This window comes from Sciurus vulgaris, assembly GCF_902686455.1.
Source record: "Sciurus vulgaris genome assembly, chromosome: X".
NCBI lineage: Eukaryota > Metazoa > Chordata > Mammalia > Rodentia > Sciuridae > Sciurus > Sciurus vulgaris.
In genome coordinates, this window is record NC_136471.1 from 112,412,035 (window position 1) to 112,556,213 (window position 144,179).

The window sequence follows — 144,179 nt, forward strand, 5'->3', positions numbered from 1 at the left end:
GGCCATTTTGATTGAATACTTTTGATCATGTTGTATTGATGGACTTCACAGCATCATCAGTATCTTCTTCATAGAGGATAATTATTTATTTAACAGACACTTCCTTAGTATATACATATGCCAGGCATATCAATATACTCCAAAATAGATTATTTGCTCAATTCTGAGAATGCAAAAATCTTATGAGAGGACTTTCATTGATTAATAGCTCTCCTCCTCAAAATACAAATGTGCAAAAGGTTAGGTGAAAGTTGTCACTCTCCTTCATATATCCTACACTGCCCCTCCTACATTATTGCAGAGAAATTCCTTTTATTTAACAATTTCAAATATAAATCAGAGGGTCTTTTGTAGTTTTTAAAGGACATTAGGAACAGCAAAACATTAATGCCTCTTCTGTTATCCTAGAAATTTCCAAGTCAACAATTTGGATCTTCAAAATAAATTCTTCCATGTCTTTGGAATATCTAAACTCATTTATGAAAGAAAAAGTAAAAAACTCATTTATTAAATAAAAGTCAAAAACAACATTTGTTGACACAGTTCAGTTCATTTCAATATTTTAAAAGGATTGCCGTTTTCCTAGAGAAGAACTCTCCTGTTTTTTTGAGACTTTTATTGTGTTGCCTTCCTTTTCCTAAATTCCTAAAATTCTGATATTTGAAATTCTGACTTTTCAAAGCCATTTCAAATAATCCTTTCTCCAGGAAACTACTTTATCTGTCAAACCAAGGTAATTTCTTCTTTTCCTCCATAATACTTCCTAAGTTTTGCTTTTAAAGTATTGTAACATCAAAGAATATTATAGAAGTGAAAAAAAAAACCCTTCCTCTATGTTCTTTGTGTTCATTTTTTCCACTAATTTTTGGGGACGATATCATATTGCTTTATTGTCACTAAAGAGAGGGGGAGTGAGGAGGTTAACTTGAACTATACTTTCTCAAAGATACACATAATTTGTCTTTGAAATTACTTTGAGAATCAGGTCAAAACAACTTTTGCATTGGAAAATCATGAAAGGAAAGGTGAAAATGTCAGATATTTACATATGAAATTAAACTTGCTTCCATGCTGTGTTTACAGCACCTGTCTCGAGAATTCTTCCCTCCTTTGCGTGTGGAATTTTGATGGAGAGGCAAAGTAAGGAATCATTCCCCATGTCTTGGAGAAGTGATAACCTTCTTTTCTGAATAATGGCTACTGCCCAGCACCCCAGTGAAAATTTCTTTCCAAGTCATCTCAGAGTGAAACAGGAAGGCAGGAGCTGAAACAGCCAGGGGTGAGGAATCTTGAGTTCTCATTGATAGAGGCAGCAGGTCTTTGGCTCCAGCACCACAATCTCTCTGGTGTATAGAATTTTCTGGGATATCCTTCCCCAAGGCCAAGAAGACATCTTGGTAACACAGGGTGCCTTGCAGTATTCCACTCAGCTCCCAGCTGAACCCCTGGTTACTAAGAGAGACTCTCTAACTCCTAGCTCTAATTATTTTTTGTTTTTGAAATGTTATGTTTTAATATTCAAGGGAAGAGAAATTAAGAATAAAAGTGATAGAATGCACAATACAGAACTCTGTTGTGGGCTTCTACTATGGAGAGAAAATGCCTTTTATGCCCAAGTGCACAGTAAGCCTTGATGGAACTATGTGAAGATCTACCTCTTTTTCCTGTTCTTCCTTCTTGCTGCAGAGCCACAGAGATTTCAGCTATTGGATCTTCACATTCCAGGAAGTTCCTAGACCCCTTCTATTGCCCCTCTCCTAAGTGTTCCCAGACTTGGGTTACACTTCTTTTCTTCAGAACTGGCTTCTGGTATGGTCTCAGAATGGAGTGATGAGATATCTGCACTCAAATGTTCATTGTGACAGTAGCCAAAATGTGAAAATAATCTAAGTATCCACTGACAGATTAGGAGACAAAGAATATATGGTATATACATACAATGCAATACTATTCAGCCTTGGAAAGGGAAATCCTGCAATATGTGACAACATGGGTAAACCTTTAGGACATCAGTCTAAATGAAATAAACCAGTCAAAGAAAGACAAATACTACATGCACATGATCCTATTTACACTATGAATGCCAACCAGTCACATCTGTAGCCAATTTTAATGCCCTCCCTTCAAATTCAGATGTGATCAGCAAGCAACTGATCAATCTGCATCCCCTTATCCAGTTCCCAGGGAAGTAAACAGCACCCTGACCAAGAACATTTACTGAAGGGTCTGGCTGGTTGACACTCTTTGCTTCTTAATCTTGAATTTGAGCACTCCAGAATGCCAGAGGTCCCTGCCTTGACTCAAAATATCCTCAGCATCAATTTTTACATCCCAGAATGGAGACCACAGTGCCCTTGAAGATCTTATGATGAGATTTAATGAGGTGCTTTTGAGACAGGATGTCTCTCAGTTTTGAATTTTGACATGATCCCTGTCCATATCTGTACAGTGCAATATATTCCCTTTTCTACTTTCAGATGTCCTCAGCAGAATTCAAAATACAACTCACCTGGGGCAAGAGATTAGGGAGGAACTGTGGCTTTGAGAGGCAAGGAGTCACCCCACTATGATCTCTGCATCCCATCAAGATCCTCGACTCCAGAAAGTCCATCCCAGGTCTTCTTTTATTTCATTTTCTTTCCTTTAAGGATGGAGATTCACATCAAGTAAGAGTTAAACTGACTCATGGGGGACAGAAGGGAATGCTTAGCTTGTTATGATGTTGGGGAAGGTAGTTAGAGGAAATAAGTGAATGATAATTTAGCAGAATGTCTTCTGCAAAAAATTTGTTTTTGTTGGGGCAAAAATATATTCAGCTAGCCAGCATCAATTTTCCCTTTCTAAAAACACCCAACAATTTTTGAAGGAATTTTTTCCTCATGTGTCAGAAGAGAATGGGGTGTTGAAGCTGCATACCTCCCTTCTTGTGTTCCCAATATAGGAAATTTAGTCAGACACCAAAAGCAAAGCAGAACTTTATTATAAGTGAAAGTAAAGTAAGGCTCAAACAAAGGGTAATCTCAAAAGAGAGAGAAAGAGAGAGCACACGGACGAGTGTCGTCTCTGATCAGAGAACATCAAAGGAAACAATGCTGATTTCAAATTTATTATTGTTTGATGTTTATCAGGAGAAGTGGGAGTCCACCTTCTGCAGTCTTTACCAGGTGTTTTTGACCCTAGTGGGTCCTGTCATGGTGGTTATGCTATTCAGAGGGGACTTCATTTATAAGTCAATTCTGTGTTAATGGAGGTGCTGGGATCAGTGACCAGTTAGACGTCACCTTAGTATGCCTCTTCCATTAATAAAATTTCCCTTCTGGAATACATTTATGATCATAAATCCTAATTTTACAATAACCTTAGCAGACCCTGCCATGAGTAAGCCCCATTGATCTTTTTTTCCTAATGTAGTTTTTTCTTGATGTACTTTTTAATTGGCTTCCTTTGTTTGCACCTGTTTATTGTTAGGTTAGTACACCCGTTGTTGTTCAAGTTACTTGATTGTTTATTAAAGACAATTGCAAAGAAATCCAGTGACACTTCTATGTTATGGTTCATATTTCATTGCTCATTACTAACTACTCCCTAGCAATTGAATGTAGTATGGTGGACTGTAAACAAAGGCTCTGTCTTCACCTAACCAAGGGGTGGCCTTATAACGCAATCCCAACTACTGAAAATCATGGGCAGAGGAATAAAAACTAATAATGGTTGGAATTTTATTGGTCCTTGGACTGGGATATGAAAGGAGGTATGTTCTGATTGTCCCAACTGCTAATTCCTATTTCACAGCGTGGAAGACAGACTAGACTCCTTTCCGCCCATTTCAGAGCCTAGCTCCTATTAGTTCCTGATAGCTTTAGTTACCTGGAGGCATAAGATCCCACCTGGGCAGGAAAAGACTAGGCCATAAGCTCTCTGCTCCCAAAATATTCAGAATCAAATTGATAAGAAAATAGGTCTTATTCAAAGCCAGCTTTGAAGGAAGATGAAAAACTTAATTGTGAGGAAAGCTTTTGAAAGGGGGAAGGATGCACTGGGACAAAAGACAGGAATTTTACAGGTTTATCTTTCTTCCTAGACCCAAAGGAATTTAACAGGTTTTGCCTAGTTCCAGTACCTTGGAGTCTTCTTATCATGTCAAAAGGATCTGTGACTTCCTGGGGCCAGCATCTATGTCTTCCTGATTTCAGTGTGGGGAGGGGTTGGAGGGGGGTGGCTTCCAAATTCAGTCTGTTTCATTTTCCACATAAATTCAGCAGAATGGGGTTAGTTCTGTTGCTAACACGCCAAAGAACCTTCAATATATAATGATCTAACACAGAAAAATAAACCATGGAATAAATTCTGATATCTCAAATATATTAGGCCCATATTACCTGTCCCATGGTTTGCCTGACAATGTAACAAGATAAAGCACCAAGTTTATCAACATGAAGTATGTAAGGGAATCTGCATATTTTTGTGCATTTTACAGAAAAAAAAAAAAACAAAGCCCCAGAGCAATTGCAAATATTTTGGACACTTCAAAGAGAGCTGATAAACAGTGCTTTGGAATGGTTCTAAACCTCAGGCATCAACAAACTAAATGATGAAATCATCAACTCCCCCTTTTTCCTTTTAGATAATATTACTTGCAATAATAAACGCTAGTGTAGTCAGCAATATAGTCAGTCATACACTCTGAATGGAAAGCTGAACAATTTGTTCTCATACAAAATTTATAATATTAGTTGGATAATTTGCAGTGCTGTGAAAAGATAATTTCTTTTAAAACATTTGGAGGTGAGAAAAGATATCCACTGACAATTTTGGAAGAGATTCATTTATTGATGTACTTTATCATACAGAAATGGGAAGAATGCCAGTGTGCTTCCCTATATATGGCCCAAGTGCTTTATGGATGAAGTTTCTTCAGAAAGGTAAGGGCCTAATTGAGCAAAAAGTAATCAACAAACCATGTTAAAAATATGGTGGCATCATAACATAAGTGCATAAAATGAAAATTAACTATGATAAGGGTAACATTTATTATGGAATTTCTTGTCACTACAGTAAGTCTAACACTAATTTGTCCTCCAATGGAATTGATTGCTCTTCCTTAGAGGAGCACAAGATTAAACAAAAGCAAAAAAAGCTTTACTATAACTACGTTATGAGACAAGGTGCTCTTAACTGTCAGAGCTACTAGGAACTAAGACTGTGAGAAAGGAAATTCACTTGTCCCATCTCCTGCTAAATTCAGGCTTAAAATAACTGGAATTTTCTACACATTGAAATTGGCATTATCCCCTCTCTATTATTTTGAAAAGCTAACTTCCCCAAAGATGAGTATATGGTTGATATTACTCAGCTGTAGACTAACGAATGATTCTTTGGGCAGACCCGAATTCCACTGAAGCCTGTTTCAGTTGTATTTTCTTTTGGCTTATAATTCCATTTTGTGGTTTACCTTATCAGCTGGAGAAAGTTAGGGGCAGACTGCCACCCAAAGTTAGTTCACTGAATAATAGCTACCAGAGCTTGCATCATGCAAGTTTTATCAAATTTAATCCTGGAAACAATCCTGAAAGGTGTGTGTTATTATCACCATTTTACTTTTTTTTTTTTAAAAAAAGAAAGTTTCAGAGGAATTATGTAACCTGAGATCACGTAGTCAGTAAAAGCTTACATAAAATAGACTCGAAAACCTGTGTTCTTAATCATTTATCACATTAGCTACATGAAAACAATCATCATAATTTTATTATAGAGCCGAGAGTTTATTCATATTCAGTAAATTGTTGTAGATAATGTGATAGGCTTTGTCCCCAGACACCTTGAAATTCATTTCTGCTTTAGAAATGAATTACTCAAGAGGCACCATGGGGAAATAATCTCACCTCTTTGCAACTCTGTTTCTTCATCTGCAAAATGGGGACAATAATGTAGCCTACCTCAAGGAGATGTTGTAAGTTTTAAATGTGTAAGTGCCCAGGCAACTTTTGGGACAGAATTTAGCACACAAGTATTCCATTGCTACATCAGGGTCAGCTATTAATATTTCATCATGTGACTTGGTGATATTCCCCTTGGCAGTTTTGACCAAGTTAAGGATTCTAAGGGCACTGGATTTTAATCACTATGGTGTTGCTTACTTGAGGCCTCTCACTGTTCTATTAGTATTAATTATGTAGCTCCTGTAGATGCTCAATATTAAATTAGATGCAGGATAATAAGCAATGTAATATAGTTTCATGATCCATAAGGAATTTCTAGCTAGAGCAAGATTTTGAACAAACAAGCCAACAAAAGACATATCTAAATGGCAGAAGCTAAATGTCCAACAGTCCACCAGAAGACCTCCCACCATGGAAATGATTTGGTGGCTTCCTTATTGTTCAGCATCTGGCCCTTTTTATTGCAGACCCAGAAATCCAAGTGCCACTTGTAGTCATCTATTCCTGAATAGCAAATCACCTCAATATGTAGTGACCTCCATCATGATCTCCTTTATGAATGACTCTGCCTCATGGTCTTCTTTATGGTTGCAGTCAGTTAATGACTGTTGGAGGAACAAGGGTTGGATCTGGAGCAGGAGGCATTTTTCTCTATGTAGTCTCAGGCCTTCTTCATGTGGTCTCTCCATGTGGCCCCTCCCACCTAGTAATCTCAGGATAACCAGCCTTCTTACTTGGTGTTCAGGGCTCCAAGGGTGAACATCCCAAGAGAAATAGGCAGAAGCCTTTTTTTCAACCACCAGAGTCACTTCCACTGTATTCCCTTTGTCAAAACAGAGACAAAGCCTACCCAGTTTCCACAGAAGGAGTTGTTTGCCCCATTGCTTGATTAGAATACAGTCAAATAATTTGCACTAGTGTGCTAAATCACCATGGTGCTAAATAGCTCATGAAATCCAGACTATATCTAAAGACCATAGAGCTATGACATAAAAATGGAAAGCTAATTTATAAGTAAAACTGTCAATCAGATCACATGCATAAACCAGCCTGATATACCCATATTTGCCTGGAAGATATGCTATGCAAGATACCAAAATATCAGTGTCAATTACTGAGTATGAAATTAAGCAATAAAAATGTTCAAAATATTTAACTTCACCAGGAATTCATCTCCTTATTGTTGGGGAGATCCTGTTGGTGTGACTGGGCTTTTGTTTTCCCAGAGAATGCTGCATTGATAGTACCCACACCAGATTATTTTTCTTCTTCATTTATTCAGTTTTTGTTGCCGATCATATCTCCTCCAAATTAAACATTGTAAAATATGTCAATATCATACCCCCCTTGTTTTGCTGACCCTGGAAATCTGTATCTTTAACATAACTTCCTAAGTTTTTATGTTTCGAAGGAAATTGTTAGGTTGGATTCAGGCGGATGGATGAGAGCCCAGCAGGGAAAACCACGCGTGCTTGGTGGCGGAACATCAGGCAGCCAGCTTGCGCCAACAAACAACCAATCATGCTGGCAGATGAATCCTAATGGCGCCTTGCACCCACTCAGCGGAACCCCTAGCCAATTCAGGACTATAAAGGCCCCTGCAAGCCAGAATCACTGGAGGATTCTCCCGCCCTCTACCCTGGACTTTCAGCCCAGAGGACTGGTGAATCTTGCCCCAGGGCCAAATCCAAGAAAGCCTTGTTCAGCTGCTTTTGGTCTCACTCTTTTGGCCACCCCCGTCCGACCTTACAACAATCTTACCTATTTAACAGATATGAATCTCAACCTAAAAGTTAGTTGCTCAAGAAATATACAGTTGTTTATTTCTTTAAATAAAATTAAAATCAACACTCAAGTGGTAAACCCACCGGGTCAGAGAGATATTCGAACTTCATCGTGCTTCCGACTGCCTCTCTCTCAATGTTGCCCAAAACTCCTGGATCTAATAGTGACCTTTGAGCAGCTTCAAGTCAGATAGCCCTTTTTTGTTTCTTTACTATACTTGAAACAGGAATCTTCAGCAAAGCTGAAAGTTGTGTAACTCAAGTTCAGTTTTCCCCAAGTTCTCACCAACTCCCTGGAAAATTGCTGCCAAATCATCTGCTGATTCTGGTTTTCTACATGACCCACTATGCTGTTTCCTTCTTAGTTTTAGCCACTAAAAGACCTGTCCATTTTTCCATTCTGTGATAGTTCTTCCAACCCTACCTCTTCAATATACCAAAACATTTCAAAACATAAGCAAATAAAATAATGAGAGCAAATGGCTTCAGGCGGGCCCTGAAAAATCTTGAAGACAACAAATTAAGGAAGAAATTCTCTTAATTAAGCTCTTCTTATTAACAGCTCTTCTGATGAAATGAAGCTTTATATTCCAAGTGTCCGTTGGACACTTGGACTGACTCCCAGCATAGACTGAACATGCCAGTCTAGAAGGTATATCTAGAATTACCTGCCTTTTGCAGTTCAGACTAGTTGAGTTATATGTTTACCAGTAATCTATTGCATTAAAAAGCAAATTTATTTAAGACAATTTTGTTATTTTAATTGATACTTTAAACATTATATCTATAAAATCAGTATGAATACAAAGTGCTATTTCTGCTAAAATTAAATATTTTGAAAATACCCAGGGTGAGTTGCTAAAATGTAAATTCCTCTAAATTAGATGTGAGAGAACAGTGAAAGTTTGATAGTCATAAAAATATAAAGGGATACTGCACTTTGATTGCTTTCCAAATATCTGCAATTTCTCACTACTTTTTAAACAGACAATAACTGGATGTTGCAAATTAAGCATGGTGGATATATATTTTTGCAAGAAAATTGATAAAGAAATTCAATCAGGGACCAGGGCATTTTACCTAGATAGAGATTCAGAATCTAATCAAGAAACGTTTTTCACCCCAGCAGGATTTCATAATTGCTAGAGATCAGCAACTGTTGGGTGTTTGCTATTCTTCTCTGTTCTGAATGAAAGTTCTTATGGCATTGATCATGTCCCTGAATTATCATTGCATAACCAAAAGACATCTGGATCTATGGAGAAGGGTACAGATCAGCTGGAGATCCTGGACATTCAACTGAATGCAGTGACTTCAATGTACTTAAGTTGTCTTGCTTGAAGAGAGGGTGATATGCTCTTTATATGGGAAAAAGTGCAAAATCAATATTAGTGCTGAGAAGTTCAAACTCTGGAAGATTCTGGGTATCTCTTTACTGATTGGGATCTTCTTCCTGGTCACAGAATCAAGATATACCACTGAGTGTAGATCCTTGCAGTCAGGTGTGGGCATATGATGGATTTATATGCTTGAGATGTGACCAAAAGTGATATGTGCCCCTTTCAAGCTGATACATACAAATTATATATGATATGCTGGGTGCTTGATGCAGATGAACACAGTTTTGGCTGACACTTGCAGAAGATAGGGATTATAATAAATCCTGGATGCAGAAGCATGCATCATGAGGATTCTTAGCAGTTTCAGATTTGGCTCCATATGTGGTAGGTAGAAATCTTATTTGATGAGCTTAGATATGCAAGAGATATTCACGTTATATTATTTAAATAAAATAAAGCCTGAATCCAAATGCAAGATCTATTCTACCAGGATGATGGGAAATTCAGTTTCTAATTTCTAATAAGGCTTGAATATAGTCTCTTTAGATCTGGCAGTTTTGCTCCCAGTCATGTTTGTGAATCACTTGTTGGATGTGTGAGCCCCTTTGCAAGAGACCTAGACTCTCTGAGCCCATCACAAACCATCCCTCTGAGTGTTATCACCTCAGGTGGCCTCCAAATGAAGTATAGGTCCTTGCTATCAGCAGGACCCTAAACTTCTGGTCATGTTCCAAGCTCAGCCCCAAATCTTAATCTCTTTATTTTTTGTTCCCTTTCCTTTTCACAAACTCTTTTTTCATTTGAACTGTAGGACAGGTAAAAATATCATTTATTGAGTTGAGGTTTCACAAAGGGCATGGAGAAAAATGACTTTAGTTATCCTATCTCTGTGTGTCTTAAAATTCAATGAGGCAAAATGACAAAACCTGATCAACTATTTGAAATGATGGGAGAGAAAAATATCACAGGAAACATTACTATTTGAATTGAATCCCCATCGTACAGCCATATAAAATACTCTGGAGCCTTTTTTTAAATGTATACTTGGAGCTAGTTTTCATGGGCAAACCCTGGCTAATGTTTCACTAGGTGAGCGTGTAAAAATCATGACCATTAATTTGTAAATGTTTTCATTAACCCAGAACTGATAGTGACTATTCATATGAATAGAATGAAATCCTAGATATTAATTTAATCAAATAATTGATATAGATTCTTGGATTTTTTTTTACTCAAAGTTTAACAAGTTTTAAGAGTTATAATAATGACTAAGTTTTGGTTTTGTGCAAGAACTCTGGGAAGCCTATAGAAAAAGAAATTGAATGACATGAAACTCAATGAGCAATGAGTTGAAACTAAAGTCTGAGAAAAGAGATGGGCAAAGAGTACTAAAGAGTACTAAAGAACAAAAATACTAGGAATTTGAAAAAGCAGGAGGGAAACATCCAGCAAACACCAACAATCAATGTGCCATAATCAATATGGAAAAGTACATGGTTGATGTATGAGTATAATGCTCATCAGCTTGAGCATTATGAAGGCAGGAATTAAACATGAACAGTAAATACACAGAATATTCTAATGGTGGACAAAGGTTCACTTCATTCAGTCTCATATACTTGGTCTATAATGAGAGCTGCTGCTTGGGTGACATGAGAAGCAAAACTCCAGAACGAAGATAAATGAAAGTACAATTCAGCAATGCCACTTGTATCAATGAGTCCCTAGATCAAATCTCTGCCTGTAAATGGTTGCTAGCGCTTTGAATTCTCAAAGTAAAATGTGCTTCTGTTTTAGTAATAATTCTTGAAACATCCTGAAATAATGCATTTTTAGGCAGAACACCTAGGTTTTCCTATATCTAAATTTTGGGTAAGAAATTACTCTTACCTACCCCATCCCACCCTCATGTTCTGATGATATAAATGAAACAGAGAATAAGCTAATACATGTAATGTTTAGCTGGGGGACATTTATTAATACATTTTATTTAATTATGATTAAGCAATTATTCAATAATTGGTTCTTTTTGTACCAGGGATTGAACCTAGGAGTGCTTAACCACTGAGGCACATTCCCAGTCTAGTTTTTTTTTTAATTTTTGAACTTAATAAACCTGAAACATACTGATATGGAAAATGAACTTATTTTATAATTTCAAACCACTAAATCCTATTAATTCAAGAAACCGACTATATGTGCTTTTTAGTGGTAAATATTCATCTATAATAAATAAGGTCAACAGGGCTGGGGCTGTGACTCAGTGGCGGAGTGCTTGCCTCGTACATGTGAGGCACTGGGTTAAATCCTAAGCACCACATAAAAATAAATAAATAAAAAATAAAGGCATTCTTTCTAGCTACAACTACAAAAATAAAATAAAAAATAAATAGGGTCAACATGTTCTTATAGTTCTTTTGTTCCTTTTTATTTTAACTGCTACATGAAAACAAATTTGTATATGTTAATGAGATCCCATGTGATGTTTGCTTACATGTATCCATTGTGTAATACAAATCAGTTATATCTATCTTCTCAAGCGTTTGTCATTTCTTTATGGTGAAAATATTCAAAATCCTTTCTTCTAGTGTTTTGAAATACATAGTGCATTATTGTTATGGATAGTTGCTCCACCATGCACAAGAGAACTTCTTGTTCCTTTCTAACTGTAACTTATTATCCGTTGATCAACTTATCATCCCTCTTCTCTTTTTTAAAATGTAAGTTTTACTGTATATATTTGAGGTTTACAACATGATGACATGGGATACATATAAATAGTAAAATAGTTACTACAGTGAAGTACATTAACTCCTATCATCTCAAGATCTACCACCATGATCAGTTATTAACAAAAGTGATTAGAATCTAGTCATTTATATTGTGCACAGTAATAGAAATGAAAATTTGGACCCCATTTGTGTACAAAGAATCAAAATGCAGTCTGTAAAAATTAAAATAATAATAATAAAAAGGACTGAGGATGTGGCTCAGTAGTAGAACACCCCTAGGTTCAATCCCCAATACCACAGGGCAGGGGTCAGGAAAACTCAAGCCTGGTGTCAAGTAATGGCACACTCTGGTTCTGTCATACCTCTTGGTGGTAGAGAGGAATGGTACAGCTAGTTTATAAAACCACTAGGCATGCAGGGCACGGTGGTGCATGCCTTTAATCCCAGTGGCTTTGGAAGCTGAGGCAGGAGGATCTCAAGTTCAAAGCCAGCCTCAGCAACATAGTGAGGCTATAAGCAACTTAGTGAGACCCTGTCTCTAAATAAAATATAAAAAAGGGCTGGGGATGTGGCTCAGTGGTTGAGTGCCTGGAGTTTAATTCCTGGTACAAATCAAAACAAAACAAATGAACAAGCAAAAAACTACCTAGTAGAATGTGCTTGCACTCTGTGACCAGATAAACCCATTATTTTCCAGGGTTGGTTCAAAGCTGAAGGCAGAGTTGTGTCCCTGCCATGCTTAGCATCAGCCCTGCAGCAGCAGTTACCTCTGCTTGGGAGTGGTAACCATGTTGCATGTGCTGGAGGACTGGCCTTGGTGTGTCATTTCCAAGTTTGTTTTACTTTATTTTAGTATCAGGAGAATATTCTCATGCATTGCTTGTATAATTAAAGATCTTAAAGTTTAGAAATATGAACCAGGTACAGTAGTACATGCCTGTAACACCAGTGAGTGTAATACCAGGCTGAGGCAGGGGATCTCAAGTTCAAGGTCAGCCTGGGCAACTTAGTGAGACCTTGTCTCAAAATAAAATGATAAGTGATTGGAATATAGCTCAGTGGTACAGCACTTGCTTAACATGTGCAATTCCCTGGGTTTAATCTCCAGTACTAAAAAATAATAAAAAATAAATAAAAGCATTAAAAAATCTAGTCATTTAATAAAAATTCCTAGTAAAATACAATTTTGTTAACTTTAGTTCTAATTTTGTACACTAGGACCCTAAAATTGTTTATTCTACAAATCTGCTATTTTGTTCCTTTGACTTACATCTCTGGAAATATGAAACTCCACCCTCATGGTTATTATTTGAAATATAATATTATTTTAAAATATATCTGTTTTGTAGGGCTGTAATTTTATTATATTTAGTACACTATTTTTGTTAATTTCTTCAATGATAATCAACATATTCAGCCACATCCCACATTAAATAACCAAATTAATCATCTTCAATAGGAAAGCCACAGTCCCATAGTTCACCATCTTCCATTTTATTTTTCTTGAAATCACACAAAACAACAGAAACAAAATAATCCTATAATCTTCTTTTGTGACTCTGCTATTCCCTAGCTATGTAAACTTAGACAACTGATTAAATAACTTGAAAACTTAAACTTAGTTTTCCCATCTGTAAAATGAGCTAATGCCTACTTCAAATTTTCTTGTTAAAATTAGCCACAATTTTGTGTCTATGTATATATATATATACTTATGACAGTTCTTGGGAATAGTAAGCAGTCAATGGGTATTGGTGATGATGATGATATTATTATTTCTAAATTTCATTTGTACTTTTTTCTATTTTAATGACATGTATTTTAATGAATTAGAATTTTAATGTTCGTGAAATCAATCAGCATATGGCATATCATTTGTACCATTTGGCAATCCTTAGAAGCAAACTTGCTTTGTGGATAAAAAACAGGATCACAAGAAGTCAAACAACTTCTCGAGGTTCCCTTGGTGTAAACAATCCCATTAGGCCACAAACCAAAATCTTCTAATTCATAGACCGGAGCTGTTTAATTTTACCACCTTCCTATTTTTTTTTTTAACTTCTCTTGTGTGTGACACATGTCTCCCTCTCTTTCAGGATAAGGGCTTTGATGCCAGAATAATTTCCTAAGCATCAGTGTGATCAAGTTGTTTCTGACTTTGACCATGTGGTTAGGGGTCTTAATCATAAAGTGCCGAAGTCATTTCTGCCCCACATACCTTGCAGGGAAATCATGAGGATACATAGAAAATGTAAACATGCATGTGTTTTTGTAATTTCTTAAATGCTATATAAATATAGGGCATCTCACCCATGACTGGCACTGAATCAATGCTTGCTGATTGTGGTTTATAGCCAGGATATTGGAAAAATGAAAGAGAAGTCAGATTGTCTTTATGTGTTTGTTTTAGTTTTAAGAAAAAAATAGCTTCCAGCTCCTATACTCTTCTAAAATAGTGATTCTAGCCCCAGAAAAATTCCTGTGTGCTCCCAGAGGAAAAAAGGGAAAAAGCACTTTCTTTTATTACTGAGCTCAAGTATGTCTGTTCTGAGATCAGTCATTTCACATTTGTAGTGAATTGCTGTGAAGAATTAAGTGTGGTTTTATGTGCACACATGTTGTCTTTCAAGGGAAGCTATAAACTCTTCAAGGGAAGGGCAATGTTTATCTTAGTTTTATCCCTCATGGCACCCTGGCATAGGAGCTTGTAATTCCTAAGGAATTAATTTCATGTTTGTCGTTGATTTTTTTCTACTTTCTGGTTCCTCACTGGGAAGTTGAATTAGATTTTGCTTATGTTTCAACTCTGAAAGCCTAGAAATTTGCTTTCTCTATCCTTGTCCTCTCATTTTGCCAAATGTTCAACTTCATCTTGCACTTATTTATCTCTGAGAACTTCACCTGGTAAAAAAGGTGCTCATCCTATCCATGAAGCTGCTGATTGTAAGGAATTCCTGGCTTCCCCCACCACCTGTCAATCTGCATTAGCCCACCTCTCACGTTTCAGAAATTTCCAGCTTACCATTGCTTCCTGCCTCCAGCATTAAGTCCCACTATGTCATTGGCCCATCAGTCAGTCTGTAAGAATTCTCCTCTGCAATTGGTTCCTCTCAGCCCGCGAAATTCCTATGTCTGAGACAAACCGTTTGCCATCTTCCCTCTTTGCTTTTCCCCTTCCCCCGTGCAGACGTGAATTCGTCTGCACAAATAAATGGTTCCTTGTATGAGACCTGTATCTGTGGAGCGTTTCTGGGAGCTAGCAACGAACCATATTGCGCGCCTCTTTTTCCCAGCCTAACACTGATGGCACATAATGTGTACATGGTGTTTTGCACTCTGCCTGAGCAAAATTAAAGAGGATTTTTTTTGGCTGCAGCATGAGTATGAATACCTGGCAACTATCATTGATGTGACTAACAAAAAAGAAGAAGAATGAGGAGGAGGAGGAGAAGGAGGAAGAGGAAGAGGAACAGGTAGAAAGAAGAAGAAGAAGAAGAAGAAGAAGAAGAAGAAGAAGAAGAAGAAGAAGAAGAAGAAGAAGAGTAATAATAGTTAAGAAGAAGAAACTTGTCTTTACACATATGCTGTTAGTGCCTACATTCAAAACCAACATTTCACATCTTGAACCTTCAAATTCATCAGCTAGGAAAAAGTGTGAGTGACAATTATTCTTTCTGCTTAAGACAGGATTTATTTTTATATGGATAAGATGTTGTTGTAATAAAGTCCTAGAGTAACACAGAATACATCTTCCACCTTGGATGACAGGTAGCAGGCTGGACCTGGAAAGAGTTTCCTAAAACATTTCCCTCCCTAATGCTGCCCTTCAATTCTTGGTCCATGAGGGTATGAAGCTGAATTAGATTGGAAAGACAGGGTATTTTCAGTTTTAAAGATCTCTTGTCCACAAGATACAGCATCTGTCTAAATAATGGATTTCGGTACAATCCCAGGAGCAATCTTGCACATTATAGTTGGTTCCACTTCATTACCCAGCTATTTTGTAACTTCCCAGGCTGTTAGTCAAATCACCCTGCTGCCTAGCAAGGTTCTGATTAATCTGGATTTCACTAATTACCCTGCAGTCACATGGATTGGATTAAACTGCTTTTTGTATTCTTTTACTATGGGTTTCAAATCAGTTTCCATGGAATCCGTTGCAAAGACACTACCATCACATCCCTGATAATGAATCTTTCCACACAAGGGACAGCCAAGAACTGTGCTTTAATTCTTCCTCATATAGTCTTTCCTTTAGGCAAATATTTTTCCTCCAGGGAATCAAAGGTGTGTGTGTTTAAGGGAACTGAAAAAGAACAAAGGTACTTGATGTAAGTAAAGAATCAGCCCTATATTGCTTCTCCAGAGACATGAATGGGGAGAAATAGGTGCAGGTGGATTGGATTCAGTAAAACAAACATAAGGTAAAATAAAATAGAATAAAATAAAATAAAATAAAAGCTAAGGGTCAAGCCCTAACCCCAGTTCCAAACCTACAACACACTGATGACTATCTTTCAAGAAGCAACACTGCCACCTAGCTGTGTAAAATTGAGAAACGATCGATGTCTTCTTTTTCTAACCAAATCCTCCCCATATTCAACCTACTCCCTGATTTCCATATTGTCTAAGTAGAATCCTGGAGTTCTGCAAGATTACTATGGTATCCCCAGGAATACAAAGCGTTACGCAACAAAATCAGTATGAGACAATTGGAAAAGAGCTCAAGAAACATGCAAACCACTGTTTTGAATTCACAAAGTCCAAAGTTGAATCACAAAGGTAATTTATAATGTGGGTGGGTCTCTGGTAAGCTGATCCAATGCATTTCCTGTATTCTCTGAATTACCACCAGAATCAGAATCCACAGCCTTGACTATTACTTAAATGGTACATTTAACTTTGGGGAAAACAAATAAGGGAATATGAGTGCAATGGTAATTATTTGAACTATCAGAACTTGTCTTGTTCATGAGAATCACTGTCAATTTTCAATGCCTTGAGATGTATAAACCCAAAAATACCATTTCCCATAAAACACACCTTCTGTGATTAGCCCATTGAAAATTTTTCTAAATATCTCTTTGATGTGGCAATTTTATGCTGGAATTGTGCAGGTTTTTCTCTGCAATTTGTAATGATTCCCATTACAAAATCTTGCAGAAGTGGTAGATTTAAATGGTGTAGTCTCATATCCTTTATGGTATTTGTCCAAAACTTACTGAGTGCCTTTGCAATGCACAGGCTACTTGGTTAAGCTGAATTACATTTTACATAATCCCCTTTCTTGTATGTTTTCAGTTAGTACTGGCAAAAGAGTGACTTCTGTGAGACTTAGATGACTGAAGTGAAGCAGTACCCAGATTTATTTTCAAAGATCTACTAAGTTGAACCCTGTAGCAGTTCATGCAGATTTGTGTAGATATGCTGATTTGTTTGTTAATATGGGCAGGAGCTGGGCCCACAGCTTCTCCAGCTCTCATTGGAACTCTTCCTTCACCTTCTCTAGACTCTGAGTTGGAAAGAAAGTGCAGATTTATGGCAAGACCACTATCTTCCCCTGTAGGTCACTCCACAGTGAGTTTGAAGACCTGGACACAGTGAACTGCTAATGTAGGTTCTTGTGACACCAATACATGATTTGCTTATTCCTGGCAGGTTCTGGTGTTGTTCCTTACTTGACAGCCATATTTCCTTCAGACACATGCCCTGTGACTCCAGGTTCAGCATCAAACACAGAAGAAACAGTTGAGCTAAGCCTGACAATTAGGTAAAGTAAAATCCCTATAGTAAATCCTTTATTCTACCTCATTACCAATGGTTCCATGTCTTTGAACTCTGGCTGACCCATCTCTTTTGGTCACATTCTTTACTGACCTAAATAAAAGTGGTTTTAAGACCCTGTAACTGGAGTAGGCAAGGTACCTGGGCACAGAGAGGTGGGGGACCCAAGGTGGGGCTTGAGAAAAAATTAGACTGAATAGGGAGGAACAACCCTGAATTTAAATGTTTTTGAACTACTGGATGGTTGTTTCAGTCAAAGTTTTCATTTTAATGGCTAATTTCTTATTCCAGGTATTCTCCTTGGTTTTCCCTCCTCACTTCATTATAGTGATCTGTTATTTATTAAAATCTCTTAGTACTGTTAAGTTGGCAGTAACATTTCTATTTTTTAGGCTGTTTCTCCACATTAATGGAAGAACAAGGACATTACTCTGAACACCTTTTCTGATGGACTTATTAGCATCAGTGTTATATACAAATTATGTTTAAGTATATCCTCTGCTTTGGTCCAAATTTTAGGTCTAACCATTCTACCATCACTTCATTTATTCAATGTACTTAACGGAGAATCTACTCTGGATTAGGTACTATGTTTGATGCTGTTGAATTCAGCAGGGAATGTGGTAAATACAGTCTCTGACCACATGTAGGATATTTTAAAACAAAATATTTGACAGACAATTATTAAAATACAGGCAAACTGCAATTGGAAAAATGTTATAGTGGAAAAGGATAGAACACTTTGAGAGCATATAGAAAGATAACTGAGCCAATCAAGAGGTAAGGGGTTCAGAAAACTTGGAATGTAACTACCATTTGACCCAGTTACCCCACTCCTCATACCCAAAGGACTTAAGGACTTAAAATCAGCATACTACAGTGACACAGCCACATCAGTGTTTAGAGCAGCTTATTTCACAACAGCTAAGGTGTGGAATCAACCTAGGTGTTCTTCAACAGATGAATAGATAATGAAAATGTGGCATATATCTACAATATACTTTGTCATAAAGAATAATGAAATATGGCATTTACCAGTAAATGGATGGAACTGGAGACAATCATGCTAAGTGAAATAAGCCAATACCCCCCCCCCCCCAAACCAAAGGCTGAATGTTCACTCTGATATGTGTATGCTAACACACAATGAGCAAGGGGGAAGGGAAGAATAGAAGTTCATTTAATCAGACAAAGGGGAATGAAGGGAAGGGAGTGGGGAATGGAAATAGGAAAGACAGTGGAATGAATCAAACATAACTTTCCTATGTACATGTATGAGTACACAACCAGTGAAACTCCACATCATGTTCAACCACAAGAATGGGATCCTAATTAGAATAAGTTATACTCCATGTATATATATCAAAATACACTCTATTGTCATATATATCTAAAAAGAACAAATTAAAAAAATAAAAAAAGAGGTAAGGGGAATAAAAGAAGAATTTATTTTCCAAGACCATGACAGTTCAGTTCAGTCTAAAATACTGAAGCAGAACAAAAAAAGGAATGGGGCAATGGAGGAATCCATAGAAAGAGGAATCCGTAAGTGTGGGGAACTTGAATGCGGAAGGGACTTGTGTGTCAAAAACATATAGCTGAGGTAGACAAACTGTCACAATGGGCCAAATTAAAATCTTTTTTTGAAAATAAAAAATTTTGGTCCACATCTTACTCATTTATTTCCATGTTTTCTACTGCTGCTTTTTTGCTATAAAGGCAGAGTTGAATACTTGCAACAGAAACCGTATGATCTATATACACTATGGTATTTACCATCTAGTCTTTTATAATTATCAACCCCTGATTTTTCAGAGTGTAGCATTGATATGACACGGTCTGTTTCTCCACATTTATGGAGAAAATATATTCCCATATCACTTGGAAAGGGTTTTAAACTTAAATTTTGAGGAAGAAAAGATTGGTGGGGTACATAGAAGCAAATAAAGTAAATCAGTGTTAGAAGGCAAATGAAGAAATCAAAGAAAGGAATGATGATAAGGACAATTTAGTGGAAATTAAGATAGATGAGAAGATTTTAATTGCATTTAGCAATAGAATCAACAGGACTTGATTCTTAAATATAGTTTGGGAGGGTAATGAGGAAGAGGAATAATACCTCGGTTTCTGGCATCAGCAACAGGGTTAATAGTAGGATCATTTTCTAAAATAATAACTGAAGGAAATCTGGGTTTAAGGAAGAGCTCATGAATTCTGTTTTGACATATTGGATTTAAAATACCTGTAGCAATTCAAGGAGACTATTATTTAATAATTCCGACTAAAAGTTCTTTAAAAGGACCAGATTAACATTCATTAAAATCAGTTTTCAGCTGTTGGTAGAAGTGACTTATTCTTTCTGGCATTGTTTTCTGATCTGAGACACAGGTAACTAACAGGAGGGATAGAGAACGGTTGATAGAAGTCTAGGTCATGTTTAGTGAATGACAGAGAAATATTTTGGTAGGAACTAGTAGATTATAAAAATGATCTTGTATTTATTAAGCTTTACTATAGAACCAGTGCTCTGCAGAGCATATTTAATATGTTAGGTCATTTAATCAGTAGGCTTAGAAATCAGGCAATACTTCCCCATTCAACATTCTTCACTTCGTTAACTATTGTATTATGTTATGGTTTGGATGTGAGGTGTCCCCCAAAAGCTCATGTGTGAGACAATGCAGAGAAAAGACGATTGGGTTACAAGAGCCTTAACCCGATCAATGGATTAATTACTGAATGATATTAATTGAGAGGTAACTGAAGGCAGCTGGGGTGCTGCTGGAGGAGGTGGGGCTTTGGGGGTATGACTTTGGGGTATATATTTGTATCTGGCAAGTGGAGATCTCTCTCTCTGTTTTCTGATCATCATACAAGCCGCCTCCCTCCACCATACTTTTCCACCATGATGTTTAGCCTCACCTTGAGCCCCAAGGAACGGAGCCTGCAGTCTATGGATTGAGACCTTTGAAACTGTGAGCCCTCAAAGAAACTTGTCCTTCTCTGCAGTTGTTCTGGTCGGGTTCTTATTCACAGCAGCAAAAAAAATTCTGGATAAACCATATCATTCATCACAGAGTTTAATATCATTTCCTCAGAGTCTTTTTAATCCACCACACAATAATCACTCGTTCTGCCTTTAACTTAAAAGGCACCATGTTCCCCTTCCCCTTTTGTTATAAGCATCTGTTTGTCATTACTTACTCTATGCCTATTATCTCTGTCAGGTTAGTCTAGGTTATGCTGCTATAATAAACATCCACCAAATATCGCAATGTTTTTTTCTCACACATATTCAAAGTGGATCAGCAAGAATTTGTTCCTATTCAAGGTGGTTACTCAGGGATTGATGCTGACAAAATCTCTAATGGTTTATGATAGTACTGCTATCTCAACATGTTTTGTTATGATTGCTGTAATGGAGAAGGTGAAGACTGGAGAGTTGAGCACTGGCAAATAAATGCTTCCACATGGAAGGGACACACTCACATTTTATTTGGACAAAGCAAGTAACATGACAAAAATATAACTTTAAAAAGGCAAATGCAATTTTCTAATTTGCCCAAAAATAGAGAAAACAGATATTAGTAAATAATAATAACCCCTACAATGTCAACTTTCCCATTGGACTGTAAGACTATGTATATATTGTTCATCTTAGTATTCACTAATACATTGACTAGTAGATACCTCCAAATTATTATTAAATAAATGAAAATGGTGCTAGGTGTGGTGGTGCAGGTGTGTAATTCCAGCAACTTGGGAGGCTGAGGCAGGGAGAATTGCAAGTTCAAAGCCAGCCTCAGCAACTTAGGGAGGCCCTAAGCAATTTAGAGAGATCCTGCCTCAAAAAATAAAATAAAAAGAGCTGGGGATAGGGCTCAGTGGTTAAGCAACCCTGGGTTCAATCTGCAGTACAATAAATAAATAAATAGGAAAAACCAGTATACAGATCCCAGCCTAACTATCTCCAAAAGTCATGTTGTTTCCACTCCACCATGTTAAACCACACATATACATTGTACTGGTTTATTTCCATTCCTACAAGTTTGCTAATATGCAGTTGGCTTCCCATAAAGACTTTTTTGGGGGTGTTGAGCATTTTCTTCCCAAAGGTAGATATATTAATTATTATGTAGTGGGAGAAACATTCATTTTTTTGCTCTTTGAATGTTTTAATTTAACAGGTGATCTGAGATTAGATTTTCAGTATAATAACCTGAATACACATTATGCAAGATTTTAAAAATGAGATAAAATACACAAAATATATATGAATTACAGCAAAGCCCACATAAAGAAAATGATATCTTGTCAGGGATTCTGAATGAGCTCAGAGGCTAGACTCTCTGAATAATGTCTTACTTTAATTTATTAGATCGGTGAAATAATATTACAGATTAACATATTTTACAATTATTTTTTTACCATTTATTTTAGCATTAGCTATTTGCCAGGTGTTTTCAGTTGCTAGTTGTATGAACTTCCAAGCACAAATTTCCTTTTCTAATTTGTTCAAACAATCCTTTGGCAAGGATTTCATTATGACCAGATGAAGTAAGGTTAAAAATTGTGGAAAGGAGCCTAAAGCCAAAACAAGAGTGGTCTTGTATGATATGATATGGAACATATATTTTGTCATGATTCACAAAGATTGTAAGCATGATAGTAATAATCTAAAATAATTTGTGTTATGTAAAGATGACCCTAATGTGTGTGTTTGTAAAGAAGTCTTAGAGGCAGGTAAGGATAAAATCATAAGCGAACAGGCGGTTTATTCACTAATGTGGGAAGAAATTAAAAGAAACAAACAAAGGCATAGGGAGTGGGTTGGAGGGAATGAATGAATCGAAGTGATGTTACCATGTTGTGAAATATTGTCTAATTGGGCTCAAATTTTACTTCCTTTAAATAATATTACATGTATACACACATCTTATGGCTTTGTTTCTCTGTCACTTTGACTTTAGACTTGGTCATATGACTTGTTTGGCTGATAGAATATTAATGTGTGTGTTATGAGCTGAGCCTTGGCATGTACGTGCACTATTTGGTTGGCTTTCTTGGGCTCCTATGATCTTCTATGAGAAGAACTACTTTTCAGGCAATTGCTGTCCCTTTGGTTTTGGCCTCAGAATGAACACAGGTGCAAGAGACCTAGCCAAGCCTTCATTCACAGCCTAAAACAGAGTTGTCAAAAAACATGGCAGACTTGTGACTATGAGAATACATGTTTATTGTTGGATGCTACTGAGTTTTGGAATGGCTTATTATGCAGCATTATGGTAATAATAAATTACTAAGACAAATGTAGCTATGCTAGATCTCAGTGAAAGACTGAATATCTGAAGAAGATGTAGGGATTAATGCTGATACCAGAATTTTAGCATGAGTAACTGAGAATATGGTGGTGATATTCTCCCAGGAGGAAGGAAAAGAGGAAAAGCAGAGTGATAAGGTGAGTTTCATTTAGGGCAGTTTTCATATGAAATACCTGACAGATGTATCCTGTAAGTGGATGAATCCTATAAAGAATCTACCTAGAACCTCAGTATAGAAGGATTAATTAAGCAAGGCCTTTAGGCAGTAAAGGCCCTTGTATCAAAGGATGTTTATTTGTTGAATGCACCTTATAGGACATGGTTTATGAAAATTCTGGAAATTTTGAGTTGAGAGATATTAGCATTTAGGTGGAGGTCAAGATGAGAATGTTTTCAAGGAGAGATTTTGTGATGAAAACAGAAGAGAAACACAGAGAGAACTTTGAGGATATTAATGTCAAAGGATATTGGCTCCAAAGTGGGAGACCACAAGACAATAAGAGCCAGAAAAATGGGAGGAAATCTGCTGGTGAGCAGAATTCCAGAAACATCTTCAGAGAGAATTTCAAGCAAAAAAAGGTAGTCAACCATTTCAAATGCTCTGAAGTAGGATAAGGATCAAAAAGTACATTCAGTTAAAATGACTATCATGTAACAGGTGTCATTAAAAAAAGAAATATATATATTTTGGTACCAGGGATCGAACTCAGGGACACTCAACCACTGAGCCGCATCCTCAGTCCTATTTTGTATTTTATTTAGAGACAGGGTCTCACTGACCTACTTAGTGCCTCGCTTTTGCTGAGGCTGACTTTGAACTAGTGATCCTCCTGTCTCAGTCTCCTGAGCTGCTGGGATTATACACATACACCACTGTGCCCAATATATTTAAAAATATTTATGATTAACTTAAACTTGCTCAAAACTCAACTAGAACTTTCATTTAGAATTTGACAAACCCCATCTCAAAAGAACATGTATAGCAAATAGCTGACAAATATTGAAAAAGATCACTGAGAAATTTTTCTTACTACATTTTTGAAATGTATTTTAAATATATAATTATTAAAACAGTATTATATTAGTTCCAAATAAGCACATCAATGAAATGGACTTGTGTAAAAATTTTTTGTTAAGATGGAGAAATGGTTGCTCTCACAAAGTTATATGTAAAATGTACAACTCAAGGTACAGATCAATCCTTGATAGTAGAATAATACTTAATACATGGTATATTTGCAAAGCATTTTTTTTTAAAAATGGGCAAATTTGTTTCATTGCATTTTATTGTAATTATGTAATATGTTATTGCCAGGAATGTATATTTTTATGATTTTATTAAAGCATTATAGCTATAAATAACAGTATAATTCATTTTTATTTAATCACATATGCATGGAATATAATTTGCTCTATTTCAGTCCCCAGTATGTCTTACTTCCCATCCCTCTCTCCCCATCCTGTTCCTCCTCCTCTACTCCACTAGCCTTCCCCATGTTTACTTATTGTTTTTATAAATTTGTACTTTATAGGTATACATAAAGGTGGAATTCACCATGGCACATTCATACATGCACAGGGCATAATTTGGCCAACTTCATTCCACAGTTCCTTCCCTTTTTTATCCCCCATTTCACCTCCATTCCACTGATTTCCTTTTCATTTTTATGGTGTCTCCCACCCTTTCCTCCCTTATTTTGCTCTAGCTTGTATATATAAGAGAAAAAAATTGACTCTTGACTTTTTGGGTCTGGCTTATTTCACTTAGTATGATGTTCTCCAGTTTAATCCATTTTCCAGCAAATGCCATAATTTCACTCTTTATTTCTGAATAAAATTCCATAGAGTATATATGCAACATTTTATTTATATATTCATTTGTTGAAGGACATCTGTGCTGATTCTCTAATTTGACTATTGTAGTTGAGCTGCAATAAACATCAATGTGCCCTTATCCCTATAGTATGCTGATTTTAGATCTTTTGAATATATACCAAGGAATGTGATAGCTGGGTCATATGGTGGTTCCATTCCAATTTTTTTGAGGAATCTCCATACTGCTTCTTATAGTGGCTTTACCAATTTGCAGTCCCACCAACAATGTATGAGTGTACCTTTTCCCCAACATCCTCACCAGCATTTATTATCATTTGTATTCTTGATGATTGCCATTTTCACTGGGGTGAGAAGAAATCTCAATGTGGTTTTGATTTGCATTCTCATAACTTCTAGGAATATTTGACATTTTTTATATATTCGTTGGCTATTTGTAAGAAATGTATTTATTTCTAAAACAAGTGTATCAAATTATTAACATTGGTTCTGACAATGGTTAATTATTATCTTTGTGTGATAGAAATATGGGGGATAGTGTAATTTATGCACTAAACATAAACAAAATTCCAAATATACTGCAGTGGACATATATCACTTTGGTTAAAAGTAAACTTTGCATTTTTAAAATGTCCATTGGATCTATCACCTACAAGATCCATGGTGATGGTGGTGAATGTAGTTTCAGTGGAGAGGATGGACAGATTAAAATGTGCTATAGAGTGGGAAAAATTCGTGAGTTGATAGGTAAGTGTTAAATACTGATTTAATGTACCTTGGATATCTGGTTAAAAAGTAAATCTAAAATTTGATGGAGCCATCAAGAGTAAATTAAGTAATAAACCATTTATCTCAAGATTTTAGCTGGAACCTCACAGTAGAGGAGGTAATTAAGCAAGATATTTTGAGCAGCTAATGTTCCTATATCAAAATAAATGCATTCTACTCATGGCAATCATTAAAATCATCCAGAAGAAACTCTTGATGGTAATTTGATATATTTGTTTAAAAAAATCGGTTATCTGGATTCATCCCTTGACCATTTAGTAGCAGGCAAATGGGAAAAAACTGTTGAGAAGCATAAAGTTAGTTGAACAGTGAGGAGAAAAAGAAACCTCACTCCAGTTGCCATTCTAAGAGAAAATGGAATTAATAATTTCAGGATTATTAATTTTTAAAATTAATTTTATGAATTAAATTAAGTTTACCATTAAATTTAATTAATTTTATGTATTAGAGCATTATAGTTACATGTAGTAGTTGGGTTCATTTTGACAAAAACATACATGCATGAAATTTAATTTCAATTCCCGTGCCCCTTTCTTTCCCTTCCCTCCTCCCTTTCCCTATCCTTATTCCTCTCCTCTCTTATCTCCCTTTTGCTCATTTATTTCTTTTTGACTGGTACTTTCTACATATACAAAAAGGTGCAATTCCCTTTGGTATATCCATATATGCATAAAATGGGATTTTGTTAAATTCATGCCATATTTTTTCTCCTTTCCTGTCCTTCGTTCCTCCCTCTTGATCCACTTCTACTCCATTGATCTCCCCTATATCTTTGTGATGTTGATCCCCTATTCCACCTTCTTCCTTGACTTTTCTCTAGTTTCCACATATGAGAGAAAACATTCATACTTTGATTTCCTGAGTCTGGCTCATTTCACTTAGGATGAAGTTCTCCATTTGCATCCGTTCACCTGCAAATTCCATAATTCTATTCATAACATAGAAGAAGGAGATCAAGAGTCAGAGTAGAGGGATGGGCAGGGGAGGCAATTCAGACTAACTTCTCAGAAAATGATGTCATGTGCATATATAAATATACGACAGGGAACTTCGCCTTTATGCATAGGCAGAAAGAACGGATCAAATATAAATTAATAGATGAGTGAAAGAAATTCTAGTGGAGGAGAAGAAGGTGAATGGGAGAGGAGAAGGAGAACAGGATGGAAAAGGGGGAGGATCATGAACTGAAATTGATTTACCTGCATTTATGTGTTTGTTGGGATTAACACAAGTACTATGCATAACTATAAAGCTCCAATTAAAAAAAGTATGGCATTCTAGAACCAGACACCTGGTGTTTGATTCCTGGCTCTACCATTACTAGCCATGTGATCTGAGGTAAATTATATAACTTCTCAGGGTCTTTTTTTCTCATCTGTAATGTTGCAATAAGAACAGTTCCTAACTATAAATCATTTTGAGAATTAGATTTAAGGCATTCAGAACTTTTTCCACAAATTCATAAACACTATGTACATGTTAGCTATCATTTTATTATCAAAAACTTTTTGATGAGTTTTCATTTTGTATGTTGAGGAAATAATTGGCCTTTAATGCAGAGTTCTCTATAATAGACGTTATAGAGAACTTTAATATTTGAAAAACCAAATTATAGAAATAACTTTCTGACAGAGCATAGTCCCTAAAACACCATAGAATAATTTCTTTTAAGTCAATAAAAGTATTAATGTTTGAGAAGTTCAGTCCAATCAAAAAAATTACTGGCCTTATTTTTTTTGTTACCCATTTGTTTAAGATAAATGAAGTGTTTCATAGCATGACAAAAAAATAAATCGTAGGAAGTGGCTACTCCATTGTTAGTAGGTAGATTTTTCTTAGATTCAAAGAAGGTGAGAAAATAGCCTTTTATTGTCAAACCCAAACTTAATTTTTAACTGGTGGGATAGCTAATACAAATTACTCCCAACTACATTTATCTATCCAACTGTAAAATTGGGGTAATAAATACAATCATAAGAGGGAAATGAAGTGCTTTAACAGTCTTTTTTATTGGTAGTAAATAGTTAAGCAATGAAGATCAGAGAAACTTACCTTAGACCACATCTTGGACTAAGTAAGATACAGGAATAATTTGTATCCTCAATGTACTTTTTTACAAATCTCAGAAAAATCTGATTATCTCTTCTGAGAGTAAAATTTTTGTTGTTGTGCTGGGGATTGAAGCCAGGAGCACTCTACCACTGAGCTATATCCCCAGAAATTTTTATTCTTTATTCTGTGATAGACTCTCACTAAGTTGTGAGGCTGGTCTCAAACTTGTGATTCTCCTGCTTCAGCTTCCTGAGTTGTTGAAATTATGGGGGAAAGCCACTATACTGGGTTTTAAAGAGTAATATTAAAGATGATTTTGGATATGTTGGCAGTGCTGCATAATCAAATCATTTTATTCTTTTTCATTTTATAATTTTAGGTAATTTTAAAATTAATTTTCTAAGCTGGGATTTTTGTATCATAGTTACTGGCCTCATAAGAGACTACCTTTTATTTATAAAATATTTTGAATTTATGATTAAATGTGTGAATCGGGGCTAGTTACACTTCTTTTATTTTGTATTCATGTAGCTTTTGGAATTTGACATTATGTTTTTTCAAATATATATATATATATATATATATATATGGCATATTTTCCTGCTTGACTCTCTTGCTATGCCCTATGTAAATTGACATTTAATTTGCCTATTATTGGCTAGAAACAATAACACAAAATCTCAATTATATACTGAGATAAGATATATTTCCTAATTCAGTCATATAGTGAGATGAAATCTTAGTGTAGTTTTGACTTGCATTTCTCTGACTGTTAGAGATGTTGACTATTTTTTCATATATTTGTTAGCCATTTGTGTTTCTTCTTTTGAGATATTTTAATTTAGTTCTTCTGCCATTTGTCAAGTTTGTACCTGAAAGGCTCATGTGTTGAAAGTTTGGTTCCCAGTGCACCAATATTCAAAGGTTGGGCTTTTGAAAAGTCCTTGGATCATGAGGGCTCTAACCTCATCTGGATTAATACACTGATGGATTCAATAACTGAGTGGAATATTGGGGTTAGTGAAAACAGTAGGAGGTAGAACCTAGGTGAAGCGAGTGAGAGTATGCCACTGGAGACTATATCCTGTCACCATCCTTATGCCCACAACATGAATCAGGTACCTTGCCATTTCCTTTTCTTTTGTTAGAGTTCCCCGCAGAATGTATTCAATAGGGGTTTCAAGATGTCGGACTAGAGGGTGGCTGCATTGCATGTTGCTCCAGGACTCAGGATTCAAAAGAGGAGATATTGAGAGACTTAGGACCAACTCAAAGCCGCCGGGTGAGTCTCAAAGCCGTTGGGGAGGCATCCCGGATGGGGCGGTAGTCCCGGAAGGCAGGGAACTTTGTGAAGTAGAGTTGCCCAACAAGACATCCCTCCCCCTGCTGTAGCAGTGAACTCGGACAACTGGGACCATCATAGAGGAGGCCGCTCAGCACAGCGCAGGGACTCGGAGCAACCACTGGGGCTCCAGGCGGCTGCCCAGAGGAGGAGCTGTGAGGAGAGCTGTTTGGACTCAGAGCAACCACCCCTGAACACTGGGGCCTGCCTGGAGGAGGAGGAGGAGGAGCATGGCGGTAGCTTGGACTCGGAGTGACTGTGCCAGAGTTCCGGGCGGCTGCCCAGAGGAGGAGGCATGCAGCGGGTCGCTTGGACTCAGAGCTACCGCTCCTGAAAACCCAGGCAGCTGCCCGGAGGAGGAGGAGGAGCGCAGTGGGTCACTTGGACTCAGAGTGATACACCAGGGCTACGGGCGGTTGTCAGGAGGAGGAGGTGCGCAGTGAGTTGCTTGGACTACTAGTGACTGCACCAGAACACCAGGCGGCTGCCTGGAGGAAGAGGCGTGTGGTGGGCTTCTGGGGCTCGGAGCGACTGTACGGGGCTCCAGGTGGCTGCTCAGAGAAGGGGCCGCATAGCCAGGTGATAGGTGCAGAGCAGGGTCCCAGGATCTAGGAGGCTTCTTGGTGGAAGAGCCGCACAGAGACACGCTTAGGGCGGAGCGAAGGTTCCAGAACTGCGGGCAGATTCTCTGAGGAGAGGCAGCCTAAGGAGACTCATCTGCGAAGGGTCAGGCTCCCAGGCCCAGGAGGTAGGGCCGGGCCCCTGGGAATGTTGCAGAGGAAGGCAGCCCAGCCCAGGCAGTAACTGTGGATTGAGGGGAACCTCTAGGAGGGGAACTGACCAGTGAGACCTCCCCACTGGGTGAGTCTTCCCTGCCGGGTGAGGTTTTCCCACAAGGACAGTAAAACCAGAGACACAGGCCCAAACAGGCCTTGCCTCAGCTCAAAGCCTAGTTCCCCATTGGATGACCATTGGTCAACAAGTGGAGGCACCTCTGCCCACTAGCAGGGAATATACCACCCCTGAAGGCCACCACCCCTAGAGAGGCAGCTTCCGTGTGGAGCACCGCATTATCAACTTCCTCCAAGACTTCAGGCTACTGAAGGCTAAGAGGGGATATACTAGAAATCTTCAGGGACATTATGAATCAATAGAGGAAATCGGCAATATGTCAGCGGTCCACTGATACCTGAACAACATGAGAAAACAAGGAAAGAAAATGCCCCAAACAAATCTAGATGTTACATCAATAAAACACAATGACAGCATGGCAGAAGAAATGACAGAAAGGGAGTTCAGAATGTACATAATTAAAATGATCAGGGAAGCAAATGATGAGATTGAAGAGCAAATGCAGGCATTAAATGATCGCACCAATTGACAGTTAAAAGAGCAAATACAGGAAGCAAAAGATCATTTCAATAAAGAGTTAGAGATATTGAAAAAATAAAACCAAACAGAAATCCTTGAAATGAAGGAAACAATAAACCAAATTAAGAGCTCCATAGAAAGCATAATCAATAGGATAGAACCCTGGAAGACAGAACCTCAGATATTGAAGGCAAAATATTTAACCTTGAAAACAAAGTTGAACAAACAGAGAAGATGATAAGAAATGATGAACAGAATCTCCAAGAACTATGGGATATCATGAAAAGACCAAATTTAAGAATTATTGGGATTGAGGAATGCTTAGAGAAACAAACCAAAGGAATGAACAATCTATTCAATGAAATAATATCAGAAAATTTCCCAAATCTGAAGAATGAAATGGAAAATCAAGTACAAGAAGCTTATAGGACTCCAAATACAGAAAATTACAACAGAGCCACACCAAGGCATATTATTATGAAAATACATAACATACAAAATAAAGACAGAATTTTAAAGGCTGTGAGAGAAAAGAACCAAATTACATTCAGGGGGAAACCAATATGGATATCAGCAGATTTTTCAATCCAGACCCTAAAAGCTAGAAGGGCCTGGAACAACATTTTTCAAGCCCTGAAAGAAAATGGATGCCAACCAAGAAGGTTACACCCAGCAAAACTTATCTTCAAATTTGACGATGAAATAAAATCCTTCCATGATAAACAAAAGCTAAAAGAATTTACAAAAAGAAAGCCAGCATTACAGAACATTCTCAGCAAAATATTCCATGAGGAAGAGATGAAAAACAAAGAAGCAAATCAGCAAAGGGAGGATTTATCCGAAAGGAATTGTCAAATAAAGGAGGAACCAAGTCGTCTAAAAAAAATAAATAAATAAAATAAAAAAATGAGCCAAATGACCGGGAATACAAATCATATCTCAATAATAACCCTGAATATTAATGGCCCGAACTCATCAATCAAAAGACATAGACTGGCAGATTGGATTAAAAAGAAAGATTCAACAATATGTTGCCTGCAAGAGATTCACCTCATAGAAAAAGATACCCATAGACTAGAGGTGAAAGGATGGGGAAAAATATACCATTTACATGGACTCAGCAAAAAAGCTGGAGTATCCATCCTCATTTCCGATAATGTGGACCTCAAGCCAAAGTTAGTCAGAAGGGATAAAGAAGGCCATTTCATACTGCTTAAGGGAAGCATAAATCAGCAAGATATAACAATCATAAACATCTATGTCCCAAACAGTGGCTCATCCATGTATGTCAAACAAATCCTTCTCAATTTCAGAAACCAAATAGACCATAACACAATAACACTAGGTGATTTTAACATGCCTCTCATACCACTGGACAGATCTTCCAAATAAAAATTGAACAAAGAAACCATAGATCTCAATAACACAATCAATAATTTAGACTTAACGGACATTCATAGAATATACCATCCAACCAAGAGCGAATACACTTTCTTCTCAGCAGCACATGGATCCTTCTCTAAAATAGACCATATATTATGCCACAAAGCTAATGTTAGCAAGTACAAGAAGATAGAGACACTACCTTGAATTCTATCAGATCATAATGGATTGAAGTTAGAAATAAACGAAGGAGTGAAAAACAGAAACTACTCCAACACCTGAAGATTAAACAGTATGCTATTATATGATGAATGGATAACAGAAGATATTAGGAAGGAAATTTAAAAATTCTTAGTGGTAAATGAGAATGAAGAAACATCATACCAAAATCTCTGGGACACTATGAAAGCAGTACTTAGAGAAAAATTTATTTCATGGAGCACATTCAATAAAAGAAGTAAAACTCAACAAATAAACGACCTAACACTACAGCTCAAAGCCCTAGAAAAAGAAGAGCAGACCAACACCAAAAGTAGTAGAAGACAGGAAATAGTTAAACTCAGAGCTGAAATCAATGAAATTGAAACAAAAGAAACAATACAAAAAATTGACAAAATAAATAGTTGGTTCTTCGAAAAAATAAACAAAATTGATAAACCTTTAGCCACACTAACAAAGAGAAGATGAGAGAAAACCCAAATCACTAAAATTCGGAATGAACAAGGAAATATCACAACAGACACGATTGAAATACAAAACATAATTAGAAGCTATTTTGAAAATCTCTACTTCAACAAAATAGAAAATTTCAGAGACATCAACAGGTTTCTAGAGACATATGAATTGCCTAAACTGAATGAAGAGGACATACACAATTTAAATAGACCAATTTCAAGTAATGAAATAAAAGAAGTCATCAAAAGCCTACCAACAAAGAAAAGTCCAGGACCAAATGGTTTCTCAGCCGAGTTCTACAAAACCTTTGAAGAAGAGCTCATTCCAATACTTCTCAAAGAATTCCATAAAATAGAAGAGGAGGGAACCCTCCCAAACTCATTCTATGAAGCCAATATTACCCTGATACCTAAACCAGACAGAGACACAACGAGGAAAGAACATTTCAGACCAATATCCTTAATGAACATCGATGCAAAAATTCTCAACAAACTTTTAGCAAATCGCATACAAAAACATATTAAAAAGATAGTGCACCATGATCAAGTGAGTTTCATCCCAGGGATGCAAGGTTGGTTCAACATCTGGAAATCAATAAATGGAATTCACCATATCAATAGACTTAAAGTCAAGAATCACATGATTATTTCAATAGATGCAGAAAAAGCATTTGATAAAATACAGCACCCCTTCATGCTCAAAACACTAGAAAAAATAGGGATAGTGGGAACATTCCTTAACATTGTAAAGGCCATCTATGCTAAGCCCATGGCTAATATCATTCTAAATGGTGAAAAACTGAAAGCATTCTCCCTAAAAACTGGAACAAGGCAGTGATGCCCTCTTTCACCACTTCTATTGAATATTGTTCTTGAGACTCTAGCCAGAGTAATTAGACAAACCAAAGAAATTAAAGGGGTACGAATTGGAAAAGAAGAACTCAAACTATCCCTGTTCACTGATGACATGATGATATATTTAGAGGAACCTGGAAATTCCACCAGAAAACTCTTAGAACTCATAAGTGAATTCAGTAAAGTAGCAGGTTACAAGATCAATGCCCATAAATCCAACGCATTTTTATACATAAGTGATGAATCTTCAGAAAGAGAAATTAGGAAAACTACCCCATTCACAATAGCCTCGAAAAAAATAAAATACTTGGGAATCAATCTCACAAAAGAGGTGAAAGACCTCCACAATGAGAACTACAGAACACTAAAGAAAGAAATTAAAGAAAACCTTAGAAGATGGAAAGATCTCCCATGTTCTTGGATAGGCAGAATTAATATTGTCAAAATGGCCATACTACCAAAAGTGCTATACAGATTCAATGCAATTCCAATTAAAATCCCAATGACGTACCTTACAGAAATAGAGCAAGCAATTATGAAATTCATCTGGAAGAATAAGAAACCCATTATAGCTAAAGCAATCCTCAGTAGAAAGAGCAAAGCAGGGGGTATCGCAATACCAGATCTTCAACTCTACTACACAGAAATAGTAACAAAAATGACATGGTATTGGTACCAAAATAGAAAGGTAGATCAATGGTATAGAACAGAGGACATGGACACAAACCCTAATAAATACAATTTTCTCATACTAGACAAAGGGGCCAAAAATATGCAATGGAGAAAAGATAGCCTCTTCAACAAATGGTGCTGGGAAAACTGGAAATCCGTATGCAACAGAATGAAACTAAACCCATATCTCTCACTGTGCACGAAACTAAACTCAAAATGGATTAAGGACCTCAGAATCAGACCAGAGACCCTGCAGATTATAGAAGAAAATGTAGGTCCAGATCTTCAACATGTCAGCTTAGGAGCAGACTTCCTCAACAGGACTCTCATAGCCTAAGAAATAAAAGCAAGAATCAATAACTGGGATAGATTCAAACTAAAAAGCTTTCTCTTAGCAAAGGAAACTATCAGCAATGTGAAGAGAGAGCCTACAGAGTGGGAGAATATCTTTGCCACTCATACTTCAGATAGAGCACTAATCTCCAGAATCTATAAAGAACTCAAAAAACTCTACACCAAGAATGCAAATAATCCAATTGACAAATTGTCTAAGGAAATGAACAGACTCTTCACAGAAGAAGATCTACAAGCAATCAACAAACATATGGAAAAACGTTCAACATCTCTAGTAATAAGAGAAATGCAAATCAAAACCACCCTAAGATTCCATCTCGCCCCAATTAGAATGGCGATTACCAAGAATATAAGCAACAACTGGTGTTGGCGAGGATGTGGGGAGAAAGGTACACTCATGCATTGCTGGTGGGGCTGCAAATTAGTGCAGCCAATCTGGAAAGCAGTATGGAGATTCCTCAGAAAGCTTGGAATGGAACCACCGTTTGACCCAGCTATCCCACTCCTTGGCCTATACCCAAAGGACTTAAAATCAGCATACTACAGAGATACAGCCACATCAATGTTCGTAGCTGCTCAATTCACTATAGCCAGATTGTGGAACCAACCTAGATGTCCTTCAATTGATGAATGGATAAAGAATCTGTGTATATATATACAGTGGAATATTACCCAGCCATAAAGAATGATAAAATTATGGCATTTGCAGGCAAATGGACGAAATTGGAGAATATCATGCTAAGTGAGATAAGCCAATGTCAAAAAACCAAAGGACGAATGATATCGCTGATGAGTGGATGATGACATATAATGGGGGGTGGGAGGGGTTCGTGTTAGGATTAGAGTTAGGGTTAGGGAGGGGGCAAGAATGGAGGAAGGAAGGACTGTATAGAGGGGAAAGAGGGGTGGGAGGGGTAGGGGGAATGGAAAAAATAACAGAATGAATCAAATAACATTACCCTATGTAAATTTATGATTACACAAATGGTACACGTTTACTCCATGTACAAACAGAGAAACAACATGTATCCCATTTGTTTACAATTAAGAAAATAATGTATTCAATAAATGTCTGATGGCTGGATAAATGGACAGGTCAAATTACTGAAATGTTTGGGCCTGCTCTCTGCTTCCTTGGATGGCTTTCTATCTCCATGGAAGAATCCGAAAGTGCTACACCTGCACACCTATCTTGAGAGTTATCCTGCCTTACACTAGGTAGCGGAAATTCTAAAGCAGGATGAATGTCTAGCACACCTCTGCTCCTTTCATTCACTCAGAGATTTTTCAAACTTATTCATATTAATTGTTCATACCTATACCAGATTTTCTTCCCCTTCTCCTTCTGGTTTGTTCTCTACCTTATGCTGATTCAGACCACTGACTGCCAGCTACCCTGACCTGTTTAGCCCATGATCTCTCTCAGACTCTGGAAAATGCTCTCTCCCCACAAATCCTCCTGATGCTCCTTCACTAACTGAAGCTGTTTTGTCTGGTACAATTTCCTGGCACTTGGTCATTCTGACAACATCCTATCCTCTCATGTAAAAGGAAATATTTTATTTACATCTTGGAGTATCAAGGCATGCCCAGAGGAATTTTGATACTCAAAGTATCACTTCAGAAATCTAACTTTATATGGGTGAAGGATTAAGTTAATTTTACTCCATCTAATTAGAAAACAGGGAAATATGAATTAAGGTACCAGTGACTTAATATTGTTGAACCCAAAGTTCAACCAAAAAAATTTTTAAATGTATAAAATAATATGCCTAAGAGAGTATATGGAATCTTCATAATTTAGTTTGTTGTAACAGAGTGGCATAGCAGGTAGTGATAAAATTTTAGCAACATTTATAAAATTGTAATCAATCCAACTTTTCTACTTTAACCTAATTTCTTTTTTGGTATGTCTTTCCTATAAGGAGCCATATACTTTTACCTGCAAAATCATGCTCTAAGAAATTAATGCTAGTCCTACAAATTCTATCAACGATTGGCAAAAAAAAAAAAACTTTTGTGTTCATCAGGAGATTGGTTAATTTCTGGCATATGCAGATCTTAGAATTCTATGAAGTTGCCAAAAAAGTGAGGTAGGTTTATGTGTGCTGTCACAGAAATGTCCTGCATTCACTTCATTAAGTGACAAGAACAAGTGGCAGAACAAAATATACATTTTTACCCAGTGTGTTAAAACTTGTTATTTTTATAGCACATCTGTGTATGAAAAAGCCTCATATCAGCTTTAAAATGACATATACAAGACTGTCAATTGTGATTAGCTTTGAAAGGGGGATGAATTTTGGAGGAATACTGTAATAGAGTAGCTTGTGGTTTACTGTATGAAAAATTTTTATAAGAAGAATATGTACACTTGTATAACTGTGTTATCAAAATATTTAGATAGGCCTAACAATAAAATAGTAGTTGTATATTACTCAGATAAAGTAACTGCTAATCGATGCAACAGGAAAAAACCAAAGGTTTGACTCCATGCCTAAATATGAATTTTCCATGTTCATTGCTGAATGGTAAAAAATAAATGGAAGTAATAGATTTTCTCTTATGTTTCTCAGTCCAGAGGTGACAAACACACTTGTGCCCACACTTGTGCTTCTGTGGCAAGAGTTATTCACATTACTCTTTCTAACTACAATTGGACGGGGAATGTGGTCTTCCCCTGAACCCAGGAAGATCAAGACACCATATAGATGAACACTTGCAGTCTCTCTTATAAAATGTTATGTGATACATGCAATTGGTTATAACTATAACCCTCTTTATTTATTGGAGGAGTTTCTAAAAAGCCAGATGTGTCATGAAATTTGCCAAATTTTCTAGTTTCCATTATGTAAGAGATATTTTTCAAATACAGAGTCATACCTAATTTTCAAAATGACCCTATAAATCTTTACATGGAGGGTTTGTCACTCAATAGTATCTTTCTGTATGATCATTTACATAAACTGCATGATTTAAGTAGATGGAGAATCTTCTCCTATCTTTTGGTGCAGGGTCAAAATCATAGCTCTGTATCACCTGACTTAACATATCTAAACATCTGAACAGTTAAATTAAGCATGCTGAAAAACTAGCATTTTTTTCCTGGTGGGAGATAAGGATAAGAGAAAATGAAATGGAAAGATGGCAAATTATTGTATTATTTATTTTTATTCAAAGCTAGCATGTCTTCCAAGAAACATTTTACACATCTGAGAACTTCAAGAAGGATATTTAGGGATTAAGCTTCACTAGATGTTTTATTACACAGTGATTTCCTTAGTCTTTCCTCATTTGTCTCTTAAAAGGGAGACTTTGGTTATTGACTACCTAAAATACATTCACTTACTAGTATATATGTTCAGTGGCCAGTCTCAAATAAAAGACTCCATTAAAATCCTCCTGCAAATATCAAGAAGGTTTCAAAAAAAAAAAAAAAAAAAAAAAAAAAAACCCTCTCTAGCCTTAGGGTTAGAAGCCAAGAATCAGTAGATTCCATGCCAAATCAAACTTTACTCAGCTTCAGATTTGAAAACACTTTGAAGGTGTGGTGGAAGTACCCAGAGGAATGAAGAGGACTGTAAACCTTACTGTCTGAAGTGAAAAGTTACATGGAAGGGTCTGCTGCTGACAGAAGGGGTTCATGGTGAGGGACAGGATCTCCAGGGAAATGGAACCCTCTATGGCAGGAAGAAGGCAGGGGAGTCAGGGCTTTCTGTTTCTCTGTGCTGGCTCCATAGGAAGACACACTGAAGAGGTGGCCAGAAGGTCAGTGTCAGTTTGGATACTGAGGAAGACTCAGGAGAAGGGTACTGTAAAGCAGGAAAGTGTTGAAATTGGACACTGGTGCTGGGACCTAGTCAGTCAGCTCTTGAGGAACCTTGAGGCAAAAGAAAGGAGGACCCCAGGCAAATGAACCACACAGATAGTTCTCATTTTTACCCTTTTTTTTTTTTAAAGTCCTGGTTTTTTGTACTTTGGCCACAGGATACATCTCATCAGTTCAGAAATATTGTGAAGGAGTGAGAAGAATTAAGAGACAGATTTGCCTTAGGTTGGGAAGAGTAAAACAGTGAATTCTGTTGGAATTCAGTCCTAAGGTCTGGTCCCATCTCTGCCACTTATCAGTCATGTAAAATGAAAATATTTTAAGTTCTTCATCTGTCAAGTGAGTCCAATAAACCCTATCTTATAGGATTGTTGGAAGATATGCAATGTATGTAACTTACAAATATTGTGTCTCTAATGAAGAAATCATCATTATGACTACATTTATTCTAGAAGAGACCACTTTACTCTCTGGGAAGTCTTTAACTAGAAATCAGAGAATATGCAGTGCTCTCATACAAAGAAACCCAAATTTGCCAAAAGGTCAATAAGCAAATAACACTAAAATTTCCCCAGTAGAGAAAACATGATTTAATATGGGGGCAGGGACTTCACCAGGATTCAACTCAAAGCTTGTAGTCTTCATGTCAAGGTCCAACAGTTCTCCTCCCTGCAAGAAGTCCTCTGTCAACAAAACATCTCTACTTTCATTTATTTTTTCTACCAATAAAATCTAGTCCTTACTTGGAGTTTTACCAAATCACACATAAGATAACCCAATGAATGGAATGCAGGCTCTGGATCCCCTAGTTTAGGGCAAAGAGTGCCAGTGCAATGGCTTCTTGCTATATCACCTCAAAAGAATGTTACAGAACTATTTAGGGAAGTCTCTTACCCCTTCCAGCAACAGTGCCACCCAGTAACAAGATTATCCCCCTTATTTATCAGAAACTCTCTGAAAACAATATTCATAAAACACTTGTTTGTGCATTGTGTTCAATGGCACTGGAACAGGAGTGCCATACTTCTGTCATTCCTACCCTAGGCAGAAATTCCTTCTGCTTTACAATCTCTAAGTAAGGTTAAAGATGTTTTTTCATTTCAGGGTTAGTCCCTCAACTATGGAGCTCACCATCTGAGGGTCTGGTACCTGCTCATGAGTAACACAATCTAATTTAGCCCAATATGGGGCTAACTTAAAAATGACCTCTCAACAAGTAGCTTGCAATGTCCTGAAACAAATTTTCTTGAATCAGGGAATTTACATTTCACTCTTCTCACCAGAAGTCCCCTTCCACCATCTTAACTCCGTCCTCTATTTGTTCTGTGTTGAGTGGATAATACCATATTCTTTATATAACAACGCCTCTGAAATGCTAAAAATGTATGGGGAAGGGAAGGATCTTGTTCTTAGCATAGTCTCTACTAGCACACAGCCTCCCAAAGAACAGATGCTCAATTCATGACGAAAATAAATGAGTCACTGAGCAAGGAATACAATGTATTATTTTTTAATTTTATCTGCATACTTGAATCAGTTAAAGACAACCAGGTATAGATCTTCCAATTTTACAAGAAGATAAAAAAGAGAGACAAAAGTGAATAAGGCAGACCAACAGTTGACAATGTTTTGTTTTGTTTACATCTATTTTAAGACTCCAATTACATTTCATGAGTTTTTCACACATTTCCAGGAAAATCACCATTCTGAAGGTGTTTTTTCTTGTTCTCTAACCCAAAAAAGATTTGATTTTTAAAATGTATTACAAAATACCAAAATTCTTGCACTAAAATCTTATAACAGCTATAAATGTGTGATTTCTATCATTCATAACCATTGACTCTAAATCTAAATAAATATTCTATTAAGAGAAAAATACTTGAAAATATTAATATATGACCTCTCTAGGACCATGTCAGTTTCTTGGTACTTATAAGGTGGGAAGCTCTCTGCTCAAAATATGAGTCTGCCTCTGATCTCACTAAGGGCAGGAGGAGCTGCCAACTGTGGCCTTAGAACATGCATGGACCTTGGTAGTAGTGCCATGCCTGGTTGCAACTTTGGCTTGGGCTCTCTCTTCCTCATCTCTCAAAGCCTCTTCATAATGGGATGGGAAGGCACTGGGGACAGTATCATTGACCTTGGCCAAAAACTCCAGGACTTTCATCTTGCTAGTTTCAGCAAAAGATCGGGGACCCCACAGGAATTGATAGTGTGGAGGATCACTACCAGGTACCTGCTGGTACTCCAGGTACTCCTCCTGCACCAAATCTTGGGTGATAAGCTTTCGGGGCTCACCAAAGATTATGTGCTTCTTCCCTTCATAGATCCCCAAGATATTCAGGAATTCCCAGATCTCCTCCTCAGAGGCAGAGTTGCCATTTAAGAAAATCACACCCAAGAGAGGCATCAGAAGCCCATTGTTCGGAAAGCCCAAGCCAGTCAAACTTGCATTGTTGGTGTCATCTAGCTTGGTGACAAGGGTATAGGAGTTACCACCAGGCTTGACTTCCTTCAGCTCAAGGCCAAAGACCAGCTCCATGCGCTCAGAGGCTTTCTTGAGGATCTCTGGGAAATGCTCCTTGAACCTTTTGTTGATAATCTTCAGCATCTCTCCCTTTGTAATGGGCTCTTTCATTTTATACTTGTACAGCAGGTACTGCATCAGCATCCCTGCCTTCCTGGTGAGAAGATCTCTCTGGGTGCTCTCAGGGGAGGGTGGGATCTTAGAGGTACTGGCACGTGCTGCCCCTCGGCTCTTGGCACCCTTACCAGACTTCTTGTGTGAAACACCTGCAGCCGCAGTGGTGGTGGGTGGAGATCCCTGAGACTTCTGGGGAAAGCCAGCAGCTGAGGTGCTGGGAATAGCATCACCATAAACAAGAGAGGAACAGGAGGGGGCCTCTCCTTCCTCAGCTGCCTGAGCATCCTTGTGACCCTGGGTCTCATCTCGGGCTTGGCGGCGCTTCTCACGAGCACGAAGCTTACTCTTTTGTCCACGGGGCATGATGGCTGTGGTCAGAAACAGCAGGCAGGAATATGGGCTGGAGAGCAGATGCTCTTGGGACCTGGAGGAGAGAGAATGACATCCTGTAAGCACTTTTAGCAGGACTTTAGATCATTCTGACTTATTTGAAGCAGTCTCTGCAGGTTTCCATAAGAACACTGCTGTAGAAACCCGCTTGGTTCCTGTTCTTGGCTCACCTGTTCCCTGAGAAACAAGTAGAGGAAGTTATGGTGTTTTAGGCTGAAACCTGCCAGCCTTCCCTGGTGCTGACTTAGAGACAGCAAGGGTTGACAATATGTTCTGTGTTCAAATGTCCTCTAAGTTCACACAGGATCATTATGTATGCTCTTTATCAGGGTCTGGCACCTCTTTCCTGTGCTGATCTGAAGCTCAAGCTCCCTTGTACTCATGAAAAGAAAATGTGGGTGTTTATCCTACTACCCCATCAAAAAGGCAGTGCTGATGTTCTGTGGAGGGTTTTCTCTTTCCTGTGTTCGTTGGCCCTCAATATTTGCTCAGAGTCATCATCTTGTCTACACCTAGAGTCTGGAGCCTTCCTTTCTACTGACTGGTGCTGCACCTTCAGATTCAGGCTCTTGCTTCCTTTAGATCTGGTACAAAGAAATAAGGAAGAGTTCAGTTGACAACTCTGCTCTAGGAGTTCAAGGGGTGAGTACTAGGATGGAGCCAGACTCTGTTGTTCCCTCTATTTGGGGTTGAGGGAGTGGTACCTTCAGTCCTCACCCATGTATCATACTTTGAATCCTGAGAGGGCCTAGGGCTCCCCTTTCCAGACCTGAGGATATCATAGAATAAGGTCCACACAACCCCTCCATCATACTTAATTGAGGATGTGAGGGTGGCTGTATCTGGTCACACTGCCCATATTCTCCACAGGCTAAAAGCTGTGGCTGGCAGGTTGAGGCCCTATGATATGTGGTTTCATTCATGGTCCTCACTCAAGGTCCCCAATTTACTGGGAAACCTAAAATTCCTTCCCTTGCTGATGCATCCAACAAAGACCCTTACTTCTCTGTTACTTCTGCCTGACATCTATGCCTGGTACTAACTGGGAATTTTCCACCTGCTAACCTGAGGCTTCCTTTGACAAATTCCTTACTTCCCATAGATGCTCCAGGAAGAAGTAAGTGATACTTACCATGCCATTATGCCCATATCTTCCAGGTGTCATAGTAGTCACAGGAGTCTATGTGGGTCAATTTCTGGGAGGAGTCTCCTCATACTATTACCACTTTAATGCCTGTTAGGAACCAGGTCTTCCCATATGCTGAATAGGAGCATAGTGTCCCTGAGACTACCCCTGAATGAAGTGATAGGACACCTCATCCTTAGTACTGTAATCCTTGTTTCTCAGGACCGAAGGCAGAGGCAAGACTTTGTATGTTTCTCTCTGTTCTGAGACATAGAATTTATACTTTGAACCTTTCATGACCCAGGATTCTTCTCTTTCTGCTGAACTGGGGCAGGCAGCCCTTAAACCAAAGCCCTCATATCCTCAAGACCCTTCAGAGTGAAGTGACAGGGCACCTGAGTCTGACAGCTCTGGTCTGGGATTCCCAGAGGCTGCAAAAGGTGCAGCATCCCCCCATCTTCTCCCTCCCTCCCTCTCTCTCAGTACTGGGATCAAACCCAATGGTGCTTTACCCTGGAGCTACATCCCTAGTCCTCTTTTATTTTTTACTTTAAGACAGGGTCTTGCTATGCTTGCTATGCTTGCTGGCTTTGAATTTGCCATCCTCCTTCCTTAGACTCCCGAGTCACTTGGATTATACGCATGTACCACTGTGTGTAGGGTAGCTCTCCTCATTGTGTATTGAGTAGTCTCCATTTTTTCACCCAGGTTGTTCACCTTTACTACAATCCCTTTCCAGGACTACTGTCTGTTGTCCAGAGGCCATACCTGTCAGACAAAGATCCTTGTGTTCCTTGGATCTGAGTTGACAGTAAGAATGAACCACATCCTTCCATGGCTGATTTGGATCTGCCTGTGCTGACAGCAATGATGGAACTCTTAGATTCCATGGTTGCAGAGTCTCGCTCCCCCAGTTCCACAAAGGACTTTAACTCCTGATAAGATCAGGACCGCTCCCTCTACTCAGCTCAGTCTAGAGTCTGAAACCAAAGCAACATGACTCCTTGAGTCGCTAGAGAGGTCAGTGTGCTCCATATCTGACTACCTTGCCTGGGGGTTCCCACCAACTGACAGTAGGGATGATGTTCTGTGTGACCCCCTATTTTGGTGAAAAGTTCACTCACTGGCATTTAGGGTCTTGCTTTTTCTTTTAGAGCCAAGACCTGTCCCTTGGCTAATGGGGCTTTTTCTCTTTAAATAAAATCCCTCCGCTCCCAGAGACCCTTTGGGTGAAAAGAACGCGGTAGAAAGGACATGACCCGTCAGTCTTAATGGCTCTGCCCCAAGATCTACAAGGGCCAACCTAGGGCCAGCACTTGTTGGACCCACTTTATTATGAATGGGCAGGGTTCCTTCAGTCGAAGTTCAGGATCCTTACCTCAGTTCTGAGAATTCACTCTCAGTAAACTGGTTGCCACACCTTTCAGTCGTTGGTCCTTCCCTTCACAGCGGAAGTGAGGATGAATCACATCCGGTCAACGGCTGCCTGGGAAAGACAGCAGGGGCCGGTCGCTAATGGACCACTGTATTCTGGAGTCAGTTCTCCCTAGGTCCTTTAGTTGGTATCTAGCATATCCTGAGATTCCTCCCTCTATTTGGTGGAGTCACACAGCCTCTAAACAAAATTTACACTTTCTTCAATTCCTACAGAGGATATCTGGGCAGGCCCCATAAGGTTCCTCCTGCCTGAGCTTCACACTCCTGACAGCAGGGGTGGAGCTCTGTGAGCCTTCCTATTTGGAGGACAGGGCCTCTCATCAGCCATTATCAGTACCCTCACCTTGATTTTGGTTCTGCCCAAGACCCTTCCCTTGAGGTGGTGCCATCCTTTGTCCGCATTCGAGTGCTCACCTGAATGAGTGAGCAGTCTTGTGACTCCGTTCACTGTTTATTTGAACCTGCTTCTCTCACATCCACATACTGTCTCCCGTTAATCCCTAGTTGAAAGTAGAGGAGTCCTCGTATGATCACAATCTTTTTGGGACCTGCAAGAATAGATATCAGGAACATGACAGTGTGGGACACCACAGTTCTGGCCATGTCCTCTGTCGTTTCTCATTCATGGTTCCTACATTTACATCTATCAAAATCCAGTACTGAACTGAAGTCACTCTTTGTAAGACTCTGGATGACCTCTGTATTTTGGAGTGGTTGTCTCCCCAGTCCTCCTTCATGGGAATCCTCATATTGACTCCCCTCTCTTGATTAAAGTTTTCCAAGGCAATACTATATCAATGCTAAAGCTTGACAAGTTTCCTGCCTGCAAAACTTGCAGAAAAAAAGAGTCCCTGTTCCACGAATGATGTGATGTCAAGGAACTGCAACACAAGGGAGCCCAGTGACCAAATTGATAAATCTTTTTGTTCCCAATTAACTTTCATCTTTATCAGATAAGCTTTTGCTTTGTATTTGTTTGCATGTTTGTCTTCTAAATGAAATTCTCATTTTATGTCCCAGTTTTAAAACAAAATTGGGATCCCAGAATAGATATTGCTCTGTCAGAGAAAACACTCACACACACACTGATCTGTTCCTTTTCTTTGCCAACTAGAGAAGGGATAGTTCTAAAAGATTGATGAAATTGGAGAATATCATGCTAAGTGAGATAAGCCAATCTCAAAAAGCCAAAGGACGAATGATATCACTAATAAGTGGAGGATGACACATAATGGGGGGGAGGGAAGGGTTAGTGTTAGGGTTAGAGTTAGGGTTAGGGAGGGGGGCAAGTATGGAGGAAGGAACTACTGTATAGAGGGTAAAGAGGGGTGGGAGGGGTGGGGGGAAGGGAAAAAATAACAGAATGAATCAAACAACATTACTCTATGTAAATTTATGATTACACAAATGGTATGCCTTTACGCCATGTACAAACAGAGAAACAACATGTATCCCATTTGTTTACAATAAAAAAAAATTAAAAAAAAAAAGATTTATTTTCTACAGAAAATGTTAGAGTCAAATGATTTTCCGATCCGTGGACCTTTTGAGTCTATCTGATTTTGCACATGTAAATGATCATACTGTCACTGTGTATTATCTTTTTCTCTACTTTATTTGCACCTCTCAATTATTTTGATATTTTAAATCCTTAGGTTGTGTATTACAGTGCAGTGTTTTGGGTAGAGTCCTCCTTTTTTTTTATCACCTTAGATACATTTTGGAGTAGTAGAAGAAAGTGAATTAAGCAGCACATGATCAGTTTCAATCTGGGAGAAGTGGAATGGTGCGAGTTCTAGACTAATTCAGACCAGGGGTCTAATCCCAGCTCTGTCACTTAACCAACTATATGAACTTGGGCATGTTATCAAACTCTACAAGCCTCAGGCTCTGCATCTGTGAATTCAGTTTTTAAGATCTATCTCATAGGACTGGAAGAATGTGGTTAATGTGTGCAAAGCACCTGACACAATGCCTGGAGTGCACTGAGATTTCAACCAATACTTGTTAATACTACAGTTATTTCAACCACAGAGGTTACCACCCACCCTTATGAATTTTGTTTTTTAATTCAGAAGATAACAGAGAGTATGCAACACTTTAGGTCATAGGACAACAAATCAGCCCAAAATGCTGCAAAGAAACTGCATGTAAAATTTTCCCCATTAAAACATACTTTTAGTATGGAAGTATGTTTCCCAGCTGAATGCAACTCAGATCTTCTAGAATTTGGTTCAAAGACCAACTCTGACTTTTCATCCAAAGCATTCCTGTTTTTTTTTTTTTTATTAATTTCTCCATCACCCAAAATCTAGATCTGTCTTAGAGTTTATGAAAGTACACACACACTTAAACACCCTTTTAAAGGAATGGGCTCCCAGTTCATGGCAAAGAGTACCAGCCCAATAGCTTGAGTTTCCAGGATTATCATCTTATTTTTCAGAAAATCTCTGAGGACTGTGGACATAAAACACCCATATTGTGCACTGTTAATCTGCACTAGGACAAGAACACAAGACACTTTCCATTTCCATCTCAGGTGGAGATTCCCTTTAGTTTACTCCTAGTTCCAAAGTACCTATTAAGGACAGTTTTCCATTCCAGGCTCAATACTTCAACTCAGCCCCACTATCAGAATGTCTGATTCCTGCTCAGCATCCTACAGTCTCATCTACCTAACTTAAATTCATTTCCCATGCAGCTAACTTAAATTCATTTCCCACTGAGAGATGTTCAATTTCTGAAAATCTCAAATACTTTGTCTCAGAAAATTTAAACCAGAGTCCTAATATTGAACAGTCTTCTTATCACTCTCTTTTTACTTGTCTGTAGATCTTATGTAACATTCAACCATTTTTATTATATGATAGCTAATTTTTTTTTTGTTGCTGGGTTGCTATACCACTAAACTACATTCCAAGACCTTTTTAAACATTTTTTTTTTTTTTTGCTTTGAGACAGGGTCATGCTAAATTGGTAAGGATGGCCCCAAACTTGCAATCCTCCTGCCTCAGCCTTCTGAGTTTCTGGAATTACAACTCTGAATCACTGTGCCTGGAAATAGCTACTCTTAAGTCTCTAAAATTCAATAGGCAGGGATTCTGTTTTTTCTTAGCTTCTCCAGACTTACAAAGAACAGCTGCTCCATTTATATGTAGGTAATTAAAGTGCAAATATGCAAGAAATAAAATTTGTTATGATATTATTTCTTCTTCATTCCTGAAAAAGCTAAGAAAATCCAGGTATATATATTTCAGTTTTACAAAGAGACTAAAAGACAAAAAAATCAAAACCTTAACACCCTTTTCTTTTTGCTTTGTACCTCATGATCCTACCAACTTTATGGAGGGGTAATTTTCTTTATCATAAGATTCATATTCTGATGTCATGTTATCTTGTTCAGGATCCAAAAAAAGATTAAAGGATTTTCAATTTGTTTTACATGATATCAAAATTCTCACTCTTCAACCAGATATACTCCAATAAATGTGTGATTCATTTAATTCATAAACTTTGATTCTGAAGCTCAATAAAATTTCAATTGAAAATAAACAACATTTACCAGTGGCTCAGGAGGCTGAGGCAGGAAGATTTTGAGTTCAAAGCCAGTCTCAGAAACTTAGTGAGGCCCTAAGCAACTTGGTGAGACCCTGTCTTTAAATAAAATATAAAAAGGGCTGGGGATGTGGCTCAGTGGTTGAGTGACCCTGAGTTCAATCCCTGGTACCAAAACAAACAAACAAACAAAGAAACAAACAAGCATTTACAATGAGGAAAGAGAAAAGGTAAATCTCCAATTTACCCATATTATACAAGAATACAAATGTGTTATGTACAGTGTCCCTACCAGCTCCATGTTGGCCCTTCTGTTATGGTTTGGATGTCAGGTGTCCACAAAAGCTCATGTGTGAGACAATGTAAGAAGGTTTAGAGGTGAAATGATTGGGTTATGAAAGTTTTAACCCAATCAGTGACATCTGATATGGAATAACTGAGTGGTAACTGAAGGCAGGTGGGGTATGACTGGAGGAGATGGGCCTTAAGGGAGTGCCTTTGGGGCATATATTTTGTATCTGGTGAGTGGAGTCTCTTTCTCTTCTTCCTCATTATCATGTGAGATGCTTCCCTCTGTCACCCTCTTCTGCCATGATGTTCTGCCTCACCTCAAACTCTGAGGAATGGAGCTGGCTGTCTATGGACTGAGACCTCTGAAACCATGCGCTCTGAAATAAACATTTTCTCCTTAATTGTTCTCGTTGGGTCTTTTGGTTACTGCAGTGAAAAAGCCAACTAAAACAGCTCCACTGATTAGAACTCTCTTTTCTTTGCCTAAAAATGAAGAATCTGTCTCAGACTTCATTAGGACTGGGAGGAGCAGCTGGACATGACAGTGGCATGTCCCCTAGCCCTGGCAGTAGTGTTTTGCTTGGCTGTAGCTCTGGCTCTACTTCTCTCTGTCTCAACTCTCAAAAGCCTCTTCATAATGGGATGGAGATAGTAGTATTGACCTTGGCCAAAACTTCTCACATTCTTGAATATTATGAGGAAATTCAGGTATGTAACTCTGACTTTATGAAAAAAATTAAAGGATTAAGACAAAACAAGAATGAACCAATTTTTACTTTTCTTCTCTCCCTATCTTCTGATCCTAATTATTTTACTTCGGCATTCTTTTAAAGTTTTAAGGACATTCTTACTCTGAGCCTTGTTATGCTGCTCTATAAAACGAATTAAGGATATTCAGTTTGTAGTTTAAAAACTTCTTACTACTAAACCTGATAAATAGTAATAAATTTGTGATCCATGTAATTTATAAACATATTCTGAACCTAAATAAGCATTCTATTTAAAGAAACAACACTTAAAATATACAAAAAAGAAACATCAACAAGCTCTTTATGCATAACATAAACAAAGTTACAGGTTTTATTTCAAACACAAAGTGAAGAATTTGCTGCAGACATTACAAAAAAAGGAAGAATTACAGCTGGATGTGGACCTTTAACAGACTCTGGTTTCAACAATGCTTGGCTGCAACTCTAACTTGGGTTCTCTCTTCATCTCTCAAAGCCTCTTCATAATGGGTGGGAAGGCACTCGTTATAGCATCATTGACCTTGGTTAAAAACTCTAGGACTTTCATCTTGCTATTTTAGCATGGTTTCAGGGATTCAACAGGAATTGACAGCTTATGTAGCATCACTGTAAGATGACTGCTGGTACTCCAGTTACCTTTCCTGCACCAGATCTTGAGTGATGAGTTTTTAAGGATCACTGAAGACTTTGGACTTTTCTATCCTAGACTCAACAAAATATTCAGGAATTCCCAGATCTCCTTCTCAGAGGTACAGATGTCATTTAGGAAAATCACACAGGACAGGTATCAGAAGCCTGATTTTAGGAAAGTCCCAGTTATCTCTCAGACTGTTATTGTTGGTGAGGACTAGCTTGCTGACAAGGGTATGGGATTTACCACTAGGCTTGACTTTCTTCAACTCAAGACCAAAACAAACAAACAAAAAAAAAAACCTCTATATACTAAAAGGCTTTCTTTGGGATCTCAGGGAAGTGCTTATTCTGGTTTTAGTGTATACCCCTAAGGTTCATGTGCTACAATTTTGGTACCTAGTGGAGCATTGCTAAGTTGGTGAAAATTTTAAGAAACGGGGCCTAGTTTAAGGTAATTAGGTCATGGGAGCATTTCCCTCAAAAGGGAATGCTGTTCTCATAAAGTGAGTTACCTCTTGCAAGAGAAGGTTAATATGAAACGAGGTCATCCTATTCTCTTGATGTTCTTGGCTCTATTTGTATGTGGCTGGTTCCCCTCGCATTTCTCTGCTATGTTGTGATACATCTGGGGATCCTTACTAGGATGCTGACAACATGCTGTTTGAGTCCTCTAGCCAGCAAAATCACGAACCAAATTAACCCTTTTTCCTTATAAGATACCCAAGTTCAGGCAATTTGATATAACAACAAAAAACAGACTAATACAATAATTATTGTATTTTCTTTTGGCAACCTTCATCATTGGTGTCTCAGTTTTGGGCTTTTTCATTTTGAACTTATGCAAAAGAAATTGCATCTATATTATTGCTTTCCTAGCTAGAAGATCTTTGCATGAAGTCTCAGTGGATAGATCTGTATAGCGACTTGCAGTTTCCTCACCTTGGCTTATGGCACCTTGATCAGATCCTGTGCATGAAACACTCACAGCAATAGTGGTGATGGGTGGGACTTTATGAGGCTAATTGCAAATGCCAACAATAGGCATGTTCTAGAATCATCCCCCCAAACCAGAGTGTGATATAAGGGGGATTCTCTTTCTGCTGCAGAATCTTGAGTATCTTTGAGATTCTGTGTCTTACCTGAGGCTGGCAGCATTGCTGTCAAGCATAGAGCTTACTCTTCTGACCTCAAGGCATGATTACTATGGTCAGGGACAGTAGGCAGGAGTTTGGGCAGGAGAGCATTTAATAGACGTATGGGAGGAGGAATGAGATCTTTCACTTTTAGGAAACTGCCTCTGCAGGTTTTTCTAAAGGCACTGCTCTAGGAATCCACTGGACTTGTTATTGTTTGACTTGATCCCTGGGAACCCAGTGGAAGAAGTTATAAGTGCAACCTGCCAGCCCTGCCTATTATGTATTTGGGTGATAGCAGGGCTGGCAGAAGGACCCCCTGTATTCTGGAGTAGAGTGGTTCCTTCATGTTTGCCTTCACGATTGTCAGATTGTCATGTTAACTCTTGCCAGGGCCTGGGCCTCCTTCTACTGCTTCTCTGAAGTTGACACTTGGAAGCTCCTTGGGACCTAGGTTGGGGAAGTGTAGGAGTGTCTCAGTCAACCAGCAGTGCTAAGAAACATCTAATGCTGATAGTTCAGTAGAGTGTTCTTTGTCCTGGGCTTATCATTGTCCTCATCTGAACCCTATGCTGGTTGTGGTGTCTCTCTTCTGCTCACTGATGACTGAATCTTTAGACTAATGATCTCACCTCCCATAGACCTGATGAAAAATGTGACGGGTATCCATGGAAGAAATAACCGATATTTTGTATTTCACTAAATCAAAACTTTTGCTCTAATTAAGATACCATCCAGAAAATAAGAAGACAACCCATAGACTTGAAATAAATATTTTCAAAAGATATATCTACTAAAGGATTATGATCCAAAATATATAAATGTCTTAAAATTCAGTGATAAGAAATGAATAACTTAATTAAAAATGGATTTAATTTTTAAAGAAGATTTGAACAGAACTTTTACCAAAGAGGATATATACATTCTTCTTTTTTACTCCCCTGTTTATATTGGATTAACTTCTGCATACCAGAGAAAACATTTGACCTTTGACTTTTGGGGAGTGGTTTATTTAACATAGAATGATAGTCTCATTTCATCCATTTTCTGGCAAATGCCCTAAAGTCATCCTTCTTTATGGCTGAGTAATACTCCATTGTGTATATATACCACATTTTTTTTTCTCCATTGATCTGTTGAAGGGCACATACTATTGGCAAATAATTACATGAGATGTTCAACATGTGCCATTAGGGAATTGTAAATTAAAACAAAAATGTGATACTACTGTATACCTATTAGAATGACCAAAATTCAAAACACTGACAACACTAAATGCCAGTTGTGGGTGGGGCTTTCTGAAGCTCCTGGAGAATGTCAGTAATAGATGTTGTGTTCTGGGAGCATCTCTTAACATAGGAGAGAAAAATTAGAAGGACTCTTTTAGTGCAGAATGTAGAGCACCTTTGAAACATATGGGTCTCAACTTAAGCATGGTGGCATTTGTCACAAGAATGGAAGTTACTCTTTTCACCCTGATGCATGATGACTGTGGCCAGAAACAGCAGACAGGAGTGTGGGAGGAAGGGCAGGTGATGCAGTCACCTGGATATTGTGTAATAAGAACTCTATTTCCTGTAGGTATTGCAAAGGTATCTTCCCTTTGGAAGATAATTTTGGAGTTTCTTACGATACTATACTTATTGTTATCACATGACCCAACAATTGCACTCCTTTGCATTTACCCAATGAGTTGAAAACTTTACTCCACAAAACCTATACATGGTTATATAACTTTATTCACAATTGCCCAGACTGGATAGCAAGCAAAATGTCTTTCAGTATGTGAAAGGATAAATAATATGCAGTAATTCCAGACAACAGATTAGTATTCAGCACTAAAAGGGAGGACTCATAGGATCCCCATTGATAGGAGTTTGGTAGATACAACACTTTTCAGGCTATTCACCTCATTCCTGGCACACCTTGGAAGTCATCTCTTAATGGGTTTGAGTCAGTCCATCTCAGACTAAGGTCTTCATCTTCCTAAGAACTCTAAAGTGGAAATGGGGTTGAGTCACATCCTACCACAACTGTAGGCTGAGAGTAGTCTCAGGAATCTATAGGCCATCCTGCTCTGGGTAGGCATTTCCCCTCTTTCTTCATTCGGGGACCTCAACCTGATATGTGTCAGAGAATAAGACTGCCCCCTCTACTGACCTGAGGTGATCCTCCTTAGGGTAAGATTCACAAGTTCTAAAGAACCTTGAAGAATAGGGGAAAAGAGCCTCAGGCTGACAACTGCCTGGCATTTTGTTACCCCTAGTCCTTGTGTACACCTTAGCTTCTGTTCCTCGACTAAAGACTTTCTTAAAAATGGCACATTTCTAAAAATTCTTGACCAGTTTCTCTATGACAAATCCTGAAGTATATGCGTCCTTTTTCCATAATAAAATGAGATGGGGAAGTTATAACACAAAATAGGGGTCCCAGGAGAGATGTTATGTCAGAGAAAAAAACACATGGATCTATTTCTTTTCTTTATAGCAAATTTAACCTTTTAAGAATTTCTGTTAAGAAAGATTTAACTTTCTAAGAGGAAGGGACTGTCCAGAATGATAGAATGTGAATCCATGATCTTTTGAGGTTAACTGACTCTGCATATGTAGATAATCACATTGTCACCAAATATTATCTCTTTCCCTAATTCATGCCTTGCCATCATTTTAGTATTTTTTTTTGCTCTAATTATGTATTCCAATACAGTGTATTGGGCATAGACTCTGTAGGACTCTTGTGGGAATGATTGAACGTATATAATGTGTGAAAAATGTCCAGAATGTTTAAAAAGTGCCAGTTTTTGTTATGATTAATTTTTCCCTTCATGTTACAATCTACTACACTGAGGTTTATTATTTTGATAATATGAGTATGCCACATTCCAGAACAAAAATCCCTGTTAGATTAAGTGTTACTTAGCAAGGAAAACTAAATAATATTTCCCCCTTACATGATAAATCATTCACTGTTGGCATGAGGCAGACTTCCTCAGTTGATGCAACATAAAATTTCTAAAAGTTATTTCAGGGACCAAACCTTCCCTCCCTCTCAGATCTCATTGCATCTAAACCACTCCTATTTTATTTAAACACTACCTGAAATGTAGACCTTGCCTAGAGTTGCCAGGTAATACACAAGGTAACCTAATTGAATGCACTTTTTAATGGAGCAGACTCTATATACTCCAGCCTAGAACAAAGAATTCTAGCACATTGAATTCTGGAGAACTCATCTCCCTTGAGGGTATCACCCTTATGTCTCAGGACATGCTTGAGATGATGTACATAGAACACTTTTGTGCACTGTGTTTGACTATGCTGGGACAGAAGCATGGGAAACCTTCCATTCCTGCCCCAAGTGGAGATTTTTCTCTGGTTTACCTATGATACCAAAGGAACTTCTAAAATTAATCCTCCATTTGAGGCTTAGTCTCTAAATTCTGAGATGTACCATTTTCAGACCTGGCCTGTGCTTCTCACTCCCAGAGTCTCAGCCAGCCCACCATGGAATCCCACTTAAATTATCTCCCACTGAAGGACTTAAGACTGCACTATGAGGTAATATACATTTTACTGTACTCATTTGGAACTCCATCCCTCCCTTCTTATCCTTTGTTTTCATTGTCCTTTGAATTTCAGAGTGTTTTATCATCATTTGTCTTATTTGGTAGCTGCTTTTGGACCTTATATAGTAAGGTCAGTTACTAGGTCTTCTTTGTCTTAGTCCTCTCAGTAATAATAGCTCTGAGCTTTGTAAGAGCAGATGCTCAATTGATATTCAGGAAATAAATGAGTCTGTGAGAATGAGGGTCTAGTTTATTATGATTTAAGTCAACATTCTTGAATTAAGTCAGGTGCATACAGTTATTTATCTTTTAACTTTATAAAATACAGATGTTCAGGAAGCCAAATATTAACCATCTCACTATTACTCCATTCCATATATTTTACTGCTGAATTTCTTCACATTGTAAAAGAAATGTTTATTTCAATTCCATGTTGTCTTCAACCAGAACACTAAATAAGATGGAAGTCTGACTAGTTTTACAAAATAACAAAACTCTCACTCTTAAGCCTGATAGAGAAGTGTTATCAGTATCATTCATAAATTTACATTATAATGTTAAATAAAAAGAACACTTGAAAAATAACAAAAATACGAGTAAATCTCCAAATTACCCATATAGAACAGGAACACTAAGATATTACACCCTATGTTCCCTCCAGTCACACCCAGCCCTCTACTACTTGGGACACTGATTTCCTTCTTTATTACAAAGCGAAGAATCTGCCTCAACCTCACCAGTGTGGGAGGAATTATCGGACATATCCCTGGAACATTCACTGGCTATGGTGGTGCTATCACTGAGTGTAACTATGGCTTGAGCTCTCTCTTCTTCATCTCTCAAAGCTTCATCATACCAGGACTGGAAGGCACTGGGTTCTGTATGATTGATCTTGGCCCAAAACTCCAGGACTTTCATCTTACTTGTTTCAGCATGGGCTCTTGGACCCCATAGAAATTCATAGCGAGCAGGATCACTATCAGGTACCTGGCGGTACTCCAGATATTTAAGCTTCACTAAATCTTGGGTGATAAGTTTCCTGGGCTCCCCAAATATGAAGTGTCTCTTCCCAGCATATAATCTCATTTTATTCAGAAATTCCCAGATATTCTCCTCAGTAGCACAGTTGCCCTTCATGAAGATGACACCCAGGAGATTCATTAGAAGACCAGTCTTAGGAAATCCCCTTCCACGGCTCACCATTCCATTGTTGGGGAGATTCATTTTGCTGACCAAAACATAGGCATTCTTGGTAGAATCGACTTCCTTTAAGTCAACACCAAATACCACCTCTATGCTGAAAGAAGCTCTTCTGAGGATCTCAGGGAAGCGATTCTTATATTTTTTATTGATAATCTTCAGCATATCTACTTTCAAAATGGGCCTTTTCATTTTGTACATGTGCATCATGAACTGCACCAAAATGCTGGTTGTTTTTGTTAGGGAGTCTCTGCGAGGTTGTGTGGTGAAAGGTGAGGCTTGGGAAGAGTGTTCCTTTTTCTTAATTTTGCAGTTGGCTGCTTCAGGTGATGTTGTGGGAGAAACGCTTACAGACACAGTGCTGGAAAGGGGCCCCTCAGGCCTCTTGGGAGCACTTTTTGACCTAGAAGCAGAATTTTTTCCAGTGATAACCCCTAACTGAGAAGATGAAGAAGGAGCAATTTTCTCCTCAGTTGTACTGGCCTGAGCATTCTGGAGATCCTGGATCTCACCCTGGGCCTGGTGTTGCTCCTCCCGAGCACAGCGCTTATTCTTCTGACTTCTAGGCATGATGACAGCATGTAGAAGCAACAGACAGGAGTGTAGGCAGGAGAGTAGGTGATGAGAGCACCTGGAAGAGAAGCAGAATGAGAACCCATAAGCAACTCCAGCAAGAAGATACCTCCTTGGTTATAAGAAGGCAGGTTTCCTTGAAAGCACTGCTTTAGGAACCCACAGGGATCCTGTTCCAAACAGCCTGTCCTCGGTGAATCCTGTAGAAATAATTAAAGTGTGCCGTAAATTGCAGTCTTCTAGCCCTTCTGGGTGAGCACTGTGAGTGAAAGTGGTAGTGGCAGGTCTAATTCTTGAGGACGCTTTTCTACTCTGGGCTGGGGGGTCCTCTCAGTTCACATTCAGGATCATCATATTAACTATTAGCAGTGCCTGGCCCCCTTTTCCTGTACAGCACTAATTTTGAAACCTCCAACCAATGTCCTCCTTTCCTGGGAGCCACTAAGAGGAAGTGAAAGGGTGCTACCTTGACCCACCACTATTGCCTGGGGGTGCTCAGTCCTAAGAGCTCCATGGAGGCCTATTCTTATATGGGCTCACTGAGTTCCTTGATCCTCATTAATAATATTCACTATGGCTCTTGGCAGGACCTGGGATATCTACCCCTGCTGATCTGATGCCCCTCCCCTCAGACAAGTGCCCTCATCAAGCTAATGCCATGAAAAAGAAAGGAAAGCTCACATACACCTGATATCATTGAGGCTGCAAATGTGGGGGGTCAGTTATGGGCCCTCTCCATTGTCTCCTCTTTTTGGGAGGGGAGTAATAACACCAATTCTCATTTAGACCCCTGACTCTGACTCCTGTAAGGCTCTGGATCTCCTTTCTCAGCAGACTTGGGGCATACAATTACTTCAACCTTTCTTAGACTCTCAAGGTGGAAAGGGGACAACATACCCTTATATTGTTTCTGTGAATTCAACAGATCTCAATGAAGGGGAAAAATATGTATGAGAACATTTTAGACTTTCTATTTTCCTTGGTCCTCACTCTAGTCTCTGAACTTGACTTCGAGTACAAGTTGGGACACCTCCCTTCTCTAATCGCTATCCTCCAGCCTCAGAACATCACCCAAGACAGCATGGTCAGGGTTCCCCACTTGTGAATATCTGTGCCTGGAGCCTCACAGAAATTAGCACAGGAAAGCTGCTTTGTGTTGTCACCCGGTTTGGGAAGGGATTCCGTCAAGAGCACTCAGAGCCTCCAACTTAATTCCGGTTAGGGCCCAGGTCTCTTCCACGTATTGATTTGGGCTACTTCCTAGATCCTGACCATCTACTCCCTGAGACTTTCCAGAGAGAAAAGAGAGCTTCAAATAGGCATTCCAGGGACACTACACAGGAATAAAAGGAGTTAGTGGAGTACCCATTGGCACGAGAGGAATGACGTCCTCAGTCAAGTTCTTGGACCTCACCTTGACTCCTAACCAAATTTTAGAATTCACGCTTGGTTAACGGGACACTGCGCCTCTCAGACCGAGGACTCACCTTCACAAAGGAACTGAGAACCAGCCACTTCCGGCAACGGCTACCAGGGATCTCCAAGGGATGACAGCAGGGGCAGTTGCTAAGGAATCACATTGTTCTGTAATCTGGGATCCCCAGCCCCTCACACTGGGATTCCGCCCTCTTCTGGCTTGAGTCACACAGTTTCCAAACCAACTTTCACCTCCCTCAGTCTCTACAGCGGAAATCTGGGCAAGCCCCACATGGCTCCTCCTACCTGGGGTCTCACAGCCATGACAACGGGGGCGGGGCTCTGCGAGTCTCCCTGTTTGGGGACAGGTCTTCTCAGCAGCACTCACTTGACTAGTTTTGCCCAACACCCCTTCCCCTCAGGGCCCATCAACCCATTAACCCATTAGGTCCCGGTACTTACTCTGCTCTCTGGGACCTTCCAGGCGGAAATGAGGAGCACTGCAACCTGGCTACTCTGACTGGTGCTTTAAAACCAGAAATGGCTTCTGCCTATTCCGGGATTCCTCCCTCTGCTGACCCTAGTCCACTAGCCTCCAAAACTAGCCCTCACCTTCCTCAGTCCCTGGAGCGGAAGTCAAGATAGGCTACACATGGCGACTGTGTCCTGGGCCCCACAGGCCTGGAAAGAGGGTTGGAGTTGTTGGTGGCCCCGACTTTTCAAGAGTGGTCCTTTGATTAGCTCTAGTGGTCTTCACCCTGACTCCAGCTAGGGCCAAGATTCCTCACTCTGAAGGACTGAGCTCACTCTGTGAGATAAGGTCCTCCCTTCCCTGTCACTCCAGGAGGAAATCAGGGTGTAGCTCAGCCTCAGGGCTCTGCTTAGAGTACTCCAGGGTTAGGAACAAGGACCAGGCCTTTGTGGGGTTAGTGTTCCTTTTTTCTCTCTCAAGAATCTCACCTTGCTCCTGACCAGTGCTGGGACTCCACCCTTCCTGACAGGAACTCTGTTCAGATTAAGTTCCCTCCCCTCTGAGACCTCCCAGTGGAAGTTAGGATAAGGCACATCAGGCTAAGGAAGTTTGGGTCCTGGAAGGGTTGACAGCACAGTGAGAATTTGATGGGACATTGCTGTTCTTGTCCCCCAAATATTTCCCATTCAGGGTCCCTATCTTGATAGCTGTCAAACCCGGGGGGCTTCCCTCTACTGAACTCAGGTCCCTCTTCTTAGGCAGTGCTGTCACTAGGCTGAGCACTATGGAGAGTGAAAGGAAGGATGCCTAGGGTGACTGTCCTTCCTGGGGTGTTTTAGGTCAGGTTTGGGCAGATGTCTGAATGAAGTCCTGTATTTTGGGGGTGGTGATCTCCTCAGTATTCATTCAGTTTTCTCCTTTCTCTTACATTAAAGGCTTCTTGGAAAGTGTCACATCCCTGCAAGCTCTTGAGCAGTATCCCTACTGCAAATCCCAGCTCTATGTTCCAGGCCTGATGTGATGGAGATACTTCCAGGCAAGAAAGGGGACCCAGAGCAGGAGAGGGCGGGATGTCAGAGAACAATGCTGCTGACTTCTTCTCTTCAATAGGCAGCATGGGTTTCTTATAGTACTTCTGTTTTAATTGATTTTCCTCCTTACTGGTGAGGAGCTGCCCAGGATGTTTGTGTGATCCCTGAATTGGAAATTATTTGACTTTGACTTTGCATATATGAATGGTCATATTGCCACTGTGTATTATCTCTTTCTCTTTTTTATTCATTGCCTTCATTTATTGTAGTATTTTAATTGGTCTGGCCATGTATGCTAACCCAATTCTTTGAGCATAGAATCTTCTTGAATCCCTTAAGCAGACCCAAGAACAAGTGAGGAAATGCTCTCTCTTATTAATATTGTTAATAATATTGTGTTGTGCCCTGAACATTCCCTTTGAGAATAGATACATTTGGGAATATTGTGAAGAAACCAAATTAAAGTACACAAGGTCTGCCATAGGCAGAGAGGAGTGGAAGGAACAGTGTGGGCTACAGAATAATCTGGACTGTGAACCTGGTCCCAGCTCTGTTGCTTTCTGGTCCTTTGAACTTGAGCACATTACCAAACATTACCAAAGAGAGTGTAACCAAACCAGAAACTGCTCAGCAATGAAAGTTATGCACAATGTATCACCATTAGTGAATATTGCATATAATGTGTTTCCAGAAGAGTCCTCCCTATATGGATACAATTCAAAACTCTTAGAATTTTTGTCAATGACCAATGCGTTTCCTTACAGACACCCTTTCCTGTAAACCACTCCTGTTTTCATTTATTTATGCACTACCCCAAATCTAGACTCCCTTTAGAATTTGCCAGTATGTCAGGATCTTCTCTGCCACATCCCACGTGGAGGAAGAAAGAGTTATCTGCCAGAGGAGGATGTTGGTGGTTTTTTTATTACTCAAGAAACTTATCTACTCAATAAACATGTGAGAGCCAATACCTTTTTATGAGAGAGGGGATGTCGTGGATCTGGTCATACCATCTCTGGCTTCTTTTCAACATTCCACCTGGAGTAGCCCAACTCTCTTTTATTTATAGACACACAGGTAAAGGGGGAAAGGACCGGGAGGAGCTTCTTCTGTGATGGACAAGATACAGTGGAGTTAGCAGATCCATCCTCTTAGGGGGGACATTCCAGAAGGAGACTGGGAACCACTCTCATGCAGTGCCGCGTACTTCCTGGCAGTTCCTGGAAGCCAGACCTCTGCATCACATGGCTCAACCTAGTCAGATTCTGCTAAATAAGGATGGTTTCCCACACCAGTATACGTATGTGGTTACCTTAATGCATGGCATTTCAATGAAGGAGGCTCTGGATCCCCAGCCTGGAGCAAAATATCAGCTCACTAGATTCTGTGCATCCCATCTCCCTTGACGGTGTCATCCTTATTTTTAGATTCTTCCTTGTGATGTACTTTGAATGCTAAGTTTGTGCACTGTGCTTGACATTTCTTGGACAGAAGTATAGGGCACAGTCAATCATAGCTCCTGCTGAAGATTATCTCTGGTTTTATCACAATCCACAAAGTCAATTTTATGAATATTTTCCCTTTGGGCTTTGTCTCTTAACACCTAGATGCACCCTCAGAGGGTCTGGCCCCTGATTTCCTCTCCCAGAATCACAGTTAGCCTTCTTTGAAGCCTCAATGAAATTAAATCTCACTAAGGGACTTGAAATTTCTCATGACTCCATGTTGCTTTTTTATCATGCTGTTCACACTCTTCATTTTGAAACTCCTTCTTTTTACATGCCTTCTTTTTGTTGATTCTTTATGTCTTAGTGTATGCCACCATGGTCTTTTTATTATAGCTGCTCATAGACTCTGAAATCCAGTGGATAGGGGCTTCATTTTTAATTATTATTTATTTTTTGTGGGTGTATACATGCCCTGTACTAGTGTGAAGACTTCCAAAGAGCTGCCACTCAATTAATCATTGAGAAATAAACATGAGGATATGAAATCTAATAAATTAGGATGTAATTTCTTCCACATTCTTGAATAATCTGAACAATTTAGGCATATAACTTTTTATGTAATAAGAAGAAAAGCTAAAATGAATTATCTCATCTAAGAATTGATAACTTTTTCCATTTTTCTTTATGTTTGATTATAACAATTTTATTGTAGTGTTCATTTACAAGAAAATCACTACTCATATATTTCTCATATATCAAAAAGATGGCCACAGGTATATGAAACGTGTTCAATGTCACTAAACACCAAGAAAGTGGAAATCAAATCCACAATGAGCTATTATATAATACTTATTAGGAAGGCTATTATTAAAAAACAAGAGCAAAAATGAGACAGTAAATATTAGTGAATATGTGAATGAAAGAAAACTCATATATTGTTGTTGGTAATGTCCATAGCTATAGCTATTACAGAATACTGTATGGAGTTTTCTGAAAAAGTTAAAATACAACCACTATATAATCCAGCAACCCCTCTTCTGTGTATATTTCAAAAGTAAATAAAATTAGCACTAGAGAGACCTATGCTCCAATGTTCTTTATAGTAATATTCACAATAACCAAGGTACAGCAACAACCACACTGTCAATGGATGAACTCATAAAGAAATTGTGCTATAAACATATAATACAACCTTAAAATGAAGATCCTGCCATTGTTCACAGGGTGGATGAAACTGGGGGACCTTATTCTAAATGAAATGTCAGATATGTAATAAAAAATGCTGCATTTTTCTTAGATGTAGAAGATAAAAAGAAATACAAATTTGAATACATAGAAACAGAGAATAAAACAGTGGTTAAAAGAGGTGGGAGTGGTGGGATAGGGAGCTGTAAGTGGAAGGGTTCAAGGTTGCCGTCATGTAGGATAAATACATCTAGAGTCTAATGTACAGTGTGAGGACTGTTGTTAATAAAATGCATTGTAAACTGGAAATTTGCAAGGAGAGTAGATTTTAGGTGCTCTTAAAAAATGGGTGACTGTGAGATAATGGATATGTTAAATTTCTTATCTTTAGTAATAATTTTGCTATGTATATGCATATTAAAACACCGTGTTGTACACCTTAAATTTATTTAATAAAATTCTTATTCACATGACAGGTTTTCTTGATCTGGACTATAATAGGTATCCAAGGATTCTCAATATGTTGATCAAAATAACAAAAGTTTTACACATTTATATAGAAAAGAGATATAAATGAGTGATCCATGTTATTTGTAAACACAGCTTTCAAAACTAAATGAATCTACTAAATAGAAAACATTTAAAAAGTAGCCAAAACCAAATGGGTGTATCTTCCAGTTATTCAAGTAGAGCAAGAATTTAAAAAAACAGAATATGTTACTTCCATTTCCAACTTGTCTCTTTAATACTTAGAATGTTTTTTTTTTTTTTTTTTTTTGGTACCAGGGATTGAACCCAGGGGTACTTAACCACTGAGAAACATCCCCAATACTTTTTATTATTTTTTAAATTTTGAGACAGGGTCTCACTAGATTGCCTACAGTCTCCCTACATTGCTGAGGCTGACTTCAAACTTGTGATCCTCCTGCTTCAGCCTCCTGAGCAATTGAGATTACAGGTGTGTGCCACCACACCTGGCTTGTTGACTTCTTTTAACCACTATGAAAAATCTGCCTCAGACCTCACTAAATGTAAGAGGAGTTGCTAGATGTGACTTTAGTACATATCCTAGCCATGGGAGTAGTGCCAGCCCTGGCTATCACCATGGCTCAGGCTCTCTATTCTTCATATCTCAAACCCTCTTTATACTTCATCTGACTTTGGAATGCTAGGTCTTCAAGGGCTGACAACATAGAATGGACTCTTAGGGACCCCAAGTGATCTGGGTGGGTACTTCTTTTATTCCTTTTATGTGCTGTCACATTTATATCTAACATCCTGAGAGTTTGTTCTCTCAAGTGATTTAGTTTCTCTCCAACTGAGCTGATGTTGTCCCTCTTTGGGGCAACAAAGTTCTCAAGTTCTGAAAAGTTCTCAAAGTTCCAAAGTTTTCAAGTCTCTTTGATAGCCATGAAGAATAAGTGAGGGTAAGTCTGACAGTTCTTTCTGGGGTTCTGTAGGACTGAGAGAGGTGGAGAATAGTCTTTTTGTACTACTCAATATTCTGTGGTGCTCATTTTCCTATTCCTGATTTATAGGTATCTTCTTATAGTTTTTTATCACTTGTATTAAAGACTTCCTGGGAAATGCCACATCCTTGTAAACTCTTGAACAGTTTTCCCTCTACTAACATTTGCAGAATTGGGTCCATGACCTAGGAATGATGTGAGATGGGAAAATCTGCAGCATATGCAGGTGGCCCAGCTTAGGAGATGAGTTATAATTGAAAAATAATATTGATCTCTATCTTCTCTTCACCAGCCTGATTGAAGATCTTATGTATCTTCTGCTCTCATACAATTACTTTTTTTTAATAAGAAAGGGCTGAGGTTGAGCCTGATATTTTGAAAAATTTTCTATGATATTACATATGTATATGATGCTATTGTCACCAAATATAATATCTTTTTCTTTATTCAAACCTCACATTTTAGCAACCTTATTTCTCTACCTACGTATTACAATTCAGTAGTTTGATATCAGAATCTTTCTTTTTATTGCCTATTATACATTTGCAATAGTGGAAAGAAAAATGAATTAAGGAACACCAGGTAAGCCTCAGGCTGGGAGGAGTAGAACAGTGTGGGCTTTAGACTTACTCAGACCAGGGTTTAGTCTCAGCCCTGTCGCTTACCAGCAAGGTGAACTATGAAGGTTATCAAACACTGTGAGCCCCAGGCTCTGCGTTTATGAGCTGGTTTTGTGAAGCTCTGCCTTGGAGGACTGGTAGAAGTTATGTAATGAATGAAAAGTACTTGGCACAGTGACTAGGCAGTATTGGATCCCTTGCCTTTGCTGTCTGTGGCTGTACTTTCTTTCTAATGAATTCATCTCCCTTAGATCTGTTAAAAGAAGACAGAGGGAGATTACTTGGCAGTCCTGCTCTAAGCCTTCTAGGGTTGATATTGAAAAGCAGATGACAAGTTGTTATTCCTTCTATTCAAGGATACATGACTACTTCTGCCCCCACCTAGGTTCCCTGATTTCTCCTGGCAGAACAAGGGGCTCTCCTCTTTTTGAGCTGAGGGTATCTCCTTATAGTGAGATTCCTGCTTCCAGGAGAACTAAGGGGAGAAAGTAAGGATGGTTTCTTTTGGCTTCATACTTGCCAGTGAGTTCACAAAAATGAAAGCTGTGGAAGGCATATTGGGACGTTATGATGAGTGGTTCTACACAGGGTCCCAACTTAGTGTCCTAAATCTACCTCACAGGGAGCTAGCTCTAAGATTCCTCTTTCTGTTGTTCTCAGACCACTGCCTAAAATCAAGACCCTGAATTCCCCATTAACTCTGAGTGGGAACTGATGGCACCTCTGCCTGACATTTCTGCCTGGGATCTCTAAGGACTGGTAATAGGGAGGATTCTGTGAGGGTCTTACATATAGAGTGTTATGGTTTAATATGAGGTGTCTCCCAAAAAAACTCAGGTGTGAGACAATGCAAGAAAGTTAAGAGGTGAATTGATTGGGTTATGAGCATCTTAACCTAATCAGTGAATTAATACCATTAGGGGTTAACTGGGTGGTAATTGCAGGCTGGTAGTGTGTGACTGGAGGTGGTGGGTCATTGGGAGCATAACTTTAGGGTATATAATTTGTTCATGGTGAGGGTAGTCTCTCTGCTTTCTTGATGCCATGACCCTAGCTGCTTTCCTTAGTCACACACTTTTTACCATGATATTCTGCCCCTTTTCAGGTTCTAAGGAATGGAGTAGGCACTCTATGAACTGAGAACTCTGAAACTGTGAACCCCCTGAAAACAAACAAACTTTTCTTCCTCTACTTGTTCTTGTCAGGTCTTTTTAGTCATAGCAGTGAAAAAGCTGACTAAAATATGGATTGTATGCTCTGTAGTCTTTAGCATCCTCCACCTGACTCCTGGCATGACTGGAAATCCTCTCTGACTTGACTTGAGTCTTATATTCACATTTTAAGGTCCTCAATTCCCTTATACCCCCAGGAAAAAGTAAAATTTGTCTCATGTGGCCGCAGCTGCTCAAGCTCTCCTTAGGTGAATGGTAGTAGAAAGAATGTGAATTTCTCCCACTATTATGAGGTGGGTGTTCCCCTCTGCCTTTGTGGGTCTCATCTTGAGTCTTGGCACAACGCTAATATCCTCCCTACACTGACCTGAGGCTACCCACTTTCTCAAGCTTCCTTATCTCCCTTGGGATGACTTGGAAGAAAGTGATCATGATTCATCATGTCACCATGCCCAAGTCTCTCAAGTCTGGCAACAGGGACAGGGTTCTATGTGACCCTCCTCTTTATGGGTAAGACCTCTTCATTGTCATTTGGTGTCATCAGGTCAACTCTTGTTATGGAACAATTCTCTTCCCTCTGCAGAATGGAGCCTCCTGCATTAGTCCAAGGAGTTCATATCTCTGAGACTATCCCCCATTCAGCAATTGAGAAGTAACCTCAGCCTCAAAGCCCTCCCTGTGGCCTCCCACAGCAATGGAGGTGGGATTTACTAAGGACACTTTTATTCTTTGTTCACCCATAGGTCCCAAAACCTAAGCTTAAACATTAGGGAGTGGCACTTATTAGTATGATAATTTTGTGGCTTTTTTGAACTGCTCTGTTCTGACCAGGTCTTAAATCATCCTCATTCAGGTTTATTACTTTTATTACTATGAAAGGCTGGGAATTTCTTCTCTCCTGACACGAGGATACTGCTCTTAGGGCTGTTAGATACCTCAGACATCTGAAGAATACACGAGGGGATGCCCAGATGATAGCTCTGCCTGGGACCCTCTGTATCTGAGAATGGTTGTCATGTTCTCTCTGTGACATCCTCTGTTTTCTGTGGTGTGGGTTTCCCTACATATGAGCTTCCTGTATGAGGTGTTGATATCACCAGTCCTTTTCTTGACTCCATCTCTGGGGTTAAACACTTCCAGGGATATGCCCATCCCTGCAAACTCCAGAGCAGTATCCCCTCTGCAAATTTTTAAGAGAATAGGTCCCTGTCCTAGGAGTGATGTGACATGAGATAGATGTAGCATGGTGCAGGGGACCCAAGACAGATGGTGGATTGTTTGTTGTCAGAGAAAAAAAATCTGTTGTTCTATTCATTATCAATCAGACTTAGATTCATGGAACTTTTAAAATTAACACTTATTAACTGTACAAATCAATGGGTTTCATTGTGCCATTTTCATTGTTTATTGATCATGTCCACCCTCCCTTCTACCTGTTCTTATCCTCTACTCTGTACTCCTGTCTTCATGGATTTACTTTCTGAAGGGAGGAGGTTTTCCAGGGTGATTTTCTCTTTTGCACTTCTGGAGCTCAAAATCAGGGCCTCATACAAGTTAAGCATATATTCTATCACTGAGCTACTCTCTATCTAGCCTGACCAAAAAATATTGGAAACCCTTGATCTTTTGAGGTTATATAATACTGCAAATGGAAATAATCATACTGTCAATGAATATTGTCTTTCCTTTCATTATTTATACCTCTCAATTATTTTGGTATTCTTGTTGTTTCAGCTATATATATTCCAGTCAATACTTTGGGCACAAGGGTGTTCTTTTAATCACCTGGAACATATTTTGGGGTACTGAAAAGAAAAATGAAATAAGATATGTAGACTGTACCTCAGCTTAAGAGAAGTGGAACAGTGCAGTTTCCAGACGAAGAGTCTAGTCCCAAACTTGTCACTTGCTAGCCTTGTGAACTTGAGCACATTACCAAACTTTATAAACCTCACAGTCTTCACTGAGAAGTGACTACAGCAGGCCCTGGTTTGTAGGAGTAGATAAAGATATGTAAAGTATGCAAAGTATCTGTGGCTATACCCGTTTTGTATGGAGTCATTAGGGAGTGGCACGTATTACTATGATAATTTTGACTTGAGTTATTACTATTCATTTAGCTGTGATTTTCTACTTTTTAATCCAGGAGATGTCATAGACTATGAAGCAATCTAGGACACAACCAAAGAAACAAAACAAAACATTCAGCCAAAATACTGCTTAGCAATGAAAACCAAATAATGTTTTTCCTCTGTTCTCATTTTACCCTGTTTCTTACTTCTCTATGAAGTAAAGTATCTCCACCTCTTCCAAATTCTAGTTTCTCCTAGACTCTATGAATGCATAGGCAGGAGCTGAGTTTTTTATACTAAGCATTTCCAGTACAAAGCATGAAGACTTCCCAAGAGCAGATGCTCAATTAATGTTTGAGTAAAAGATAAGCCAAGAACAAGAGAAGTTTACCTATGATTTAATTTTATATACATTCTTAGCTACTATGAGAAAATCCACATACATATCTTTTCAAGTTATGAAAAAAAGAGTACAAAAAAAGCAAACAATGAAATGACCAATTTTTCCCTTTCTTCTCTACATTCTGTCCCAACTATCTTGCTGTGGATCTTTCATATTTTCAAGAATAATCTTATTCTGAGGTCAGGTTGTTTTGCTATAGATCACCAAAGTGATTTAAGGCATTCCAATTTGTATTTTCAAAACAAAGAAAACTCTTACCATTACATCTGGCAAGAAGGAACGAATATGTGATCCATGACATTCATCAACTTATATTCTGAATCTAAACAAGCATTGTTATAAAGAACCCCAAATGAAAAATACATAAAGAAAGATTTGTCAATAATATTATTCATGCATAATAAAAACTAAGATTAACAGGACTTTTAAATTACAAAAGCAAAGAATCTGTCTCAGATCTCACTAGGGTGTAGGGATGCTGGACTTGGGCTTGGCACTTGGACTGGCTTTTGCACTAGTGCCACTCCTGTCTCCAACTGTAGCTTGGGCTCTCTCTTCCTCATCTCTTAAAGCTTCTTCATATTGGGAAGGAAAGGCACTGGGGACAGCATCATTGACCTTGGCCAAAAACTCCAGGACTTTCATCTTGCTAGTTTCAGCATGGGCTCTGGGACCCCACAGGAATTCAAAGCGTGGAGGATCACTATCAGGCACCTGCCGGTACTCCAGATACTTTTCCTGCACCAAATCTTGGGTGATAAGCTTCCTGGGATCCCCAAAGATGAAGTGTGTGCTCCCATCGTGGACTCCTAACACATTCAGAAATTCCCAGACTTCTTCCTCAGAAGCACAGTTGCCATTTAAGAAGATCACACCCAAGAGAGGTATCAGAAGCCCGGTTTTAGGAAAGCCGCAGCTACCACTCAGACTCTCATCGTTGGTGACATCTAGCTTGTTGACAAGGGTATAGGAGTTACCACCAGGCTTGACTTCCTTCAGCTCAAGGCCAAAGACCAGCTCCATGCGCTCAGAGGCTTTCTTGAGGATCTCTGGGAAATGCTCCTTGAACCTTTTGTTGATAATCTTCAGCATCTCTCCCTTTGTAATGGGCTCTTTCATTTTATACTTGTACAGCAGGTACTGCATCAGCATCCCTGCCTTCCTGGTGAGAAGATCTCTCTGGGTGCTCTCAGGGGAGGGTGGGATCTTAGAGGTACTGGCACGTGCTGCCCCTCGGCTCTTGGCACCCTTACCAGACTTCTTGTGTGAAACACCTGCAGCCGCAGTGGTGGTGGGTGGAGATCCCTGAGACTTCTGGGGAAAGCCAGCAGCTGAGGTGCTGGGAATAGCATCACCATAAACAAGAGAGGAACAGGAGGGGGCCTCTCCTTCCTCAGCTGCCTGAGCATCCTTGTGACCCTGGGTCTCATCTCGGGCTTGGCGGCGCTTCTCACGAGCACGAAGCTTACTCTTTTGTCCACGGGGCATGATGGCTGTGGTCAGAAACAGCAGGCAGGAATATGGGCTGGAGAGCAGATGCTCTTGGGACCTGGAGGAGAGAGAATGACATCCTGTAAGCATTTTTAGCAGGACAGATCTCTCTGGCTTTTTTGAAGTTGTCTCTGCATTGGAATCTTGTTCTTGGTCAGCCTGTCCCCTAAGATCCCACAAAGGAAACAAAAAGCCTCAGAGTGAATTTTAGGCCATAGCCTGTCAGCCGTGCCTTGGGTTTACTGGCACAACAGGGAGTACTGGTTGTGTGCCCCCATTTTCTGGTGGTTGAGAGCCTCTCAGTTTTCTGTTGATCACATCAATTCTTGGCAGTGCATGGGATACTTCTCTCTGCTACTCTGAATATGAAACTTCAAAGCTTCTTGGGATCCCTGAGAAGGAAATGAAAGGGAACTTTCAGGCTCTGACAGGACCCACGGAGCTGAAAATTCAGTGAGGTCCTATCAGTTTTGGGGTCCTTTCAGTCTTGGGTTCACTGGGTTCCTCAAACTTCCTTGAGGCTCCTTTATTTGACTCCATGTAAAGCTTTGCACCAGACCTCTTAGGCTCACTGGTGACCACACATTTATACTAAGGATCTCACCTTTGTAGGCCTGAAATAAGAACTAAGAGGGGTGTTCAACCTTAACAACCCTTCTGTGAATTTTTCTGGAGCTGAACATTCTATGGGAATAGTGACTGTGTCTCTCTATGGTAACATGTCCAAAACTCTCAATTGGGGTGAAGGGCTGTATATGATTACCTTCTTTCTGGAAAATAAGGTAATTATTATTCAATCTGACATCCTTGACTCTTATTATGGCCTGGGTATTTCTGTTTAATTGGTCCTACTCTATTAGGCCAAGGCCCTCCCTTCTGAGACAACTACCAGGAGAAATGAGAACATAACTTATCATACTAGTTCTGCCATGCACCTCCTATTATCAACAATAAATAAAGGCATCAGGTATAGGCTGCAACTCCTTTAGTCTCTAGAGGCCTCAGGTTGCTCAACATTTGTCTGCTCTGCCAGGGACCTCATAGAGCCCAATAAAGACATCTTCTTTTTTTGTTTATTTTCAGTGCTGGGGTTTGCATCCAGGAACTCATGTACGCCAGGTAAGCACTACATCACTGAGGTACATCCCCAGTACTGAACGCACTTTGGCTAGAGGTCCATTCATTATCCTTGCGCGACCTTCTATATGGTTTTAGTTAGGGTCTATTTCTCTGCCATATGCAGAATAGGCCGTGAGACCAAGACTCTCTTTTCCTTGAACTTTAAAAGTAAAACTCCCCGGGAAACTTTACCAGAAAAAGTTACGAAAATCTAGGGGCAGAACCTAGAGCAGTCCATTTGGTTATGAGAGGGAAACGGTCTATTGAGCTCATATATACAGACCTCACCTTGATTCCTGAACAATCGTAGGAACTCACGTCAGTGTGCCAGATACCACACCTCTCAGAAACAGATCCTCGCCATCACAGCGGAAGTGAAAACGAGCCACTTCCGGTAAGGCTACCAGGGATCTCCAAGGGATGACAGCAGGGGCAGTTGCTAAGGAATCACATTGTTCTGTAATCTGGGATTCCGCCCTCTTCTGGCTTGAGTCACACAGTTTCCAAACCAACTTTCACCTCCCTCAGTCTCTACAGCGGAAATCTGGGCAAGCCCCACATGGCTCCTCCTACCTGGGGTCTCACAGCCATGACAACGGGGGCGGGGCTCTGCGAGTCTCCCTGTTTGGGGACAGGTCTTCTCAGCAGCACTCACTTGACTAGTTTTGCCCAACACCCCTTCCCCTCAGGGCCCATCAACCCATTAACCCATTAGGTCCCGGTACTTACTCTGCTCTCTGGGACCTTCCAGGCGGAAATGAGGAGCACTGCAACCTGGCTACTCTGACTGGTGCTTTAAAACCAGAAATGGCTTCTGCCTATTCCGGGATTCCTCCCTCTGCTGACCCTAGTCCACTAGCCTCCAAAACTAGCCCTCACCTTCCTCAGTCCCTGGAGCGGAAGTCAAGATAGGCTACACATGGCGACTGTGTCCTGGGCCCCACAGGCCTGGAAAGAGGGTTGGAGTTGTTGGTGGCCCCGACTTTTCAAGAGTGGTCCTTTGATTAGCTCTAGTGGTCTTCACCCTGACTCCAGCTAGGGCCAAGATTCCTCACTCTGAAGGACTGAGCTCACTCTGTGAGATAAGGTCCTCCCTTCCCTGTCACTCCAGGAGGAAATCAGGGTGTAGCTCAGCCTCAGGGCTCTGCTTAGAGTACTCCAGGGTTAGGAACAAGGACCAGGCCTTTGTGGGGTTAGTGTTCCTTTTTTCTCTCTCAAGAATCTCACCTTGCTCCTGACCAGTGCTGGGACTCCACCCTTCCTGACAGGAACTCTGTTCAGATTAAGTTCCCTCCCCTCTGAGACCTCCCAGTGGAAGTTAGGATAAGGCACATCAGGCTAAGGAAGTTTGGGTCCTGGAAGGGTTGACAGCACAGTGAGAATTTGATGGGACATTGCTGTTCTTGTCCCCCAAATATTTCCCATTCAGGGTCCCTATCTTGATAGCTGTCAAACCCGGGGGGCTTCCCTCTACTGAACTCAGGTCCCTCTTCTTAGGCAGTGCTGTCACTAGGCTGAGCACTATGGAGAGTGAAAGGAAGGATGCCTAGGGTGACTGTCCTTCCTGGGGTGTTTTAGGTCAGGTTTGGGCAGATGTCTGAATGAAGTCCTGTATTTTGGGGGTGGTGATCTCCTCAGTATTCATTCAGTTTTCTCCTTTCTCTTACATTAAAGGCTTCTTGGAAAGTGTCACATCCCTGCAAGCTCTTGAGCAGTATCCCTACTGCAAATCCCAGCTCTATGTTCCAGGCCTGATGTGATGGAGATACTTCCAGGCAAGAAAGGGGACCCAGAGCAGGAGAGGGCGGGATGTCAGAGAACAATGCTGCTGACTTCTTCTCTTCAATAGGCAGCATGGGTTTCTTATAGTACTTCTGTTTTAATTGATTTTCCTCCTTACTGGTGAGGAGCTGCCCAGGATGTTTGTGTGATCTCTGAATTGGAAATTATTTGACTTTGACTTTGCATATATGAATGGTCATATTGCCACTGTGTATTATCTCTTTCTCTTTTTTATTCATTGCCTTCATTTATTGTAGTATTTTAATTGGTCTGGCCATGTATGCTAACCCAATTCTTTGAGCATAGAATCTTCTTGAATCCCTTAAGCAGACCCAAGAACAAGTGAGGAAATGCTCTCTCTTATTAATATTGTTAATAATATTGTGTTGTGCCCTGAACATTCCCTTTGAGAATAGATACATTTGGGAATATTGTGAAGAAACCAAATTAAAGTACACAAGGTCTGCCATAGGCAGAGAGGAGTGGAAGGAACAGTGTGGGCTACAGAATAATCTGGACTGTGAACCTGGTCCCAGCTCTGTTGCTTTCTGGTCCTTTGAACTTGAGCACATTACCAAACATTACCAAAGAGAGTGTAACCGAACCAGAAACTGCTCAGCAATGAAAGTTATGCACAATGTATCACCATTAGTGAATATTGCATATAATGTGTTTCCAGAAGAGTCCTCCCTATATGGATACAATTCAAAACTCTTAGAATTTTTGTCAATGACCAATGCGTTTCCTGACAGACACCCTTTCCTGTAAACCACTCCTATTTTCATTTATTTATGTACTACCCCAAACCTAGACCCCCTTTAGAATTTGCCTGTATACACATGTGGTTGCTGAATTGAATGACATTTCAATGAAGGAGGCTCTGGATTCTCTCCCCTAGATCGATGTACCAGTGTAGTGGATTCTGTGCCTCCACCCCTTTGGAGTGTATCTCCTTTATTTCTTAGTAAGTTCCTTGTAATAATGTGCATGCAATACTTGGTTTTGCACTATGCTCGAATGTGCTGGGAGAGGATCACAAGAGACTTTCTAGCCTTGCCCTAAATGGAATTTCCATCTGCCTTACCCACAACCCCAAATTTCAGTCTAATTATCCATTCCAGGTTTAGTCTTTTATCCCTGAAACACATTATCTGAGGGCCTGGCTCGTGCTTGCCACTCCTGTATCATTATCCAGCACACCATACATCCTCACTTAAATTACCTTTCACTGAGGGACTTGCAGTTTCCCTAAGTTCCAACCTCCCTTGCCTCAGAGCATTATCATTGAATAAACTCATGTGGAGTTTTCTCCCTCCTTTACTTCTCCAATGTTTTGCCTGTCCTTTAGAACTGAGAGAGAATTTCATCATTTTTTTTAACATAATAGTGACTGTTAACTACTGAAGTTGTACAAACGGTGTCTAGGTCATTTTTCCCCTGAGCATCTCCAATACTAAAATGGAGCCTTTCACAGAACAGATGTGCAATTAATATTTGGGCAACACATGAGCCAGTTAATGAGAGGTCTAAGTTATTACAATTTAGTTTATCCTAAATTCTTAATCAGCTAAACAAATTCAAGTCTATATCTTGTAGTTTTACAGAAAGAAACACTAAAAGGAACAAAGCAAATCAAGAACTGAGCCCCCCCCCATAGCTTTTGTATTTTTTCTTTATCTCATGATCTCAAGTGTTTGTATCTTTCTTTCAAATTTACCAGAAAATATTTATCCCCCTGCTATGTTATCTTGTATGGATCACAGGGGAAACAGTCAAAGATTTTCAATTTGTCTTGCTAAATTCCAAAATTCTTATTCTTATCCCTGATAAGTAATAATAAATATTCGGCCAATGTCATCCAAAAATTTAAATCCTGAAGCTAAATATATCTTCCATTGAAAGAAACAACATGTGCTGGACACAGTAATGCATGCTTGTAATCCATGCAACTCTGGAGGCTGAGACAGGAGGATCCCAAGTTGGAGGCTAGCCTCAGCAACTTAGCAAGACACTCAATAACTTGGTGAGAAGCTGCCTCAAACTAAAAGTAAAATTAAAAAAAACTGGGAATTAGCTCAGTAGTTAAACAGCTCTAGGAGTTTTTGATAGCCCAGTACCAAAAAATAAATATGTAGCAGAAAAGGTATATTTGAAAAATATAAATAAATAAATAAATCTACAAGTTACCATATACAGCAGGAACAACAATAAATTATGTATTGTGTATACACTATTCCTAGCCTGACTCTCTGTTACTTAAAACACTGACCACCTCTATCAAAACCTCTTCAAACCAGGATGGCAAGGTCCAGGGTTTGGTATGAGCTCATAGACCACAAAGCAAGAGTGGAAGATCACTTTTGGGTACCTGTTGGTACTCCAGTTACTTTCCTGAACCAAAATCTCTGGTAATGAGCCTCCTGGGATCCCTAAAGATGAAGTATTTCTTTCCAAAGTATATATCCATTATATTCACCCTCCCATATTGTTTTCTTCAGTGTTATAATTGTCTTTTGTGAATATCTGTCCTAGGACAGTCATCAGAAGGCTAGTCCTGGCCATGCCATTTTTATAAATCATTCTGTCATCATAGGTGATATGCAGTTTGCTGACAAGGGCAAAGGAGTTTGTCAGCTTTTTTGCTTCTGTGACTAAAAGACCCAACCGGAACAATTGTAGAGGAGGAAACATTTATTTGGAGGCTCACAGATTCAGAGGTCTCAGTCCATAGACAGCCAGCTCCTTTTCTTGGGGTGTGAGATGAGACAGAACATCATGGTGGAAAAGTGTGGTGGAGGACAGTGGCTCAGAACATGGCCACCAGAAAGGAGAGAGAGAGAGAAAGAGAGGGGAAACGGGAGAGGGGAGGATTCTTCTCTTACCACAGACAAAAGTTACACCCCATCGGTATGCCCCCAATGACTCACCTCTTCCGGCCACATCTTCCTGTCTACAATTTCAACCCAGTTAATCCCTATCAGAAGATTAATGCAATGATTAGGTTAGAACTCACACACCCAATCTTCTCACCTCTAAATTTTCTTGCATTGTTTCCACATAAGCTTTTGGGTGACACCTAATATCTAAACCATAACATGGACTGAGATAATCTCCCTTCAGACCAGGGCCATCACCTCTCTGAGACCACTACAGGGGAAATGAAGGGATGTCTCATTTGGCTACTACTGTCTTTCTTTTTTTCTTTTTTCTTTACTTTTCTTCCTTCTCCTCTCCTCCCCTCCCTCCCTCCCTTCCTTCCTTCCTTCCTTCCTTCCTTCCTTCCTTCCTTCCTTCCTTCCTTCCTTCCTTCCTTCCTTCCTTCCTTCCCTCCCTCCCCCCCCCCTCCCTCCCTCCCTTCCTTCCCTCCCTCCTCTCCCCCTCCCTTTCTCTCTTTCTTTCTTTCTTTCTTTCTTTCTTTCTTTCTTTCTTTCTTTCTTTCTTTCTTTCTTTCTTTCTTTCTTTCTTTCTTTCCTTCTTTCATTTGTACCAGGGATGGAATCCAGGAGTGCTTAAATACTAAGCCACAGTCCTTTTTCATTTTTTATTGTGAAACAGGGTCTTGATAAGTTGCTGAGGGACTTGCTAAATTGCTGAGCCTGGCCTTGAACTTGCAATCCTCCTGCCTTAGTCTTTCAAACCACTGGGATTACAGGTGTGTGCCACCACACCCAGCAAAGTTGTTTTACACACACACACACACACACACATATGTATATATGAAATATATATGTTCACACGGGAGGCTCAAATACATCAAGAAGCTATGGTATTCCAAGAAAAGTTAGTTCAAGGACCTGCAAGGGGGTGGGGGAGGAAATAACAGCAATAAATATCTCACTGAGAAGTTGCTATAAGGAATCAAATGTACCATATCAAATGGAATGGTGTTTACATCAGCATTTCCAAAAATAGAGCCTGTGTGATAATATTTGATTCTACACACACACACACACACACAAACACACACACACTTGCACATACAAGGTTACATCATTTTAGAGTAAACTGGTTTAAACAAAGTTGAATAAGTTTTAGTTTACAATTTATAGTTTTATTTTCATTTTGAGACTTCCCCAGATCCTCAATATGTATAAGTGCACTAGAAAACTTCAAAAGGGACAACATAATATGATGTATTTTTCTAAACCTATTTGGCCACGGAGAGTATACACCTCTGCCATTTTTTTTTTTTCACATTGCATATCAAGATTTCATCAGACAGTATTTTGTGGATGTTCCTGACAGATTCTGAATGTTTTCAGTGAGGGTGCAGTGATCCTTGGAGGGGACAAGAATACAGGCAGGGGACATTTTCAAAACAAAGTGTCTGTTTTAGTGCTTATAAAGGTAATTTCTAAAGTGTAAGAACATCTTAATAAGTGACATGAAATATCACCTCTTCAGATGCTTTTCTGAAAATTCAATTTGGAGTCAACAGGTTTCACCACATTCAAAACTTGCTTGAAATGCCTCATCATTGAGAGACACAGTTGAAGGATCAGGCTAAATATATGTCACCATAGATCTTCCAAAGAATGATACTATATAAGGCTGTTGAAAAGAAAGGAGATGCATATTTTCTGAACTCCCAAGCCTTCGAGGGGGAAAATTGGATTGAACTAGCCAAACTGAATGGAAACTCATCCAAAGAGGTGCAAGTTCAGGTCAGGTGTCCAGCCCCAGCAGTGAAGGAAAATGTTTGGAAACCACAGGGGAGAATTATATCTTAAGAACTGGGTTTACATAGAGAGAGTGGTGAAGGAATGTGGTAATGTAGAATCTACACAAGTGCCTGCAGTTTATCCAAGAGGCGTTGGATATTGCTTCTTTCAAATGACCTTACTTCTGTGATCTTCTGGATGTTGGAACTGAAGCTATTGATGTTCTTTCTTCTATTATAATAATGATTAGTTCAGAAACTGGAGGCCATGTTCTTGCAGAAGCCACACAGTAGATCTGTCTGGAAAAGACAAAAGCAGAGAATAGAGAAAGAGACTCAGAGTAATGATCCAAATATGCCTATAGAAGTCTGGAGGGATGTAGGAGAAAGCACACCAATTTTTCTCCTTACATTTCAAATAAATTTAATAACTAAAAAAATTTCCTAGGTAAAGCTGTAATACAAACCAAACCTTTCTTTTGTGGTTTGGACTTAAGGTGTAAGGCAATTATAAGTGTGCTAGTCTAGAGGTGGTGGCATAACTCTGTTGGTAGGGTGCTTGCCTGGCATGTATAAGGTCCTGGGTTTCATCACCAGCACTACCACACACAAAAAATGTGTGCTTGTGTGATCGAGTTACTTTCTTAAATGCTATATTTCAAGACATTATTGAATACTAGAAAAATAATACAATGACTAATAATAGCTGACATTTAAAAAACAGAATAAGAGTAACATGTTTAGAGCTATATTTGTTTTATGTCCTGGGTAATTTTATTATTTATTAGTGTCTACTTCTCTCAGTAGGACAAAAATCATGAACATCCTGAACATAGTATTTTAGTAATTTTCTAGCTAATTAATAGGGATATTAACTACAACCATTACTGAAATCTGTTCCTCTGACATGTATTTTGAAAATGACTCTATCATTGTTGTTTTAGTATTTTACTGTTTCTCTCTGACATTTGAATATGTGTACAGTTTAAAAATGTGTACAGCTTAAAAATATTTATCAAAGCATTGAGATTTTGCTAAAAGTCTTTTCAGTTAAAACATATTTATAGAGTGACCTTTGATATTGGGAAACAACTTTGAGTTTTATAATTATATGCAACCACATACTGTTCTTTTTTTATAGAACAAGAGACCAAGAACAATCAATATTCAAGTGGATTTCAGTTCTTCAAAGTGCCAGTTTTGTTTTACAGAATATTTTTTTATTATTTCTTATAACAAGTTTTCCATTTCATGGTAGAAGCATCTTCAAAAATATTAATGCTCAATGTTTAAATTGATCATTGAAGAGAGGTAGGAAAATAGGAAAAACACAAAGCCAAACAACAAAAAAGAACAATACAATCTCCACCACTCAGAGACATCTTGCTGTTATCAAACTATTTTTTTTTGTTTGTTATTAGGCAATTTTGGAAGAGTTTGAAAATAAACTCAGCTTGGCATACACAAACCACCTAGTGAACAATGACAGAATCTTACCACCTAGTTAGTTCCTTTCAGTTTGCAGATCAGGAAAGAAGCTCAACCCCAAGAAAATAATGCTGCTCTTAAAATTATTCCTACCTACTTTCTTCATCCACTGACCTTACATTGCTTTCATTACTGTGGGGCTTTGCTTAAGCTGTTGAGAATGATTCTTTTTTTAAGAAAGATCCCCATGGAGAAAATAGCAAAAAAAAAAAAAAAAAAAAAATTGCATGGGATATTCAAGGAACAAGGATAATGCAAATGAAAATTCACCATCAGAATTTGAACACCAGGTTTGTCAGTGACTGACAGAAAACATCTAGTGTAGAATATACTTTTTTCTCCAAATTTTAACATCCATTATACACACAATGGCCAGGATGCCTATATACATTATATTTTTATTCTGTAAATTGGCTTTGATGTAACATTTCTGACTGAAAGCCAGAGATCTAGATCAAGTGTTTGTGACCTAGAGAGATGGGGCCCTAAGTTCTGGATTATATCAAATATTTACCCAAGCCCAAATTGGTAGAACTAAGATTTCCCTGGCTTTAAGTTCCTGATCAAAGATTGCATATGTCAGTTATATGAAAGGCAAAATGGAGTTCACAGTAGGGGTAAAAAATAATATCTTTCTTAATAACAAAACTCACTAAGTATCCAAAATCCAGAGCATCATGAAATTATAGACAAAATATAAGAAATATTAAGATACAAATTAATAAATAAATGTTATGAAAATCAAAGGAATTCAGTTTAAAAGAATCATTCTCCACAGACAGCCATATAAATGATGTTGGGAAAATGTCTCCTTGTGTGTGTTGGAGGGAGTGGAATAGGAAATAGGAACACTGGAAATGAGCAAAATGATATGAACATGGGGAAGTCATGGGTTCTTTCCAGTCCTTCAGCATTAGCTGTGGGAAAGCAATGGATAACAGGACTTGTGAGTCCTAAAAAACAATGGATTCCTCCCTGCTCTCATAATAAAACTCACTTGGGGAGTTTATTAAGGATGCAGATCTTCTGTCCATTTCCAACCTTTGAATCAAGGGGAGCTTTATAATCTAGATTTTTAAAAAGCCTCAACTGATTCTGGTGAGAAGACAAATTCAGAGCCACACTGTCACCTATACTGATACCTTGTTAGACTTCATTAAAAGTGCTGAACTTCTGGAAACTAGTGTCCTCAAAAGATAAAAAAGAGTTTACTGTTTAAAATCATATGTAGTAATCAGAAGTTTGTAGATACTCTGGAACTTACATTAACATTTTTGGTGATCATTTTAACTGCCAAGCTTTCTTTAGTAATGAACATTTTTTTTTTTTAAAAGCTGTTACAGACATTTATTAAAATACAGGCCTCAAACTGCCCAAATTACATCAGGGTGTATAAAACAAGATTGGCTCAAACCTTGAGCCAAGATTGGTTAAAAACCTTGCTAGGCACTATTATTGTTTAGAATTGTTTGGTAAGAAAAAACAAAAATAGGTTTTAAGTCAAATATAAATTATATTTCCATTCAGAGTTTTTGTGGGGTTACTGGGGAACCCAGGTGCTCTTAACCATTCTCCACAACCCAAGCCCTTCTTATTGTTTATTTTGAGACAGGGTCTCACTAAGTTGCTTAGGGCCTTGCTAAGTTGCAGAGGCTAGCCTCGAGCTTGTGAACCTCGTGCCTCAACCTCCTGAGCCTTTGGGATTACAGGTGCGTGCCATCAAGACCAGTTCCATCTACTTTTAAGACTCCCCACATTATTTAGTACCTTCTTTCCACTTCTATACTTAAGAATAACTTTCTTTGTAGCTTTAAATGCAGTCAAGAATAGTGTCTACAGGTTATGTGTATTGATTACATTAAATTGTTACTTAATTGCTTAATATGTTTTTCCTCTTTTTCTCTTGAATTTCCAAGAGAAGGAGCAGACGGTTAGTTACTTACTATCCAGAATATTCAAAATGATAGTATTTTAAATGTTGAAAACTTTCAAAAATTATTTAATGAATTTTTAAAATCATCCAGTTTTCTAAATTGAGAAAAGCATATACATCCAAGTTGTTCAGTACAGTAGCCACTAGCTACATTTGGTTATTTAAATGTAAATGAATCAAAATTAAATAAAATTTAAAATTCTGTTATTCAGTTTTATTACACGAATTTCAAGTATTTAAGTCATATGTGTTTCCAATATTGTTCAGTAAAGATATAGAAAATGTCCCTCAATGCAGAAAATTATACTGGACAATGTTTGCCTATGCAAATCTTTTTCTGTTCCCTTCTCCCCTCTCTCACCTCCTTTACAGTTATTTAGCATTTTCTATTAAGCATATATTAGATTCTAATGAATCAGACCTTTTATGTTATAGCTATACTTGTATTAAGTGTCCTCTAAAAGCTGATGATCTGGTTATAAGCTATTTGGTGTGGATATGTTGCAATGACTCATAACATATATCTAACTTAAAAACTCTCATATTTATTAAATGCTTTATGTGGGCAATGACATATGTTAACTACGCTAATCTTTTCAATAGACTACTTTTTAAGATTCCATTTTACAGATAATACTACCTTCCAGAAAAATATGACTTTTCAATATGTAAGCCATACTGACACACTGACTGGTAAATATTTGGACTATCACAAGTAGAAAGGTTCTTATTTATTGAGAATATGGGGCACATGTAGTTAAATTTTTGTTCTTCAGTCAAACTTTCATCCAAGCATGTATTAAATGAAAACTATATGTTAGTAAGAACACGGACACATAAAGATAGGACATGAAGTCCTATCACCAATAAATTTAGGAGCTATTGGGGAAATAAAAACAGATATAACAGCTGGGTGCAGTGGCACATGCCTGTAATCCCAGTGGCTTGGGAGGCTAAGGCAGGAGGATTGCAAGTTCAAAGTCATCCTCAGCAATGGTGAGGCACTAAGCAACTCAGTGAGATTCTGTCTCTAAATAAATTACAAAAAAGGGCTGGGGATGTGGCTCATTGGTTAAGTGCCCCCAAGTTCAATCCATGGTACCACCAAAATAAATAAATAAATAAATAAATAAATAAATAAATAAATAAATAAATAAATAATTAAATAAATGAAAAAGAAAAAAAATAAAAGGAAGAGAAAACCCAGATATAGTAAGACAAAGTAATATATGCTTATTTGCATATAAGTACAAGAGAAATTGGGAGCACCGATTAAACTGGGGTGATTAGGGAGAGTTTCAATGAGGAAGTGGCACTTTGTCTTGACCTTTGATAGCCAAGATGCACTTGATGCAGAAAGGTCTTTCCCAGAGGAGAGGATAGCAAATGTAGAGAGATAAGAAGTACCCTGGCCTGTTCTGGAACATTACATAAGTCAAAGTTCAATCCACTTTGCTGATTGCAACAAAGGACATGAGTCTGCTACCAAATCCTTTTTTTTAAATTATAAACAAGTGGGATACATGTTGTTTCTCTATTTGTACATGGAGTCAAGGCATACCATTTGTGTAATCATACATTTACACAGGGCAATGTTGTTTGATTCATTCTGTTATTTTTTCCCTTCCCCCCACCCCTCCCACCCCTCTTTTCCCTCTATACAGTCCTTCCTTCCTCCATTCTTGCCCCCCTCCCTAACCCCAACTCTAACCCTAACACTAACCCTTCCCACCCCCCATTATATGTCATCATCCACTTATCAGCAAGATCATTCGTCCTTTGGTTTTTTGAGATTGACTTATCTCACTTAGCATGATATTCTCCAATTTCATCCATTTGCCTGCAAATGCCATAATTTTGTCATTTTTTATGGCTGAGTAATATTCCATTGTGTGTATATATATATATATATATATATATATATATATATATATACCACAGTTTCTTTATCCATTCATCAATTGAGGGGCATCTAGGTTGGTTCCACAATCTGGCTATGGTGAATTGAGCAGCTATGAACATTGATGTGGCTGTATCTCTGTAGTATGCTGATTTTAAGTCCTTTGGGTATAGGCCAAGGAGTTGGATAGCTGGGTCAAATGGTGGTTCCATTCCAAGCTTTCTGAGGAATCTCCACACTGCTTTCCAGAGTGGTTGCACTAATTTGCAACCCCACCAGCAATGTATGAGTGTACCTTTTTCCCCACATCCTCACCAACACCTATTGTTGCTTGTGTTCTTGATAATCGCCATTCTAATTGGGGTGAGATGGAATCTTAGGGTGGTTTTCATTTGCATTTCTCTTATTACTAGAGATGTTGAACATTTTTTCAAATCCTTGATGCTGGTTGTCAGCTCCAGAAACTACTTTAGAAATGTGCTTACCGCCCCCATATGAGAACTATCCTTTCTTTCCTTCCTTGCTTTTTCTCTCTTAATCCCTCCTTCTTTCCTTTCTTTCTTCTCTTTCTTCCTTCTTTTCTCCTCTTTTTTTTCTTTCTTTCTCTTGTAATAGACTATTTTTAGAGGAATTTTAGGTTTATGAAAAACTGAACAGAAAGTAATTTCTACATATCCTTTCTACCACCAAAAGTTGCCCTGTAATATCTTGCATTAATATGCTACATTTAAAAATAACTTTATTTTATTATTTATTTATTAAATAATTTTATTTTTTATTTATTTTTTATGTTGCTGGGGATCAAACCCAGAGCCTCACACCTGCTAGGCAGACATTCTACCACTGAACCACAACCCTAGATGGGGGGTTTATTACAAATGATGGATTGAATTGACACATCACTATTAGGTGAAATTTTTAGTTCACATAAGGGGGTATTTTTGTGTTGTATAGTTCTATGGGTTTTGACAAATGCATAGTGACATGTATCCATGAATATAGTATTATACACAACAGTTTCACTCCCCCCAAAAAAAATCCCCTGTGCTCTACCTATTAATCCCACCTATATTTCTAGTTTAATAAAGATTTCCATTTTCTTTATTAAAATCATGAATGGTGTTGGATTTCATGAGGTCATGTGATTTTTTTGTCTTTAGTCAACTGATGTAATGGATTACATTACTTGCTTATCCGATATTGAACTAGCCTCACACACTTAGATTAAATCCTATTTGATCATGTTGTACAATTATTATAATACATTATTTAATTTCATATAATGTTTTGTTGAGGAAATTTGCATCTGTTTTCATGAGAAATATTGACCAATAATTTTCCTTTCTTGAGATGTCTGCCTGATTTCGTTTTAGGGTAATGCTGGCCTTATAGAATGAGTTAGGAGGAATTCACTGTGTTTTGACTTTTTGGAACACATTGTAGAGAAACAGTATCATTTGTTAGATATTTTGTGAAATTCAGATTACCTATTTCTCCTTGCATGAGTTTTCACAGATTGTTTCTTTCAAAAAAATAGGTTCAGTTTCATCTCAGTTGTTAAATTTATGGGCATGGAGTTCAAAATATTCTTTTATTATCCTTTTAATTTCATTGGGAACTCTAATGATGATCTCTCATTTCTTTTTTTTTTTTTTTTTTTTTTTTTTGCGGTACTGGGGATCGAACTCAGGGCCTTGTGCTTGTGAGGCAAGCATTCTACCAGCTGAGCTATCTCTCCAGCCCCCTCATTTCTAATATTAGTAATTTGTGTCTTTTCCCTTTTCTTCATGATTAACCTGAACTTTTAAAAGTACCCACTTTTGATTTTATTGACTTTCTCTTATTGTTTTTCCTTTTTAAATCTCCAATTATTATTTCTACTCTGATTTTTATTATTTTCTTTCTTTAGTTTACTTTGAATTTAATTTGCTCTTCTTTTTCTATTTTCCTAGGGTAAAAGATTAGATTATTGATTTTAGACCATTCTTCTTTTTCTAATACATGCATTTGATGCTATAAATTACCTGGTAATTTCTTCACCCCACTCAATTTGTTAGATTTTCTTTTGCTTTTCACTTAAATTCTTTTAGGCTTCCTCTTTGACCCTTGTATTATTATTATTTTAAGATTTCTAAGCTATATTTTCATCACAGATTTCTATGTTAAGTTCATTGTGGTATGACAGCATATTTTTATGATGTCTATTCTTTTAAATTTGTTAAGGACTTAATATCAGCATACTACAGTGATGCAGCCACATTAATGTTTATAGCAGCTCAACTTGCAATAGCTAAATTATGGAACCAACCTAGGTGCCCTTCAACAGATGAATGAAGATAAAGAAAATGTGGTATATATACACAATGGAATATAACTCAGCCTTAAAGAAGAATGAAATTATGGCATTTGGTGGCAAATGGATGGAGTTAGAGAATATCACGCTAAGTGAAATATTCTTCATTTCTGTCATAATGTTTTTGATTTATAGTGTATGTTTCTTTTATTCTTTCTTACAGTTTTTATCTCTCTGCTTATATTACCCATCTGTTCTTTCATGTTGTCCATATTTTCCTTTAAAGTTCTTACCATATTCTTTAGAGTTATTTTAAATTCCTAGTATGATATTCTAAAACCCCTGCCATTTATCAGTCTGGCTCTGATGTTTGCTTTGTCCAGAATGTGCTCTTTTGTGTTAGTATGTCTTGCAACTTTTCGTTTAAAGCCAAAAGTAATGTATTGGGTAAAAGGAACTGAGATAGATGGACCTGCACTGTGAGGTTTAAGTATATCTGGACAGGAATTGGCTGCTTTTACTGTTTGTTGTAACTGTGGTGTCAGAAGCTAAAATGTTGTGGAGTGTATGTGATTTTGCTTCCCTGTTATTGTTGTGTTTTCCTAGCAAGTCCTTAGAGTCTGAGACATCCAGTTCTTCTAGCTGCAATTCCCTTTTATTATATATGAGCCCTATTGATGTGGTGGCAACCTGTGCGAGGACAGGAAGTATGAGAGGATTTTTCACTATTTTTCCAGGGTGAATCTGGTGGTGTTCATGAAGCACGAACCCACAAAATTGAGAACTCATTAAGGCTGGACTCCTTTGGAGTTTTTAATTCTTGTTAGTCTACACTGAGCCTCCAGCAATTCATCAATTACATTTAACGTTTTCCCACTAATTCTGGCTCCAGCTGTGGGCTTCTGCTGCCAGTAAACTGTGACTTTTTGTATCTTCCTGTCTGTCTCTCCAGTTTAGTGAGTAGTAGCTTGTCATGTGACTTCGGTTCTCTGATGGAATCTAAGAATTGTTGATTTTAAATTCCTTTCATCTCTTATTATTGTTGTGAGGACAGAAGCAAGTACTTCTAAGCTCTTTACAAGTTGGACCAGAAACTGGAAATCGAAAGTATTTCTTTTTTGTAAATTTATTTTTAGTGTACACAAATAGGATACATACTGTTTCTCTGTTTGTACATGAAGTAAAGGCATACCATTTGTGTAGTCATATTTTTACATTGGATAATAGTGTTTGATTCATTCTGTTATTTTTTCCTTCCCCCCCACTCCTCCCACCTCTCTTTTCCCTCTATACAGTTCCTCATTCCTCCATTCTTACCTCCTTCCCACCCCCTAATATGTGTCATCATCCACTGATCAGGGAGATCATTCATCCTTTGGATTTTTGAGATTGGCTTGTCACACTTAGCATGATATTCTCTAATTTCATCCATTTGCCTGCAAATGCCATAATTTTATTATTCTTTATGGCTGAGTAATATTCCATTGTATATATATAAATATATGTGTGTGTGTATATATATATATATATATATATATATATATACACCATTGTATATATATATATATATCACAGTTTCTTTATCCATTCATCAATTGAAGAACATCTAGGTTGGTTCCACAATCTGGCTATTGCAAATTGAGCACTATGAACATTGATGTGGCTGTATCTCTGTAGTATGCTGATTTTAAGTCCTTTGGGTATAGGCCAAGGAGTGGGATAGCTGGGTCAAATGGTAGGTCCATTCCAAGTTTTCTAAGGAATCTCCACACTGCTTTCCAGAGTGGCTGCACTAATTTGCAGCCCCACCAGCAATGCATGAGTGTACCTTTTTCCCCACATCCTCGCCAATACCTATTGTTGCTTGTGTTCTTGATAATCGCCATTCTAATTGGGGTAAGATGGAATCTTAGGGTGTTTTGATTTGCATTTCTCTTATTACTAGAGATGTTGAACATTTTTTCATATATCTGTTGATTGTTTGTAGATCTTCTTCTGTGAAGAGTCTGTTCATTTCCTTAGCCCAGTTGTTGATTGGGTTATTTGTATTCTTGGTGTAGAGTTTTTTGAGTTCTTTATAGATTCTGGAAATTAGTGCTCTATCTGAAGTATGAGTGGCAAAGATATTCTCCCACTCTGTAGGCTCTCTCTTCACATTGCTGATAGTTTCCTTTGCTAAGAGAAAGCTTTTTAGTTTAAATCTATCCCAGTTATTGATTCTGCTTTCATTTCTTGTGCTATGGGAGTCCTGCTAAGGAAGTCTGATCTGAAGCCAACATGTTGAAAATTTAGACCTACTTTTTCTTCTATAAGATGAAGAGTCTCTGGTCTGATTCCAAGGTCCTTGATCCATTTTGAGTTGAGTTTTGTGCATGGTGAGAGATAGGGGTTTAGTTTCATTCTGTTGCATATGGATTTCCAATTTTCCAGCACCATTTGTTGAAGAGGCTATCTTTACTCCATTGCATATTTTTGGCCCCTTTGTCTAGTATGAGAAAATTGTATTTATTTGGGTTTTTGTCTGCGTCCTCTATTCTGTAACATTGACCTGCCTGTCTATTTTGGTACCAATACCATGTCGTTTTTGTTACTATTGCTTTGTAGTATAGTTGAAGTTCTGGTATTGCAATACCCCCTGCTTCGCTCTTCCTGCTAAGGATTGCTTTAGCTATTCTTGGTTTCTTATTTTTCCAGATGAATTTCATGATTGCTTGGTCTATTTCTGTAAGGTGCATCATTGGAATTTTAATTGGAATTGCATTGAATCTGTATAGCACTTTTGGTAGTATGGCCATTTTGACAATATTAATTATGCCTATCCAAGAACATGGGAGGTCTTTCCATCTTCTAAGGTTTTTTTAAATTTCTTTCTTTAGTGTTCTGTAGTTCTCATTGTAGAGGTCTTTCACGTCTTTTGTGAGATTGATTCTCAAGTATTTTATTTTTTTTGAGGCTATTGTGAATGGGATAGTTTTCCTAATTTCTCTTTCTGAAGATTCATCACTTATGTATAAAAATGCATTAGATTTGTGAGCATTGATCTTTATCCTGCTACTTGACTGAATTCACTTATGAGTTCTAAGAGTTTTCAGGCGGAATTTCCTGGTTCTATTAAGTATATAATCGTGTCATCAGCAAATAGGGATGGTTTGAGTTCTGCTTTTCCTTTTCGTATCCCTTTAACTTCTTTGGTTTGTCTAATTGCTCGGGCTAGAGTTTCAAGGACAATGTTGAATAGAAGTGGTGAAAGAGGGCATCCCTACCTTGTTCCAGTTTTTAGGGGGAATGCTTTCGGTTTTTCATCATTTAGAATGATATTAGCCATGGGCTTAGCATAGATAGCTTTTACAATGTTAAGGAATGTTCCCACTATCCCTATTTTTTCTAGTGTTTTGCTTTTTCTGCATCTATTGAATGAATCATGTGATTCTTGACTTTAAGTCTGTTGATATGGTGAATTGCATTTATTGATTTCCTGATGTTGAACCAACCTTGCATCCCTGGGATGAAACCCACTCGATCATGGTGCACTGTCTTTGTAATATGTTTTTGTATGCCATTTGCTTAGATTTTGTTGAGAATTTTTGCATCAATGTTCATTAAGGATATTGGTCTGAAATTTTCTTTCCTTGATTGTCTTTGTCTGGTTTAGGTATCAGGGTAATATTGGCTTCATAGAATGAGTTTGGGAGGATTCCCTCTTCTTCTATTTCATGGAATACTTTGAGGAGTATTGGAATGAGCTCTTCTTTAAAGGTTTTGTAGAACTCGGCTGAGAACCCATCTGGTCCTGGACTTTTCTTTGTTGGTAGTTTTTTGATGACTTCTTCGATTTCATTACTTGAAATTGGTCTATTTAAATTGTGTATCTCCTCATGATTCAGTTTAGGTAATTCATATGTCTCTAGAAACCTATTGATATCTTTGAGATTTTCTGTTTTGTTGGGGTATAGATTTTCAAAATAGCTTCTAATTATGTTTTGTATTTCACTCGTGTCGTGTCTGTAGTGATATTTCCTTGTTCATTCCGAATTTTAGTAATTTGAGTTTTCTCTGTCCTTCTCTTTGTTAGTGTGGCTAAGGGTTTATCAATTTTGTTTAATTTTTCAAAGAACCGACTATTTATTTTTTCAATTTTTTTCAATTGTTTCTTTTGTTTCAATTTTGTTGATTTCAGCTCTGAGTTTAACTATTTTCTGTCTTCTACTACTTTTGGTGTTGCTCTGTTCTTTTCTTTCTAGGGCTTTGAGCTGTAGTGTTAGGTCGTTTATTTGTTGATTTTTTCTTCTTTTATTGAATGCACTCCATGAAATAAATTTTCCTCTAAGTACTGCTTTCATAGTGTCCCAGACATTTTGATATGATGTTTCTTTGTTCTCATTTACCTCTAAGAATTTTTAAATTTCCTTCCTGATATCTTCTGTTATCCATTCATCATACAATAGCATATTATTTAATCTCCAGGTGTTGGAGTAGTTTCTGTTCTTTACTCTGTTATTCATTTCTAATTTCAATTCATTATGATCTGATAGAATACAAGGTAGTATCTCTATCTTCTTGTATTTGCTAATATTAGTTTTGTGGCATAATATATGGTCTTTTTAGAAAAGGATCCATGTGCTGCTGAGAAGAGAGTGTATACACTCTTTTTTGGATGTTATATTCTATAAATGTCCGTTAAATCCAAATTATTCATTTTGTTATTGAGATCTACGATTTCTTTGTTCAGTTTTGTTTGGAAGATCTGTCCAATGGTGATAGAGGTGTGTTAAAATCACCTAGTATTATTGTGTTGTGGTCTATTTGATTTCTGGTATTGAGAAGGATTTGTTTGAAGTACATGGATGAGCCAATGTTTGGGGCATAGATATTTGTGATGTTATGTCTTGCTGATTTATGCTTTCCTTAAGCAATATGAAATGTCCTTCTTTATCCCTTCTGACTAACTTTGGCTTGAAATCCACATTTTCTGATATGAGGATGGATACTTCGGCTTTTTTGCTGAGTCCATGTGCATGGTATGTTTTTTCCCATCCTTTCACCTTTAGTCTGTGGGTATCTCTTTCTATGAGGTGAGTCTCTTGTAGGCAACATATTGTTGGATCTTTCTTTTTAATCCAATCGGCTAGTCTATGTCTTTTGATTGATGAGTTCAGGCCATTAATATTCTGGGTTATTATTGAGATATGATTTGTCTTCCTGGTCATTTGGCTCATTTTTTTTAACATGACTTGGTTTCTCCTTTATTTGGCTATTCCTTTAGGATAGTTCCTCCCTTTGCTGATTTGCTTCTTTGTTTTTCATCTCTTCCTCATGGAATATTTTGCTGAGAATGTTCTGTAATGCCGGCTTTCTTTTTGTAAATTCTTTTAGCTTTTGTTTATCATGGAAGGATTTTATTTTGTCGTCAAATCTGAAGGTAAGTTTTGCTGGGTGTAACCTTCTTGGTTGGCATCCGTTTTCTTTCAGGGCTTGAGAAATGTTGTTCCAGGCCCTTCTAGCTTTTAGGGTCTGGATTGAAAAATCTGCTGATATCCATATTGGTTTCCCCCTGAATGTAATTTGATTCTTTTCTCTCATAGCCTTTAAAATTCTGTCTTTATTTTGTATGTTAGGTATTTTCATAATAATGTGCCTTGGTGTGGGTCTGTTGTCATTTTGTGTATTTGGAGTCCTATAATCCTCTTGTACTTGGTTTTCCATTTCATTCTTCAGATTTGGGAAATTTTCTGATATTATTTCATTGAATAGATTGTTCATTCCTTTGGTTTGTTTCTCTAAGCCTTCCTCAATCCCAATAATTCTTAAATTTGGCCTTTTCATGATATCCCATAGTTCTTGTAGATTCTGTTCATGATTTCTTACCATCTTCTCTCTTTGGTCAACTTTGATTTCAAGATTAAATATATTGTCTGCAATATCTGAGGTTCTGTCTTCCAGGTGTTCTATCCTATTGGTTATGCTTTCTATGGAGTTCTTAATTTGGTTTATTGTTTCCTTCATTTCAAGGATTTCTGTTTGATTTTATTTTTTCAATATCTCTAACTCTTTATTGAAATGATCTTTTGCTTCCTGCATTTGCTCTTTTAACTGTCAATTGGTGCGATCATTTAATGCCTGCATTTGCTCTTTCATCTTATCATTTGCTTCCCTGATCATGTTAATTATGTACATTCTGAACTCCTTTTCTATCATTTCTTCTGCCATGCTGTCATTGGATTTTATTGATGTAGCCTCTAGATTTCTTTGGGGCATTTTCTTCCCTTATTTTCTCATATTGTTCAGGTATCAGTGGACTGCTGAGATATTGCAGATTTCCTCTATTGATTCATAATGTCCCTGAAGATTTCTATATATATCCCCTCTTAGCCTTCAGTAGGCTGAAGTCTTGGAGGAAGTTGATAATGCAGTGCTCCACAAGGAAGCTGCCTTTCTAGGGGTGGTGGCCTTCAGGTGGGGTATATTCCCTGCTAGTGGGCAGAGGTGCCTCTACTTGTTGACCAATGGTCATCCAAAGGGGAACTAGGCTACGAGCTGAGGCAAGGCCTGTTTGGGCCTGTGTCTCTGGTTTTACTGTCCTTGTGGGAAAACCTCACTCGGCAGCGAAGATTCACCTGGTGAGGTCGTCTCACTGGTCCGCTCCCCTCCTAGCGGTTCCCCTCAATCCACAACTACTGCCTGGGCTGGGCAGCCTTCTTCTGCAATATTCCCAGGGGTCTGGACCTATCTTCTGGGCCTGGGGGCCTCGCCCTGCGCCGATGAGTCTCTTTAGGTTGCCCCTCCTCAGAGAAGCTGCCCACAGTCCTGGAACCTTCGCTCCGTCCCTAAATGTCTCTCTGTGCGGCTGATCCACCCAGAAGCCACCTAGTTCCTGGGACCGAGCTCTGCACTTAATTGTCTGGTTGAGTGGCCCCTCCTCCGAGCAGCCGTCTGGAGTTCCGGTGCAGTTGCTCTGAGTCCAAGCTTTATGCCGAGCAGCCTCCTTTACAATGCTCCCAGTTGTCTGAGTTCACCGCTCCAGTGGGGGGGTGGAGTGTCTTGTTGGGCAACTCTACTTCACAAAGTTCCCTGCATTCTGATACTACTGCCCCATCCGGGTCACTTCCCCAATGGGAGAGAGTCACCTGGTGGCTTTGAGTTGGTTCCAAGTCTTTCAGAACCTCATCTTCTTGAATCCTGAGTCTGGAGCAACATGAAATGCAGCTACCCTCTAGTCCGACATCTTGAAAACCCCTGCAATAGACTTTTTCGAAAGTATTTCTTTTTTAAGAGCATAATTTCTATCCTGACTTAGCAAGTGCTTTTTGGATGCAACTTTTCTTTCTATTTGGACTTAACTTTCCATTATGACTACTATTATTTAAATTTTCCAGTACACTATTGATTAACTTTAGGCCTACTACTGTTGACCTATAGGCTGTGAGCCAGTTTTCTCTCTCAGTTTTTAAAGAACATTGTTTTACTTTCAAGCCTTGCTAAGTTACTCTGAAAATTCTCCCAACACTCACTAATTGGCACCATTGACTACCTCTGCCAGTGAGGGGGAAGGGCAGAGCCTCTGAGTTTTCAGTCAGATTTCTATTCCCTTTTTTTTTAATTTCCCCTTCCCCTTCTCCTCCCCCTCCTCTCCTCTTTTTTTTTTTTTCCAACCATTTAGCCACATCCCCAGCCCTAATTTGTGTTTTATGTAGAGACAGGATCTCACTGAGTTGCTTATCCCTTCTTTTGCTGAGGCTGGCTTTGAAGTCATGATCCTCCTTCCTCAGCCTCCCAAACCACTGGGGTTACAGGTGTGCATCACCTTGCCCCGCTCCCTTTGGTCTTAAAATGACTTAACAATCAAGACTTAATGGAAACTTAAAAGTTGTTGTTTCCACTTGAAATTATAATGCTTTAACCCTGGTATGGAGAGGAAGTTCATTTTCCACTTCAGTCTTTACCACAGTGTGTAAACAGTTTTTGCTTCCTGGCAAGAAGTCCTTGGTGTGGACTGAATGTGTCTATACAAAGTTCCTCTGTTTATTGAGAAGTTTCGGCTTGGCAAAATCCAAAGATAAAATGTTGGTTGTCTCTCCAAGTACTCTCTTCTTTCAAAACCTGTTGGAATTTCCTTTTCATTAAAGCAATATGATCTTGTGAAGATTTCAGAGCTTTATGGTCACTTTTGGCCATTAAAATTTAGTTCAAATGAAAATTTCAATTTTACAGGTGTTTTGAATTATCTCTTTATATTCAGGATAATCTTGAGTGGCAGTCTTGAATTTTGGGTTGGAGCTCTTGGGTTTGGAGTGGGGTTTGACTCCAGACACACCTTTTCCCTCTCTCTTTAAAGCTTTCCCCTTTATGTGAATGCTCCTGCTTCTCTGACAGGCAGAAGATTTCTTGGAAATGGTAGTGTGCATATATTAAACTGTTCATTGGACACATATATAGGTTCTTTGGGAGTCTCTTGACTATGCTGTTACCTGCAGAAGAGGCAACCAAGAAGCAGAACATTTTATAGCCCCTTGTTTTTCTGAAACCCTCACCTTGCAGCCAGTTCCCTCAATTGACCTCTTGACAAAATTGCTCTTCCAGGTAATCTCAGCAGTGATCCCTGGAAACTCAGATATTTTCCCCATGTTAAGCAAAGTATTGGAAGGAGAAAAGTAAAAGAGAAATAGAAGATGTGAAGAAATAATAAAAACAAATTAAGTGGTTGGATTTTTCTACCTTCAAGCAAGTTTGTATAGTGCTTTGTACATAGTGAATATTGATAAAGGTATCTTAGCAGATTGCCTGCTAAAACCCAAATGTGATTAAATTTCTTATTCTTTTCTAATAAATTCACAGAAATTAGAATAAAGAGTTTTGGAAAGTAGACTTATAGCTTATTTTTAATATATTTTTATTTGTTCTAATTATTTATGCATGACAGTAGACTGCATTCTGACATATCATATATAAATAAGACAACTTCTCATTTGTCTGGTTGTACATGACATAGAGTTACATAGATCATGTAATCATATATACATGTAGGGTAATAATGTCATATTCATTTTTTTATTCCTACCCCCATGCACCCTCTCTCTCTTCACTCCCCTAGTCTAGTCTAGTACAAAATACCTCTATTCTTCCCCCCATTATAGTGAATTAGCATCTGCATATCAGAGAAAACATTCGGCCTTTGGTTCTTTGGTATTGGCTTATCTTGCTTAGCGTAATATTGTCCAGTTCCATTCATTTACCGGCAAATGCCATAATTTCATTCTTCTTTAAAGCTGAATACTATTCCATCATGTATATATACCACATTTTCTTTATCCATTCATCTCTTGAAGGGCACCTAGGTTGGTTCCATAGTTTAAATATTGTGAACTGAGCTGCTGTAAACATTGATGTAGCTTTATCACTGTAGTAAGCTGATTTTAAGTCCTTTGGGTATTAACCTAGGAGTGGGATTACTGGGTCAAATGGTGGTCCCATTCCAACTTTTCTGAGGACTCTCCATACTGCTTTCCAAAGTGGTTGCACCAATTTTCAGTCCCACCAGCATGAGTGTACCTTTTCCCCTACATCCTTGCCAACTTATTTTTTAATTGATCAACTGTTTACTAAGTATGCCTAGCTACCACGAGAAATACAAAGAACTATAACACTCTTACCTACAAGGAGTTTAAATTTTGTTTTTTTTTTTCTTTTATCCAGATAGCAAAATATTAGTTACAGTTTTCCAGAGAAACAGAACCAATATATAGGAGAAATTGCTGTTGAAATTATGGAGGCTGAGAAGTCCCAAAATATGCCCTCTGAAAGCTAGAGGACCAGGAAAGCTAGTGGAATAATTCAGCCCCCAGTGAAGTGGGGAGTGGGCCTCGTTTTTATAGGCCCTTGAATCTGAAGGCCCTAGAGCCTGGAACATTGATATCAGAGGGCTGGAAAAGATAGATATCCAGCTCCAAAAGATAGTACAAATTTACCATCCTTTAATCTTTTTGTTCTATGTGAGCTCTCCCTCGATTGGATGGTGTCTGTTCAGAATGGTGAGGGTAGATCTTTTTTACTCGGTTTACTATGTAAAAGTAAGGGTCTCTTCTAGAAACACCCTCACCCACACATGCATGTAACCATCACAGACACCAATGATTCTAATTCCATTATATTTTATTATCCATCCCCTTGCTGTTACTGTTCTCTCCATTCTTGCTGTGAAGTAAATGAAGAGATAACTTCTGACATAATATTAATCTAAGTTGTAAATACTGAAACAAACCTCTGGAAAGGTTTTATTTTTGTTCAATTTAATCACCGAGAGCCAAAATGGCTTTTTGAGGGGCTGAGAGCATAACCTCATGGTAGCATGTGAGCTTAGTATGTAGGAGACCCTGACTTTGATCTCTAACACTACCAAAAAAAAAAAAAAAAAAAAAAAGAGACAGAGACTTTTTAAATTTATGACTGGCATATTCCTTCTCTTTAATTTTTATGAATTTGCAGTGACCACTTTCCTCAACTTTACATGGATATACTATCTAGATTTTCTTTTTCACTTGTTCTTTTTAGATATACATGACAGTATAGTGTATTTTGACATATTATACATACATGAGGTATAGATTTTCAAAATGAACTGCCAATCAAACTGCTATCCTCATTTCAAAAATTAAGATAAAGTATAACAAAGTAGGTGAAACAAAGGCCTGTTTATTTCAGTTTTAGCAATATCTCTTATGTTAACTGTTCTAGCTTAATTGATGTAACCTTTTCTGTTAGTTACTATTAACAAGACACACTTGAATTTAAGGCAGAGAGGCCCATTATACTATTCTTATTGAACAATATACATACTGCCTGTAGATGGCAATGTACCCTTATAATTCTTCTCACTGATACAGCCACAGCAGCCTCCCACATCATAGTTACAGGAATGAATGTATGAAAGAAGGTTGAATTTCTCAGTTTTCTCAAGATGTATATAAAATATAAAATTGTAAATCAGGTATTAATGGATGTACACACATAGATCAGACGGAGTATTTTTTAAAGTAATAATTACATTTACCACCTTTATTTGTTTAGTCAATTGGATAACCTTTGAGGTTAGATAATAAAATATAATCAAGAGTGTGGCTCTATTATCTCTCTTTTCTTCTTTATTTATAAATGTTTTGTAAAATGCTCAGCTTACATATAACCAAAATCATGTTTTAACAACTCTTGTCTCATGATACATTAGAGAAGTTAAATAAAATGGGTTTCTTGTTTTAAACAAAATAATATGAAAACGCTGCTTTCATAGAGTAATTAATGGTAGAAGAAATATAAACAAATATGCTGCATTTTAAAAATAAGTTTTTGTTTTTGCAGTCTTTTGCCTGAGAAAAAGAAATGGTTAAAGCTTAAAAACTAGGCATGAGTGATTTGTTGTCCTCTCTCCACTCAGTTGTGTGACATAGCAGTTGACACGCAGGATAGGATGCTATATAAAAAATTCATGATAGCAGTATAGGAATTTCAGGGGAGCCAAGAGCTCAATTAAAATACCTGAAGTAGAATATGGATGTTCAAAGAGCAGGAAATCAATTGGCCGGGTGCTAAGGTTTTGACAGTTTTCCTTCTTGCACCAGGCTACAACTCTTGACCCAGCATTTGTTTATTGGGATGCATGCCCCTTTCAATAATTTGGGTCTAGGGATCATTTTATCACAGCTTGTAGCATACCAAAGTATTCTGGGCGGGAATAGTAGGATACTCAGAAGTGACTTAGGTGCCTTACAAGATCTAGGAGGTCATCTTTATCTTCACAGGGGGTGGAACTCACTCAGTGAGAAAAACACAGCCAGAGCTATAGCAGCAAATGATTTTAGGTTTTCAAAAGCAAAGTGATTTGGAGAAAGGGAGCTTCAGTTAATTAAAATCAGCATTTTGAATAAGAAAGTGCTTGTCCAGGTTGTCCTCTGATCAATGCTGATTGCCAAAGGTCAAGACTCAAAAAAACTCCCCTTGACCAACAGGAGGATTAGAGACATATTCTTCTACACATATAAAGGAGGATAAAACAAATAAGTCATGGAGTTGGAAGACATATGAATGAAAAAAGTAAAAAAAATAGGGCTGGGGAGATAGCTCAGCTGGTAGAGTGCTTGCCTCTCAAGCACAAGACCCTGAGTTTGATCCCCAGTACTGCCAAAATAAAAAAAAAAAAAAAAAAGAGGTGTGCAGAATAGAAAGTCTGAAATAAATCCTATGTGGATATAAACTTGGACAAAATTCAATAGGAACAAGACATCACTGGTTCATAATTGAAGCCAGGGGTAACCACTACCAATGTCTTTGAGACTTACATCATTAGCTATGTGTGAACATGCTTCATATTCCTTGTTAGGTAGTAATTTCTTTGAGGGTTCAAGCAGAGTCCCATTCATCTTTCCCCCTGACTGCCACAGTACCTAGTACTGGATTCTCAAAAAAACAAATCAGTTGATTAAGTAATATAATGAAAGCAGAAGATATACAATGAGAAAAACAAACAAGATTTGGATAGCTCTTGGATACTGTCAATGAAAAATAATAGGATGTCAAAAAGTATATGGAGATTGTGAAAATGTTGGTGCTATTGTCAAACACGTGAAAGGTAGGAAGGAAAATGCAATTTTTGAGCAAAAGAATCATCTCCTGTAAGGACATATGGAGGTGAACATATTTGATGGAGAAATTTATAATAAACTAACCTTTAATCTGACTGAGTGAAAATATAAGATGGAAGGAAAGGGGTTAGAGAAGATGATTTGGGATTCCTAGATGCAGAGGAGACAATTCTTCAGAAGGCAGGAATCTATTAAGGAAATGTATATAATGTGTTAGGTGTATGAGGAAGGTCAGGATCTAAATATTTGGGGATATCTGTAGTAAGGAGGTAGGACAAGAAAGAGGAATCAGACAACAGAAAAGAGAAAAATGTTATGTTTGCTGAGAAAAGACTATTGTCCAAAAGGTAAAGCTACAATAATGAACAATATTTAATTAAGGAATATAGATAAATACTTTAAAAAGAGCACACAACAGAAACCTTTATTAAGGTTTTGCCAAGATGTCTTTAGTCACCTAAGGGAGCTGCCCCACTATGATATAATACACTTGTAAGTTAAACTTTTGGAAGTTCACTAAGGTGTTGTTGGTGGGTGAAATAGGAGGTGAGGAAATAGAAGCCACATACATAGATGGTTATGTAGAGAAAGATGATTTCCTAACAGACTGAATTTGTAAGGTCAAAGTGTGTGGGATCATTTGTTTTTCACTCCAAGTGACTTGCATCTTCCATTGATGATTGCTATCTGATATTTAGAGAGAAATTTAATAAGAAAAATTGAAACTAGAGTTCATATGTGGAAAGTGTTTTTCAACTTCTATCCATGGGTTTTATATTAAGCCAAAACAAACATTTATTTAGTTCAAAAGTTTTCCAATCTCATTTGGGGGGTTTATTGTGGGAAGATTATTATGGGCTATGAAAGCAATGGTCCTCCCAGAAGAAAATGCATATGCACTGAAATTAACCTGAAATGACAGAAGATTCATAATACTTCTCCAAGGCTCTCAGTGTAAGAATCTCTAATTTCAAGCCCAGAGCATACATATTCATTGATTTGTCTTAAAATGAAAAGTATGGAATAGAAATCAGGTGTTCTGAGTCCTACCTAGTTCCACTTCTCTCAATCTGGTTTTGTTATTATGAAAAGAGGCTATGGTCTTCTTCGACTATGAGTTCCTCCTTTACACAATGAGATCATATGTCTAAGTGATCTTTTATGTCTGTTTTAGTAAAACATGTTGCATGTTATGCTTCAACATAAACATTGGAGAATATTTGCACTGAACTAATTTATCTCTATTTGTATATTTATCTTTGCAAAAAGCACCAGGCCATTTTACAGATTGTGAGATACACATTTCATTTTATGTGTACTGGATATTTACAAAACATGTGCTAACTGCATTTTAAGCTCCTGTGTGAATACCAACTGCTTCTAAATAACTCATCTCTCAGCACAAGTTTTAGATCTTTCCCTATTTTTCCAACAACTTTGAACTCTTTTTTTTATAGGAGATGCCCCAGCTACTTGGAACATATTCACAGCAGGTCATTTTCACCATGGGAATGATCAAATTTAACTTCTTAGGGAAGTTAGACTATTGTTTCTTTTGAACATTTTGATGTTCTTCTGCAAAACAAGAGTTGAAAGAAGTCAAAGAGGCTTCTTCACAGAAAGCAAGCTTAGTAGCAGGAAAGGGCAGCAGGGTCAAATGATCACACTCAACAGAGAAAGAGAGAAGAGGATGAAGGACCAAGAAGTAAAAGCAGAATAGGAAGAAAATAAATTAGCTGAATTTTTTCTTCATTTGATATTGTAACATATGGATCTACCAGGAGCAGTTTCCTGGGACAACACAGCTTTTTAAGGAGTTATTTCTTAAGAATGAACACAAGACAGGTTTGTTTTCCTTTGAGAGTTTTGAGCTTCCAGACTTTTGAAACTCACATCTTTGATTATTTTGGAGGAAAAGAAAAGAAGAGTTACCTGATTGTTCTCAACTTAAACTCTCCCTTTAGAGTCATTAAGTTAAAATTTTGGGAAAGCATCTGTCTTCCAAACTAAGATTTTTCTAGAACCATGTAAAGAGGCATTTGGGGTGAATACAGTTTATTGAACTTAGCAGGATAGCCTGATTATCTCTTTAGTTGAGCCCTATGATGCGCATACTTATATTATTAGAGTTAATTCTAACATGAAGCTAGAATTTTTAGACTATATTTCAAAAGAGAAAAATATCTGAATAACTGAAAATCAGCAGTAGAAAACTCAGTCTCAAAATATCTTTATTTTATTTTGTTTATTTATTTTGGGTACCAGGGGTTGAACCCAGGGGTGCTTAAACACTAGGCCATATACCAAGACCTTTTTAATTTTTATTTTGAGACAGGGTCTCACTCACTAAGTTGCTTAGGACCTTGCTAAGTTGCTGAGGCTAGCCTTGAACTTGTGATCCTCCTGCTTTAGGCTCCCAAGTCATTGGGATTACAAGCATGCATTACCATGCCCTGCTAAAAATATCTTTAGACAGTCCACCAAGAGTGACAAAAATGGATTCAAGGTACTAAAGCAAAAAGTTAAGCTGCATTAGAGAACCAGGAGAATCACATCCCCACACTGCTGCTTGCTTTTAAAACTTAACATAATTGCTTACAATAGGTTGAGGTGGCAGTTATTTAATGACACTGCAGGGACAGCAAATAATAACCTTCTAGATGATTTTTCAAAAAAAATAAACATTACCAGAATTGGACCCAACAAGTGTTTAAACGTCCATTTTTTGATATAGGAAATATTCAATTCTTTTAATGCTTCTTACAAATTGTTCTGAAAGGTTTAGCTGTTCTCTGCCTGCAGAAAGACTTAGCATGGTGGATGAGATAGGTTTGTCAAATCTGCAAAGTCTGATGTTAAGATAAGAAACTTTGAGTTCAGCCCATGAAATTAAGCTATCCTCTCTACCTCACTTGGAATTTCAAAATTTTACTTGGACAATAGGTCATCTATAGCATCTTAAATGTGCATTTTTACATAAAAACTTTGAAAAAAATTCTTCCTTTGCTATCCTTGGTTCATTTCATTCATTTGTTTATTCATTCATTTAACAACATTTATTGAAGACTAAACAATGTTCCAAAATTATGCACGGTGCTTTGGATACAAAGATGATCAGACGAAATCCTGTATTCAAGGAGTTAAGAAGATAGTCAAGAAGTTAAGAAGTTAGTCAAGAAGATAGGCAAAGCCAAACAGGATTGTGTGGTGATTCTAATAAAGTCACAAGGAAGAGGGATCTAACAACCTGGGTAGGCTGACTTGAATCAGGATCAATCATTAATTTACTAACTGAACAGAGTATGGTGCAAATTGAAGGGAAAATTAGTTGTTGCCAATGTTCGGTACTCTTACCTCTTGCCCTTATATTTTGTCTTTATTAGAACACTTTGCATTGTACTATAATGATTATTTTATGTCTTTCTTTCTTACTAGACCATGAAGTCTTGAAAGCAGTTCTTGTTTCTTCATTGTGTTTTGTTCTTAGGAGTCTTGCATAGTAGTAGGGGCTAAACAAATATTGAGTAATAAATGACCAACAAAGTATGACAAGGTAAATTGTTATAATAAATGTAATAAATCATCTATATACTAATATTTCTAAATTTATAAATCTATCCATCGATGCCTATTTCTGGCCACATCAGGATTCAAGGAGAATTTTCATATAGGACTTCTCCTTTTAACATTTTAATTACACAATAAGTTTCCCTTATGGAACAGCTCCTTTCTTATTTACTATAAGGAAGTTTCTAATTTTATGCTAGAAAATAATGGCATGGTGGAAAATGTCATTGAATACTGTATACATACACAGTTTTTTAAAAAAGTATGAGCAAAATATATATTTAAAAATAATGACAAATTTTGAACAAAAGATGTTTTTCAATACTGGGATGTTTTCTGACAATAAGAATAGACAGTCTATAAGACAGATTCCAACTGTGAAACAGAAGGCATGGGTGACAGATTTTTGGTATCCTGAGATATTGATGAGGCAACTCCATGTGGAATGACAAGAACATTAGAGAAGGAGACAGAGCTTTTAAATTTTTAATTAGAAAGGACAAAGGCAATTTCTTTTTCCTTAGTGGAACCACTGGAGTGGAATGAGATTATGATTTGGGCAGAAATATTGGGCAGCTACTTAAATAAGAGACTAGGCAAATGACCATCTAAGTGTCCAAAGTCAGCATGGTCAGAATGTGGCCAGACTTGAAAAGTTGTATAGGCTATTGTTGATTAGAAGAGGCAGTAATCACCATGAAATCAACTGTAGAAGTAGGGAAGATGTTGGAGTGGGGCAGGAGTAATGGCAAAGTGCCTTCCCAAGGATTGTGGTACTCTCTGGAAATGAATTCACGTCACTGCAGCTATACAGGCAGCAACAGAAGGGATGTCAGTCTTAGGAGGGCTCTGTAGGGTATGCTGGTATTGTTCCAGGCTGAGGCCAGAAGGCACTCCGGTTACTACTATAAGTTAGAATGTTATTTACTGTAGCAAGGGACTTCCAAGACCTATTCCACTTGGTACTCCCAGAAATAAGAAGTAATAGGGTTGTGTAGGGAGAGCTGGGAATAAAATAATTTAAATAGTGGGGGTTCCTAGAGAAAGAGCTATGTGTCAGACCTATTGGTGCCACATCCTGATTCCCTCCTTTACTTATTGTGTGCCCCACCTGGTTCATCTTTTGTTTGCTTTGTCTTGTGCTGCTTTCACCAATAACCTTCTTCAAGGTATTGCCTAAAGAGGTCTGGAATGCCTAAGAGTTTATGCCCTACCCCATCCCCTATCCAGTGACTGATGGATGAGGTGGTATAAAAACTCAGGTTCCTCACTTTACAGAATGACCAGTCTGAAGTGTAATTTATGTTCCCAAGCTCACAATGGGATCAGACTGAGAGTGGGACTTCACCTTAAAATCATACATTTATTTGTTTTTGTCTGCCCTAATTTCCCCATTCCCCTTTGCTGTTTCTTATTCTTTCCAGCAATCTTTTTCACTCTTTAGAATTAACATATGAGCCATGTTCAATCATGAAGACCTTTCACATATGAGGAACACAAAAGTTAGTAATGAACTCAATTCATACATCAAGTTGCCAAGAGATCTGGGATTTGAATGTAGGTAATTTGACTTTAAAACTCACCTGAGTTTTGATCACTTTGCTCTATTGCCTTCTTGGTAAACAACATTAAACTATGAATTGTCTTCAATCTCATTTCCTTTACAGTTTGTCAAGGTTACGTTTTCTTTTCCTTGCTGATCCCTTTTAAACCCACTCATAATGAAATAATGTTTAATTCATATGTGGTTTTGTGTGCTAATATTAAGAATGTTAAGGAAAGAAAAAAGGAAAAGCATGTCTAACTCTTCAGGAGTCTGTCATTTGGAACAGAAGTAGAAAGAAAGTTTCTTTAAATATTTTTAAAAAGGAATCATATTTTAGGACTGGATCAGTAGGAGACAGTTGCAAAGGGGGGAAATAAAATCTCTAATCTTGGAAAGTCAGAGTTCCCACACTTAAATATGACCTAAGATGATACTGGAGGCAGAGTACTGACAGGTCAATACAAGTCTTGAAAGACTTTTCATTATTATCACTCTAAAATTGTACTTTTCCCAGTTCTTTTCAATGATGATTTCTTAATAATATCAATTAATACTGGTTCTTAAAGCAACTGAACATAGATAAGAATATTGTTTGCAATATCCTTTATTTTAATACCCTTAGTTTTAGTTCAATATAATGGGAGAATGTATTATAATTCTATTAATATTTACAGCCACCTCCATTACCATTTATTTATAAACCCTATTTTGATCTCCCCACCTCTATCACCCTTCACTCCTTAACTCTGATTTGCTTTTAGTTAACTGACACCTTATTCTACTTTTTAAATTTCTGTATTTATATCTGTCTTCTTCACGGGAATGGAAGACTTTTTCTGGTTTGTCAGTTTCCAGCATCTTGAGAGGTGACTAGTACATATTAGGCACTCTATAAATATTTGTGGACTCAAATAATGAATAAAAGATGACTATGCCTAAGGTTAATGCAAAACACCTGGAAAGGAATTGATATGCTTCTCTAAAATTCATTCTAAATATTTAAACTCTTGTATAGTAATCATAGACCAGGAAGCATTATGACATAATTAAGGCAGTAAGAGCTTTGCCATTTTTAACTGGTTTTAATCCTGGTTAAAATTCTAGGTTTTGTAACTTATTTGCTGTTTAGTCCTAAGGAGATATTAACATTACTCATTCTAAATATTCTTTCTATAAATGAGAGTAAGAACGACTGTCTTATAACTGGTATCCATGACATGATTATCACTCATTAAATTCTAGTTTCCTCCTTTATTGGAAAACACAGGACAGAAATTTCAGAAAATAAGTTTACTTGTAAGGAATTATCTACTTTTAAGGCCTAAGAAGGACTCATTTTACATAGAGTTAGGGCTCTGTCCTGCTGTAAGCTATTAATGATATGCTTATAGATGGGTGTAGCCTATAGACAATGATGCTTTGGAGACTAAAAATTATGGAATGATGATAATATCATGTCTTGGGGCTTAAAACAGGTCAAAGAGAGCAGAAACAGAGAACTTGAGATTAATTCCGAGAGCTGTTGTGACAAATAGAAGTGATACAAACAGAGATAGGTTGGAAACATTTATCTTCATTTATTTCTGTGCTAGCAGATTCTAAAATATTAAGCATATCAATGAAAAGACACATAAAATTGGTAATTAGTGAATCAACATTTTTATATTTGCAATTTAATTGAAACCTGCCTAAAAAATATTTTTTGTTTAATATATATCCAGAAAAGTGGTAACTTAGGTATGCTTAGCTAAATAATAACTCATCCAATTAGATAAACTCTATAAACACAATTAATAAATTTGAAAGTTCTATATATGTGTATTATAAAATTTTGATAGGTTTAAATAGTTTTCACTCATTCTAATGAGATTAGGCATATTAACTTTTTGATTTTGGAAAGTATAGGAGATTCTTCCTGCTTATTACCTTGTTACCTGGCCAAACATTTAGTATTTACAGTGTACTGTCAGATGGTGTTAATCATATTATCTATTCATTCTTCATTCCTTATGTGACAGACATCTTTGAGTCCCTATTATGTGTCAGGTCTTGTTAAGCACTAGGGATATGTTATGAGTAAGACATGGTCCCTGCCCTCCAGGAACTCCTGTTGTCTCAGGTTAGAGACAGGTACCTAAATAACTGGCAGTGGAATAAGTGCTCTTCTAGGCTACGGTGGATTTGTGTTGTGTATCCTTAGCCAAGTTGAAATTATATTTCCCAGAATTTCATCTTCTGCACAATTTTGGGGTTAGTGTGGGCCACAAGAGACATATTGTGTAAAATTTGAAATGTAGGAGTAGAGCAGATACCATGTTCATTTTGTGCTGTAAATGTTAGGTGTCAGGAGAGAAGCTGCATTGCAGCTCACATAAGCTTCTCTGTGGGTTTGTAGGGTTGGTATGGAGCATCAGTTGGGCTGAAAGTGCTTTTGGCTTGTCCTGAAAATTTTTTCTCAGGCTAGATGAATATTTAGCTTCATGGGGATTGAACACCAGATTCTCCTTCAAGATACTGCTATTATCAATGTTGGAAGCTTAAGGAGGTGAGAGATCAACCTAGGTTCTAGTAAGTTCTCATTGGTTCTAGCTTAGCTTTGCAGATTCTACTTTGTCCATGTTTTCCATAATATCTTCCATTTTGGCTGACTTATCTGCAGACTTCACACTTCAGTACCAGATACAGAAATAACAGGCTCACAGTCTCACACAGACTGTTAAGACATATTTCCCATAATTGCAGAAGGTCAAATTCCTTTACGATATCACATGTATGTCTCTTCGTCTGTCATTTATCTATCGATTTTTCCATCTACATCTATCTATCTTCATTTATTTACCTATCCATCTTAGTGATTCTTTTCTTATAGAATATTAACCATAACACATGCCTATGTATTGAATACTGTGAGATGAAACAGGAGAATAGGTAATTTTTCTGGAAAGGGGAAGAATAGTCATGGAAATGATAGGAAAATATTTCACTAAGAAAGATATTTGAGCTAGGATAGAAGGACAAAAGGGAAGATTTTAGGTGAACAATGGAGGAATGTGTTCCACCAGATAGGAAACACCACAGGTAATAGCATGAAATTGGGAATCATAGAGCTTATCACAGTAATGGTGACATGGTTATACTTGAATGTAGGGAGCTGGGAGGCAGGGTGAGAGATATAGCATCAGAAATAGAGGATGAGCAGGAAAAAGACAGGGAACTCAAACTGTGAAATACCTCATAGCAAAGATACAGGGGAGATATTAATAAAGTTCAATAAGAAAGTGACATAATCAGATCACATATATATGAATGATGTAGCCAAATACACTGAACTTCTTGAGGATCATATAATGTTTTCCCTCCCTCAAACTCTTTTACATACAATAAAATCCCAATAAATATTTGATGATGTTGTAGCTTCTTACATTTACTCATTCAAATACCATCATCTAGACTCCTCCTCAATAAAAACAATCTGAAAGTTAGACTGTGATGTTTAGATCCATACAAAGAAATCTGTACACCATGAACAATTATTTGAATAAGTTCAAATGTTATTTACATATTCCATTTGTAAGTAAGTGTGATTATTTAAAATTAAATAATTTATAATTTATGAGTATTTATTTTTTCAAGTGGCTAAATTGATAGGATATAAATACTTATTAAACAGTTTGAATATAACTATATATCTAGTTAATTATTAATAAATAAAACTATTAGGTATTTCTTTTAGCCAAGGGAGCCATGAAAAAAATTACTGTGGAAACTAAGAGCACCAAGAAAATATGGGACCGTCTCAGAGAGGTTACAAAACTGCAAAGACATGTGTGTTATTAGGCAAAGTTGAGGCATACACTTCTAATTGTAGGATTTAACATTTGACCTAAAGGTTCTATTGTGCTCCATAATTGCAGAATGCCATAGTAGCATAAATATTTCCCTGCTTGCCTAGCTTTTGATAGTAACTCTAGCTGTGAACCCCTTATGCCACATTTTCCTTGAAGCAGAAGACATGTGGAGAAGGAATATAGAGGATATTAACAATTCAGTTCACCAAATTTCTACATTGACAAAATGAAGTGTGTTACTGAAACACTTCAAGTAACTAAAGCAGCTACTCTGCTTTCTACCTGACACACAATGGAGATATTTAAGGTAGATTTTACTCATCTGCCTGTCCATTTTCTACATTCACAAATAAAGACCACAGTTACAGTCTTCTGCCTTCTTATAAGTCTGAATGTTTTGTCCATCATGACTGGGGTTCCGGTCATCTGTTTCTTTCAATGTTGTTGTCTTCTAGTCCATTAGTTGTTGAATTGCTTTATTGTCCACTTGAAGAGTGTGGATGAGAGCTGTCAACTTTTAATGACATTCTGCTATATAAAAATTAGAATACCTATTTGATTTCTATGTGCCAGACGGTTTTCTAAACATTTTATAAGATATGCATTTAATTTTTTTTCCAGCACTAAGTGTGAGTATTATTATTATCCCTCTTTCATGGATGAAGAAACTGAGGCACAGAATTGTGGTGGAATTTAACCTAGGGGACTCATTTTGTAAATGAGTCTGCATTTACTTCCATAGTTGGCCAATGCCCATGACAACCATCTTAACCATTGCGTGATACCAATTTCCTGCTGTGCCAGACTTTGGTAAGCATTTTAGGAAAGTCACTGTGTTTAAATATTCCAAAACTCCAGAGTTTCAGATGTGATAATTAGTCTCAAAGCTCCAAGGGTAACTAAATGTTGGGATCAAAATTTTGCTTCCCAATTATTTTATGCTCATTTGATTTTATTAATAACTTTTAAAGGACAAATGATCTCTCTGATAAGCAGATGATGATACATAATGGGAGGTAGGAAGGAGGCAAGAATGGAGTAAGGATGGATTGTATGGAGGAAAAAAAGGGGTGGGAGGGGTGTGAAAAAGGAAAAAAATAACAGAATGAGACAAACATCATTACCCTATGTACATGTACAAATGGTATGATTCTACCCTATGTACATGTACAAATGGTATGATTCTACTTCATGTACAACCAGAGAAACAAGTTGTACCCCATTTGTTTACAATGAATCAAAACAAATAAAGTATTAAAATATTGTTGGATTTACACTTAATAATAAAAGTGATATTTACATAAAAATGGTATGAATTAAGTAGAACCACATGAAATTGTCAATATTCAATAACTTCTATTTTTAAAAGAATTTCATATGGTTCAACTTTTAACAATATGATCCATTGAGATTAGTAGATAATGTTAAAAACTATTGTTTTATTTTTAACCCAAAATGAGAAGTAATTGAAGCCTAATGAAGTTTTACTTTAATTATTGATAATGTACCCTCCCCACATCCCCACATGTTAGATTGCTCTACCCACACCCAGTTGGTAAGGTCCCTGAAGAATGTAGTCATATAACACAGAGGAATGGAAATTGACATATAAGTTACATTGGTTTTCATATATTGTTTTTATGGTGTATTCAACTTTCTGTGTTATTGGAAATTATGAATTTGAGTAATTATAGAAGCTATGACCTTTAAGTACTAAAACATTTACAATATTTTGTAATGAAATGTAGAGTGAACATGAAAATTACTGACTCCCTTGTCAGAAATATGAAGAGGATAGGTTGTTCTGACCATCCTCCCACTGAAAACAAACTAAGTATATCAAAGTGCTATCAAATAGTACAAAATAACCAAAAAAAATCTTAAGGAATCCAGAGAGATAAGGACAGGACTGAATATCCCTTTATTCTGGGAATTTATCAGTACAGGCTAACAAACATTTATTTAAAGACTCTATAGGGAAAAGGGAACAAAAAATGGCACAAATTTTGATGCTCATTTTAGGTGGAAATTAGAGTGGACATTCTTTTTTTTGTTGAACTGGGATCCTCAGGATAAGTATAAACCTTTCTTCCTCATCTCAATCCCATGATGGTTGGCATTAACTTTTCAGTATTTTAAGGACAGGTTTTCATTATCTTCACTGTTTTCATGAGAAGTATGTCATCATTGTTTGTTCAACTGTACACATTGTGTCTTTTTTAGAACATTTCGATTCATGATATATGTTAGCTTTTTTATAGTTTTTATCTGTGAGTGTTACTGAGAATCTTGAATCTGTAGTTTATAATTAAAAATTCAAATCGCAAAAATAGTTTCCCATTACTTAGTGAAATGAATCCCCTACTCCTTTTCCTCTCCTTTGGGGACTTCAGTTACACATATGTTTCATCACTTGCAGTTGTCTATAACTGATTCTGATTATTTTCTTTTCTTTGCGGTACTGGGGATTGAACTCAGGGCCAACTGAGCTATCTCCCCAGCCCCTGATTCTGACTATTTTTTAAAAAGTGTTTCTTTGTGTTTAATTTTGGATAGTTTCTATTACTTTATCTTCAGGCCCAATACTCTTTTATTCTGCAGTAAGTGTCCTACTCTGCTGTTAATTCCACCCAGTGTATTTTTCATCTCAGATTTTTTGTATCTCTATTTGTTATGTCCAATTCATTCTACTGTCTTTTCATTCCCATCCTCCTTCCCTTTGCCCCATTCCCCCCTGTCCAATCCAGTAAACCTCCACTCGCCTTGCCTCCCTGCTGCCTATTGTAAGTGAGCATCTACATATCAGAGAGAACATTTGACCTTTGGTTTTTGGGATTGGCCTATTTAACTTAGAATGATAGTCTCCAGTTCCATCCATTTACCAGCAAATGCCATAATATCATTCTTCATTATGGATGAGTAATATTCTTTATATATATATATATATATATATATATATATATATATATATATATATATCACATTTTCATTGTCCTTTCATCTGTTGAAAGGCAACTAGGTTGGTTCCATAACTTAGCTATTGTGAATTGAGTTGCTGTAAACATTGATGTGGCCGTGTTGCTATAGTATCCTTATTTTAAGTCCTTTGGGTATATGCTGAGGGGTGGAATGAATGAGTGAAATGGTGGTTCCATTCCAAGTTTTATGACGAATCTCCATACTGCTTTCCAGAGTGGTTGTACCAATTTGCAGTCCCACCAGCAATGCATGAGTGTACCCTTTTCCCTACATCCTTGTCAATATTTATTGTTACTTGTATCCTTGATCATTGCTAATCTGACTGGATTGAGATGAAATCTCAGTGTAGTTTTAATTTGCATTTCTCTAATTGCTAATGATGTTGAACATTTTTTCATATATTTGTCGACATATACTATTTCTTCTTCTGTGAAGTGAGTTTCCAGTTCCTTTGCCCTTATATTGATTGGGTTATTTGTATTTTGTTAAGTTTTTATTGGTATATATATATATTGGAGATTAATGCTCCATCTGAGGTGCAGTGGCAAAGATTTTCTCCCATTCTGTAGGCTCTCAGTTGACATTCTTGATTGTTTCTTTTGCTGTGAAGAATCTTTTCAGTTTGATACCACTCTACTTATTGATTCTTTTTTTTTTTTTTGCAGGGCTTTTTATTTTGGGGTTTTAGAAGGAAAAAACAATGAGATTCATGTTAATATTAGCAATATTCTCTCCTCCCCCAGGTCAATTTAGTGAGCCCACCTCTAAAAAAATACTGCCATAATATCATTATTCACTTTATTTTAATGTATTTTTTTATTGTAAACAAATGGGATGCATGTTGTTTCTCTGTTTGTACATGGCGTACAGGCATACCATTTGTGTAATCATAAATTTACATAGAGTAATGTTGTTTGATTCATTCTGTTATTTTTTCCCTTTCCCCCACCCCTCCCACCCCTCTTTTCCCTCTATACAGTCCTTCCTTCCTCCATACTTACCCCCCTCCCTAACCCTAACTCTAACCCTAACACTAACCCTTCCCTCCCCCCATTATGTGTCATCATCCACTTTTTAGCGATATCATTCATCCTTTGGCTTTTTGAGTTGGCTTATCTCACTTAGCATGATATTCTCCAATTTCATCCATTTGCCTGCAAATGCCATAATTTTATCATTCTTTATGGGTGAGTAATATTCCATTGCATATATATACCACAGCTTCTTTATCCATTCATCAATTGAAGGACATCTGGGTTAGTTCCACAGTCTGGCTATTGTGAATTGAGCAGCTATGAACATTGATGTGGCTGTATCTCTGTAGTATGGTGAGTTTAAGTCCTTAGGGTATAGGCCGAGGAGTGGGATAGCTGGGTCAAATGGTAGGTCCATTCCAAGTTTTCTAAGGAATCTCCACACTGCTTTCCAGAGTGGCTGCACTAATTTGCAGCCCCACCAGCAATGTATGAGTGTACCTTTCTCCCCACATCCTCGCCAACACCTGTTGTTGCTTGTATTCTTGATAATCGCCATTCTAATTGGGGTGAGATGGAATCTTAGGGTGGTTTTGATTTGCATTTCTCTTATTACTAGAGATGTTGAATATTTTTCCATATGTTTGTTGATTGCTTATAGATCTTCTTCTGTGAAGTGTCTATTCATTTCCTTAGCTGATTTGTCGACTGGATTATTTGTATTCTTGGAGTAGAGTTTTTTGAGTTCTTTATAGATTCTGGAGATTAGTGCTCTATCTGAAGTATGATTGGCAAAGATATTCTCCCACTCTGTAGGCTCTTTCTTCGCATTGTTGATAGTTTCCTTTGCTGAGAGAAAGCTTTTCAGTTTCAATCTATCCCAGTTATTGATACTTGCTTTTATTTCTTGTGCTATGGGAGTCCTGTTAAGGAAGTCTGGTCCTAAGCCGACATGTTGAAGATCTGGACCTACTTTTTCTTCTATAATCTGCAGGGTCTCTGGTCTGATTCTGAGGTCCTTAAACCATTTTGAGTTTAGTTTCGTGCATGGTAAGAGATATGGGTTTAGTTTCATTCTGTTGCATATAGATTTCCAATTCTCCCAGCACCATTTGTTGAAGAGGCTATCTTTTCTCCATTGCATATTTTTGGCACCTTTGTCTAGTATGAGAAAATTGTATTTATTTGGGTTTGTGTCCGTGTCCTCTATTCTGTACCATTGATCTACCTTTCTATTTTGGTACCAATACCATGCCGTTTTTGTTACTATTGCTTTGTAGTAGAGTTGAAGATCTGGTATTGCAATACCCCCTGTTTCACTCTTCCTGCTAAGGATTGCTTTAGCTATTCTTGGTTTCTTATTCTTCCAGATGAATTTCATAATTGCTTGCTCTATTTCTGTAAGGTACATCATTGAGATTTTAATTGGAATTGCATTGAATTTGTATAGCACTTTAGGTAGTATGGCCATTTTGACAATATTAATTCTTCCTATCCAAGAACATGGAAGATCTTTCCATCTTCTAAGGTGTTCTTTAATTTCTTTCTTTAGTGTTCTGTAGTTCTCATTGTAGAGGTCTTTCACCTCTTTTGTGAGATTGATTCCCAAGTATTTTATTTTTTTCGAGGCGATTGTGAATGGGGTAGTTTTCCTAATTTCTCTTTCTGAAGATTCATCACTTATGTATAAAAATGCGTTGGATTTATGAGCATTGATCTTGTAACCTGCTACTTTACTGAATTCACTTATGAGTTCTAAGAGTTTTCTGGTGGAATTTCCAGGTTCCTCTAAATATATAATCATGTCATCAGTGAACAGGGATAGCTTGAGTTCTTCTTTTCCAATTCGTATCCCTTTAATTTCTTTGGTTTCTCTAATTGCTCTGGCTAGAGTCTCAAGAACAATGTTGAATAGAAGTGGTGAAAGAGGGCATCCCTGCCTTGTTCCAGTTTTTAGGGGGAATGCTTTCAGTTTTTCACCATTTAGAATGATATTAGCCATGGGCTTAGCATAAATGGCCTTTACAATGTTAAGGAATGTTCCCACTATCCCTATTTTTTCTAGTGTTTTGAGCGTGAAGGGGTGCTGTATTTTATCAAATGCTTTTTCTGCATCTATTGAAATAATCGTGATTCTTGACTTTAAGTCTATTGATATGGTGAATTACATTTATTGATTTCCTGATGTTGAACCAACCTTGCATCCCTGGGATGAAACCCACTTGATCATGGTGCACTATCTTTTTAATATGTTTTTGTAGCGATTTGCTAAAATTTTGTTGAGAATTTTTGCGTCAATGTTCATTAAGGATATTGGTCTGAAACGTTCTTTCCTTGATGTGTCTCTATCTGGTTTAGGTATCAGTGTGATACTGGCTTCATAGAATGAGTTTGGGAGTGTTCCCTCCTCCTCTATTTTATGGAATACTTTGAGAAGTATTGGAATGAGCTCTTCTTTAAAGGTTTTGTAGAACTCGGCTGAGAACCCATCTGGTCCCAGAGTTTTCTTTGTTGGTAGGCTTTTGATGACTTCTTCTATTTCAGTACGGGAAATTGGTCTATTTAAATTGTGTATGTCCTCCTCATTCAGTTTAGGCAATTCATATGTCTCTAGAAACCTGTTGATGTCTTCAAAATTTTCTATTTTGTTGGAGTATAGATTTTCAAAATAGCTTCTGGTTATGTTTTGTATTTCAATCCTGTCTGTTGTGATATTTGATTGTTTATTCCGGATTTTAGTGATTTGGGTTTTCTCTCGTCTTCTCTTTGTTAGTGTGGCTAAAGGTTTATCAATTTTGTTTACTTTTTCGAAGAACCAACTATTTATTTTGTCAATTTTTGTATTGTTTCTTTTGTTTCAATTTCATTGATTTCAGCTCTGAGTTTAACTATTTCCTGTCTTCTACTACTTTTGGTGCTGTTCTGTTCTCTTTTTCTAGGGCTTTGAGCTGTAGTGTTAGGTCGTTTATTTGTTGAGTTTTACTTCTTTTATTAAATGCGCTCCATGAAATAAATTTCCCTCTAAGTACTGCTTTCATAGTGTCCCAGAGATTTTGATATGATGTTTCTTTGTTCTCATTTACCTCTAAGAATTTTTAATTTCCTTCCTAATATCTTCTGTTATCCATTCATCATATAATAGCATATTGTTTAATCTCCAGATGTTGGAATAGTTTCTGTGTTTTACTCTTTCATTTATTTCTAACTTCAATCCATTATGATCTGATAGAATACATGGTAGTGTCTCTATCTTCTTGTATTTGCTAACATTAGCTTTGTGGCATAATATATGGTCTATTTTAGAGAAGGATCCATGTGCTGCTGAGAAGAAAGTGTATTCGCTCTTGGTTGAATGGTATATTCTATAAATGTCCGTTAAGTCTAAATTATTGATTGTGTTATTGAGATCTATGATTTCTTTGTTCAATTTTTGTCTGGAAGATCTGTCCAATGGTGAGAGAGGCGTGTTAAAATCACCTAGTATTATTGTGTTATGGTCTATTTGGTTTCTGAAATTGAGAAGGATTTGTTTGACATACATGGATGAGCCACTGTTTGGGGCATAGATGTTTATGATTGCTATATCTTGCTGATTTATGCTTCCCTTAAGCAGTATGAAATGACCTTCTTTATCCCTTCTGACTAACTTTGGCTTGAAGTCCACATTATCGGAAATGAGGATGGATACTCCAGCTTTTTTGCTGAGTCCATGTGCATGGTATGTTTTTCCCCATCCTTTCACCTTTAGTCTATGGATATCTTTTTCTATGAGGTGAGTCTCTTGTAGGCAACATATTGTTGGATCCTTCTTTTTAATCCAATCTGCCAGTCTATGTCTTTTGATTGATGAATTCAGGCCATTAACATCTGGGTTATTATTGAGATATGATTTGGTTTCCTGGTCATATGGTTCATTTTTTAAATTTTATTTATTTATTCATTTGACACTACTTGGTTCCTCCTTTATTTGACAATTCCTTTAGGATAATTCCTCCTTTTGCTGATTTGCTTCTTTGTTTTTCATCTCTTCCTCATGAAATATTTTGCTGAGAATGTTCTGTAATGCTGGCTTTCTTTTTGTAAATTCTTTTAGCTTTTGTTTATCATGGAAGGATTTTATTTCATCATCAAATCTGAAGGTACGTTTTGCTGTGTATAAGATTCTTGGTTGGCATCCATTTTCTTTCAGGGCTTGAAAAATGTTGTTCCAGGCCCTTCTAGCTTTTAGGGTCTTGATTGAAAAATCTGCTGATATTCGTATTGGTTTCCCCCTGAATGTAATTTGGTTCTTTTCTCATTATTCACTTTTCAAAAGAACTTTTGATATTTCATATCCATTTGTAGGGTTTTCTGTGTGGTTAGGGAGTCCTAGTGCTATGGTTGGAATATGAGATATCCCCCCAAAGCTCCCGTTAATGCAGGAATAGTCAAGGTGAAATGATTAAGTTATAAAGATATAAGCTAGTCAGTCCATCCTAGTTTTTTTTTTTTTTTATTATCATCAGGTTTCCTTTAATATGGTTTTTCCTGCTTGAGTAAAATATGCCAATACACACACATACATACATTTGTCTGCTAATATAAAGCCATTTAACTGAGATTGATTTTTAATTTTACTTCTTGTGCCTTAGGAGTCTTGTTGAGGAATTCAGTTCTTAAGCCAATGTGATGGACATTTTGGCCTACATTTTATTTTATTAGGCACAGGCTCTCTGGTCTAATGCCTAGGTCCATGATCCATTTTGAGTTGAGTTTTGTGTAGGGTGAGAGATAGGGGTCTAATTTCATTTCGTTACATATGAATTTCCAATTTTCCCAGCACCATTTGTTGAACAGGCTATCTTTTCTCCAATGTATGTTTTTGGTGCCTTTGTCTAGTATGAGATAATTGTATTTATGTGGTTTTGTCTTTGTGTCTTCTGTACCATTGGTCTCCATCTATGTTTTCATGCCAATATCATGCCATTTTTGTTACTATAGCTCTGTAGTATAATTTAATGTCTGGTATTATGTTCTCTCCTGCTTCACTTTTTTCACTGAGGATTGCTTCGGCTCTTCTGGGCCTCTTATTTTTCCAAATGAATTTTATGACCACTTTTTCTATTTCTGTGAAGAATGTCATGAGAACCTTAATAGGAATTGCATTAAATCTGTATAGTGCCTTTGGTACCATGGTCACTTTGTAAATATTAATTCTGCCTATCCCACGAACACTGGAGATCTTTCCATCTTCTAAGGTTTTCTTCAATTTCTTTCTTTAGTGTTCTGTAGTTTTCATTGTAGAGGTCTTTCACCTCTTTTGTTAGATTGATTCCCAAATACTTTAACTTTTGAAGCTATTATGAATGGGATAGTTTTACTAATTTCATTTGATTCATCACTGATGTATAGGAATGCAATTGATTTATGGGTGTTAATTTTATATCCTGCTTCTTTGCTGAATTCATTTATGAGTTCTTGAAGTTTTCTGGTGGGATTTTTTGGATCTTCTAAATGTAGAATCATGTCATTGGTAAATAGGGATACTTTGAATTCTTCTTTTCCTATTCATATCCTTCTAATTTCTCTCTTCTCTCTAATTGTTTTGGCTAGAGTTTCCAGGACTATGTTTAATAGAAGTGGTGAAAGAGGGCATGCCTGTCTTGTTCTAGTTTTTAGAGGGAATGCTTTCAATTTTTTTTCCATTTCAAATGATGTTGGCCTTGGGTTTAGCATATATAGCCTTTACAATTGAGGTATGTTCCTACTATTTCTAGTTTTTCTAGTGTTTTGAACATGAACAGATGCTGTATTTTGTCAAATGCTTTTTCTGCATTATTGAGATAATCATGTGATTTTTGTCTTTATTGATGTGATGAATTACATCTATTGATTTCCATATGTTGAAACAACCTTGCATCCTGTGATGAACCCCAACTGATGGTGGTGCACTATCTTTTTAATATGCTTTTGTATGTGATTTGGTTTATCGTGCTGTTTGTTGCACAATGTTTGAAAGCTTTTGCTTCATATATTTTGTCCAAAATTTACTTTTTAAGTGGGAAGTGTAAACTGGCTTTGATGATGCCATCTTAGCCATAAGCTATTCTTATAATACTTTAAAAACCCACAATTCTGAAAATATCAACAAGGTACAGATATTTAAAACACCTAACAGGGAGAGGGGTTTCAAGATGGCGGCCTAGAGGGTGGCTGCATTTCATGTTGCTCCAGGACTCAGGATTCAAAAGAGGAGATATTGAGATGCTTGGGACCAACTCAAAGCAGCCGGGTGACTCTCACCCCCTGGGGAGGCATCCTGGATGGGCCGGTGGTCCCGGAACGCAGGAAACTATGTGAAGTAGAACTGCCGGCGAGATGCCCCTCCCCCTGCTGGAGCAGTGAACTCGGACAGCTGGGAGCGCTGTAAAGGAGGCCGCTCGGCACAGCGCTGGGACTCGGAGCAACCACTGGGGCTCCGGCGGCTGCCCAGGGGAAGAGTGGCGAGGAGAGCTGTGTGGACTCAGGACACCGGGGCCTGCCCTGAGGAGGAGGAGGAGGAGCGTGGCCACTTAGATTTGGAGTGACTGCACCAGAGCTACAGGCGGTTGCCAGAGGAGAAGCCGCGCGGCGAGCTGTTTGGACTCAGAACGACGCTTCTGAACACCGGGGCCTGCCCTGAGGACGAGGAGGAGGAAGAGGAGCGCGGCCGCTTGGATTCAGGGTGACTACACCAGAGCTACAGGCGGTTGCCAGAGAAGGGGCTGTGTGGCGAGCTGTTTGGACTCAGACCACTTCTGAACACCGGGGCCTGCCCGGAGGAGTAGGACGAGGAGGAGGAGGAGCGCGGTGGGTCCTTTGGACTCGCAGTGACTGCATTAGCGCTCCAGGCGGCTGCTCAGAGGAGAAGGCGAGTGGTGAGTTGTTTGGTCTTAAAGTGACAGCTCCTGAACACAGGGGGGCTGCCTGGAGGAGAAGCGTGGTGGGACGCTTGGTCTTGAGTGGCCGCACCAGAGCTCCGGGCGGTTGCCCAGAGGACCTGTGCTGCGGGTCACATGGACTCAGAGCCACTCAGAGCGACCGCTCCTGAACACCCCGGGGGTTATCTGGAGAAGGAGGAGGAACGGGGAGGGTCACTTCGACTCGGAGTGATTGATTGCCCAGGGCTATGGGTGGTTGGTGGAGGTGGAGGCACGCAGTGAGTTTCTTGGACTCCTAGTGACTGCACCGGAATACTGGGCAGCTGTCTGGAGGAAGAGGCATGTGGCGGGTCTCTGGGATTCAGAGCGATTGTACAGGGCCCCAGGTGGCTGCTCAGAGGAGGGGCCGCATAGCCAGGCGATTAGGTGCAGAGCAGGGTCCCAGGATCTAGGAGGCTTCTTGGTGGAAGAGCCGCACAGAGACAGGCTTAGGGCGGAGCGAAGGTTCCAGGCCTGCGGGCAGATTCTCTGAGGAAGGGCAGCCTAAGGAGAGTCATCTGCAAAGGGTGAGGCTCCCAGGCCCAGGAGGTAGGGCCGGGCCCCTGGGAACTTTGCAGAGGAAGGCAGCCCAGCCCACGCGGTAGGTGTAAATTGAGGGGAACCTCTAGGAGGGAACTGACCAGCGAGACCTCCCCACCGGGTGAGTCTTCCCTGCTGGGTGAGGTTTCCCCACAAGGACGGTAAAACCAGAGACTCAGGCCCAAACAGGCCTTGCCTCAGCCCACAGCCTAGGTCCCCTTTGGATGATCATTGGTCAACAAGTGGAGGCACCTCTGCCCACTAGCAGGGATTATACCCCACCTGAAGGCCACCACTCCTAGAGAGGCAGCTTCCTTGTGGAGCACCGCATTATCAACTTCCTCCAAGACTTCAGCCTACTGAAGGCTAAGGGGGGATATATATAGAAATCTTCAGGGACATTGTAAGTCAATAAAGGAAATCTGCAATATCTCAGCGGTCCTCTGATACCTGAACAATATGAGAAAACAAGGAAAGAAAATGCTACAAACAAATCTAGATGTTACATCAATAAAACCCAGTGACAGCATGGCAGAAGAAATGACAGAAAAGGAGTTCAGAATGTACATAATTAAAATGATCAGAGAAGCAAACGATGAGATGAAAGAGCAAATGCACGCACTGAATGATGAGATGAAAGAGCAAATGCAAGCATTGATTGATCACACCAATCGACAGTTAAAAGAGCAAATACAGGAAGCAAAAGATCATTTCAATAAAGATTTAGAGATATTAAAAAAAAACCAAACAGAAATCCTTGACATGAAGGAAACAATAAACCAAATTAAGAACTCCATAGAAAGCATATCCAATAGGATAGAACACCTGGAAGACAGAACCTCAGACATTGAAGACAAAATATTTAACCTTGAAAACAAAGTTGAACAAACAGAGAAGATGGTAAGAAATCATGAACAGAATCTACAAGAACTATGGGATATCATGAAAAGGCCAAATTTAAGAATTATTGGGATTGAGGAAGGCCTAGAGAAACAAGCCAAAGGAATGAACAACCTATTCAATGAAATAATATCAGAAAATTTCCCAAATCTGAAGAATGAACTGGAAAATCAAGTTCAAGAGGCTTATAGGACTCCAAATACACAAAATTACAACAGACCCACACCAAGGCACATTATAATGAAAATACCGAACATACAAAATAAAGACAGAATTTTAAAGGCTGTGAGAGAAAAGAACCAAATTACATTCAGGGGGAAACCAATACGCATATCAGCAGATTTTTCAATCCAGACCCTAAAAGCTAGAAGGGCCTGGAACAACATTTTTCAAGCCCTGAAAGAAAATGGATGCCAACCAAGAATCTTATACCCAGCAAAACTTACCTTCAAATTTGACGATGAAATAAAATCCTTCCATGATAAACAAAAGCTAAAAGAATTTACAAAAAGAAAGCCAGCATTACAGAACATTCTCAGCAAAATATTCCATGAGGAAGAGATGAAAAACAAAGGGAGGAATTATCCTAAAGGAATTGTCAAATAAAGGAGGAAACAAGTTGTGTCAAACAAATAAATAAATAAAATTTAAAAAATGAACCAAATGACCGGGAAACCAAATCATATCTCTATAATAATCCTGAATGTTAATGGCCTGAATTCATCAATCAAAAGACATAGACTGGCAGATTGGATTAAAAAGAAAGATCCAACAATATGTTGCCTGCAAGAGACTCACCTCATAGAAAAATACCCATAGACTAAAGGTGAAAGGATGGGGAAAAACATACCATGCACATGGACTCAGCAAAAAAGCTGGAGTATCAATCCTCATTTCCGATAATGTGGACTTCAAGCCAAAGTTAGTCAGAAGGGATAAAGAAGGTCATTTCATACTGCTTAAGGGAAGCATAAATCAGCAAGATATAACAATCATAAACATCTATGTCCCAAACAGTGGCTCATCCATGTATGTCAAACAAATCCTTCTCAATTTCAGAAACCAAATAGACCATAACACAATAATACTAGGTGATTTTAACACGCCTCTCTCACCATTGGACAGATCTTCCAGACAAAAATTGAACAAAGAAATCATAGATCTCAATAACACAATCAATAATTTAGACTTAACGGACATTTATAGAATATACCATCCAACCAAGAGCGAATACACTTTCTTCTCAGCAGCACATGGATCCTTCTCTAAAATAGACCATATATTATGCCACAAAGCTAATGTTAGCAAATACAAGAAGATAGAGACACTACCATGTATTCTATCAGATCATAATGGATTGAAGTTAGAAATAAATGAGAGAGTAAAATACAGAAACTATTCCAACATCTGGAGATTAAACAATATGCTATTATATGATGAATGGATAACAGAAGATATTAGGAAGGAAATTAAAAAATTCTTAGAGGTAAATGAGAACAAAGAAACATCATATCAAAATCTCTGGGACACTATGAAAGCAGTACTTAGAGGGAAATTTATTTCATGGAGCGCATTTAATAAAAGAAGTAAAACTCAACAAATAAACGACCTAACACTACAGCTCAAAGCCCTAGAAAAAGAGAACAGAACAGCACCAAAAGTAGTAGAAGACAGGAAATAGTTAAACTCAGAGCTGAAATCAATGAAATTGAAACAAAAGAAACAATACGAAAAATTGACAAAATAAATAGTTGGTTCTTCGAAAAAATAAACAAAATTGATAAACCTTTAGCCACACTAACAAAGAGAAGACGAGAGAAAACCCAAATCACTAAAATTCGGAATAAACAAGGAAATATCACAACAGACAGGATTGAAATACAAAACATAATTAGAAGCTATTTTGAAAATCTATACTCCAACAAAATAGAAAATTTTGAAGACATCAACAGGTTTCTAGAGACATATGAATTGCCTAAACTGAACGAGGAGGACATAAACTATTTAAATAGACCAATTTCCCGTACTGAAATAGAAGAAGTCATCAAAAGCCTACCAACAAGGAAAAGTCCGGGACCAGATGGGTTCTCAGCCGAGTTCTACAAAACCTTTAAAGAAGAGCTCATTCCAATACTTCTCAAAGAATTCCATAAAATAGAAGAGGAGGGAACCCTCCCAAACTCATTCTATGAAGCCAATATCACACTGATACCTAAACCAGACAGACACTCATCAAGGAAAGAAAATTTCAGACCAATATTCTTAATGAACATCGATGCAAAAATTCTCAACAAAATTTTAGCAAATCGCTACAAAAACATATTAAAAAGATAGTGCACCATGATCAAGTGGGTTTCATCCCAGGGATGCAAGGTTGGTTCAACATCAGGAAATCAATAAACATAATTCACCACATTAATAGACTTAAAGTCAAGAATCACATGATTATTTCAATAGATGCAGAAAAAGCATTTGATAAAATACAGCACCCCTTCACGCTCAAAACACTAGAAAAAAATAAGGATAGTGGGAACATTCCTTAACATTGTAAAGGCCATTTATGCTAAGCCCATGGCTAATATCATTCTAAATGGTGAAAAACTGAAAGCATTCCCCCTAAAAACTGGAACAAGGCAGGGATGCCCTCTTTCACCACTTCTATTCAACATCGTTCTTGAGACTCTGGCCAGAGCAATTAGACAAACCAAAGAGATTAAAGGGATACGAATTGGGAAAGAAGAACTCAAACTATCCCTGTTCGCTGATGACATGATTATATATTTAGAGGAACCTGGAAATTCCACCAGAAAACTCTTAGAACTCATAAGTGAATTCAGTAAAGTAGCAGGTTACAAGATCAATGCCCATAAATCCAACGCATTTTTATACATAAGTGATGAATCTTCAGAAAGAGAAATTAGGAAAACTACCCCATTCACAATCGCCTCGAAAAAAATAAAATACTTGGGAATCAATCTCACAAAAGAGGTGAAAGACCTCTACAATGAGAACTATACAACACTAAAGAAAGAAATTAAAGAACACCTTAGAAGATGGAAAGATCTTCCATGTTCTTGGATAGGAAGAATTAATATTGTCAAAATGGCCATACTACCTAAAGTGCTATACAAATTCAATGCAATTCCAATTAAAATCCCAATGATGTACCTTACAGAAATAGAGCAAGCAATTATGAAATTCATCTGGAAGAATAAGAAACCAAGAATAGCTAAAGCAATCCTTAGCAGGAAGAGTGAAACAGGGGGTATTGCAATACCAGATCTTCAACTCTACTACAAAGCAATAGTAACAAAAACGGCATAGTATTGGTACCAAAATAGAAAGGTAGATCAATGGTATAGAATAGAGGACACGGACACAAACCCAAATAAATGCAATTTTCTCATACTAGACAAATGTGCCAAAAATATGCAATGGAGAAAAGATAGCCTCTTCAACAAATGGTGCTGGGAGAATTGGAAATCCATATGCAACAGAATGAAACTAAACCCATATCTCTCACCATGCACAAAACTCAACTCAAAATGGATTAAGGACCTCGGAATCAGACCAGAGACCCTGCAGATTATAGAAGAAAAAGTAGGTCCCGATCTTCACCTTGTTGGTCTAGGATCAGACTTCCTTAACAGGACTCCCATAGCACAAGAAATAAAAGCTAGAATCAACCACTGGGATAGATTCAAACTAAAAAGCTTTCTCTCAGCAAAGGAAACTATCAGCAATGTGAAGAGAGAGTCTACAGAGTGGGAGAATATCTTTGCCATTCATACTTCAGATAGAGCACTAATTTCCAGAATCTATAAAGAACTCAAAAAACTGTACACCAAGAATACAAATAATCCAATCAACAAATGGGCTAAGGAAATGAACAGACACTTTACAGAAGAAGATGTACAAGCAATCAACAGATATATGAAAAAATGTTCAACATTTCTAGTAATAAGAGAAATGCAATTCAAAACTACCCTAAGATTCCATCTAACCCCAATTAGAATGGCGATTATCAAGAATACAAGCAACAATATGTGTTGGCGAGGATGTGAGGAAAAAGGTACACTCATACATTGCTGGTGGGGTTGCAAAGTAATGCAGCCACTCTGGAAAGTAGTATGGAGATTCCTCAGAAAACTTGGAATGGAACCACCATTTGACCCAGCTATCCCACTCCTCGGCCTATACCCAAAGACTTAAAATCTGCATACTACAGAGACACAGCCACATCAATGTTCACAGTTGCCCAATTCACAATAGTCAGGTTGTTGAACCAACCTGGATGTCCTTCAATTGATGAATGGATAAAGAAACTTTAATATATATATATATATATATATATATATATATATATATATTCACAGTGGAATATTACTCAGCCATAAAAAATAATAAAATTATGGCATTTGCAGGCAAATGGATGAAATTGGAGAATATCATGCTAAGTGAGATCAGCCAATCTCAAAAAACCAAAGGAGGAATGATCTCACTAATAAGAGGATGACGACACATATTAGAGGGTGGGAGGGGTGCAAGAATGGAGGAAGAAAAGACTGTATAGAGGGAAAAGAGGGGTGGGAGGGGTGGGGGGAAGGGAAAAAATAACAGAATGAATCAAACAACATTGCCCTGTGTAAATTTATGATTACACAAATGGTATGCCTTTACTCCATGTACAGAGATAGAACATGTATCCCATTTGTTTACAATAAAAAGAAAAAAGATTTAAGGATACAGAAAAAAGATATAAGGAAAACATATAAGGATACAGAAAAGGTGAAAATAAAATAAAAATAAATTAACATGCATATACCAAATTCAACAAAGCCAATATATTAATATTGCATGAAATAGACTTTTAAAGAAAACACATATCTCACCAAAAATGGAGCACTTCACTATAATAAATGGTGTATTCATGATGAAGGTATAAAAATAAATTTATATATACTTTATTATAATCATAATCATAATCATAATTATAATAAACATTTTAAACCAAGATAGGTGAGATGGCACTAAATAATACTTAAATGGAAAAGAATCATTTTAAATGTATGTATTATAAAAGAAGAAAATTAATAAAATTAATCTCAAGAAGTTAGAAATAAGACAGCATAATAAACTCAATGAAAACATTAAAAAAAGAAAAAGAAAAAAGAAGAAAATGATAGAATAGAAAACATACATACAAAATGCTATCATGAGACAGAAAGTTTGTTCTTAAATTGACACCCTCTGCAAACTTGACCAAGGAAACAAGAGATAAGGCAAAAATTACCATATCATACTTTGTCCCTAAAGATAAAAGCATGGTATTAAAAATAAATGAGAAAAATAACAGTTTTTGAGGGGAAAATCATGTTATGGGCAGATTATTTTTATAACAAATATTTGAAAAATTTTCCTTTGCTATTTCTTTTTCCCTCAAAATCACATCACTGTAAACATTTGTATCTTTGTGCTTAAAATGTTTTCAATAAAAACTCTGAATAATAATTGTTAGAGTTAAAACAGTATTATGATTTACAAATAAATTTAATATCTTCATTTCATAAGCACAACCAGTGATTTCATTAGGCTTCAATAATTTTGTAAGCCTTATAATTCTGTTCACTATATGGTAGTGTCATCTCCCCTATATGGTAGTGTCATCTCCCCTCTTCCCCATATTATGACAACCAAAATTTCACCAGATATTGTCAAATGTCCCCTGGGGGGGCAAATAACTCAATAAAAAATGAGAAATATAAACATTCTAAAATTAAGAATAAATTAAATTATTATGAATTCATACAATAGGATAGTATTTGGTTAAAAATAAAGTTATAGAAGAATATTCAATAATAAGGAAACCTTTTATATATGGTTCAGAGAATTTACATTACTAAATATTTGAAAAATATATGTGTGTAACAAAAAAATTAAGGGATAATGTTAACAGTAGTGGTTCTCTCCTACCATAGTGACATTAAAAATAATTTTTGCTTTGTGTGTATTTTACAAAACATTCTCCTATAACACTGCACTACTTTTGTAATAAGAATATGTGTAATATTTGTGTTGTTAACTTCAAAAACATTGAAATGGCAGTTCTGAAAATTGTGACCAAAGAATGAGTTGCTTTAAGGCCAGATCTCAGTTTGCAGTTCCAATTGAGTCATATTACTAAGATAGCTGCCCACATGGTCTAACCATAAATTGATATGAATTGGAGATGATACTCTGGAAGGCATGGGCTTAATTTTTAATGAGCTCCATCAGATGGTGCAAGTTGCCTGTTTCCACCCACCCTCCTCCCTTCCTTTCTTCTAAGAACAGCCTCTAATAGCTTCTGGTTTCCTTTGATTTTTCTTTTTATTTTTGAAGGTGTTATGTTTTTGATGTGGTATACCCCAAAAGCTCACGTGTGAGACAATGCAAGAAGGTTTGGGGGATCAGTAATTGGGTTATAGGCTTAACCTAATCAGTGAATTAATCCCTGATGGGATTGAGTGATAACTGGAGGCAGATGGGGGTGTGGCTGGAGGAAGTGGTTCATTGGGGTCATGGCTCTGGGGTATATATTTTGTATCTGGAGAATGGAGTCGGTCTCTTTCTGCTTTCTAATCACCATGTGAGCTGCTTTCCTCTGCCACACTCTTCTGTCATAATGTCCTGCTTCTCCCCAAACCTGGAGGAATGAAGTCTGCTGTCTATGGACTGAGACCTCTGAAACTGTGAGCCCCTAAATAAACTTGTCCTCCTAAAATTGTTCTGATTGGGTCCTTTAGTCCCAGCAGTGAAAAAGCTGACAAAAACAGAAGGGTATAAAGCACAAAAGAGCCTTATTCATTGGGATTTTGCTCTCCTAATAGCCAGATGTGAAAACATTAGCAATAGAGAACTTTAAAAATGATTGATGAGTTTATTTTACCTCGAGCCTGAATATCTGTGCAGAGTACATATCTATATCCAGAACCAGTCCACAGTCTAACTTAGAATGTGAAACAAACAATAATGTCATTTATGGCATACTTGCTTGTTTGATATTTCCTCCCTGCATTTGACCATTTTGAAAATATTCGTTCATACATTTCCTTTTTGTAAATTTTGCAGTGAAATCATAAGACAGATTCATTATTCAACTTTGACTTTATTTAGCAATGACTGGATCCATGTTTCTTTCAAATGCTCACAATCCCTGCTAACTGTATTCTAAGAGCCCTGGTGGGTATGACTATTTAATCATCATAATTTCTCAGATGACCGTCTTCTTAGCCTTTATTTGCCATAACGTCCTCAAGGTTTGCTTGAACAGCACCAGATCTAGTAGCCTCTTAAGATGACTGACTATGGGTTATTTAATTACAAACTGAAAAATCGAGACTGTTAGCATGAAGTAAAGAGCAATAATTCCCTTACCTGTATCTCCAAGGGACACACAAATCTTTAAAAGTTGTGTGGGAGGCCTCAACATAAACGCAATATATACTCCTGCAAAATCATAGCTACCCCCAAAGACATTTAAATCACACTGCATTAACATCTGGTTTTCTATAAATCAAAACTTTAGATGTTGTACTTAAAGGGTCATTTGCCATTTATGAGAATTTTATTAAGAAAATAGAGTAATTAAAAAATGTTTTGGACCTCATGTGATAACACTCCCCTGATAGCCTTGCTAATACATTAATTTTCATGACGTATCTTTAAAGCCCAGAAGATTCTAACTTATTTTGGATAACTTGTAAGTCTGTCTCCTTTGGAGCACTGACAAGATGACTCTCTTGATATTTAGCAAAAGGCTATAGATCTTGGGTTTAAGTAAGGTGGACTTGCCTTCCTTTCATCAGCAATGTGAAAACTTCATTGCTGAAATATCACTAGTGTCCCCAACACCAATCTAACTCAGTCTTCGAATAGATCGCTTAACAAAGTAACAACAAAAAAAGGGAAAATTATACACTTCTGCCCATGGTAGACTCAGGCTATGTGGTTCTATGTGGTTTGATTGTTATTGGAACTTACTGAAACAGACTCAACTTTATTCTATAACTGCATACTTTTTAAAAAATGACATACCTCTAAATGCCTGTTAAAACGTTATAAATGTGTTGCTTAAATATTTTTCAACATTTCACCGTCACCTTTGAAAAACTACCAGGTGAATCTGCAGAATTGTAGCCTCCTCAGTTGTTAATGAGCAGTAACCTGGACATTCTTCTTAGCACAGTGCATTTGTAAGTACCTTTGACAATGGCAGTGAGTTAAAGAACAGATGGGTAGGGTAGATAAGAAGGCCTCCACTTTGATAGTGTTATTCAAGGCAGAAATGTCTAAATGAGTGATAACACAAAGGGACACAGCAGCTCAGGAGTGAATACTTACCCTAGTGTAAAATTACTTCTCAAATGTAATTGAAGCTTGTTCACTTTCTGCCTCTATTATTTTCCTCTTTGGTTCATTTCATTTTCATATTAAAATAGAGTTGGGGGACTAAAGACAAAAGGAAAGGAACAGGAAGAAATGGCATCACAGGTCACAGTGTGTGGGCATTGCTCTCTTTGCACCCACTTCTAACAATTGGTTGGTTTATTAAACCATGATTTCCAAAATTGACTGTACATGTGAACTGAGGATCTTGTTAAGATGGATATCCTCATTTTATAAGTCTGGACTGGAGTCTGAGTTTCTGCATTCTTCATAAACTCCTAAGCAATGCCGCTGCTCGTGGCCTGGGGACAATCCATCAAATACCACTGTTGTAAAAGTCTGATGCATTAGAGTCTGAATCCCATCTGACTTTAAACCATTCAAGTAAAGTCATATTCCCCTTGATTAAAAATAAGAGAACAAAACTCAGAGGCAGAACAAATATCAAATCAAGGCAACTTTAGCTGGTATGCTCTCTTCTTTCATTCACAATTCATTTAACCTTAGGAAAAATTCCAGGAGCTAGTGATCATTATTTCCATTTTTCAGATGAGAAGACTGAGGAATAGAAGTAATAAGGAGCCTGCTCAAAGTCACATGCATACAAAGGGATGGAACAACAAACTTCACAGAGGTTTCATGTCCTCTTATCCAGCTGCTTATTATGGCATTTTAAGAATAAAAGGGCTTGCATCCACATGAACATGTTTGAGTCTTATAATGTAAGTTCTATGACAAAAGTAGACCTTAAAAGACGAATGATGTCACTGATAAGCAGATGATGACACATAATGGGGGATGGGAGGGGAGCAAGAATGGAGGAAGGAGGGACTGTGTAGAGGGTAAAGAGAGGTGGGAGGGAAGGGGGAAGGAAAAAAAATAACAGAATGAATCAAACCTCATTACCCTATGTAAATGTATGTTTACGCAAATGGTATGCTGTTACTCCATGTACAAACAGAAACAACATGTATCCCATTTGTTTACAATAAAAATAAATTTAAAAAAAATAGACCTTATTATCCTTATTTTGTATATGAGGGAGGTAAGGCAGAAAATACAAAATGGCACAGGTAAGCTCCTGCAGTTAATCAGCAACAGCTACAGCTATCACTGACCCTTCTGACCCTGGTCCTCTTCTCTCTTGTATCATTATCAAGCTACTCAACAGTAATAAATTTTAGAATAGGATGAAAACAACATCAACAATTAGTAATCTGCTCCAGAAATTTCCAATCAGGAAAAATTACATTATTTATACACTAAACCCATTAAAATAACTTTTAAATATGAGACATAAGTATTCAGGTCATAATTCAGGTTCAAAGATTTCAAAACTTCAATTTTCAGTTATTCCCAATCCTTCAGGGATATCCCAGGTTGGGAGACCACCAAGGTCATGAATTATACCATGATAACTGTAATAGCTTTTGTAACTGCCTTATTTTTATTCCCATACTTTAAATGATAAATTGTTTTTCTTGTGTTTTAAAGATCTATCTTGAGTGACTGGAAGTAAAACCCATTTCAGACAAATCTGGTTTAGTTTTCCTGAAAACTAAATAATACCCAGCTGACTCTAAAAATAATATCCAGCTGACTCTACAGGTTAAATTTTTGTATCTTCAAATGTCCACTCCCCTGATTCTTTTCTATCAGTATTTAACCATAAGCATCTTTCTCCCACAGTAAAATAAGACTCTCCTTTTAACCCACGTTTTTACATATACCATTTGATTTCTCTCCTTTTCCCTGGAGACAAACGGGCTTAATGATCTATCTATATTCCTTGCCTCCATGTTTCCTTACCCCTCTATAATTCAGATTCTGCTGTCATTACTCCACTGAAACTGCTATCCCCAAATTAACTCCATGTACTCACTTGACTTTTCTGTAGCATTTGACATATTTATGTCTCCTTTCCTTTGTGAAATGCTCTTCTTCCCTGACCTCTGAAGTCTCTATTGAGTTTCTCCTCATTTCCATGTTTGTTTTAACAGCTTCCACTGAAGATTCCTTTCCATATATTCCATTCTCAATGATTCAACAGATATTTATAGAGACACACTTTGCTCTTTGTATTATATTTGGGGTTTGGGATATAATATTCCTAATCTTTTGGAACTTCCATTCTAACAGGGAGCAGTCCGTATCAGTTGGAACATCTGGATGTTTCTGAGGGAAGGATGGTATGAATGAAATCTGAAGGGTGAGAAGGAATTAGTGAAGTGAAGAGAGATGGGAGGAACATTCTATACACAGGAATGAATGCAGAAAATCCCAGGACCAAGAGGAGCAAATCAGGGAACAGGAGTAGGTTGAAGAGGCTAGTAGAGACATGCTAACAATTTTAGATTTTCATATAGGAAGCATTAAAAAGTTTTAAGTGGTTGAGACCAGATCTGCATTTTTGAAGGATATGAAAGATTATCTGACTGTGATCTAGAGAAGCAATGGAGAATATAATAGTGGATTACATCAGACCACTCCAAAGGCAATCAGAGTGGTTCAGACTTTAGATGATGTTGCTTTGTGCAGGGTATTAGCAACAGAGATTGAGAGAGCAAAGACTCAGATTAGGTACGAGGATTAAGGAAGAGGAGACTTTCAAAGGTGGCATATGTAATAAATTTTCCTTGAGTTATTTGTGTGGACATGGGTTAGAGAGATCTAGACAGGTAGCAGTAAGGGGAAATGGACACTATTTCCATTATAATGTGAAGGGGGAAATGAATAAGTAAAGATGCCGGTAAGTTTGTAGGCTTGGAGTCATGAAGGCGAATGGATTTTTATCTGATAATTCCTATATTTACTGAGAGAGAGAGAGGTAAATTTGACTCCTGAAATTGAAAAGAAACTTGATGAATGGCAAGTTTAGAGAAAAGAGTTGAAAGGACAGTTGAAAATCAAACTAGGCAAATTTAGAATAATTGCTGGACAATAGGTATTTATTACAAAGTCGAAAGTAAATTTTTCATCAATGAAAAGCTTTCTTACACCACACAGAAAACATTACTCTTTCCATTCTTTATTTTAGCTGGATTTTTTGAGAACATTGGGGGTAAAGAGAATTATGGTAATTTTTTTCTTTCTGTGCTCTACTGAGGCTGGCAATTAGGGAAGCATAGTACACATATGACAAACATTGAAGTTTTGTACGGATTCCCTACTATGGGACCACTTAAAAGAAAATTTAAAAATACTTGTTTGAAATGAATTTTCCTAGGAAAGTAGTTGAGTATTGACAGGAATGAGTATATGAAATCTGGCAAAAATTTATAAATATCTCTTAATAATAAAGGGTACGGTTTGGAAATAAGGGTGAGCTCTGGGAATAACTTTTGCTAGTGAGTCTAATAGCAATCAACATGTTCAGAATCAAATCTTGGAAGACACTGATTGAGGGCAATATCAGGAAGGGATTGGGGATGACCACAATGGTTTTGGAGCCTTGGGATGGTGATATTTGCTATGGACAACTGGGGGTTCTCATAACATCATCACCTACAGAAAAGAATCTGTACAAAGACAATATTCCTCACAACTCACTTTTTCTTACTGCTTCTCTCTGGCTGCCAAATCAATGACAAGATTATATAAACATGTATCATGTGTCCTTCCTCTAAATTATTGCTGGAATCTAATTACATCTAGGGCAATCTAATGGCCTCCAGGATTCAAATAGTTTATGATGCAGGAGGAATCCTCTCACTAGGCCAGGGAAAGCCAACTGGAATTGCATGGATAGTGATTATTAAAAAGTCCAATAGCAAACTAGTGGAAAGAGATTATGTACAAGAAAAGATGAAATGGAATAGCACAATTTTGAATACATTAGTTACAAAAGACACAGGTAAATATTAGTAGCATATGACATGATATAACATGATATGATATGTTCTCAGTGCCTTTTAAGAGAATATAACTACAGGAAAAAAGAGATATAATATAAAATGTGGTAAAGGCAGGGAAATTAAAAAATGCTAGATACAAAGCTTAATGAAGAAATAAAAATTATTTAGCATATTGAAACATGTATTTAAAATAGTTATGAGGAAAAATGATACTGCAAAACTCATTAGGATGAAAGAAAACTTGAGTTTTCTCCACTAGATTGAGAGGAAATAGAAAGAGAAAATTATGAGAAATTATAAATGTGGAAGAAAGAGGGTATAGATCCATCAGTAAAGATAATCATATATCTGAAGATGAGATAAAAAAATTAAACAGAAACAGTAACAAAAGATGTAGCAACAGAAAATTTTTTCTAGAAGAATAAAGATTTGGAATTTAGGTAAGTGATTGAGAAACATCCAAAAATATATGATTTTCTCACTGGGAAAGAGATAAAAATGATCTTGACTGCATTTAGCTTTAGGTATTATGTTTTGATTTAGAAATGTTAATGTGTGAACTGGAATTAAAGAAAATTTTTATTGATTGGTGACACTTTGTGAAAAAATAGTTTAATCTCTACCTACAAACTTTGACTTCCTATGTAAAGTAGGCCAATAGGGTCAGTAGCAATTATGATACTACTTACCACAGCATGCTTTATGAATGAATAAAGTAAGAAGACAAAATTTTTCTCTTTCTGAATATAAACACCTTGGCATTGCAGTAGTTCAGCCCACATATTTTTGACTGATATTTTGATTCAGAAATTGACACTTATATCATTCTTGTTAAATATAATCAATTGAAGAAAACATTTGGCATTTGGTTTTTTGGGATTGACTTATTTCACTATGCATGATATTCTTCAACTCCATCCATTTACCTGCAAATTTCATAATTTTATTCTTCTTTATGACTGAATAATATTCCATTGTGTATCTATATCACAGTTTCTTCATCCATTCATCTATTGAAGGACATCTAGGTTGGTTCCATAATCTAGCTATTGTGAATTGAGCTGCTACAAAGATTGATGTGGCTGTGCCACTGTAGTATGCTGATTTTAAGTCCTTCAGGTGTAAGTGGATGATGATATACAATGGGGAGAGGGGAGGGGGTATGGGAAGAATGGAGGAAGGATGGATTGTGTAGAGGGAAATGAGGGGTAGGGAGGGAGTTGGGGGAAGGAAAGATAATGGAATGAGACAAACATCATTACCCTATGTACATGTATGATTACACAAACAGTGTGACTCTACTTTGTGTACATCAGAGAAATGAAAATTGTACCCCATTTGTGTACAATGGATCAAAAAATAAAAAAAATGTAAGCAAATGAGAAATTAGCAGCAACAAATAGAACAAGTTGAGGTGCATAACTAACATAATATGTATCAATTTTCTACCACATGTATCTAAGAGAATACTCAGATGTTGTGAGCATTCTACCCAGGGACAAGATTATAGGGGATGGGCTGTTTAGGTCACTTTCTTCCTTGTCCTTTATTCCTAAAAAATAGACCTTAGATCATTGTTTAAATTCCTCTGCTCAATTATGCTGAATGGATCAGAAAATAAATGTAATAAGTATTTAGCTTAATTCTATAGCCAAGTTAATCAGAAAAACTAGTTAATCAGATTTTTAAAAATATTTTGTTTTAGTTGTAGGCAGACACAACATCTTTATTTTTTTATGTGATGCTGAGGATCAAACCCAGGGCCTCACGCATGCTAGGCAAGTGCTCTACCACTGAGTCACAACCCCAGTCCCTCAGAGTTTTTGAAAAGATAAGCTCTTAGCGTTTTTAGCTTTTAATATCTTACAGCAACAAATATTTTCTTTCCAATCATATTACATTTTAACTTAGGTAGCTGAGTCTTTGCTCCATGTTTCTTTTTATTGTGGTGGGACTTGAACCCAGGACATTCAGCATACGATGGATATATATATATATATATATATATATCCAGGAGGAAGAAAAAGATACAGGCAAAGAAACAGAAATGGAGGAGGTGAATCATAGATGTAGTGCCCTGGTAGAGCAAGCAGCCTCGCCATTTCATCTGGACACTATTTCTTGTTACATAGGGCCTGGTTGGATAAGCTGCAGAGAAATGTAAAAATTCAAGGAAAAAGAGAAGGCAGTCTGCATTAAAGAATATGTCATGCAGTATTGCCCAACCATATGCTGTTTGCAACAGCAGCATGAACTATGAAAAACTAAGTAAAACGTCTGTCAATAAAAGACCTATTTAAAGAATGATTACAATATTTTAAATTAAAGATAAATGAACAACCAGAGAATTATATTTCAGAGCTGAAAATATTCAATATTCAAAGTTATCAAATGGATGAAAGATAGTATATGAAATTCAAATGCAATTTTAATATCAATGAAATATTGAGAAATTTGACAAAAAATTTCCTCTGAAGTTGTCAAACGTATGTGTGACTTCAAAAATATATATTAAAGAAATACTCAGTTGCAAGACATGTATAAGGATATTAATCATGGCATACTTTATAATAGCAAAACCTGAAAATATCTAATACATGCAAATATATTTTGGTATATTCATATTAAGGCACATACCTAAGTCATTATATGTCTTAGTCATAAACAATTACAGTGGAAAATGTTCATAATGTACTGATAATTAAAATCAAAGTTGTCTATATGTTAAGTATACATTAAAAAACTATACATCTATTGTGAATATCTATCACTCTAGGACTATACTACAAAGCACAATGACTGGGTAGTTAGATTATATTTTTATTTTCTAATTTGTATTTTTGCATTTTCTAAGTTGTCTCCAGTGAAAATATATTGTTTTTATAATAAATAACAAATATCATTATAATATTATGAAAAGAGAAACTAAGAAAAACCTGAAACACAGCATAGCAAATAGAATCAAATAAGTGTTCCTAGAATGACTGAATAGGGGGATGAATCAAGACAGCAACTAAGTAAGATCCTCTGCAATCTTTCCTCATAGACACTCCAAGTGGAGCAGCTATTCATGCACCAAACTACCAGCACTGGAGATAAGGAATCAGGTGAGAGACCATAGTGCCTGCTTTTACTATAACAAAATGAAAATGTACATTGAATAAGATAGGAAGGAAAGAGTTGGTTTCACCACCCCTTATTCAACTCTAAGTATCCCAGCCAGCATAGAGAGAGGTGCCTCTCACTAGGAGAAATGAGACAGAATTAAGTCTAAATCTTAGACTTGAAGCACTATACCATGCCTGCCACAGTGAAACCCAGTGCTGGGCAAAGCTCCAACACCCCAACTTCCAGATCGATACCTGTAGATTGAGTCACTAGAACTGAATTAGGTCAGGAAGCAAAGAGACAACCTTTATTACCCCTCCTCCAACTTTAGGTGGCAAAGCAGAGAGCAGTACTCTACCCCATGGAGAGCTGGGTATGAAAACTTACACAGGGCTTTCTTTAAGAGGTCAGTGCCAAGACTGACCAGTGAGACCAAGCAAGCAGTAGAAATTGAAGGCTCACACAAAGAACCTCTAGACCAGCTCCAGCATCAGGTAAAGAACTGTGCAATCGCAGGCAGAGACAAGTTTTGCCTGCATTGGTGTTAGCCTGGGAGTGAGCTTTGGGAACAACTGCCCTCTTCATAAGGCTATGTAGTTCTTGGTGGCTGTTGAGACTTAGGTGTGATTCAGTTTAGCATCTGCCTTGCTAGCCAAGGGACTGTTTCCACCACCATTCCCCAACCTCAGGCAGAATAGCAATTGACAGATCAGTGCTCCCTGATGGGCCTCTAGAACTGTCCTGGCACCAGGTAGGGACTTGTCCCTCAGTGAACAGACTTGTTTTTTAGTCTGTATCACCACTGATTGTGGCATAGGCCTTGATATACTCCTGAGACTATATAGATCCTTGTTGTTGTGAGATTCTGGCACAATCCAGTATTAGCCAAGATAGCCAAAGATCTGCCTTCACCAACACCACCCCAATGTCAGGCAACATAATGTGGTGCAAGATCCTATCTCCTGAGGGCAGGACTGGGTAGTAAGCACAAGAAGTCTTGTGCTTACTGGAACATAATACTGGGCTGGTGAGACCAATACTGGTTAGATCTTAATGGCCCATCTCATCAGGCCTGCCTGTGAATGGAGCAGCTCCAGGATCAGGGAGACACATGTCCTTAGTGTATTAGACTTTTCTTCCAGCCAACATCACCTATGGCTGGTTGCAGTATGTTGGGAACACAAGTCCACCTATGCAATAGATAGCCTATAGAAACATGGGTCTTGGCCCTAACCTAACGTTGTACTAATCTTGATGGGCTCAGGGTATTGATACCGCCGTTTACCAGTGCCGAGTTCTGCTCCTTCTAATGTCGAAGATTGAACACTAGAGAAGCACGCCAAGGCAAGCATATTAAGCAGGTTTTATTTAAAAGTAATAATACAGACTTCTCCCGGCAGGGAGAAGGGGGCCATGGCTGATGTTCTAAAGTCCCAAGAAGTGAGCGCACCCTACATCTTTTATAGGTTAAATTCTCTTTTGTTCTCCAGTTCTCTCCCCACTTATCTCTCCTTCCTGCCTACGTGACTAGGCCTGGTTTTGCATTAAGTGAGAAGCCATGGGCAGGGGGAGGGCCAGGGTGATTCAGGCACATAAGGGCCCAGGGGGCACCAATTAGCAGCCCCTTGTTTGCAGTCCTTGATAAAGGCAGGTAAATTTGGTAATCAATGGGCTCCGGAGATCCTTGACATTCCATTCTTCCAGGGGCAGTCTCCAACTTCCAGAGGCAGATGATTTTATGGCCATTTCCTCGATTTGACCTGATCCCCTATTTCTACACTAACTACCTGTTCCCAATTCTGGCTTCATTCCCCCCTCTATCTTAGGAACTCCATGCTGCTGGGGAAGGAGGTCGATGACCGCTCTGACTTCTTCGAGCTGGAAGTGGGTGGCGTGGGGCAAGCAGCTTGGAGCTCCTTTTCTAAAAATCTGGTCAATCGAGGGGTCCAAGATAGAAGTCTGGTTGGGGAAGAGCAGGTTGTAAAGTCATCTGGGGGTGGGTGCTTCTATGATAGAAGAACAAAAAGACATGAGTACTGAAATGAGAGTAGTACAAAGTAAATGTTGTAGCTTCTGAAACATGCCACTGAGTATCATGAAAATGGCAGAAGTCAATCTCTTACCAGAAGGTGGAAGAACTGAGAAATTGTTCCCATAACTAGGCCTAGCAAAGGCTGGAGAGGACAAGGCCTTTATTTGGGGACTTTAACATTGTCCAGGTTGTCAGGAATGTAAACATGACATTTAACTCTTAATGTCATTGATGTCCCCAGAAAATATAGTTAAGCTACTTAATGTCACCTGATTTTGTAAAATATCCCTTTATTGGTATAACCTGTGTTTAGTAGAGATCTCTATACTTCTGTTACTTAGGGCTAGATAATCATACCTGTGTAGCTTAGGAAGGTCTTAAACTGACTAAAACTTCTGACTCTGGCGATTTCTCTGGATAGTTATCAGGCACATTTGCTGAAGAATCTTTCATTTGTAGCTTCCAGTCTTTATTCTAGTGGGCTAGTACAAGTGTACATCTTAAGTTACATTTAACTATTATTTCCTTTAAATGCCCAAGAATGGCTATATTTTGGTTTTAACTGTTTTGCTGGGTATCTAAGATCAAGTTGGTCAAATTGACCTGGTTCCTGTCTTGTTAAAGAGTCAGCTGAGTTCCCACAGGGGCCACTCATAGAGAACTTAAGAGTGGCTTCCTGGTTCCACCAGTGACTTTGGTTAGGCAGGGTCTCTTGATGAGGTGACTTCCTTTAGAAGCATTAAGGGATGTTTCCCCTTTTCCATGACCCTCCTCTGCAGCAGATGCACTGGGTGATTTTTCATCCTTTAGTCTCAACAATCTCCTTGATCAGGAGGTTGTGTGACCCAGAGTTGCAACGCTCCTTAGAGAAGTTCTCTTATTCCCTGGGTTCAGGCTGACGTTGAGGGCAAGACCCAAATATGGACTTTTCTTGACCTCTGTATTTAACTCCAACCTCTAAGTTTGATCTTAATTATCCAGCAAGCCAGTCTCACCAGTCATAAAGTAAGAGTACTGGGCTTCAACTTCAGTGTCTATAACTTTACAGTTATTTACCCTTTTATCTAACTGGAGTCTGTATTAGTACTAGAAGTTACCACTATCTGTTCTATAGGTGATGGCTTATTATCACAAGTTACCTAGGTTGTGTGTTCCTGAAGCAGCTACTTCTGCAAAACATCAACAGGTAACAGTTTTACTAAATGAAATTAGCAAGAGTAAAAATATATCTTGTTTGTATAATAGCTATCTTGAGTTTTGACTGAGGACCACATTATATCCCCTATTTGAGATCACAGTACTTTTACAACAAAAACCAATCTTTTGACTATAACTTTAAATAAGCTGAAGTCTGGCTTATTTTGGAGCTATCCTACACACAGTGAGGTGGGAGTCAGAGCCTTATCTCAGGTAAGGCGTGGCTCTTTACAGATCTTAAGTGTTCTAATTCTTATGTTGATCTTTGCTTCTTTCTTAAATGTCATTTTAAGAAGTTTACATATATTGTTTCCTGAGTCTATATGAACACTAGTTAAAACAATTTAACATTATATCTAAAACATGAATTAAAGAAAGCCTGAGAGAGCTTTTAACTTAAGTGGCAAAATGTTTTCATGTTTCACAATATTAACCTTTACAAGTCAGGCTCTAACATTTATAAATACATTTATATTTGAAATTTTTTATCTCAGTGTAAAAAGTAACAAATTTTACATATACCCTATTGATAACAGGTCCTATAATAAAACATTAAATGATAGAAATAAATCCCCAATAAAATTTACTCTTTATAAGTTTAAGATTACCATTACAGACAAGTTTAATCTGGAGAATAGCAGAGCTTGATAAATTCCCTGCTTTAAAAACTTGTGTACCTGAAAAATATGAGCACATTTAATATACAACTAGTGACCATTTCACAATTACCTTGACACTTTTATCTTTCCAAATTTAGTTTTTAAAGAAAAATGTAGACTCTGTAACATAATACAATAATCTAACAGTTGTTTAACCATAATTGTAAAAACCCCTAATTTTTAAGACTAATTGTTCCAAAGAATAAAACTTAATAGACATAAAGTTAAGAGTAAATTAGTGTTTCTAAGAAATCCTTGTCATTTTACCATATAGATTAAACTTTGGTTTATATCAGAACATTAATATTTCACCTTAGGAAAACCTTAATAGCTTTAGGTGTCTCACACACATACAACCAACTTAGTTACACGCAAACTTGTTTAGACTTGCCCTTTACTTACACAGACTTTCTTAGCACTTACTTAGACCCTCATGTATTTCATCACACAAGCACTTTCTTACCCAGAAACATTTCCTTTTCCCTTTTACTAAATATATTTCCATACCCAGAACCTTTTATTTTTCTTTCCTATTTGTTGACCCCTTTTTGTTCACATTCTGAAACAACTCTTATGAAATTTCTGAATTTAGATAAATTACTCTATTTTAATAAAATTAAATATTCTGTTGTTTATAGTACACAGTTGAAACTTTTGGGACCCTTTGTATATAGAATTGCACTTGTTAGGACATAACTTAGTAACCTTGTTTTTAGTTTAGTGATGACACAAAGCAAGTTTAAACCCTTCTATTTACCAACCTATGAAAACACCAATAATGTTTAAGTATGATACCCCATGGAATTTAAGGAGTTAAAAGTACTCGATGTTATTTAACAATTAGCATTTTAACTTTGTAAATTAATCAGATGTCTCTACAAACATATTTGAGTAATCCCATACAGGTTAACTCTAATTCACTTATTCTGTAAAAACCAAGATATCAGACAAGTGTCCTGAAGAGTATTTGCTGTCTCTTCCCTGTTGAAGAAAAGTCCTAGAAACAATTGATATTAGACACTTTATTAACATCAATATTTTATTAGCTTGACCACCTAGAGACTTGCGAGTTATTTTCAAAGACATTTTACTTTCATTATTTTACCCAATTTGAACCTTTTTAAATCACATGAATTGAGAGTATCTGGATCCATTTTTTTTAATTTTAATTTTAGGAGCACTCAGTTTTGATACAGACAAAACATGACATCAGACAGCACAACATACAAATAACACAAAATTAAAGGCCTTGTAACTTTATAGGTGAATCTCCATTGCAATGTAACAGATGTTCAAAAACTCTAGTTGAATAAAAAAATAGAACTGATCAAAAAAAAATCATGAGCTCAAAAAAATATAGAATTAAAAAAAACAAGAGTCCTGGAAAAATGATACGGCCATTAATTACTTTAGTGAAGTACCATAAAATTTACTTTTTTTGGAGTTTAGATAAGGCTCTCTTTACCTTTTTTTTCCCTTGGGTTCGAGACCGGTCTCCTACTGAGCCTTTAGGCTTTTTTAATGTGAGCCTTGACTGAGATCTGGAAGGATCTAACAGATTTTAACAGAAACTTTGTGCCTAGGGCATTTTAGCCATCTCATCAGGACAGGTTGGATGTGAAAGAAAATTATGAGACCTTATTTTCCATTACTTTTGAGAATGAAGCTACTTTGCTAAGTTCTTCACTGAGATATGCCATTGGTTATTGAGCTGCCTATGGCTGCTTATCCAGGATTTATTTTCCCCTTTTGTGACTAACAAGTTAAATCTTACTTCATAGGTAAGCTGAGGACAGGAGCTTGAAGTAAGGCCCCTTCTTGATATTCCTGGGGCAGAATATTGTCCTATAGTGGCTATTTTCTGCAGTATTGAACCTAATGATGACATAATTAAGCTTTATTTTTGAGATCTTTTAATTCCTATTAGCTAAGAAGTTTAGGAGCTCTAAAATGGCCTTTTGATATTCCTCCTGGGTGGAGGCACATAAAGGATGTCATTTACTTACTGGAGAACAATTACAGATGTTTTATCTCTGAATTTTGTTAAGTCCTTAGCTAAGGTTTGTCCGGAACAGGTGAGGGCCATCTAAATCCTGAGGCAACACTGTCTAGGTTAGCTGAGATACAGTATCTGGTTCCTCAAAGGCAAACAGAAATTGCCATTCAGAGTCTAGCATAGACAGGAAAAGCCATCTTTTAAATCTAACTTAGTAAACCAAGCAGCAGTTGGAGTACAAGATAAAAGTGTATGGATTAAGAACTACAGGGTGGGGAAATTACTGCTTCTTTATTCTAAGGTTTTGGACTAGGCAGTTTGCTTTTTAACTCCTAAAAATGGACAAATTGCATGGACTATTGCAAGGCATTAAAAGTTTCTATCAGTTTGAATGATCTTTAATAAGTCCTTTTTCTTGCCTATATGTTCCCTTTTCTTTCCTTTTGATGTCTATTAAAAAAAACGGAAGACGCAAGCTGGAGAAGATCATCTGAGGATTGATCAGGGCCATGTGCCAATTTTGTAATTTCCTCTAAATATTTGGGGCTGACTAAATGGTAAATTTATACTTTAAAAGTAGGTGGCTCTTTATGGATTCAGGATTCAGAGTGGTGTGTTTTCTTATTGCTTTCCTAAGTCTCTCCATGAAAATAGCAGGACTTTCCTGAAGGCTGCATAATAGTTTCCTAGGCATCCTACTCATTATTCGAATCCCAGTTAGGATGGTGAAAGAATGGACATTTTTTTAAGCTGTCTGTTTTATCTCAACTCCCTAAGGTTTCCCTCCCAGTAATGGGAACAAAGCCCTTAAAGCTGTTCTCTGTTCCCAAACAGAGAGTAAAAGAGTAAATTGAGCCAGATAGCTAGATAGTGCTCAAACAGTAGGATTACCAGAAACTATTGACCAGAATCTACAGCCTGTTGTAAAACATTGTGAAACATGTTGTCAGCAAACCCAGACCCCCTTTGAAACTTCCTGGCAGCTTTGTCCCCCTTTTCCCCCTTTCATGTGTGACCCCTCCCGATGTGTGGTTTCTGCCTTTATAAACCTACAAGATTTTCTGCTAGGGACTCGACTCCTGGAGTTGGGTCCCAGCGCGCTGGAATAAACACCTCTTGCGGTTTGCATCAAGTGACGCCTCCTGCGGTTGATTGGGGTTGCCATCCATCCATGGGACAGAGTTGGGGTTTCCTTTTTGGGGGCCTTACATTTGGGGGCTCGTCCGGGATAAGATGGCCCCCCCTCATCCGCGGAGTCGACCTTGGAGGTAAGAAGGGGTACCCCGAAGTTGTCTGTCTTTGTCTTCTGTTTTGTTAGTTGGTCTGGTTCTGTGAGCGCGCTTTCGGTTTCGGTGGCAGCCGTTCGGTGACTCGTGAGAGTGGCCGAACAGTGGCCGGCAGACGTGCCTGGGGGGCCACAGGTTGCAGCCCTGGGGGACGCCCTAAGGGTGGAAGGAGAGCCAGGGACGCCTGGTAGTCTCCGTCGGTAAGGGCGCTGATGGGGTTCAATTGGTGGATCAGAGATTGGCGCCCGTCTGTATCTGGTTCTGTTGTGTGTTTGTGGCAGACAAGGTGGAGGAAGGGTTGGAACAACTGGGGGGTTCTCGGACCGGGCTACTCTCGGGTGGACCCCAAAGGTTCCTTCTCTGGACTCCCCCTCCCGACAGCCCTGAAGGGTAACTTAGCAAAGTAGCTTCAGTCTCAAAAGTAATGAAAAATAAGGTCTCATAATTTTAACATCCAACCTGTCCGGATGAGATGGCTAAAATGCCTTAGACACAGAGTTTCTGTTAAAACCTGTTAGATCCTTCCAGATCTCAGTCAAGGCTTACATTGAAATATAAATAAAAGAAGCCTAAAGGCTCAGTAGGAGACCAGTCTCAAACCCAGGGAAAGAAAAGGTAAAAAGAGTCTTTAAAACTCCAGCAAAGTAAATGCTATATTTTTAATTATGTTTTTTTTTTGAGCTCATGATTTTTTGATCAGTTCTATTTCTTATTCAACTAGAGTTTTTGAACATCTGTTACACTGCAATGGAGATTCACCTATAAAGTTACAAGGGCTTGATTTTGTGTTATTTGTATGTTGTGCTGTCTGATGTCATGTTTTGTCTGTATCAAAACTGAGCGCTCCTAAAATTAAAATTTAAAAATGGATCCAGATACTTTTAATTCACGTGATTTAAAAAAGGTTCAAATTGGGTAAACTAATAAGAGTAAAATGTCTTTGAAAATAACTTGCAAGTCTCTAGGTGGTCAAGCTAATAAAATATTGATGTTAATAAAATGTCTAATATCAATTGTTTCTAGGACTTTTCTTCAACAGGAAAGAGACAGCAAATACTGTACAGAACACCTGTCTGATATCTTGGTTTTTACAGAATAAGTGAATTAGAGTTAACATGTATGGGATTACTCTAATGTGTTTGTAGAGACATCTGATTAATTTACAAAGTTAAAATGCTAATTGTTAAATAACATCGAGTACTTTTAACTCCTTAAATTCCATGGGGTATCATACTTAAACATTATTGGTGTTTTCATAGGTTGGTAAATAAAAGGGTTTAAACTTGCTTTGTGTCATCACTAAACTAAAAACAAGGTTACTAAGAGTTATGTCCTAACAAGTGCAATTCTATATACAAAGGGTCCCAAAAGTTTCAACTGTGTTTCAATTAGAGTACTATAAACAACAGAATATTTAATCTTATTAAAATAGAGTAATTTATCTAAATTCAGAAATTTCATAAGAGTTGTTTCAGAATGTGAACAAAAAGGGGTCAACAAATAGGAAAGAAAAATAAAAGGTTCTGGGTATGGAAATATATTTAGTAAAAGGAAAAAGGAAATGTTTCTGGGTAAGAAAGTGCTTGTTTGATGAAATACATGAGGGTCTAAGGAAGTGCTAAGAAAGTCTGTGTAAGTAAAGGGCAAGTCTAAACAAGTTTGTGTGTAACTAAGTTGGTTATATGTATGTGAGACAGCTAAAACTATTGAAGGTTTTTCCTAAGGTGAAATACTAATGTTCTGATATAAACCAAAGTTTAATCTATATGGTAGAATGACATGGTAAAATGACAAGGATTTGAAACACTAATTTACTCTTAACTTTGTGTCTATTAAGTTTATTCTTTAGAACAATTAGTCTTAAAATTGGGGTGTATACAATTATGGTTAAACAACTATTACAGAGTATTGTACTTTGTTACAGAGCCTACATTTCTCTTTAAAAACTCAATTTGGTAAGATAAAAGTGTCAAGGTATTTGTGAAATGGTCACTAGTTGTATATTAAATGTGTTCATATTTTTCAGGACCACAAGTTTTTAAAGCAAGGAATTTATTAAGCTCTGCTATCCTCCAGATTAAACTTGTCTGTAATGGTAATCTTAAACTTATAAAGGGTAAATTTTATTGGGGATTTATTTCTATCATTTAATGTTCTATTATAGGACCTGCTATCAATAGGGTATGTGTAAAATTTGTTACTTTTTACACTGAGATAAAGAATTTCAAATGTAAATGTATTTCTAAACATTAGAGTCTGATTTGTTTAAAGGTTGATATTGTGAAATATGAAAGAAACATGAAAACATTTTGCCACTTAATCACACAAAAGGAAAGTTAAAAGCTCTCTCAGCCTTTCTTTGATTCATGTTTTAGATACTATGTTAAATTGTGTTAATTATAAAGTTTATATAGACTCAGGAAACAGTATATGTAAACTACTTAATGGTATTTAAGGAAAAGAAGCAAAGATCAACATCAGAATTAGAACACTTAAGATCTGTAAAGAGCCCTGCCTTACCTGAGATAAGGCTCTGCTTCCAACCTCACTGTGTGTAGAATAGCTCCAAAATAAGCCAGACTTCAGCTTATTTAAAGTTATAGTCAAAAGATTGGTTCTTGTTGTAAAAGTACTGTGATCTCAAATAGGGGATAGAATGTAGTTCTCAATCAAAATTCAAGATAGCTATTATACAAGCTGAATATATTTTTACTCTTGCTAATTTCATTTTGTAAAACTGTTACCTGTTAATGTTTTGCAGAAGTAGCTGCTCCAAGAACAAACAACCTAGGTAACTTGTGATAATAAGCCATCACCTATAGAATAGATAGTGGTAACTTCCAGTACTAATGCAGACTCCAGTTAGATAAAAGGGTAAATAACTGTAAAGTTATGGACATTAAAGTTAAAGCCCATTACTCTTAATTTATGACTGGTGAGACTGGCTTGCTGGATAATTAAGATCAAACTTAGAAATTGGAGTTAAATACAGAGGTCAAGAAAAGTCCATATTTGGGTCTTGCCCTCAACGTTAGCCTGAACCCAGGGAGTAAGAGAACTTCTCTAAGGAGCGTTGCAACTCTGGGTCACACAACCTCCTGATCAAGGAGATTGTTGAGACTAAAGGATGAAAAATCATCCAGTGCATCTGCTGCAGAGGAGGGTCATGGAAAAGGGGAAACATCCCTTGATGTTTCTAAAGGAAGTCACCCCATCAAGAGACCCTGCCTAACCAAAGTCACTGGTGGAGCTAAGGAGCCGCTCTTAAGTTCTGTACGAGTGACCCCTGTGGGACTCAGCTGACTCTTTAACAAGACAGGAACCAGGTCAATTTGACCAGCTTGATCTTAGATACCCAGCAAAACAGTTAAAACCAAAATATAGCCATTCTTGGGCATTTAAAGGAAATAATAATTAAATGTAACTTAAGATGTACACTTGTATTAGCCCACTAGAATAAAGGCTGGAAGCTACAAATGAAAGAAAGATTCTTCAGCAAATGTGCCTGATAACTATCAAGAGAAACTGCCAGAGTCAGAAGTTTTTAGTCAGTTTAAGACCTTCCTAAGCTACACAGGTAGACTTAATCTATGTTTGCCAGTATGATTATCTATTCCTAAGTAACAGAAGTATAGAGATCTCTAGTAAACACAAGTTATACCAATAAAGGGATATTTTACAAAATCAGATGACATTAAGTAGCTTAACTATATTTTCTGGGGACATCTATGACAATGTTAAAGTCCCCAAATAAAGGCCTTGTTCTCTCCAGCCTTTGCTAGGCCTAGTTATGGGAACAATTTCTCAGTTCTTCCACCTCCTGGTGAGAGATTAACTTCTGCCATTTTCATGATACTCAGTGGCATGTTTCAGATGCTGCAACATTTACTTTGTGCTAATCTCATTTCAGTACTCATGTCTTTTTGTTCTTCTATCATAGAAGCAGCCGCCCCCAGATGACTTTACAACCTGCTCTTCCCCAACCAGGCTTCTTCCTGGGACCCCTTGATTGACCCGATTTTTAGAAAAGGAACTCCAAGCTGCTTGCCCCACGCCACCCACTTCCAGCTCGAAGAAGCTAGAGCGGTCATCGACCTCCTTCCCCAGCAGCATGGAGTTCCTGAGATTAGAGGGGGGAATGAAGCCTGAATTGGGAACAGGTAGTTAGTGTAGAAATAGGGGATCAGGTCAAATTGAGGAAATGGCCATAAAATCATCTGCCTCTGGAAGTTGGAGACTGCCCCTGGAAGAATGGAATGTCAAGGATCTCCGGAGCCCATTGATTACCAAATTTACCTGCCTTTATCAAGGACTGTTTACCAAGGACTGCAAACAAGGGGCTGCTAATTGGTGGCCCGCCCCCTCGGCTCTTGCCTGCCTGAAATCGCCTAGTCA

General features: G+C 37.8%; 3 protein-coding genes across 3 annotated transcripts; all 3 read right to left on the reverse strand.

Annotated features, from left to right (window-relative positions):
* Nucleotides 1-40,035: 40,035 nt before the first annotated feature.
* On the reverse strand, nt 40,036-41,061 carry LOC306651608 (melanoma-associated antigen B4-like; the record flags this gene model as incomplete). Its single annotated transcript, XM_079124258.1, has 1 exon — nt 40,036-41,061. The coding sequence occupies one exon, from the start codon at nt 41,059-41,061 to the stop codon at nt 40,036-40,038; it is 1,026 nt and encodes a 341-aa protein (XP_078980384.1).
* A 13,194-nt stretch (nt 41,062-54,255) lies between these two features.
* MAGEB3 (MAGE family member B3) lies at nt 54,256-55,347 on the reverse strand (the record flags this gene model as incomplete). Its single annotated transcript, XM_079124259.1, has 1 exon — nt 54,256-55,347. One exon carries the CDS (start codon nt 55,345-55,347, stop codon nt 54,256-54,258), a length of 1,092 nt encoding a protein of 363 aa, XP_078980385.1.
* An 11,753-nt stretch (nt 55,348-67,100) lies between these two features.
* LOC306651610 (melanoma-associated antigen B4-like) lies at nt 67,101-68,126 on the reverse strand (the record flags this gene model as incomplete). The annotated part of the gene is made up of 1 exon (XM_079124260.1): nt 67,101-68,126. One exon carries the CDS (start codon nt 68,124-68,126, stop codon nt 67,101-67,103), a length of 1,026 nt encoding a protein of 341 aa, XP_078980386.1.
* Between the last annotated feature and the right edge of the window lie 76,053 nt (nt 68,127-144,179).